Raw genomic sequence first — 133619 nt, 5'->3', positions numbered from 1 at the left:
GTACGACATCGCTCCACCATTTTTGTGAAAATATGTTTCACATTCTGTTTGCAGAGCGGTCAGATTGTCCAATCAATGAATCCAGTTGCTGTATTTAAATGCCAAGCTGTAAGAGACAGAAACGATCCCTAGAGAAGTCATTTAGGGCTCGTCGGCTTGATGAGCCGCCTCCCTCTGAATGCCAAGAATGCATAAACTTGTTGGAGACATAATCTGGAAAAGTTAGGGTTCCTCGCATCTGAGTACCTCTTGAGGGTTTCTCTGAATAGCGTGGTGTTGCCGCATGCCTCCTTGCTTCACTTCACAGGCAACTCATCATCCACCAGCAGCCTGACCTAGATCCTGCCATCCCTGTGCTCAGTTCGTATACATATTCATTGGGCTCTCTTAATCATAAGACAGCCCCTTGAGCGGAAGAGAAAACTCTCTAATTAGTTGCTATCATCCGATGGCAGCTCATTGGGCTCCGTTTGTCTTGCCTGTCACATGTTTTTGTCACTGTGTGTTGGTGCGGTTGTTTCGAGGCCGGTTGTCGTCTGCCATAACTGCGGTCACTTGCAAAATAAGGGTTATGATGCACCTGAAATCCAATTACAAGTATGTTGAGGCACGCTTGATACTGTCTCTTCAGTAGTAGTAGTAGTAGTAGTAGTAGTGCTTCAGAGACTCCACCACGTGACCGTCATAATGGAAAGGCTAGGGTTTGTAGCTGCCTACTCTCAGAGAAATCCATGAAGGGTGCTCAGCTTCTTCAGAGTGTGTTACTCTTCTCTCCTTGTCCAGAAACCTCCAGAGTTTTCTGTGTAAATAAGACCCTGGATTTAATTTAGCTTAATTGGTTTTAATATGTATCTTGGGCCCTCAGATCATGAGTGGACACATCCAGTGCAAGCGTTAATGACCATCAAGCTGCCTTGTGAATCAGTTACATAAGCCACTTCAGTAATCCTCCTTGTCCTGACCCCACCCTAACAATGATACTGTAAAAATGTCCGTCTTGTCTTGTGCCCGCTAGCAAGTTGCAAATGACTTTGTCCAGCGAGCAGTAGCTGGAACGGGTCATGCTAAATAAACTACATGCTTGGTTCACAAGGAACAGTTGAAACAGTACTTTTGTGACAGTCTTTGTGTTGTGATTCCACGACTGAAATACAGGGACACTGAGATAGGATTAATAAACAAAAAATGAGCTTTTAAGGACCAATGCAACAAAATCCAGAAACAAACTAAGTCCAAACACTGATCCAGGATTCGTAAGGAGCACAAAATGTAAGGGGAGAACAAACCAGACAGAAAACAGGCAAAGTGGCATCTAACAGGGGGAGAAACAAGACCCTGAAAGCCCAATGGACTCAGGTGACACTATTAAGAGAGGCAGACAAGTCAGACAGTCATTACCACAATAAAATAGGAAGTCACAGTGAGGAAAGACAAGAAAACTAACATACTGGTTAAACAGAAAAGGTCAAATACAAGGAAACCCTCAGAAAGCAACACACAATGTCCATTAAATTAAAAACAGGAGCCCAAACTCAAATACTAGACCTCGACTTTCTGGTGGAAGTGATACTGAAAGCAAAGAAATCTAAGTATACAATCACATTTTAAAACCAAGTGTAGGCAGGGTCTTAGAGCTGAACTTTAACCAGTCATATCAGTGCTACATCCAGTGGATTGCATCACACTGTTAAGTTCTGTGAAAAATTCAAACCACAGTGTGTTTCTGGGTCTGTAAAGCTTGTAATGTGGCGCATTATTGGAATAAATGTGACACTGAAACAAATAAAATTTGCAAATAAGAAAAACAAATTAATAGAACAAACTGAGGGGGGGTTGTCTTGGAGGATGTTAACATCCTTCTTCCCTAAAGTCGTGGAATTTACGAAAGAAGCAACAATAGAAACAGCAGAGGCCGAGCTGAAAATGTACTCGAAGCATCTTCATAGCATTCTTTGTAACATCCTCTGTGTTTAAGTGTCATTGTCCGTCAAGCTATATCTGTGTGACATTTTTCAACCACAGATTATTACAAATCATACCAGACTGGTTTTAATTTGATGTGTAGCACTTCTCTGGTTAAGAAAATGAATTTGACATGTAAAACTGCTTGAGTGCATCTTTCAGTTGCATATCATGGAGGACAAACCACCTTCCAGGAAGCTCAGGTGTGCAAAAGATGAGACACAGACGAAGAGGATGGAGACAAATACAATTCTCAACAAAAGTCAAAACACTCAGAAAGAACTACACTGAAATGTGGTGAATAAAAGAGAGCAGTTCTCCTATCAGCCTAAAGTTTGACAGAAACAGACGTGTTAGAGGGCTTAATGAAAAAAAAATCCTAATATCTTCAAAGGCTGCAAAAGTTAAAATGCCAGAAAGACAAACAAAGCTGACGGCTTCTTGTTATTTTCTGATGAAAGAATTCAAAAAGAAAAAAATAAACACACAAGTTTGTGTGCTTCTTATATATGTGAGGACATCAATCCCTGAAAGAAATGAATCCACTCTTCAGTTCCCTTCTTCTCCAAAGAGTTTTTTAGCATCTTTAATCTCTTTCCCAATTTTTATCATTTCGGTTCACTCTCGCCTCTCTTCTTTGCATCGTTTTTGCCATTTGCTATCCCATACAACACCTTCCTACTTCCAGATTGCAGAAACATTAGCCAATTGAACGTAGTGGATGTTTTGGCCTCTGGAGAGGAAGATCTGTCTTCCAGGAATTGGTGAAACCCTAAAACGTTGCTAAAAAGAGAGTTAATATTGTACTTTAAATACTAAATCTCATGTGGGCAAAAATTCAACCACAAATGATCATTTTACCCATCAAGTTTTGGGGGTTTTTAAGGCTCTCCGGTGGACTGTCTGTCATTGTCTTAAAATAAAAAGACCCTCAAACCTCAAATAGGCTGCTTACGATACAAAACACAACGAAACCTGCCCCAAAGAAATATTGAGCGGAGACGGTTTCTATCTCAGAATGAATCTTACAAAAACAGAAGTGCAATAAAACATGCGCATACACACTTGTCACTATTTGTCATCGTCCACAAAGCTGCTTTTTCTTGTCAGGGGCTGAATTGTTAGAAATTCCTGCCTGCCCGCATCCACGGCAGACGTTACTGTGTCCAGTGGAAATCAATGAAATAAAATGAATTGAATTACTTTGGAGGCTGGGAGCCTGGGAGAAATGTATCATCTGCTGAATTATAGTCCACAGCATCATCTACATTTTGCATTGCAGCGTCGTCGTGCCACAGCAGCACACTTGTTATCAGCCTGCTTCAGGATGCAAAGTGAAGGAAGTGCGGCTGTTCATCTTTAACAAAATCTGAATAATTTAGATGTTTGATAAAAATAAAATTGCCTTCAGTGGCACCATCACAGACTGGGCTACAACTTAAAGTGAGAGAAACGAGGGGCCTCCCACCCAGAGCACTTTCCAAAAGCATTTTGACCTCATCTATTTGTTCAGTAAGCACTGAGTCTATTCTCAAATGCTGCACCCATGTAGCCTTGTGCCCCTGCAGCGCCAAGAGGCAGGGATACTATTCTCTAGCACCCTGATCAAAGTTTGCTTTCCACTGTGGGTGGGAGGGACTGTTATCACAGTGTTTTCTCACAGCTATATTCATGCAAATTATTGCTCTTGTTCCCTGTGCACTGTGTGCAGAACGGCCGGGAATGACTACACAGAAAGAGTTATATGTGAACATTTGCTGTGTAAGGCTCACAACAGGTAACCACCAATGGCTCACTGAGGGGAAATAGCTGGATTCCTCCCACACAGAGATCAGACGCAGGTGCAATGGAGCACTGCTGAGCCAGAGGAGGACTAACAGTGCTGCACACATCCCTGAACATTATCAAGAGTGATCTGCTTGCTAAGTAGAAAAAAATCTGAAGAGTCCTGTGGTACGAGACTAAACACCACTGTGGCTGGTTGTTGTCTTTTTGCACTGCAGCAGCGTGCAGTGTGAACTGTTTTTGGAGTGGAACCTGTATGTGTGTGACAGCATGATTAATGTGACTCCCCACCCTCGGTGTTATTCGACCCTCGTGGCTCTCACATATGGATAATGAGGAAAGCCTGCCTTGCTGGCTGAAGCAACCTCCTCCCCTGCTCTCCATGCATAGACCCTCTGGTGCAACCATCACAGCCAGAGGATGCTCCAAGCAGGATCTGCCATTATGGTTTTCCTCATTACAGGAGCAGCGTGATTTTTAAGAGTTGATGGGCATATGTGTGCACACAGGGGCCCAAGGAAGTCATTGCTGGCAGGCCAAAAAAATAAAGCACTCATCAGTGGAGAGTACTGGTAGCAGGCTTGCTGTGGACTCGTTAACGTCAACAGTCCCTTGAGCTATTCCTTACTACCAGCAGCTGCCACTTGACAACTTCCACTGAAATGACAGCTCGCTCGCCTCCGTCGTATTCCACAATCAAATGAGCGAAGAGGCGATGAAGTGAAAGGGACTCATTGCTTACTTACAGCGAATGCTTTTCTTCATTCGCACAATGTTTACAGTTTGTCCTTCACACTTTCCAAAATTTGATTGTCGCCCCCTTAGGCTAGGATTACAGAGTCAACACATTTACATTGCCATTGTACCTTCTGAGATGTCACACACATATAGAGTTCAGTGTCACATGTGTTTAGCATCTGTACACTGTAACTGCCTGTGAGTTTAAAAAAAAGGGGGGGGGACTCTGAAAATCTTTTTCTGTTTCAACAAGTGTCTGGTAGAGTTCTTTGAGCTCCATAAACAGATAGCCTATATGGTAAAGCAGCGTTTCTGCACACCTTCAGCTCCTGCCACATTACTGCAATAAATATAGAGTGTGTATGAGGAGTGTGAGTATAGAATCCATTTCTATGTGTCTCTCACTTGAGTGTTTGTGTGAGTGTTTGTGTGCATGAGGGTGGGAATGCATGTTTGTGTCTGTGTGTACGTGTTTGTCTATGTCTGTGTGTCAGCTCAGGTCTTAAACTCCCCCTCCCTGTTGTAGATTCTCTCCTTTTCTTTGTCTATCGCTCTTTTTCTCCTCTATTTTTCTCTCCCTGTCCTCTCCTTCCATTATTAACTTTTCCCTCCTTTTCCACCCCCAGTATTGTCCGTTATGGTTGTAATAATCCAAAATAAAAAATCCTTTTTTTTTTCTTTTTTTGGCGCCTGTCCCGTTTGGCTCTTTTGCCATCAGAATTGTTGTCTAAAGGCAAAGAAAGATGCCCAACGGATTTACTTTACCAAACTGACCATCCCAGCCTTGCCGTAATGGTCCATTTGATTCACCTTTTATTGTTTATTTTATTTTCACTTACTGAATACGGGACAGACTTGACTGGGGGAAAGAAGGGGAGAAAGAAAGAGGGAAAGAGAAACAGCTGAGAAGAGGGACGGGGGAGAAGGGCAAAAGACAAAAACCAACAGAACGGGCAGAGAAAAAAAATGCATATATCAATCACCTGGATCACCTGCTAAGAAAGAAAAAAGAAAGCAAGCAGAAGAGAACAAGAGTAATAGAATAAACAACATCACAATGATATATGGGAATATGACAGTAAATACTAAATATTAAACATTATTGTGCAGCACATAAGATCAACAGAACACAGTGTGCTTTGAGGTAGGAGCCAAAAAGGGTGTAGTTTGTGGGTGTGATCACCCGTGTGTACACCTGTGAGCATGGACGTGCTTGTTTTTTTAAAAGGTTCCTTCATGTAATGATCTGCTAGAGGGTGTGGGGGGGCCACAGCCCCGTCCTCCAGGGCATGAAGCAGGTGTGGAGGAGATCAAAACTCCAGACATCCAGAGGCCCCCAGAACACAAGAGACCAAGGAAGACCAACAGAGGGGCAGCTGCGCCACTGTCCCAGAAAGAGCTGAGGAGAGTCCCAGATGAGGGCTCACTCAGCAGCCGCGGAGCAGAAGCCAGGGGGAGTTGCAGTGACGCGCCCGTGAGCTCCGCCGGCAGCCAGCTGCGCCTGAGTGACCGAGCCCCAGGCCGAGAGGCCGGGGGCACCCCACCTCCGAAGTGGCCCGAGCGAGCCGCAGGCTCCAGGCCCCGATAAGCGGCCGCCAAGGAGTGAGCCGGTGTGTACCTGGACGCCCATCCCCGGACACAAAGAACCACCAACGCACCGATGTCTGAGGGGGTCCGCCACTGGCAGGGGAAGTGGTGGTAGGGGGAGATAGGCCTCCAAACCTTGGAGGGCCTGAGATGTCCCCAGAGAGGTGGCGCCTGACACCCAACCTGACATATAGACACAGACATACAGGCACACACAGACACAAACATCCATTCCCACCCTCATGCTCTCATATGCACTTACTCCACACTCAACCAACGTGGAGACAGACATAAAGAGACGCTGTACACACGATCACACTCCCCAAGTGTACTCTACAAACCGGGTCTAGGTACCCCCGCCCCTGGAGGGGGGAACTGCACCCAGACCCAGGTGGTGTTTCCCTTTTCCCTGTGGTGGGGGGGAGGCAGACCGCCCCGACTCCGCAGCAGCAGGTAGGCCCCACACTCCAGACCGCAGTCGGACGGCCAACTCCTCCTCCTAGCCCCCCCGCTCCAGCAGGTCGCAGAGAATGGGGGTGAGAGAAGACTCCAAACCTCCCTCCACCCGCTCATTGTAGTGTTGATGCATGTGTGTTCTAAGGTGCATTTAAAACCCAGGAGGGCTTGGAGCTACCTGCCAGAGAGCAGCAGGTAAGCGCATGGTCCCTCCTGCTAGCCCTCAATGTCTACGTGTATTTAAAATTGAGAGGTGGGCAACGATGCCAGGGGTGGGGTGTACACCCTGATGGTACTTTGGACTCCGTGTATCGTGCCCACCCCCAAGATCCTATATGTATGTGTAATGAGAGTGTGAGTAATGTGAATGTCTAAGTTGTGGGATAAAATTGAGGCAGAGGCAGCCAGAAGGGGACAGGGGGGGGGGGGGGGTAGCCTCCTCTGCACCCTGGTGACATACCCCTACTCCAAGGTCCTGCATGTGTGGGTGGTTGTGGTGGAGCGGGAAGAGGGAGGCAGCTGGAGATGGGGAGGGAAGGAAGGGAGGGGCAAGTGACCCCTCCCTGGGGCCAGCTCCCCCGCTGACCCCAGTAGGCACCCCCATACTCCAGGGAGTAGGGGGCCCAGGCCCAGGCCCATCCAGACCGGGGCCCAGCGCAGCAGCGCCTCCCGGCCCCACAGAGCCCGGGACAGTCCACCCAACCCCACCACAGAGAAAACTGCACCCACCCCACCATCCACTCATCTTCAAGACTACATAAGACAATAAACACCCAGGCTGAGATCTTCCTCCACCTCTCCTGTGTCTCCCCCTCCTGCAGAGAGAGCCCCTGAGGAGAGGAAAGCTCCTGCGAGATGTGACAATCTTCCCCACCAGTTGAAGAGCCCCCCAGGTGGCTCGATGCACCGGCGGCACCCTGCTCCAAAATAAAAAATCCTAATAAAGTTTTAATCAAATATGACAATCAAGTGGACCATTATAGCGAAGGCAGTAATGCTCTACTTGTGAAAGTAACTCTGTCAGTTTTTAGCCTTCAGACAACAATTCTGATTACTACAATGCCAGACAGGACGAGGGGGGCAGGGGGGAGAGGGAGAAAGGAACTTCTAGCAGATGCACAAATATGCTGTGTGTGAAGCGAACACGTTGCGAGAATGAGAAATGTCTTTGCATATGCAGAAACTTCCTTTTGAAGCAACATCCTGTCATCGCCGTTTACATGAGCTGGCATCATCATCAGTCACTGTTTCATCAGCATTCGATGCAAATAATGTTTGTTTGGATAACATCCGTCTGAGGAACCGTATTGCAAATGTGTGAAGATGAGCTAGCAAGGCACAGATGCTATACACTCATCTCACACTGAACGTTAATGCCAGCAGGGTTTTGGTATGTGTGCGTTCACAGTGGAACTCTTGAATGTGAACTAAGTCTATCAATATGCTTTCCATAGTCATTTCATATTGAAGCATGCTGCTAAGGGGCAAAAAAAAGGTGTGGAACATAAAGTGTTGCATCATATCAAGCTTCAGCAAAATCTAATGTTGTAGTAGCATGATAGTATGTTTTATACATTAACATATCCAAAATAGAATACAATGACAATACATCTCATATAAATACTATAATAAAAAAAAGGAAATCGTGTTGTTGGTGGTGTTAGTTTAAAAAAAAAAGAAAAAGAAAACCACTTCAGAAGGGGTCACTTTGAATCTGATGCCAGCAACACGTTCCAACAACGTTGGGAAAGGGCTGTTTATCCCAAATGGACTGCTGGGTTTTTGTTTCTGTACAGTGCTGTGCAAAAGTCTCGATTTACCCCTCATTTCTTTATACTTCCCAAGGAGCCAGACTTTCTTGTAACCTTTAGTCCTGAGCAATAGTTCTCCAGGCGTTTTAGAGACAAAACCAGTGTTTTGTTTACACATAGCACACAACTTAGCAAAGAACCAATTTTAAATTGCGTCTTTATGAACTTTGTAATGAAACTTGTCAAAGATAGCACTGTTTGGCAGGCATGAAACTGTATCATTGCACCAACAAGGTGATTCTTAAAGAGCTCTTTGCTGCAAATTTGGCATATATCAGCATGGTGTGCAGTGTGTCCTTAAGTAATTGAGGAAGACAGACAAGTGGAGGACAAAACAATATGTGTATATCTACAGCAGGTGAACGGTGTCTGACAGTCATGTCCTTAAGATCCAACAAAGATCTGACACAGGACCTCAACTGTACTTAAGCAGTGCGATATCAGCTTAAGAGAAAACAGAACAAAAGGCGTCTGAAGAAGAGCTTTAAATGTCCTTCAGTGAACCTGAAGGCTACTTAAAGAAATTATGAGAACGCTTACTTAAGAGAGCTCAGGCTGTGTTGAAGAATAAAGGTGGTCATACCAAATATTAACTTTCAAGCTTGTTAAACGCCATATGGTAAACCAGGGGTAGGCAGATCCAGGCCTCGAGTGCTGGTATCCTGCAGGTTTTAGCTCTATCCTTGAGCCAACACAGCTAATTAAAATGGCTAAATTACCTCCTCAACATGTCTTGAAGTTCTCCAGAGGCCTGGTAATGAACTAATCATTTGATTCAGGTGTGCTGACCCAGGGTGAGATCTAAAACCTGCCTGGAGTTCGACACCTCTGGCATACAGACAGGAGCAAATGGGGATCGAACCACCAACCTTCCAATTAGTAGGTGACCTGCTCTACCTCCTTAGAATTGCTAGAATTGTGCAAACCCTGTTTTTGTCTTATATACTGAGTTTCCATGTATGTTTGGACATTTCAATAAATCGTTGTACATATTTCCCATTTTCCTAGCAAAAAATAAAGATATGGAGGGGGGGGACTTAAGAGTTTTGCACAGCGAGGGGTTGTTTTCTTTGCAAAGCAATCAATAAGAAAAAGCTTCATGATGCTGTGTAGCCATTTGAACTGCACATTAGTGTTTTTTATTAATGCAGTGCTGTATTGGTGGCGCATTATTGGTTTTCAGTCTTGTTCCTTGTGTGCAGAAATTTATCCAGGTTCTCTGAATCTTTTTTTGTTATTATCTACTCTGGGTGATGAAAGTCCTTATTTGCTTCGCAGTTTTGTGTTGCAAAATGTAACCTTTAAATAGCAGAACTATTTGTTGAAACAGTCTTTCGGCAAATCAGAGAGGGGTGAAGCCTTCCTCGTCATTACTTCTAAAAGACTCAGCTTTTCTTGTATAATCTGGTATAATCACCCAATCATGTTTGGCCTACTGACCTGTTTGCCATCTCCCTTAATTACCTCTGAGATGTTCCACCAGGTGTTCTTTCTTTCTTTTCTTATTTTAAGCATCAAACAGCCTTACTAAAGGTCTAAAGGACTTCTAAAGAAAAATGCTTCCATGTAAACATGGTAATGCTGTCTTTATACTGTTTTCAATTAAATATAGAGTTCGAGTGATTTGCAGAACATTTATGTTGTGTTTTTGTTTACATTGTATATCACTTATATTTAATTAGAGCTGTTGAAAATACACTGGTTGACAAGAATTGGATGAGAAGATTATTCTTAACTTTCATGTCTGTCTATTACAAAAAAGTCAAGTTTAGCACATGCATGCACATGCACACAGGAGAAATGACAAAGTGGCCCAAAACCATTCTCACCCACACAAATCAATAAAGAGTAGATGATGAAACAAACAAGATTAAATGCAGTAATTAGTGAGCTTGGAAGGAAGATTTTGCAATTGTTGGACGGAGCCGGTGTAGCTGTTCTAATCTCTGTGCTTAGATAAACTAATCCCCTGCGTGTTACATTTATCACAGGCTACAGAGCAGGAAAAAGAAAGTCAAATTATTCCCATAAATCACAGAAACATATCTGGAGCTGCTTGCTGCTTTCTCCTTACAACAGCACTGTGACAGCAAAAACTGTATTCTGTGAATATTTCAATGAAGAGAGAACACAGTCAGAGAGAAACAGAAACAGTAAACATCCTGTAAGCGAGCATGCTTTTTTTTGCCATGGGGTGAACTTGCAGAGAAGAAGAGTGACACGGGGAGTGGGCTGAATCTGCAGTAAAATCCTTCACAGTCCAATTAACAGCAAGAATTTCCCCACAGCTTTTGCAGCACCGCCTCGCCAAAATGTTAATGTCGGGGCGGGGTTCTGCTTCTTATTACTTCTTCTACAAGGTTGCATAACGACTGAAGCCTCAGTCACACACACACTGACTGAAACAGGCACTCGTGTCTAAAAGTGAACACATCTGTAAAAGACACACACAAAAAAGCACCTGCAGGAAAACACGGACAACATACGTCGCCTCTCCTCTGTTTGGGCCACTTGACAGACATATTGATGGTGACATTTCAAAAAGGGCACTCCACATCTCCACATCATGACTGAAATATAGGTGTGTTTTCTTTAATCTTTTGAGAGCCTCTGATATTATACACACACATACACAATCAAAGTTCAGAGGTTTGGTTCTTTGCACACTGCCGAGTCAAGCAGAGGAGATTTGAAAAGAAAGAATATCAATGAGATTCGCCCCCTGAGATAAATGTGCCTTCTTGTCACGCATGTCCTTGCATAACTGCACCCCTACCTGATATCTCATGCAGAGTGTGTGTGCTCGCAGGAGAAGCCGGTGTCGCGGCGCCAATAACAGTGTTTTCACGGGGATTTAACCTGTCAGGAGGACTGAATGATAACCCCATCACAGACTTGATATCATGTGCACATATACACACACATTGGGCTCGGAGACAAAGAAGGGCATCTGCAGGAATAAACACACTGACAAGTCAAAGAGTGAAAAATGCAGCTGTGGATTTCCTGGTGAAGTTTTCATATCAAATGAAAACCAGTGTGACTGAAGATTTTGTAAATTAATACATCAACTTGGAAGTTTTCTGAAGCCAGTTCCCTTCAAAAAACAACACACCACGAAGGATTTGTTTAAAATACTCTTGGGTTCAAGATCAAAAGATGGCACAGGAATACCCTCCTCTGGGAGGAAGGTATGATCTATATCGAGCTGTTCTCTTTTGTGTAAAAGCCCTGTACACTCTCAGAAATAGAGGTACGAGAGAAGAACATTTTTGTACCTATAGGTACATTTTTTTAAAATGTTCCCTTAAAAGTACAATACTGGTCTTTAAAAGTCCAGAAATGCCCCTTTAAAGGTACAATTTGAAATAAAGTACAAATCTGTACCATTTTGACCTGTACTGCAGTGACAGTGACAGAATGTGGTAATGGGTCAGCATGGGAAAATCTGGATGGGCCTGGTTAATTGTAAAATTCATATGAGATGTGAGTGTGCTCATAAAAGCTACATGTTATAATCAAATCTGTTGGTCCTCTCCTCTGTACATAAATTATCCTATGATGCAAAGAATATCTGTAACCTACCTTTGTGTAAGTTATGTTAAATTATATTTTAAAAACACACACAATGACATGCAGGCACAACCAAATGATGTTAAAAAAAACTGGTCCATTTCCATTTTATTAAGTTTCAGTTATAATTTTTAATGTTTTAAATCTTGGTTGTAGCCTTCAAAAACGTGAAATCATATTACTGTTATGTTTGGCCATTTACTTTTTCGCTTTTACTACATCCTAGAATTGTTCATTAATTGGGAGGTTTTTATGGAATTTGCAACATCAAGTTAAACCGAGGTTCTTTGGAAGTTAAAATGTCAAGCAGATTTTTATGTTACGGTGACTACATTTTGTAAGTTACAAATATAGTTCGCCAAGACAGCATAACGGTTTCCAAACGCATTAATACCACAATGTCCATGTATCAAGTTCGCAACGCGCATTAATCCCAAAGGCTGAAAAGCCAGCAGCGATGAGTGCTCCGCCTCCGCGCTGACTAGCGTTGACGCAGAAAATGACTCTCAGGGGGTTATCGACACGGAGGAGCTCCTTAAAAAGTTGATGGAAGAAGGCATTGATGTCAGACGACGAGGCGCAAAGGTTTAGAGGTAAGTCGGGTGTGATTTTGTGTTTTTATAAAAATTACAACGTGTAATTTTACAGTAGAGTTAGCAAAAGTCCGAAGAGCTAGCTTTAACATGGATGAATGCTAGCAGTTAGCTAAGTTTTAAACAAAGAAAGGTACAAATGTGGACTATTTAGACTGTTGGTGGAATGTTCAACGTCTGTCTGCCCGCCGTATTCCAGTGTTTTATCAATAAATAGTCACTAACCGTGTACAACAATGTAAAAAAATCAATAATTTCTCAAAACATGCTAGTATGTAAATATAGGTATTAACAAAATCGTTCTCTAAGCAAAATTCATCCCATCTAACGTGTTTCCCGCTCAAAGGGATTTTAAACAATGGAAGGTACACATTTGTACCATTCCACCTACTTAGTGGGATTTGGGATTTTCGAATATGAGAACTGTAAGCTCTGCGTAGGGACACTGTCTGCAACCCAAGAATTGTTAAGATGATTGGGGAAACAGCTAATGATTTTTTTTGTCTCTAAATCTGATTATTATTATTTTCTGTACTAACTGATTAATCAATCTGTTTATTAGCTTTAGAATTTTTGTTCAAGGGTTAAAGCACTTTACATTTATCTCCAGTCTGTGTCTTTAAACATGTCAAAAGTTTAAATCCTCAATGTAAAATGTCATTCTTTTGTCTATTCTGCTCTTTTCATTTCCAGTTGTGTGATGAGGTTGATTTAATGCATCCCTGCCAAGACAACATCTGTCGCCGCTTTAGCAAAAACTTCACTGCTGTTCTTCAAATGACCAAGGATTTGCCACTGAAGAAGGTCTACATGGAGGCAAGAGAGAATGCACTGGCTGAAGACATTACAGGTGCTAATTTGACCTCATACAAATAGTAAATTTTGTGACAATTCATTTGCTCTCTCTTCCAAAGATAATTGATGTACCATAGTGTCATGTGAAGAGCATGTTAATGGGAATTTGCATGCTATCAAAATCTAATGAAGTGCATTTGCATCTGTATGACCTAGGAATTGACTTCAAGGGGGCACTTCTCTTGCCATCCATCTTCAAGGAGAAGATAGAAGATTTCATCATCCTTGGAGAGGTAAATGCATGATGCAATGCATAGCCTTTGGCCACAAGTTTCATTCTTGGTGTTTTGTTGGCATGGAGCTGAATTCAGCTGCGGTTCAGCATCACAGCTAAGCTAATGTAGGGGAAACACTGCTGTTAATCCACAGTGCTGCTGTGCTCTTGGGTTTTGTCTGGTGTTTATATAGATAGATAGACCTTTATTGTCCCCTTAGGGAAATTCTTCTTCACAGGTACTGTCACTGTCAGGAGTGATTGCTTTTGCCCTTGAATATTATGTCAAACTTTAGCAGCTTATCAAACACTACCACAACAGTCATTGGTCAAGAAGCTTTTTGTTTGGAGTATGGGCCATGTTTACAGGTTATCAGAATAGACAGTTTTGTTTTCTAGCAAATAAAGAAGGTAATTTGAGGAATCTGTTGAAAATCCACTTGGCACATATTGCTTAAACATACTGTATACTAATGTTTTTCTTCCTCTTCTGCAGAATACTCCCACGAGTCCATACCCAACCATTCGAATGAAGGATAAGAGTTGGACAACTGCCCTCTTAAGACAGTGTCGCCGTGTTGTGACAGTTGAAGGAGTGGATGTTTGCTCGTGCCGCTCGCTGGATGAGGCCTACATCTCAGCATTCTCCACCTTCTTCGTGTTCAACATGACCTACCCTGCATACTTCAAGAAAACACTTGTCTTTCTTCAGAACTGCATTGTCAACATAGGAGACCAGGGAGACAAACCCCTGCCAGTAAGTGTCGCCAGGGTACTTAACCAACTCTATTAAATACGCCCCCACCCAAGTGTCACTACCTTATTGACTACCCAATGCTGATTTTGATGTATGGTCCTCTTCGCCCTTTGTGGTGTATGAGATATGAAAGCAAGCATCAATATTTCAAAAATCTAGCGAGTAAATGCAAAAACTTTGTAAACATCACTGCAACTCTTAGCAATCGTCATCAAATGAAACAGTGCTGGGAGTTTTCTTCAGATAAGTTGCTTGTTGACTTTGAACATTCACTCAGCACAAGTGTCAGTGTGCCATTTTCATCTCTGCCAGGTGACTTACAGAATGCTCTGGAAATGAACAAAAGTTTTACAGATGTGCATTTTCAGGATAAAGTGCTTCAGCGTGTGTCTGCTATATCTGTCAGCAGTGTCAAATATGAACTTGAGGATGTTTTTGTAGTTGGCCATGTACACACTGAAGCCATACCTCAATTCTTTAAAATCAAGTATATTTTGAATGTTGATACTTGTTGGGTATTGTGTGGGAAACTGTTACTTCCTTGCACTTGTGAATGTCATTTCCATGCTTACCAAGTGGCAGTTGACAATGACTGGATCCTGTTCAATCCAGGAAATGAATTAGACTTTCAAGCTCTAGACACCTATTAAGTTGATGATAGGCGGTTTGTGTCCTTGAGGTATTCTGTGTGACGTGATTGCAAGAACATTTTTATGTATGTGTGCGTGTGCGTGCGTGCGTGCGTATGTATGTGCGTGCTTGTTGAAGTAGAGCAAAACATTTGTGTGGACAGTTTTTTAAATACATGCCATCTCTGTGATCCGTCAAAACATTGTGTTCAGGTGTTTAATGTCTTTATGTGATTGTTTACTTTTTTCTTTTTTTTTTTTTTTCTTTTTTTTTTTTAAATGAATGTATTTTTCTTGACATGTCCTATGGCAGGGGTGTCAAACTCAAATACACAGTGGGCCAAAATTCAAATCTAGAACAAGGTCGCGGGCTAACATTAATATTTATTGAAAAATATCTTCCTCCAGATATAAGAATGAATCTCTTCTTATGGACTCAAACAAGTTTTGCTGAGAAACTGAATATGGAACAAGCAAAGCTTAATACTAAACAATATATATATATTAGCTGTATAATACCAGTAGGCCAGCTCTAATAGTCATTTGGTATGGCTTCACGGGCCAAATGTAATTAGGCGCCAGAGTTTGACACCTATGTCCTATGGCAATATACGAATGTAATCAAGGATGTATTCCTGTGGTTGTTTAAGTGCTTTGATGTGATTCTATTATCGAAAATAAATGGTTAAATAACCAAATATTTTGAACTATTGGGGGTACATTTTTGTCTCTTTAGGTACGAAATAGGTTGTCGCTGGGGGGGTACCCTCATAGGTACCCTATTGTACCCTTTTCAAGGGAACATTTCTGTACTATAGTTTCAAGGTACATTTATGTCTTAGGAAAGTACATGATTGTACTTCAGATGGTACAACTTCATAAGGTACAAAAATGTACCAAGCCTAAAGGGTACAGAAATGTCCTTCAAAAAGGAACACCCCCAGCGACAAGCATTTGTACCCTTTTTGGTACACTTTGGTACCCCTATTTCTGAGAGTGTATGTAAATGCAAATGTGTGAACAGTGAGGACAGTCTGTTCCTTGTCTGGCTGTTTGTTCGGGTGGACTTATGGGGGGGGGGGGGGGGGAGCATTGCACTCTTAATCAATCCTCTGTGCATAGACTGTAATAAGTAAGCTCACTCACTTCAGTCAGTACACTTAATGGCATACTGCCCCCTCTTGGACACTGATATTAAAGGTTTTTGGGGGGTTTTCATCAAAGAATAATCACTTTCAGTCATTTTCTGTGCTTTTATTTATTCTCTTTGTGCACAATGGCAGTCTGTTTGTAGTGTTTGGGTATAGAAAAAAAAATCTCATTACTGTGACGCCAGACACACATTCCAAGAGCTGTAACCATAGCCGATGCCTCAGTTATCCCAAAGGTAGTGATGCGGGGTTGTTTGGGCGGTGTGGAGAAAAAAATTAGCTCTTTTCTCTGTTTGAAATAACAAGATGTGTCTAACTGAGGTCTGGATCAGCTCCTGCTTTCTGCTGCCAAGTCATGCCGACTCTACAGAGAAGGGATAAAAGAAGATTGGCCTCAGAGCCGGCTGGACGAGCATCCATGGAGCGGCCGTGGCGTAATGAGGGAAAGAAAACATTAATGGAGGGGTCAGGCGTCAGGGAGGAGAGGATAACATTTGGGTTGTTTCCTGAACACGAGCTGTTGCTGTGAGCGAAACACAAAAAAATGCGACTGTTCCATCTCTTGTTGTGGGCAGAGCTGCAACCATTACAGCACCTGCACTGAACTCACACGGCTCGTTATTTTAAACAGTGTCTGCAAAGAAACAAAGGCACGCTAGAGCAGGGTCAGGGCGACTGATACAACAGAAGGAGGTGTTTAGAAGGATATTACTGTACTCACAACCTCAGAGACATTAAAATGAGGGAAGTAAGGGAAAACTAGAAATGCACTCAGAGACTGGCTAGTCTTCTATAACAACCCCGCAGCATACTGATTGAAGAGGTTTATTAAACTGAATACTAAGTAGAAGACCGTCTTATTATTCTCCCCCCAACCAGCATCAATGGGCTGCACTTTCCTCTGGGCTAGTCATAAAAAAAAACAGGGCCCGAGTTTAATATTCAGATGAAATCATCTTCATATTTAATTGGCACTGGCATAGAAAGCTAGTGTAGTGTGGTGAAAACTGGTTGTTTGTCATGAATCCAAAGTCCAGGAAGAAAAAGTCTCTTTTTTCTTACAGTCAGAAACCGGAAGATGACACATACAACATTAGTGTTATAGTGAAAAAAAGGAAAGAGTGTGATGATGACAGAATATCTGGCAGGTTTTCCAGAAAACATTATGACGCACTCTTCTCTAAGTCACACCAGCAGACTTTAATCACATCAAGGAATAAGCATGTCGCTCATTTGATGAAAGTTGGCCATAAACGTAATAAAGCTGCCGAGGTTATTAGAAGTGCCACAGGCCATTTTACAACAGCTCACACACCTTATATTGGATTATAGGGAGAAATATGATGAACCAAGATAGTAGAACTTGCCCATTTACAAAGGACCGGAGGAGGTTTAATGGCTTGTGACTGAAGCCATTCATACACATTAATTCCTACAGCAATGACAACCTGCAGTGTTTTTCTGAGCCCTCTGGAAAATCTCTGGCATCGTTTAACAAGGGCAGCAACTCAGTTGTCTGCAAAAATGAGCCAAATGCTGACTGTATACACAATATGTCACAGTATGTTTTTTTAAAAATCTGTAAGTAAGTATTTAGTTGTTTGTGGGTTGCACATATGTTTAGAGCAAGGACGTCAAACTCATTTTACACCACGGGAGACATTCAGCTCACTTTGATCTCACGTGGGCGGGACCAGTGAAACGGCATCATAAAGATGAAAAACTTCCCTGTAGTTATAAAGCTTTACTTGTTTCACTGCTTTATTGTGTAAATAGTGGAAAACAGGAACTTTTCTGTCATTTATTCGTTTATCTATTACTTAGTTACTTTGGTGTGGTATGAATGGTTGGGGGAGGGGGGGTTCTTCAACAGGAAAAGCTGTAAAACTAATTTTAATACAATTTAAAGTTGAAAGTCTATGCATTCCTTCACATTTACCAAAACCATCTAGTTGGAGTGTGTTTCGGGTGGATTCTGGTCCGCAGGCCTTATGTTTGATACCCCTGTGTTTGGATTCCTGGCATTTATAAGCTGTTGAAGAGGCAACCAAATTAAAAAACAAAACTCCTAACACTAATGACTTATGAAATGATTTCCCATTATTGTCCTTTTGTTAATTACCACACTATATATTTGGGTTTTATGTGACATAGTAAACTGTATTGTTGCATGATCCACTTATCTTCTTAAGTAGAGGACAAACACACCAATATTTTCAAAGTTTCTAGCTGTCTGCTGGCTGTTTGGTGCTGAAAACTTATTTTTTCAGAACATTTGTGCCAAATGTGGCTGCCTGCACCTAAAAACGGTGTCATGAGGGTAACAGAACATAACAGAAAAACAATAACGCTTTCCAATAACAAAATAATCAACACTAAACAATCAGCCTTGAAATTGCTTATTTTCTGTAATTGGTTATTTAGTGTAGATGAATGAAAAAAAGCTTCATTATATTACTTTTTCAAATGTTAGTGTCATAAGTGCTGGTAATAAGTAATTCAATGATAAAAATCCTAATTCTCTCCACCAGGGTCTCCTCCTTATCACTTCACTATCAAGGAGTCAGTTACTCACTTTAACCTGACAGACGGCTTCAGGAAGAGTCATGGAGATTGAAAAGTGCTTCCTCTTTATAATAATGAGCTTCCAGGAGCTTTGGAAAAAGTTGTATTGTTTTTCCCTAATCTAAAGTCACGCCGCAGTTTTGTTTTGAGGGATCCTTGGACGAACTGGCCTGGGTTTTGGAAATGAAATGTTTCCATTTTTAAATTTACATGATGCAGTATATCAAAATGTCTTCGCAAGTGATGATTTGCAGCATAATCTGTTGTATGAGGTACACAGAAACTCTATTTAAATGAACTCTAAGAGTGTGTGGATCAGCATAGGAATAAATGAGCTTTTTTAAGCATTTTTTCAGATTTCATCACCAATTTAACACAATATATTACTCTATTACTATGCTCCAAAATAAAAGGCTTCTGCTTTGATCTGAGGAGAAAAATCTCTTAACATAATAAATTAATGTCAGACTATAACATATATGTATGTGTGCCAAGTAAAAATTTAATTAAAAAATGGAAAAACGTTATAATTTTAATGACAAAACAAAGTTGTTAACTCCATTTTGACTCAACATTTTTCAACGCAACTCCTTCCATACCTGGATGGATTATTGTTGAGCTGGGCTGTCTATAGCATTATTTGGCAGCCTTAAATCCACCAATGCATAACATTCAAGAGGATATCACTTGGATTCAAGGGTGGGGAACGTAAGGGTGCGTTAGTGGCATCAGTGTCTTCATCATCCAGGAACTGACTACATACTCTGGCCACATGAGGCCAGGCTTTATTTTGCAACAGAAGGAACCCATCGCACACTGCACCAGCATAAGGACACTGGCTCTCAGACCATCACTGACCCACTGTCAAACTCATCATGCTGGATAATGTTGCAGGCAGCATAACATTCACAATGGCATTTCCAGACTCTTACATATCTCGCACATGTGCTCACTATGAACTTGTTCTAATCTGTGGAGAGACTGGGTGCTAGTAACGGACCTGCCAGTTTAGGTATTCGCTTGTGAATGCCAATAAAGCTGCACGGCACTGAGCTGTGAGCACAGGTCCTACAGAAGGACATCAGGACCTAATGCCACAGTCATTTTGTAGGGCTCAGCCAGTCCTCCTCCTCCTCCTGTTCCACTCAGAAAGGAGCAGATACCAGTCCTGCTGCAGGGTTGATGCCCTTCTGTTGCCCAGGTTTTGTGGCCCAGCTCTCACTCAGGTAACAACCTGACTCCTAGTATCTCCTCCACATTCTCGAGACTGTTCTGGGAGACATAACAAACCTTGTTGTGACGGTCTGTAAAACCTAAATGGGCTGCAGGTACCATCTCATACTACCAGTGTTGACAAGGAGACTAATAAGCAGCCAAACTAGAGACAAGTCAGTCGGGAGGGATAAGGAGAGAGCAACGGTCTGTGGCTGCAACCTGCAACACCTTTTCGGGAGTTGTCTTGTTGTTGCCTCTCCAGTGCACCTGTTGTCACTTTAATTTGCAGTTAAACAAGCAAATGCGATTTACACTCTGTCCAGTCATGCATCCCAACCAGACAGATCGATATCGCTGAAGATTACTTGATTTTGTTTTACACCGTGATGATCGAGTGTTTCCCTTCATTTTATTTGAGCAGTGTATTCCAGTGCTATAATTCACTGGCATTTAATTTCACAATCAGAAGTGCAGCTGCAGATAAGATTCAAATCCTAATTTGTTTCCATGGTGTCTTCTGATTAGTTTATTTTGGGTCTTCTTTATTTTAATTTCTTTTCCCTTTTTTTTCTTTTTTTTTTTACATCTTGTGTCATCATCTTCAGACGTGCCAGACATTTGCCAAATCACTTTCACTCACAAAGATAAATTCTTTAACCAAGACAAAGATCCTCTGCTTTGTCTTTTCATGCCCCTGAGAATGAAAAGAGCTCAAAACTTTAAGGGTGACAGACACTTAGAGGACTGAAAAGCCTGGGCAAACAATGCTTCATTCTCCTCAGCCAACAGGCAGTGAAGTGTTGCTTTAATTCATGGTCAGGAGCAGGTGACAGCTCTAAAACTGCAGATGGGTATTCTTGAGTTTGTAGCGAGGTGAGGAAATGGTGAGACAGTCAAACACAGTCTTCCTACTGCTAATGGTTATATCTTGTGGTTATAGGGCTTCAGAAAGTATTTGTTATCCACCTCATATCCCTAAGAGTTTTCATTATTTGAATTTTTATAAATGAAGAAGTGAATGCAAAGTGCTGAATGAGCTGTCTTTTTCTTCAGATATTTTGACATGTTGTCAGAGGAAAGTTTGGTTTTATTAGAGCTGTAAAAGATATGGGCAAAGTTTTATTACTGGATTGCTTTTTTATGTGTGTACTTGCTTCGTTTCGTGACCAGCTGCCTGGCCTTGGCCCCTGATGGATAAATAAAATTTAAGTGTGACATAAATGTGTGTGCAACATGTTTGGAACAATCTATCTTTTTTTTTCTGTGCACATATCTTCTTCAATGAGACACTGAAAATACAGACAGCTTCCTGAAATCTTGACATGACGGCCTTCACGGGCTGTCACATATATCAAGAGATTACACCTCATTAGAGCAGCGCTCAGAGATTCCTGAGACTGGTTTTGATTGGTCTTTTTTATCTAAACTGTGATGTCTACTTTCCATATCATCCATCTTTGTGACTGTCTCTCAGGCAGAGCTGGTGTTTTCCTCTCCACTACCCTCCCGAGCTGCAGGGAGCCATCAGGGATCCCCCGGGAACGCAGGACAACCACTCATCCCTGAATGCTGTTTCACTACACATGGCACAGTGTCACGGAGGAGGCCCTCAAGCACCTTGTTACCGACACTGACTAGTGGGTGAAGAGCACAGATGGTGGCACGCTCTGTCCGGCTGCTGCTGTCAGCCTGGAGCCGTAGTTGTTATCTCACACTGAATGTGGCCACTAGTTTGAAGTGATAGATTTTTTTAAGAGCAAGGGAGCCTGCAAATGAGGTTCACTTGTATGCTATATTTCTGCAGCTGGATTTTCAGCCCACAGAGGGGACATTTCTTTTAAAAAGGAAAAGTACCAAGTGACAGAGACCATTATCCAGAAAAAGCTGGACTCGTCAGCGTTAATTAGATCTCCGCTTTGGCATCGAGCCTCACAGAGAAGCCGGGTTTTTTTGTTTGTTTGTTTTTTTGCTAAAATTAGTGGGCTATGAAATTTGAAGCCCATCCGCTTGTGTTTCCACATCTGTGTCTTTTCTGACTCTGACTTTACTGCAGCTGAACTCTCAACATCCTCAGCGACAATCGAAAGCCATAACCCAGCCAAGCTGCCCCCTCCCTTTATTATAATTCATCAAAATAAGATACTTATTGTGTTCCTGTCGCTGGCACTAGCTTCCAGATAAGCAGAACTCCAATAAGAAGACTCAGCTGGAACAATATTGAATTTGATATCAGCAAACCTTTATTTGAAGCTTCCTGCGCATCAGCCGCGAATTTCAGCAAACCTTATTCGTTCTGGCTCCGTATTCATGAGTTTCTAAAACTCGTTAAATATCAGATTATGACATTTAAGGAAACTGAGGAAATGGGGAGTTGGTAGAAAATTAAAACCGTAAAAATGTAACAGTTAAAAAAAAAGAGTGTTTACTGTTTATATTTACCTGTGGTTGCACTTTGGGCAACACAAGTAGCTGTTTACTTTCAGAAAACAGAATGATAGAAAAGGATTACAGTGTTAAAATCAGGCTTGTGTAGGCTTTATGTAAATAAAAACGTATAGTGTGACAAATCGATTGCCTTGATACTAATATTTGAAGCAGTGTTCAGGATAAATAGTTGTGTTTTTAAGCTTTTTAGTCAAAAGTTTGTAATATTAAACACCACGAAGAACTTTCTTTCACATTAAAGCGGAATCAAATGGATGAGTTTCCTGGCTGTGTAATAATAACTGTTGTTTATTTTAACCTCGCCTGTTCTTGCCTGCATGAAATGAATTAATTAGCTGTAACACACAGCCCTGTACGGCAGTTCATTCAAATGCGCTGTGTTAATTTACAGTAAATTAGTTTTAGTTACTTGCGGGTAACACTGCATCTTCACGCCAAGCCTTATCAGGTAGCTGTCAATCTGTGACATCAGAGAAACGTCATTAATTAGGCTGTGGTGCTCTCCAGGGTGCTGAATACTCAGCCAGTCCGCAGAACGAGCCGTGTGTGTCTGTGTGCGTTTATCCTTCCAGCTCTACAAACAAACCTCTAACAGACCTGCTTTCTTTCAAAAGGCCGACACAAACTTTTTGCGGACATGGACCTCCTTCCAGCGCAGGAAGCTGCCAAAATCTACCACACCAACTATGTGAGGAACTCCCGAGCCATCGGCGTCATGTGGGCTGTGTTTACCATCTGCTTCGTCATCATCACCATTGTGGTCTTCATCCAGCCCTACTGGATCGGAGACAGCGTCAACACCCCGCAGGCCGGCTACTTCGGCCTCTTTCACTACTGCATCGGCAACGCGCTGACCTCGGAGCTCACCTGCAAGGGCAGCATGCTGGACTTCGCTTCCATCCCCTCACCGGCTTTCAGGACTGCCATGTTCTTCGTTGGGACCTCCATGCTGCTGATTGTGGGCACCATGGTCGGCTTCAGTTTGTTCTTCTTCTGCAACGCTGGAAACGTCTACAAGATCTGTGCATGGATGCAGCTGGCCTCAGGTGAGGGACAAAGCGAAGAGGGTTGGTTGTAAAGTTGTTGTTCCCTTTACTCAACTGCAGTTGGCAGATTATTAGTATAAATTAGCTTTTCTCAACTACGTTTATTTGACACCTATAAACAGACAGATTACGAATTACATTAAAAAGTATGAGCAGTGTGAGTAATCATAAAACTGGTTTCACCTTCATCTTTAAGATGTTTGTTTGTTTGTTTGTTTGTTTGTTTGTTTGTTTGTTTGTTTGTTTGTTTGTTTGTTTGTTTGTTTGTATGTTTGTTTGTTTGTTTGTTGGGGGGAGGGTTGTTACAAGCAAGAATATTGCTACGCATGGGTAATTGTTCATATGCGATGATTCATTAGACAGTAACCAAAGATAATTTTTAGCTTTTGCCTTTTTATAGTTTGCAGTGAAAAACTAACACTAAACTCACTAAACTCTAGGATCAGCTAAAAAAAAATAATACCGCAGACATTTAAAGCTGATTTTAAACAGTCCAGATGTGACAGAAGTGCAGACTTTGATCTTTAATTCAAGGGGCTTATTAAAAGTATTACAGCCGTTCATAAACATATTCCAACATTTTTCGTAGCTGAAAAAATGAAATGGAAGTTGTTTTTCTTTTAATATTGATGCATCACCTGGTGGATCTGTTAATACAATGGAAACAGACAAGGACAAGGAACAAAAGTTCTTGTGACCATAAATTACCAGTTTAAATAGAAGTCTGATGAGGTTCAGTTCATCGGTTTTATTATAACTATTCGTAAGTAATAGCTCAAATATTTCATCACCTCAATACCAGAACTCAAACTAAAGAGGCAGCTGTAAAGGAGCCATGAGACCTGTGCTTCTCTTGTAAGTCAGGTGTGAAACAATGAGCTCATCCCGTCACGGGTCGAGTTCTCACCTCTCCAGTTTCAGGTGTGATGTGCGTTTGTTGTGAAGGTTGTTCTTCGCCATGGCCAATAAGGAATCCTGTTTCAGCCCAGACTCTGACACCTTCGATAGCAGATCAGTTACCTGTAACAAGATCAGGTGTTGCTGTGTCGTTAAATTTGCACCTAAAACCATACGAGGGCCAGGAAAACGATAAAAGCCTGTAAAACTTTATGGGCATGTATCTGCAAACTCACATTCTACTGTAAGTAGCTTTTGGGGAAGCCCAGAGGAGACGTTACGGGAAGAACAGCATTTAAGATTTAAGAACTTTCATAACGGTACATCGTGCAAATGGCTCCACAGAGCATCATCTGCCTTGCTGAGCCATAAATAAATAAAAACTTTGGCACTTTATGGAGGTACATCATGTATTATCATGCACTGGGGGCTCCAGAGCACCAGATTATAATTATTTATCAAAGTAAGAGCACACAAGAGGTAATTATTACAAGGCTTTGCCATTTCCATGTCCTTCCCCCGCAGGTGTGTTGATGGTGATGGGCTGCATGATTTACCCAGATGGTTGGGACTCTCCAGAGGTGAAGAGGATGTGCGGCCAGAGGACAGATAAGTACACGCTGGGAAACTGTACGGTGCGCTGGGCCTACATCCTGGCCATCATCAGCATTCTGGACGCCATACTCCTGGCATTGCTGTCCTTCACACTCGGCAACCGGCAGGACAAACTTCTGCCAGATGACTTTGAGCTGGATGGAGCAGGTGAGGGCTGTGGGGTGGTATGCAGACTGAATGCTGGGTATAGAAACAAATATTTTAATGTGTCATAGCTGGCATAGCACAAGTATAATGTGTGACATATAAAACAGCCACATTCCTTTCAGACTGGCTTGCTGCAAGGTCCTGCTGTTGTGCATGCCTGCTCTCTGTTAAGGCTTGAGCCATCATTAGAAAAAATTGCTTCACCTTAAGAAACGTATCCAAGATTGGAGATTTTTCTGCAGTTTTTTATATGCAGTCGTGTGAAAAAGAAAGTTACCACAGGACTCTTTGCAGGCCCGTGAAAAACTAAGTACACCCCATGTTTCAGTATCTTGTAGAAGCACCTTTAGCAGAATTACTTGAAGTTGTTGTTTTCAGTTTGACTATATGAGTCTCTCATGTGTCTGTGGAGGAATTTTGACCCACTCTTGTTTACGAAAATTGCACTTCAGTTCATTGCAGCCATTTAATTGTACACAGATCTCAAGAAATCCCACCACAGTATTTGAGTCAGGTTGAGGTCCGGACTTTCTGGGCTTTCAGTTTGCCATTACAGCTGTTTTCTTGTAGATTTGCTGCTGTGCTTGGGATTCTTGTCATGTTGAATGACCCATTTTCAGCCAAGCTTCAGCTGTCAGACAGATCCACCACCGTGCTTTACAGTTGGTATGAGGTGTTTGTGCAGACATGCCATGTTTGGGTTTTTATGAACCACCAAATATCTTCACTTTGGTCTAATCTAAACTTTGTCAAATGAGCAGTTTTACAGTTATTTGTTGCCATAATTTGCCCAGTGTCCCAGTGGCTGAAGTCCATTAAATCTTTTTCTTGTTAAATCTGCTCCCTTTAGGGCTTACCCACAGAAAATCATTTTCCTCCATCTCGCCTGATCCCTAGCTTTCTTCTCTGTTACACCAACTCTCTCCATATCCTCCTCTGCGCTCTTTCCCCTTTACCTCCTGCCTGGTAGATCCATGTTCAACATCCTGTGTCCAACATATCCAGTCCCTTCTCTACACATGGTCAAACCATTTCAGCCCTGGTGTCCACAAACATTTCTTTTGTTTCTCTTTTACAGAAAACCCTTGATTGAATCCACAGACCTTCAGAGCCAGTGTAAAATACCATGATGCACTTTGGGTTTTCACCTCTCTTGTCGTCTAATGTTTACTGTGGTTTTGATTAATAAGATTTTGTGCTTCCTTATTTTACTATATATATATTTCACAATACCCAATAAACAAGCCCACAGAAATCATGTATTGTATGAAGATCTGTTTTATTGTATGGTGTGTTGTACAGCTTTGTAAGTCGACAACTCACACAGAGTTTATGTTCTTGAATCTGACACCAATGTAAGTTTTTGTTTTTCCCCCCCATAGGTTTCGACAGATAACATAGGTTACTTGGATATGATCTTTTTGGGACACCATGACATAATATCAGATCTCACCATTTCTATGGTAAAAACAGTGACATTGAACAGTTGACCACACATACAACTGATCTCAAACACACCTTCCATACGCTTTATTAAAACACAGCTACCCAGCTAAACAATTTTAGCTAAGATATAAGATTTGTTAAAAACTGTACATAACTGTAATATACATCAAGGCAAACTCTTTGGTACAGATATATACAGTTTATTTTCACTTTTTTTCTCTCCTTAAGATTGGGCTTCTTAACATGTTGTCTTGTTGAAACCTTTAAAATACTATATACCTGAATTGTAATAGGTGGATGAGAATACCAGCCTCCCATGAAAATGAAAGATCCCTATTATAATTAACTAAGGATACTAAATACCGGGTGACAACGGAATCGATATGGCTAAACATGACCTACTTTAATCAAACAGTGACCCTGCCTGAAGAAATGCATGAAATGAAAGTTACCCAAAGTCAGTGTACATGTCAGCCCAGTGTGAAACTTCCTAAAACCTTCATTACAAATACAAAATGTATTTCAAATGTTGAATGATATTTGTTTTTGTTTTTTTTGTTTTTTGTGTTTTTTTAAGTCACTACTGAAAAGATGTGGGAAAAGAGTTTTAGGGAACAAAAAATGACCAATAACGGCTACATATCCTTGGTTTGTTCAGGTTTTAGTGCAGGAGTGTAACAAACAAGGATGAGTCACTAGCAGTACAATGACAGACTTCCTTAGAAGGGTGAACGGAGCACAGCAGTTTGAGCCAACATGAGCACAAAGTAATAATAAAAAATAAAAAAATCCACTGGATTCCTGACATCACACTGAGAACCAACTAATTCAAAGCAAATGTACACAGAAGCATTAGCTCAAAAACAAGAACAAATTCAAAACATCTAACCAAAAAAAGAAGAAAAATAAATATCCATCTGATATGCCCAAACTGGAAAGTGATCTGTTGCAGTCTCTGGAGGAGGTGGGAGGGAAGGGAGGTTCGATAGCTGGAGGTGTCCACTAGAGGGCGAGCCAGGGGTGGCGCAAGCACTCTGCGGCCGTGGCCCTTTTCTCTGGAATAAGCTCCAGCATGGGAAGAAGGAAGTCAGTGAAGCACTCTGCTTCTTCACGGGGCCACTCGTATTTGTCGATCAGCACCTCCAGCAGTCCCCACGGCTTCAACTTAGTGATGTGTTTCAAATCACCTGCAGACAGACAGCACTGCATCAGAACCACACCACTACAGAGTACAACAACTTCCCCATTTTAAACTTCACTTCAAGGGCAGTCATGTCTGCATAACTCCACATACAGTCTTAACAAATGACACTGATTAAATAGTTACCTTGTAATTGCCTTTTAAAGAAGGCCTGTTCTTTTGAACTGTAATATCCACTGGAGACATTTTTACATGTATATTCAAATGTATGAATAAGCAGCAATTGGGATTCAAGTAGGGAATATTCCAAAGCACAGTCAGTAACTCTCACTCGAATCTTGACAGTAAAGCTTCCGTTTTACCTTTCTTGGTGAAAAAATCCTTGGAATATTTGCCGGACATTATGAGTTTGCGTGGGACACTCCCCAGCAGCTCAATGATCAGTGCTATATGGTCTATACAGCAGACAGTTGCAAGAAAAAAGACAGACAAGACAAACAGATTCATCAGACAGTGGACCCAGTCACAGGCCCACTCTGGGTGTGTGGGTGGAGGGCAGAGGGAGAGAGAGGTCTGGGTGACGTCACACACACCAGCCTCACTGTTGGCAGAGGACGAGGTGTAAAACCAGAAGTTAGAAAGTTATAAAACAGAGCAGTTCATTAACCTTTAGCTCTTTTTTATTGTTCAGTTTGGGGTTTTTCCACTAAAGTTTCTCAGAACAAAAATAATTCCCACCACAAATTCACCCTGCAACTAGATTGACAAGACAGGCCCAGATAATGAAAATCATGTTTTTGTACTTCGTGTTAATTATTCATCAACTTCGCTGTCATTTCATCCGTAACTGTAACAGAGGTCTTAACATTTGCAGTAACCTTGGTACATATCAACAAAACAACTCCCACTCAGGGACCTTAAAAGGTTTACATCAAGACTGTCAGTTAATCCCTTATAGACATCCTTAATTAAAGCCATCTTACATTAATTATCATATTTCTGTAAACGTGTACTTTGAGCACATTAAGACTTTATATTCTGACATAAATACACTGACGTATAAAAGTAAAGGGTTCTTGCCTTTTTTGCCTCCTGTGATTGATTTCATTAAATGATTAAATTACATTTATAAAAAGACTTGTTGCGCAGTGGACTCCATGCAGAGGAAAAAGGTCATTCTGAATCTCCTCAGCAGGGACCAATACAGCATCAAGCACCTAGCCAAAATGTCTAAAGGCAGTGTACAAGGCTCTGCCAGGCAGTCTTTGGCAGAACACTTGAATCGTGATCAGTGGTTCAAAGAGGCTGGCATTTATTGGTTTCTTGCTTTGATGACGGGCCTGCACAAAACCATTTGATTGTGCTGACTGAAGTTAACCTCCTCCCTTGACCCTCCTTGTCCACCTTTCCCAGAGTGAGCCAAAGACAGAGGTGCTGGCGTACCTCTCTTGGTGAAGTATTCCTGTGAGTATTTTCCACTCAGAGCATAGTGTCGGGGGATTTTACCGAGCAACTCAATCATGAGAGCAAGATGGTCTGGAAATGAGGCACATCAGAGGAGAAGAGGAGGAGGAAGATGGAAAGTCACAGGGAGTTTGGAGAGGAGATGGCAAACAGTCAAGTGGAACAATGTATTAGGAACAAAGGATGATGATGATGATGACAGCCTAGTGTTACAAGTAGCACATGTATCAACAGCCTATATTAACCTACTGAAAACATCTGAACACATGGAGCTCATTCACTGTTGTATTTCAGAAAAATGACAACTATAAAGCAAGATGGGAAGTCTGCATTAAAGCACAGCCCTCAAAGCTATACAGTAAAACATAAAAAGCAGACTGATGCAAGTTTACTAAAAGTCTAATAAAACGTTAAACACAAAGCATTTATAGAACAGTAAGCCATGGTTTATGCAGGTGAAAAAGCTGCAGGATGTTCCAGTAAAGTCAAAGTTGAAGGACAGCACAAAGCAGACATGCCAGAGCAGAATCAAGTTAATATGGAAACTTTGAGCTAAGCAGCAAGCCAAAATTCCATTTTCACCTTATGTTTCAATCAGGGCTGTTCGATATAACGATATATATCGGATGACCATATAAAAACGTCTATCGTTTCATTTTACGCTATCGTTTGTTTCGTGGTGTCGCAAAATAAACTGTTTACGGCAATATTTTTCATCGTTTTGATGGTTACTGTAGTGGCTATATTAATTTCTTAAAGTTCTCTCTTTCTCTTACATTTTATATAACCACACTACGGACGGACAAGCGCCTGTTTTAATGCGTTGTGGTTAGCAACAACGATGGTAACAGCATCGCGTGTCCGCTTGTTTATGTTCCACATAAACCTTCCACAATAAAGCTCAAGATCCTGTTGAGACTTTTCAAAATAAACTGAATCACGTGAAAGAGCAGATTATTTACGGATGAGAATTAAAAAAAGAGCGGCCAGGTGCTAAAAAATAAACCTTAGACTCAAACGTTAGAACAGACTTTTCCCCGCAGCACGCCGTGTAATAAATACTCACAAAGAAAACGGCGGCCGTTTCAACTTATGTCTAAAAATGTATCGTTTCATGCATCGGTTAAAACACTCAACTCCAGCTACACGACGCGCAGCTGGAAACACTTCACGCAAGTCGAGCTGCCCGAGATTCACAGAGTTTACAGAAAATGTTACATTTTTGTGATTTATATCGTTATCGGACGATAGAATTCTTATATCGGGATATGAGATTTTGGTCATATCGTACAGCCCTAGTTTCAATTAAAACTTGAGGTGAAAATGGATTAAACATAAAGTATGAGTAACCAGGAGGTGAGGAAAAGGTGAGAAGAGAATTGAAGAGATGGCCCCATCTCCAGTGCGGTAAAGAAGTGGCTCAAGTTGCTAGATAGGAAATACACACAGGAATGCTCATACTTTTCATACTTTACAATTCTTCTTCTGAATTCGAAGCCATTAATGGAGCACCTCATTAACATGTTAACACTGTGCAAAGTGCACTGTAACTGGAGCTCCAGTGAAGGTGAGGACTTGCATGCATATTGGACATTTTAAATAATTCAACAGTTCAACACTGATAACAGAAGATTTAACAACACTATGGTGCTTTTAACAGTAGCAGTAATACTAAACAGAAGTCCCACTCACTAGTGAAACACATTTCAATACATCTACTAAATCGAGCTCTGAGAATTAATGATCTACAGTTAAAACTTGTACTTTAAAAACAGAATGTACAGGAAGACCAGACAATACCTTCATCTCTGGAATAATCTTCCCCAGAATGTGGTTCAAACAAGTAGTCCCCTGTGGCAAGCTCAAAGGCCTGAGGACAATACAAACACAGGGAGGGGAAAAAACAAAAAGAACAGTATGAAGCCATCTGTCCAAATCTCAATAAATCCCTCCCACCACTGACTAGACTCTCATTACACTTCTTGAGTCTTTAAGATACAATGAGGGGTTTTTTTTCCCCCTTCAGATAAATTTTTTTTGTTCTATTCAGTTTTTGGGGGGAGTTTAAGCACCTTTTGGCTCTATATAAATAGTTTGATGCAGAGAAAATTTCTCACCATACAGGCTGTGCTCCAAATATCAGCTGGTGTGCTGTATCCAGAACCAATAAGTACTTCTAGAGACCGGTACTGTCGTGTCTGGATGTCTTCAGTAAAGTGCTTGTGCTGAGAGGAAAAAAGACAAATACGAAAACAACAACGTATATCATGTAGGTTTCATCATGTGTAGCGATAACACACTGAAAAACAGAAATATTTTACATGAGAATAAAAAATTTTGAAATTATAAATGGACTCTATGCTCTATTTGAAATCTGGATCACACCCCCATCTGGTAAATGATTTCTCATTTTAAAACCATAAAAAGCAGGAATACCGAAACATTACTTTCAGTAGCTAGATGACACTCGATGTCTCCCTGGCTGTACCGTTTCATCACTTATGAGGAAATCCCTTTGGTCATTAGCAGGCTACTCACCACCCAGCAGGCATTTCCCAAATCTGCAATCTTGACCTTGATCTTGTCTGCATTGAGTGGCTCAAGTGGGTTAACTAGCAGGGATCCTGCTGTCAGCTTACCTTTATAAAGCACAGAGAGAAGCAGCGACATTGAATAAAACAATGGGATAAACACTGAATAAATGATAAGTATAATCATAAGTAGTTCAAAGTTCACATGGTTTTTGTTAAATTTCCAAAGCAGCTCAGCTACAGCAAACAGCTTCTAAAAACCTAAACCAATCGATTTCGGTTCACTGACCATTTCGTGCATCTTCCTGGCTACTATAGTGACAGTTGGACCCATCCTCACCATCTTCTTCTAAAATGCCTTGTTCCAGCTCTCTGTCCTCCAGCCCAGCAGAAAAGCGTTTCTCAGTAACTCCACGGCTACGAGCCCCAGTTCCTTTAGTCTCTGTGTACACATCATTGAAATCTGTAGACTCAACACCGTTGTAAATGGAGTGGAGAGGAGACTCCACGTGTTGATCCTCTGGAGAGGCACACTGTTCTGTGCACTCTGCATTGCCATTATGTTGGTCTTCATCGCTATGCTGGAAGTCACTCTCCTCCACATGGCCATTACAGTTCATTTCAGACAGTTCCTCTGGTCCCATCCTCATGTGATCTGCATTCAAAGTGCTCCCTGAAAGTAGCAGAAAATGTATTTTCAGTTGATTCATATCAGATTTTTTGGCTGCTTTGCAAATTTTGCAGAACACATTACTTCTCTGATGTTAGCGTCTTACCATCTGTTTCCTCCTTTCCTATCTCCGCAAAAGACACCTGTCTGAGAGGCGCACAGGCTCGTCCCTTTTCAGTCTGTGGGTCGTCTTCATCTTCATCATCCTCTCGTATCTCTGTGGTCTTTTCCATTTCCTCAAGGTCCAAGATGCACTTCTCCAGCAGCTCCGCCTGCCGCTTCTGCTTCTTTTTTAACTTCTTCTTCTTGTTCTTGGACATTTTTACTGTCTGTCAAAGACAAAAACAAAGGAAAGGTTTGCACATTTGTAGGACTGATTTAAAAGTAAACTAAAAAAAACAAAACCAAACCTAAAAACATGAGGCTAATATCTAAGCAGAGAGTAAAAAAAAAAAAAAAAAAAAAAAAAAAAAAAAAAAATCTTGTACCTGTTTTGGAACTGGCGCTGTGCTTACTGTAAAGAGAACATGAGATAAGTAAAAACCTGTACTAAACCTATGAATGCAGATATAAAAGTGAGTGTGCATGCACATCTCATACTCGCTGAACCAGAGGGAGGAGGTGCCCCAGCCTTCTGCCACTCTGTGGCTTCAGCTGCAAGCCTCCGTACGTAAGGCTCATCTACGCTCATCAGGATGTTCTCCGGCTTGATGTCTGTGTGGATAATATGACACTTTGTGTGCAGGTAGTCCAGACCTTGGAGAACCTTTTAAAAAAATAAAAATAAAAAAATACATTAATGGAAAATGGTTATCTGATTGTGTAGATCAAATTAAACAATCACACTGACTTGGACACAAAACCTTTACCAACTAAACTTAAGGAAACTTTAAAAAGAAAAACATATTGCATCAATTTTCAGGTTTTTCTTTTCTTGGAAACAAATATACTAACTTTGCACAACTCAGAGTTCATAAATAATCCTTATTAATCACATTTGGCTTTGCTGCAGTCCGTCAGTTTATCCTCTCTGAAACACACTATTTTAGCTCTTCTCTCTTTAAAGCAAAGGAGCCAAGACTAGGAAAAAAGAAAATCTTAAAAAGAATCCCTAGGGCAGTCTGAAGCCAGAGCGTTTGGTTTGTAGTTAACTTAATACACAATGATACTATCATTATTTTAGCCTTAGTGCTGCTTATTGAAAATCCATCCATGTAACAAACACAGCATATAACAGAACATAAAGAAAGCATAAAAGGGTCCCTTTAAGAGAACACAAAAGCTTAACAATCTAAGAAAGTTTTAATAAAAGAAACATTTGCTGTTTTTCAAAGGACATCGAATAAAAAGCTGTGGAATAAACAACACTAATCCACAGATGAGCTGTGCAATTAACTGCTGAATTAGTCATTTGTTTAACCATGAAAAAAAGCCCCCTCAGTTTTGCCTCACTCCCAATCTGTTTTGTTAAGCAGCTTACTGTTAATATGTAAAGTTCTTCTACCCTGACTGTTTTCCATCCATCGTGCAGCCTGCAGGCTACACAACTCTTGTGAACGACTGAGCCTTAATGATGAGTCATAGGCATTCAAAAGGTGTGCCTGTGGGTCTCACTTTACCTGCCGTATGATGCTCTTCACACAAGCCAGGGGCAGTCCTTGGTAGTTTGATTTTATTATCCATTTCAATAAGTGATGTCCTAACACCTCAAACACCATGCAGACGTCTGAAGATTGGAGCAGTTAAGATGGCAAAGTAATAGCGGTAAAGCAAAACTGAAAACAAACAAAGGAAAAAACAACTGCCTAAATGAGGAGTGGCATTGATTGTGCTGAAGAAAGGACACGTAGATGTGCAACCCATACGCTTTTGTTAGAGCCTCTCGTGTTACAGCTACAGCAATCCCTCAGGCATTCAGGGGATCTTACCCAACTAAAGTGTTGTGATGGGGGTGGAGGTCTGTTTGGGACACATAAGATTCCATTTGTCACACCCTCACCTGTTGTTTACTTTCTTACTTGCGTACGGCTTTTTAGCTGACATGGACACGAAGGGAAAGAAAGTTCTGTACATTCAAAAAACAAACAAAAAAAAAAACAACCCATTTCTAATAAGACTAAAGTTTTTGTTTTGGGGACTTTCCCCCTCCCAGCAGGAGGTAATTTGACAAATCAAATGTGACTAATAATAAAAACCAGGAAACATCTGTTATATCTGGCTGTGAAGGATACGAGTTCCATTGACGCCAGAGATCTTGAAGTCATCTAGAAGCTGGACTACCATCTCTCGGTTGGGATCATTCGTGTCAGAGTTTCTTACCTACAGACAAAAAAAGAAAAAGAAAAAAAAGAGAAGAAAAAAAAAATATATTTTGTTGTGGGATCCACACACATCATTTACATGTAAAACTGTGTGAACATGCGTGCTGGAAGACATGCAAGCCGAGTGCATGAATAATGTGTAAAAGCTGTAGTGTAAGCAATGCCCTGCTGTCCTTGCACCACGTTGCTGTACACTCTGATGCATCTCCAGATATCCCCACAACTAATTAGTGAACACTTCCTGCGCTTACTGATTACATATTTCATCAAAACCTACTGCATGCAATTAAATCTGATACTCACAGATCTGAGCAGTTTTATCTCATCCAGTGCTGTTTCTGTGTAGTGCTCCGCGCTCTTCACCACCTTCATTGCAACAAACCTCTTTACCCTGCAACCACAGAATGTAATGTTCACTAATAGGAAGCAAAGTAAACCGTCTCTGAGCCAGCTGCTGCTGCATCTGGAATCCAATGTCAAGTCTCAAAAACAAAACATGAATTACAAATATGCAGTAAAGTTTTTCTCATACTGAATATCCCAGGCGAGCCACACGGTGGAGAAGTGTCCCCAGCCGAGCTTCCGAATTACATGGTATTTTCCATTATAAAGGTCTCCTACTTTCACATGGTGGTAGCCACCTAAAAGATAAGAAATTCAAGCTGCTTAGATAAATAAAGAGGTGAGCATGTATGCATGTATACAGAACAGCCAGTGCATTTACATTCACTGTAATAACAGGTCACAACTAACCAAAGCGACACCATTTATTGAAACAGTCAAATCAAATATTGATTTATCTGTTTAAACTAAGGTGCGAATCGCTAATACTCTGTTATCATTTTTCTACTGGGGAAAAAAACAAACAAACAAAAAAAAACTTGAAAGAGTAGTTAATCAAATACAGTGCAATATAGTGTGCCTTTGAATGCAAAAAGTAAAGAGGAACCCACCTTTGCAGTAGTCATTGGGGTCCTCCTGCTCTTCATCATCAGAGCCAAGGATCTCTTCAGGTTCCTCAGGTTCCTGAGGGGAGGCTTCAGCCTGAGGATGCTGTCGAGCTCTGGGATTGGCTGGCTGCCTGATGGGACAACAACAATTATGAAAGACGTCGATGGAACAGAGCTCTGATGCATTTACCGTCCATTTATCAAATATTAGCTCAACAATAAGGCGTGCCCAGGATGAGAGGATTTTATTACAGGACATGCGGGTGAGACTAACTGAACAAGACTGCAGCTCATTGATAACCGATGAGTTCGACTCTTCTACATAGCAAGAAAGAATCAAAGCTCAACCTTTTACTTCCAAAAACACTGCAGAAATGGTGAACAGCTGTACAGTTTAACTTAAACAGATGCATTACAAAGCAGTGGGAACGTTCTCCTGCCTCTCCTGGGATCTGACCTTAATTGGCTGAAAAAGTAAGTGGCATTAACTAGCTAGCATTAGCAACTGAGTAATTCACTCTAACACTAATACTTTACTGAACAACATAATCATGTTAGCCAAGCACCAACATAGAGTGTGTCTGCTCTGGATGATCAGTCACAGTGATGGACATAGAGGTTTCAAAATCACCTCCTGTATAAACGGCTAACTAGAGACAGGAAGAACTTCCTCATCAGCCAAGTTTTTTGTTGCATAAACATAACCCATATAACACAGCATTTATTAAAAAGCCTCTCACACAAAATAATCAAACATGACAAGAACCACTCGTTCTTAAACAAACGACACCAGGGCTGATCGCAAAAAATAAATAATTGGTGCACATCTGGTGTATGTATAAAGCTACAAATAGACAACTGTTTTATAAATCTATCATAAAGGAGGGTTATAACTGTAAGCATCCACAGTCACATTTCAATCACTGAAAATGTGAAATGTCAACCACAAATAAAACTTTACTCCAGGGTAATATGTCATCTTTCATTGCAGACTTCAATTAACCCACAACTACCTCTTTAAAAAAAATAAAAATAAAGAATGCATATGTGTAATATGAAGAAACTATGAATTAACTTGGGTTGAGGTGAGGACTCCTCATGAGGTGACATGGACCTTGCTTTGTGCACTGGTGTTGGAATAGGAAGGAATCCCCAAACTGTTTCCACAAAGCTGGAAACATAACATTGTCTTGGTATGCTGAAGCATTAATAACCGTTTTCCCACTTGTACCTACTTGGGCTGGCTCAACACAGTTTTTAGAGTTTTCCATTAGGTGGTAGTACCATGGTAATAGGCAATTTTAGTACCTACTAATTTTTGAAACGTGGCAACGAGGAAAATGGAAAGAAAAGAGAAAAAACAAAAACAAAAAAAAAAAAAAACCCAACAACTCCCACTGTGGTCCCTCGAGATTGGCAAAAAGTTGTACTCCGAGCAACAGGTCTATGCTTTTCCATTGTTGTGGTGATCATGACGCATACAAATACTCCACGCATGTTAAGCGGTAACTTATTGCAATTGAAAATGACCGAAACAGAGTCAAATCATGCAGGTACTAGTGAAAAGGGGCTAGAAGAGTTCCTTTCACTGAAACTAAATGGCAGAGCACAAGTTTTGAAAAAACAACGTCACACCATAGTTCCTTCCCCAACTTTATACTTGGCACAATGCAGTCAGATAAGTTCTGTTTCTCTGGCTACTACCAAACCCAGACTCATCCATCAGATTACCAGACAGAGAGAACAGCATGAGTCTTCACTCCAAAAAACTCCACTCCTCTAGAGTTGTATCTGATGCGCTGGACTGTACTTGGTGACATGAGGCTTGGAAGCAACTGCTCGCTCCTGGAAACCCAGTCCATGACGCTCTCTGTAAACTCTTCTTGAGCTAATCTGAAGGCCACGTGAAGTTTGGAGGTCCGTAGCGAGTGACTCTGCAGAAAGTTGGTGACCTGTGTACTATGCACCTCCGCATCTGGTGACCCTGCTCTGTAAATTTATGTGGCCTACCACTTAGTGGCAAACTTGGTGTTGTTCCCAATCGCTTCCACTTTATTATAATACCACTAACAGTTGACTCTGGAATATTTAGTAATGAAGAAATTTCACAACTGGACTTGCTGCACAGATGGCATCCTATCATGGTACCACGCTCAGGGCTCGCAAAATCGCTAGCCCGACGTCCCGGGGCTAGCGATTTTTCTGGTCGGGCTACCAAAATCCATCTCAGCCCTGCCCGTCAGGCTGTCATAGGAAGAAAAGAAAAATATGTCAATGCTTTTGCATTCTTTCACAAACGTAGCTGTCAGTATGTGACATATTGAAATCGCGTTTGAATTTCCGCTTGTTTTTTGCTTCACTTTGCGATAGCGCAGACTGAATAGAGAGCGGCAGCTACTGACTGGTGAGTGACGGATTAATTGCGCACCAATTCCTCTGACATCGTCTTATCACTCATTAGCTTACTATTCAAACGTGACAAGTGAAATCTCCCGCAGCAAGCTTAAACATGTGATGCAGGTTGAATGCGCAGAGAATCGCTGATCATTATGCAAGTGCCTGTGTAAAAGCAGATTGATTTACGCAGGTATTTTAGTTCTGCAGAGCCAAATAAGACAGGTGAGGGTGAAGAAGGGACAGCCAAAGAAAAGCCGACCACAAAACGGAAAAGTTGTGACAAATCAGGCTATGAGGCAAAAACAAAAGTGCAGCTTTTTTTTGGTTTCATGGACAAAAGAATTTCTGTGGCTGGAATATGACGAGCTAAATAACAATGTTCTGACGGGTGTGTCTTGAGTTTCCCTCGATTTCCTAGTTGACAAGCACCTTTGTTACTGGGACCAGTAATTTTAAGAAAGACCCCATTAGAACCCATGAGAAATGCAAGAAATGCATTATTGCTCAGTCTGCAGTATCTTTCCCAGAACAAACGCCAATTGCAAAAAAACTACTAAAAATAAACCAAGCACAACAAGAAGTCCAGAAGAAACGCAGAAGAAAAAGCTGTTTAGAACAGCGCGATGTTGCAAAGCGTGAACTACCTTTGGCAAAATTTAGCAGCCTTTACAAACAAAGCAAATGGCCTAGATCTTGGTTCCACTTACCTCTTACCCGTGACTTCAGTGGAAATGTCAGATTCAGGATCTGACACAGACTGATCCATGTTCTACACAGTTCTTACAAGTTCATAGAAATTTCTGTTCAATTAGGGCCAAATATTTGAGTTGATGATTGTATTTTTTTACAGTTGTTGTAATTTGTGTTTTAACAATTTTTTAAGTCAATCAAAAAATTGTCCTTTTTTTTTTTTTTCAGGCTGCTTAAATTTATTTTGGGCTACCAAAAACTGAAGAGTGTCTGCCCGAAGGGCTACCAGAGATTTTGAAATTTTGCGAGCCCTGACGCTGGATTTCACCGAGTTCCTGAGAGCGAGCCACTGTTTCACAAATTTTTATAGACAGTCTGCAGGTGCCTTATTTTATACATCTATGGACATGACTGGAACACCAGAATTCAATGGCAGAGTGAGTATTTTTGGCATGTAATGTTTTGGCATATGACCATAAATAAATAAAACAGTTTTGAAGTATTACAGTAGTTTGACAGTTACTTAACCAAACATAAACCCACATTAAAGGCAAATATTTGCAAGGCAAAACAATAGAGCAGTAGCAGATAAAAGTCCATTAAAGTCATAGCAGGCTGTTAATTTGGATCATGTCCCCTTGAAATTAAACCACAAGTTTCAGTGTAATTGCCTCCAGTTTGTTGCTTTGACCTTGTTATCAGTAAAGAAAGATTAATGAGCGACTGTTCCAACCAAGTTTAATTAGTTTTAACAAAATAGCAAGGTGTGTCTAAAACTTTGTTTCAAACAAATCTTGCAGCTATCTAAGCAATATTTAACTATTAAAATATTCACAAACGGTTATTATATTAATAAAGACTCCTAAATGTGTAACCGAGCGCTGGCAGTGACAAACTGCAAGCAGAAAATGGAAGCAAATACCATCTAAATCGCTGTCAATGATTTATTTATTTATTTATTTTTTTAAACTGGATTTGAACATCTGCTTTTAACCATAGTTTAAACCAAAACAAGAAGTTGGCCTGTCAAAACAACCCTACCACAATAATACCACACTGACGCGCTTTCTGCCAAGGAATATCACACAACCAAATTAAAGAAGGCATTTAAAGAAACGCATGCTGCACTCAGCTTACTTTACTGCAGGCCTAATGTGTGCATCCGCATTATGAAAGACAACATCAACCTTGCTGAATCAGACTGAATACTGAGAAGTTTCCAGAATAAGGGGACAGAAAACTGTGGCTACATTACGAGCAGAAGTACAAGCCTGCAAACAAATTATGTTCCAAAATTACTAAGTGAGTTATACGGTCATTGTGTCAAGCAGTCAGACAAATGAAACGTCTGTGCATATTACATTTTTCAAATATAAATCGCTGTGTGCAGACTTTCATTTTGACTAAAACTCCAGCGACAGATTGATCAAACCCAACATAATGGAAAACAGGACAACCAATTCTTTTCTAAATGCATATTTGAAACATATTTCTGTATATTTTTTCCATGGCTCTGCAAGCCCTAAATAACAGAACATATTCTTTCCATGTTTATATGTGTCACCACATACATTCTGCCTTTGCCAGTAATTCAGTTCCTAATATTTACTTGAAAGCCAAACAGCCTGATGTTACTTCCTCCACAGAGCAGATTAAGCCTGCTCATCTCTACTGGAGCCAAGAGAGCAGAGATCACATTCAACTAAATTCCTACAACTGGGCTGCAGTGTTTCACAAATGAGCTGCTGGTTTTCTACATAATCCTGCAACCTACTTCTTTGTGCCTGACATGGTCAGCTGAAGCGGTGCATGTTTGTCCAAGGATGACAAAATAAACTGATTCAAATAATTACTTGATATGAATCTTGACTTTCTAATCAAGCTTTGAATCTGAAACGCATTCATTATATTTTAAATCATAAAGCTGGTAAAAACAAGGCAGTAATTTAATACTGATTATCTGTACAGTTCTCGTGTTGTCTGCTTTAACATTTACACTGCTGGATTATTAACACATTTTAAAACATTTTTTGCATCTTGAGAGGTAAATGCATGGCTTTTCAAATTCACTTCAAAATGCAAATAAATACATCGTCTAAATTACATACTCATGCATTTTCATTCACAGAGAGAGAAAGCAGATGAAGCATATTTGAATGCAGAGCCAGTCTCAGTTAGTCATCCTTTCATTATAAAAAGCTTTAATATTGGGTGTGTGCACCTTGTTTTAATGAGCCTCATCCTTTTGGGTGTGAGGACAAATGTCTGATGCACATTTTCCTTCAGACTCTCACAGCACTTCAAAGCATTAACCAGTCCACTCCATTATATCCTCTGAGGTTGTTTTGTTCGTCTATACATGCAGTGCCCATTGTGCTAGGATTACTGCAGAATGCAGCTGCTCTGCTTTAAGTTGCATTTAGTTTCTTGGTATCACATGATTCTTACGGCTAATAAAACATTCAAGTATGCGCCATGAAGATAATGCTGTCAGGAGGAGAGTATCCTCAATGGTGCTGTTTTCAGTTAAACACCATGCTTCGGTGGGCTGATGTGGGCTTCTTCATTCTCTTGTTTTAAATATAGCACTGGCTGTTATGTAACGCTCTGGAGGATGCCACTGGTGCAGGCATGATTAGTAGATTGTTGGGCACACCAAAACAATCGGTACTGGAGATCAACGCTTGACAGCCCTATTTACAGCAACTAATCATTCAGAAATATTTTCAGGTGATCACAGCGTTTAAGTATTATATTCCTGGTATGGCTTACAGAGCACCCAAAACTTGTGTTTTTTGTTTTTTTTACTAAAGCACTGTAGAGCAAAAAGAATAAGCTGTGGCGTGTGCAGACCAAAACAAAGTTTAAGTGCAAACAAGCAGTCAAAGGCCTTTAACAGCTTCTCCAATGTCAGCACAGCAGCAAATACACCAAAGTGCAACAAACAATCTGCTTTGATTGAGTACAGCTGACAAAATACTTGTTCATGTGCGGGTGTCCTGAAAAACGGGACACACATAAGAGGGAATGACATTTAAATGGAGCAGTGACTCACTTTTTGTTGGTTTTCTTTGCTTTCACCCTTTTCTTCCTCGCCTGGAGTGCCAGCACTGCAACAACAACAAAAAGAATAGAAAAACCATTGTCTGTTTGCCTTCTTGATTTCCAGCTGACACTCACGACAAAACAAATGAAGCCATCTGAAATAAACAATTACCTCACTCCAACGTTCATATGCACCGTGTTGGGTCATGTTTGCACCTAACAGTATCTAAAATCAGTGTCAGTGCATGTGTCGGTTTGCCAGAACCCATCCAACGTTAAGTTACATCACTGAGCTTCCCACCTAGGCAACGCTCGTCTCAAACACGGCAATGTGGCGTGAAGTGATTTCAGCCACTACAGCGGCTAATTATGGACTCATACATGAATGCACGGTTATCGTGGCCGGTGTTACGGGCTGTGTTTAAAATGGAAGGAGCTGGAGAGCTAAATGTATCGAGCTAATCCTGACATGTCCTATTGAAGCTAAAGCTAACGTCTAGAGGGCTAGCGCTCCAGCTCAGTGCGCGACAGACGCGTTCAATTAAACCGCGTATCACAATGTATGCTGCTCGGCGAAAAATAATGTTTTTATATTTGTCACTGCACGACAACATCGACTGTAACGGCAAACCGCACACACAATGTGTTACACCAGTCACACAGCGTGCAACGTGTCGCAAGATTTACCTTTCCTCTCCATGTCGGCTGGATCCGTAGCTTAGCAGTTAGCTACACAGCCAGTGATCGAATGTTCCACGCATGCGCACTGGCTTGCTATGTTGAAGGGAAGCTTCTCTGGTGACGTCTCTGCCCGTGTATCAAACCGTTTTTATGGATTTTAGGGCAAACTGCCTTATAAAGAAGTATTTAAAGCAGCCTCACTGATAGCCGTGCAGCTCAGGAATTTAACCTTTTATTTACCTTTCGTGCATGTTTTAACTAAGGCAGCAGTGTAGGTAGGTGGGTTAAATGAACGGCATGATTGGTGACGTGATTCAGTGGTTTGTGCCCAGATTGGGATTAATATTAAAGTGTTGGCAACCTTTGTTATACTGGATGCTGATAGCAGTACAGAACAAGCTGACTGCATGGTTTGGTAAAAGGCAGACTGGAATTTACATAGCTGGACACTTGATAGAATTGGCAGGCTCAAATTAATAGCTTCTATATTAGTATTACCAAATATTTTACACGGATAACGAAGTGCAATATTTTTTATCATGTATTTTTTTTCGGACATTACAACATCAACAAAGGTTTAACGTATAAAGAAAATCAATGTTTAATTTACAAGCCAAGTGCAAGATTATGCAACTGAAATTGTCACACTGCCAAAAAAAGTGAAAAATATAATTTATTTATTTTAAATGTACTGGGGGAATGCATATTTGATAAATTCATATTAGGTTTTAGGGACATAATACAGCACAGTGGTGGGCAAGTGGTGATTTGGGTTTGTGTTGCATCCACAGCACATGGATACTTTGCAGTCATTGAGGTGACCATGAATTTCTGTGTCGGTGTGTGTGTGTATATATACACACTAGAGATAAATGTGAGGCTGTCTGTCTGACAGCCAAAGTTTGCCTCATGCAATACTAGACTGAGCTCAAGCATAGCAGCAAATCTACAAAAGAATGGCTTATGTTGTTGCAATGGTCCAGCCCTAACTGATATGCTGTGCTGGGTCCGTAAAAGGGCTGTGCGTAAATTAATACCCACAAACCTCAACGAACTGACGCAAATTCCTCCTCAATGATGTGAGAGGCTGGTAATCACACAGAAAACTATTACTTCAATTTACTGCTAAAGGTGATTTCACAAGTCCATGAATCATGGTAAGGCATCATAGTTAGAGATAAGTGATTGGCTTGGAAATAAGGATAAAAAATTAAAAACAAAACAATCTCTTAGAAATAAGTCTTTATTTTGTTAAACAAAGGACTTAAAGCAGTAGTTACTCTGCAAAATTGAAAATAGCTCAAGGGATCCTTCGATTGCTTATAAATACCAGCTCCACAAAGTATAAATACAAATCCCTCCTTTTACACATTTAAGCTGCATTTTTATTAAAAGCTATGGCACGACACTTAAATTCATATAAACCAACAACACACTAGCGAACACACACAATGTCTTGACGTACATGCTAACAGTGATTGCTTCAGAACATGTGTGAAATTTTAAAAAACATGGAACATATATATTTACACAATTTGAGCAAAGCATGTACTATGCAGATTTCTCTTCATATTTATGGGCCTTGGTGAAAATAATAATAATAAAACCCTACATAGGAAAAGGCTCAGAGTTCATCTAACTAAATTAATCAAATTGAACAGTAAAATGTGAGAAATCTAGTTGGTGAGCATTAAAGTTCAGTGACTGCACAAAGAAGGCACATTGTCCCAATTGTCAAACACCTAAAAACACAGAAATGTACGTCTGTCACAGAAATTCAAGAATCGGGGGCAACTGCTTGGAAGTGGTTCACTAGCAAACTCCTTTTTCAACTAACAGAAAAATGCTCATCCATAAATTAATCAAAAAACAAAAACTAGCACAGCAATAGGTCAAAGTGTTTCAGCATCTCAGCGTCACAGTGAGGAGTCGAAATAAAGTCTAAATATTAAATAGAAAACTATTTTAGTTGTTGGCGAGAAGGGACGTTTTCCAGCAACTGACCAACATTAAGTCATTTATAAATAAGAATAACAACTTTTTTCTTATGTTTTCTGGTTATGTTTTCTCAATAGACTAATAAGGGCTGGTGTGTGTCTGAGACTTTAAAGCATAAGTTATGTAGTCAAAAGCTTGAGTTGAACTGGTGCTGCGTCTCATTACTCTGTGTCATCCTCATCATCAAAGCTAGGTGGCTGGAAACTGCACACCTCCTCAAAGGTTAATCCTGCAAAAAAGGAGAAGATGATTTGTTTCTTTACCGAGGAATACATCAGCATGCTGTCAGTTTTAGCGCGAGAAGACGTACGTTTCCACTCATCGATCTGCAGCTCCCGGCTCTCGAAGCTCTGGTCGTAAGGCTCGGCTTCAGGCTCGTCGTCTGGATCGTGGTATTGACCGAAGTAGGGGTGGGCCAGAGCTTCAGCTGCCGTTATCCTCTTATCCGTATCCAGAACCAGCATTCTCTCCAGAAGATCCACAGCTTAAAAACGCATCCGCATGTAAACATGACTGAATCACACTCAATCCCATTGTTTCTTTATGTAAACTTTGTAAATCATAGGGAAAAACCAGGTTCTCTTTGGCATTACCGAGTGGGTTGGCGCCAATAAATACATCAGCAAAGCTCCTCTTGGGCATGTGTGGCAAGGAGCTGATGTAGTTTCTGGCCTGTGAAGACACATCAACAGAGTAAACCAAACATGAGTTCCTACCAACAGCAACATGTCGTGACACATTATTTCATTTAACTTTTTCCAACCTGTTCGGCTTTTCGATCTATCCACATCTGTGCTGCGTTTCCTGATGAGTGCAGTTTACAGTCAACAAGTTCCTCTTGTGATAATTAGAGCATCTTTAAAACTAGATTTATGAAGAATTATTGAGGAACTTGAGCTTGTATTATGTATTGCTACAGAGTTCGACTCTTTGCCTGAAGTGAGACACATGCAGTCAAAAACCCATTAGTGCCTATGAGTGCAAGTGTTTACACTGCAAACCTTGTTTCTAATAAGATAAGATAAGTTAAGATAACCTTTATAAGATAAGATAACCTTTATTAGTCCCACACGTGGGAAATTTGTTTTGTCACAGCAGGAAGTGGACAGTGCAAAAGTTATGAGGCAAAAATTAGAATACAATAAGAATAAATACAGTACACAACTGTACAGAATAGAATAAAATAAAATACTATATACAGTAGAATAAAATAAAATAAATATACAATAAGATAAAAATAGAATACAAATACAAATACTATATACAACTGAGTAAAAATACAACGATGACAGAAAGGATATCCAATTCTTATAATGGCTTTTTATTAAATATTTTTAAAGAATTATAATAAAGTTTAAAAAATAATAAACCAAGTATCCTGTAAAAAGAAAGGACTGTTGTCTTTGTCTATTAGGGAAGCAAAGAAAAAGTATTACAATCATAATACTCTTCATAAAAAACCTCTCATGTAATTCAACGTGTGGTTTGAAAATAAGTGTGTTATGGTGGAAGAAGATGGCACCTTTCTAAGGGGGAAACAAAAAGAAAAAACACTGAACATCAAAATGCTGTTAGTAACCTTAACATTTAAATCGAGAAGTGCACTTTTTTTAAATCCAACTCAAGGTGCTTTTTGCAAATCACTGTTATAACCACGTCCAGCAAGCACGTCACACGACACAGGAGTGACTGAAACGGTAAAATTCTGTGTTTAATTCGAGCTTTTTGCCCCAAGAGGTCTAGTTCCTCCTTGCGCCCCACTTGCCTCAAAAGGAGTTTGAGTTTTCCTTAAACCTTGAAGCTCTTTTTAAAATGTGGCTTCAAATATTAATACCTCCGCCATGGCGGTTATCTTATTGGTAGCGTTTATGGGCGTGTCATTCTGTCTGTAAACATGATAGATCGAAAAGTTTACATCCACCAAGGTCTTCAAGGTCATTTTCATTATTTATTGAAAAAAAGTCTCATAACTTATAATTCTTACAGGTGTGGTAAAAGTACTGTATAAAGTCATATTTGACCTCTAACCTCTGCTTCAAGTTCAACAGATTGATCTGAAGGCTAAAGTGATAATATATAGCTTACTGCCACTGTTTGTATTGACAATATATAGGCATATAATGATAATGAGGGTTCAAAATATCACATTACTTTGGATCTCTGACCTCTTCTTCGAGGTCAAGTAAAATATCTTTTATCTTTAAAACTATGATTCAAATTCCACTACCTTTGTATTGGCAACATTTAAGAAGAGATACTGGTATACTGGAATTCTAAATATCAACATAATAGTTTGCATCCAAATATGTCACATTTGACCTCTGACCTCATTTTTATATGTACCTTTCTTATAAGTTGAGCCTAAAATGTGTTTTATTTTTCAAGAAAGTGAAGAGAAGGAGAATGAGCTGCCTAGATAGTTGGAAATATACTGTCGAATATTATTATATAAGAAGCTCAAGTTATTCATGCACAAGTAACGTTTGGATTTTTGTAAAACAATTGAGTGAATGCTACACTTATACTACATGCACATAAATAATGTTTAGGGGCTGAGCTGTCTTGGCGGAGGTTTGCGCTCTGAGTGCTTCTTGTTGCTTTTGTTCTATTTTAGGATGTGTTAGTGTGGAAACCATCAACATAAGCATAAATTCTGAGGAAAGTCTGACTGTCCGCCCGCTGCTAGTCCGCTCTCAAGAAAGTACCTCTGTATCCTCCTCACCTCATAGCTGGGCATCCTGTTCATTAGAGTTGCTGTGGGCGTCCCTGTCAGACGCAGTATGTGCTGAAGCTGGTTTATATCTTTGAAGTTTGTGTCAAGGGGAGTATAGTGACAGAGCAGAGTTAGTTAAGAAGCTGTGTCTGGGGCTAAACTCCAGGTCACGAGTCTCCAAGCTTTGAGCCCAGAAAAAAAACAAAACTAAAGCTTAAGCATCCTCAGAATTAGAGGAAAGACACATGACAACACTTCTCATTACAGGCACACAGTGAAAGATGAAATCACCTGTGTAACAATAATCTCACAGCAAACACTGCTTAATGCTCTTCAGAGGAAGCAAAGCACACCCACAAGGCTAGAGGGTGAAAAACATGCTGTCATTACAAAGCAGATATTTCCAGCTGAACCACAGAGTGCAGAGTTTAGAGCAGAAATACGGTTAGACAGAGAGGGGGGAGAAAAAAAAAAAAAAAACACAAAACTTGCACAGCTTTGTGAACTCACAGACTCTGAAGAGATTTTCTTCAAGAGCTCTGGACCTGGTTTTCCGACGAGCAGCATGATTAACTTCAACTGATCAATATCTACCAGCACACGGTAAAGGAAGACCAGACGCTGCACATGGGGACATCTGTAATCTGACCTCCTTTGAAGCTATGTAATAATCAATCCCATCATCTTTACATTTCACACACAGGAGGGAAAAAAGGAATCTGAGATGTTTCCTGTGGAAGACATTGAATTCATTTATATTGGGTGCTTTTAATAGAAAATGATTGGAGGCGGTGGGCAGCCTAGTGGAGCGCTTGCTTACAAGCTCAGCAGTTAGCTACCAAATACTGGCAAAAGAAAAGAGAGAAAGAAACAGGGTGGTGCAAGGAAAGACAGAGTGAAAGTATACCTGAGCCAAAGATACACACTTAAAATATAGAAAGAGTCATAGTGCCAAAGTGGAAAAATTACTCAGAGGTGCATGTGTCAAGTGAGAAAAATGTGTGATCGCTCTTCATGAGAAAACGCCTCAGGCAGAGTCGTGTTGAAAAGGAAAGGCGGCTTTCCGTGTGAGGACGGAGAAAAGCAGTATTGCAGATTTATTGCAGACAAATCAGCGTGCCTCTACGTCATCATCGGTGTGTGTTGGATCAGTTTAATTTGTTGTGTAAATTGTTTGTCAGCTGCAGGAGTTCATGGTGTGCACAGCGAACTGTCAGATGAAAAGGATACGGTCAGTGCCGGGAAACAGAGCACGTCCAGTGAGAAGTTCTGCCATTATGCATCCCACAGACCAAATATCCACTGAAACACAGAAGGACACAGACATTATACCCAGAACACTCTTCTATTTACAGACGGATCACAGAGGGGAGCTTCTTTATGCCGTCTACCTGTCATGTTGTAATGCATCCAGTTCAACATGATCTCTGGGGCACGGTACCAGCGGGTCGCCACGTAGCCGGTCATCTCATCGTCGGTGTGTCGTGCCAGACCAAAGTCCAAAATCTGACAACAATTTAGATGCCAAAAAAAAAGAAGCAAGACTTAAAAAATACAAACAAATCATTTGCATTTGTAGGCAGTTTTGAGATAAACTGATGTTTCAAATAAAAGCAGCGCTTCACTGACCTTCAGCTCACAGTCTTCATTCACTGCAAGGTTACTTGGTTTTAAATCCTGTGGTAATTTAAACCAAGATGGTGAGATGAAGTAAATCTGTTCTTTGTTAAAAGATGAGTCTTGCATCATTAAAAATTTAATCTAAAGTCAAAGCGTTATGACTTCCTTTCTTTTCACAGGATTAACAAGTCTGACTCTGCAAAGTGAAAGAAGTCAAACCCCGGGACACTTCATGTCCTCCTGTTCAACGATTGTCTGACAAAAGTTACTATAAAATGAAACAGCACTTACTCGATGTATGATGCCTGCTGAGTGAATATACTGCAGAGAGACGGGAGCAGACGTGTCAGATTACATCATGTGTTTACAGATAGACTGATTTAACACAACAAAACACATCAGGAGATACAGGACACGATGTAAAAACATTAGATAAGAATCACTGAAGGAACTCCTTGCTTAGAGGTAGATAATATAATGATACCACTCTCATATCTGTACATTAAATATATGGCGCTAGGAGAAGGTCATCTTTGCCTACAGTAGAGAATGGAAACATGGAGGGCAGCTAAGGCCTTGATTACACTCTGTTGTGGACACGGACAGCTGTAGATACAAGAGCCGAGTCACCATTCCTGTTATACTTCTTGAACCTCTGCCACCTGTGGTGCAGTTGTAGTTGGTGCTTTGTCATGCAGTCACAAAAAAGATCGGTCTGAAGACAAGATTTACGCCACTCGGACCAAAGCAGATTCACAAACACATCTCAGTTCAAAGGTGAAATCCTTTTCCTAGTACCTCAGAACAGGTTTAGTGTATAAGCACCGCCTGAATGCCAGAAAGAACTTGTTTACCTAAACTAACTATTAATACAGATAATAACTCATCTGTGACGCTATCTGCCAATTTCGTTTTTACTGTAACAACAGCAGTGAAGCTTGAGTAAACATGATTTGTAACTGAACACAGTTAAGACAATAAGTAAAATCCTCACTCCACTGAAAGTACACACAGGTGGAACTCAGGAGTGATTCTAACCTTGGCGGCCGACAACACTGTACACAATGGTAGACTGGTGACCAAGCAAATAAGACATTAAAAAAAGAAGATTTTTGATGAGAAAGCGGTCTTTAAACACACAGAGAGACAAAGCTGTGCAGGAAGTAGGATTTTATCACAGCAGAGGTAAGAGGGAATTCATTACAATGCGTTTCAAATGTCATCTTTTGCTTCTGGTTCAGTGAGTTTTGGTCAAAGAGAGACAAAACAGAGATGGTGACTTTCAGTAAACAGAAGGGGGGCTCTGCGCTTTGTGTTTACATGTTTTTGCAAAATCTGTTGACCTGTTTTTTAATCGTTTGTTGTTTTAGCCATTAGGTGGTTGTTGAAATGGTTTTGTGGGCTTTTTGCTGACATTCTGACCTTTCTGTGAATGCCATAGGTGTCTGTGTTTAAATAACAGATCTGGCGGTACATCCCGTTAAACCAGATGTTCTCCCCCCTGATGGGGTTCAACAGGTTAAATGTTTATTGCTTAATTACTTTGCGTAGTGTGAATGACAATAAGGGAAGTTTTTATCAGTAGGAAAAGCTGTAAAACCTACGAAAATAAAGTTAAAAGTCCAAAATTTCTGCTTGAGGCTGTTTGTGGTAAGCAGCAGATCAAACTTCTTAACATTCAGGCCTGTCAGACACTCGGACACTGAGCCATGGCTCTGTGCTAAGCTTTGTAATCTTCAATATCATTGAAATGCAGCCAGGTGCTGCTCATTTTATTCATTTCATCACTTTTCCCCAACACGCTTGCATTAAAATCCGGTTGCCCCGTCTCTCTGGTTACCCGGCCTGTACCACTACACTTGTCGTCTTGGAACGTCTGCCCCCCTTCCTTCTTTCAATAATGGTATGATCCCAGTCTGTCTTTGCATGTATTTGGCCACATGGTGTGCCCATCAAATTAAAGTCCCATCCCTGCCTGCATGGATTCTCAGCAGGGCTGAAGATTAGGCTGCTACATACAACCCGGCCATTAATAACTGACATATGAAATTATCTCACAGGCCAGATACAATTGTCCACAGGCCATACGTTTGACACCCCTGCTCTAAACCACAGCAAACCTGAAGAGATTTCACTAGAATCTCCAACACAGTCTGACCACTAAGGACAGGAAAGGGAGAGTTGCATTTATTGTGAAGCACTTTCTGATTTTTGTCTGTGAAAAGTGCTATACGAATACATTTTGCTTGCCCAGGTTAGCTAGCAGACACTTAGGACTCTAGCATTTGCTAAGCTGACCAGATATGAGGGTGGCATCAATCTTTATCTTGCTCAAGAAAAGGAAAGAAATAAGCACGTTTTCCACAACATCAATCATTCCTTTAAGCTCACCTTTAATCCTCGGAGGATCTGGTATATGAGAAACTGCACGTGGTCATCGGTGAGCTTTTGACATTTGACTATGTTGTTGAGATCTGCCCCCATTAGATGAGTCACGAGATACCTGCCAAAGCAGAAAAGATTGTTGTCCCAGCTTAAACAGACAAGTGTCAGAAGCCATGCCAGTGTTTGTCACGTCATTAAAAAAAAAAGAAAAAAATACTAATGTCATAAAATGTATTTGCACTTCCAAACTAATAATTTCAGAGCTGTTTGCAGCCTGTGCCTAATTTCCCCATATGACTATGTGAGCTTAAACCGGTTTAGCTGCTACTTCTTTTCACTCTCACGTCTCTCGAGAGGCACCGAAAGGCCAAGCCCTTCACAAATGGAATGTCATTTAACAACACACCCCAGATAAATGGGCTTAATAGTACTGCATTAGTGGATAATTCAAATCTAATCCCAAAGCTGTTTAAAATGCCCAAACAGCACTTATGGAAGGAGTCTGCAGCGGGATGCTAGACGAGCACTTTTGGAGCCAAAACTCACAGAGCCACGTGCTGCTTCGTCAGTCCGCTGCACAACAAATACCCGTTTCATGAATACTCTTCTATTCTCACACAGTACAGAGAACGAGGGCTTAAAATAGCATCTGGTTGTGCTTGAACTTGTTCTCAGCTGCAGACATAAGGACACAGACACTCGCCTAAGTTCATTCGCCTGGGGGGGGGGGGGGAATAGATACACACACGTATATAAAATATGAATAGTGACCTCTCTTCTCCTCTCTCCTAAAGAAAGAGGGGCATGGCTAGAGCGCTGAGGAGTCTCAGGGTCATACCCAGAGCACCTGCACAGTTGACATTTTTACTTATTTTTACGTTGCATGCAGAAACTTTACAGCGTTTGGCAGATATGCACTGGAGAACAGTGTCAAACACTGCAAAAGGCATGCCAGCCCACTGACTCACCCCCTGTTCTTTTTCCCACAGGGGTCCAAGCTTTACATGTGCTCTACATGTGTGACCTTGCATTGCCTCGAGTCCTCCATATCATTATGCTTTTCTGGGAGGAGGGCAGGGCTTCTTGAGTGGACGGCTCTCCATTACAACAGCACACAGATGCTGCCACTCGAAGTATGAAGACAAAATTCCAGCAAGTCATTAAAGTGTTCAGTTTCAATGAGTCTACTTCAGCAGTTTAGCGTTGTGGGCCCTCTTATTTTGTTAGTCATACATTTGTCTTCCCTTTCAAAGGCCCTGTGCCTACATTACCCAAGAAGCAATGCAACTGCAAACAGTTTATTCCACATTTCAGTGCGTCACACTTCGAGCTGCAAGCCTGCAGCAGAGATGAGCACATGTGGTTTGAAATGATGCTGCACTGACATGAATCATCTTTACATAAATAAATAACGTGCAATTCTTAAAGGGGCCACTGGAGACTTAAAAAGCAAAAAACAAAAAAATAAACAAAAATAATAAATAAATATAATCCTTAAGACTTTAATATTAAAATTCCAAATTTACATACATTGAAAACCTGATGATGGCCAAGTATAAGAAAGTAGTTTTACCCTCTTTTAGTGTTTTATCCCTTTATTGCAACTTTATGGTAAATGGACCGATTCTTATAAAGTGATTTTTATAGCATTTCTTTAACTGTTAGGTTTTGGTTAAGTTTAAAAGTCCCTCTGTTCTGTGGCAAAGAAGCGCACACGCCTTAGCTGGCAACCCTGCACTCGACCTTCTCATCCAAATATGGTCACTTCTGGCTCAAAACAAATTTAACACGCTGGTGCCTAAACACCAGCAGTGATGCTTCAAAATGCAGAATTTAGAAAGCAATGAGTGATGTCATATTGGCTCTGCCCATCTTTTATATACAATCTGTTGCAATTCATCCAATCAATTTCTTAACCACTTATCCAACTGGGTCATCAGAGGCTGGAACATATCCCTACAAGAGGCAGGGTATAGCATCTACCCCCCTGTAATCAATTTAAAAACTACCAATACTCTCTGGACTCTGAGAGGACACTGAAGAACTGGGAAAACTGCAACACAGGAAGTGTGGAGTGTCAAACTCCACTCTGAAGGCCCCAGCCGACCCACAGGCTCAGACCCCGAGCCTTCCAGCTGTGAGGTAAGAGTGCTAACCACTGCACTGCTGTACCGCTGCAATTTTAAATGTCCGATATCATAGAGGGGGAAAAAAAGTTTAGGAAAAATATTGCACAAAGATTTAATCAACTTTCAAAAGGTTGTGCAGACACAATACGTCAGAGAGGGGGAGATACTCGAGAAGATGATGGATGAAAAATGAGAAAACTTCACTACACTTCAAATCTCTGCATGAGCCTTTTCCACACTCTGAATTTAAATTGTGTTAACTGTGATCTGACTGAGCTGTCAGAGAAGCTTGAGATCACACAGCGTTGTTATTTTCTTCTATCCTGAGACCAAACACAGGCTGCATGATCCTTATAAATTATTACAAGAATAAAACTGTGATATACCTCCAAATGATTATGAAAAAAAAAAAATCTAGCTTGTGTGTTGCACTATAAACACAACATCATGCAAGTTTCACGGCACTTCAAATCACATGATGCTCTTCAAAGGAGGTTTGGTGTTCCAAGGAAAAAGTCTCATTTATTCCGCTCTCTTCACATGACCCTGGATAGACTGACTGATGTTGAGATCAGGGCTCTGTTGCAGGACTCCCTGTTGCTTAGGACTCTAGTTATATGAACTTAAAATTTTATTAAAAAGCTGATGCAAAAGTAACACATAACCTTTAACAAAACTGAGGACAGACACTTTCACAGAAAACTACATAAATTAATTCATTTGATTATTGCATAGTTAGACTTAGTCACCCTCCAATTACTCACCTCCACAGAGAGCTGACTGACCTACTGTCTCAGCCAAATAATTTCCTGGGGAAATCCCAGGACAGACTGCCCAACAAACTTATCTTTGCACAAGTGGATAGAGTTTATTTCCATATTTGTTACTGCTTCTTACTTCAGCCAGTAGAGCAGTAATAGAGAGCCCAGTGCAAATGTCCAACATTTTCAAGTAATTGGTAGCAAATGTCAAATTAGAGGTTTGTGATGCAGCCGAGAACCAAGTTAAGAGTTTATATAAAGTAGGTAAAACAAACATTAAACGTGTCACCAAATATATCTGTAAAGGTGGCATTGACATGAAAATTGCACCAACAACCTATCCATGCAAACCAACCAATGAAAAATGACACAGGGAAAATGTATTGAACATGCTTACTGAAGTTTATCTAACATTTCTTGCAAAAGCCTTTGCTGGTGATTACAGCTTCAAGACGCCCCATGTATGGAGGAAACTAGTCGCATGTATTGCTCAAGTGGGATTTTGGTCCATTCTTCAAATCCTGCAGGCACTGTGTGCCCCTTCAATGAACTCTGGGCTTTAGTTCTTTCCACAGACTTTCAATTGGATTCAGGTCAGATGATTGGCTACCATTCTAGCAGCTTAATTTTTTCCTCTCTTACTGTATGTTTGAGATCATTACCGCAATGAAACATCCACCCTCGTTTCATCTTCATAATCAATAATGTGTCATTACATTTCTCCAGTGATCCTTATATGAAGCGTGCCAGTGATGTGTTGCTGAAAAACAGCCCCACACATGATGCTCACTGGAACCTTCAGTATTTCAGAAAGTCTTCTGTAATCAGTGGCATCATGTCTTACAACAGTAAGGCTGCAAAGGTCTTGAGAGAGCTCACTGGTTTTACGGTGTGACACCTTAGGCCATCACTTGGGACTGAACAAGCTGATATTAATTTGCACCAATAGCAGGATTGCTTTCTAACTACTGATACATTTTAGCCGGTGTCATGACTTTCCACACCTCCTTTACTTCATGTGTTCAATGCTTTTTTCTTTATTTTTTCTTATTGTTACATATATGTGAATTTATGGACATCTATGGTTTGATTTCTTTGAATGTGTGGATTGTTGCCAACATCTGGTGAGAAATGACATGTCAATAGCACCTTCAGACTTTACTTAGAAAACTGGGGCCCGTTCTTCGTACCTCGCTAAGTAGGTTAGCCGGATTAGATTGTTGACGATTTCGCGTGATCCTGGATCAGTCGGTTCCCCGAAGCTCATCCGGGACTTGCTGTCATAGCAACAGAGCCGTAAGCGTAAACCTGCTCGGGAGCAGGTTTACTTTATGTAAACAGGATTAGATCGCGGCCACGCAGGTATGTCCGCTTCATTTATACGAAAGCAACAGCGATATTTTTCCACTGTTTCACCATAAATAAATATTATCAATGTAACTAAAGATAATGCAGCACTTGATCCTTTTATTGATGTCACACAGATACATACAGGTCATTTCCTAAAAAAGGGAAATGAACTATTAACATTCTATTACATGTATGTGATTATTACAGATGTAATTCATATTTCAGAGTAGTAATTGTAAATTACTTCGTGTAATCAAGATGAGAGACCACGGCTATAAAAGCGAAGGTGGATTTGGGAAGCCTGTCGCAGCCATGTCCTGTCCGTATACGCGACCAACCCATTGCGGAAGGTGCAAGATTGATAAGGAGAGTCCTCAGAATTCAGCGTATATTGCGGGACAGACAGGATCCTTTAGCTCAGCGCGACAGTGTGCTCATAGAGAGATATCGATATTCCCGTGAGGGTATTATTTACTTAACCAACTTGTTGACGAGGGGGTGCAGGACCACCACCTGTCTTTTTTTGCTCTGCCCTTTTCTTGGTTGCTGTTATGAACAAACTAACAGAGTATTACAGGCCAGTATTACCTTGCCAAGAGACGCAAAGCAATCTAAGAGATAAATATTACCATTCTGTAGAATACTCCTGTATTCCACTTTTACTTGTTCCCATGTTCTTGTGGGTCCTGTTGTGGCTCTAATGTGAAAGGGGATATAATATAACATATTATAATATAATATAATGCCATATGATATTGGACAATATAGTGTCATATGATAGATCTACCCTACCGCCTACTGGTGTTGGCCAGAGGGGCCGATGGCGCGATATGGCAGCCTGGCTACAACCGTAGCTGCCTCCACCAGTGTGTGAATGTGGGAGTGAATGAATAGTGGTATCGTAAAGCGCTTTGGGTGCCTTGGAAAGCGCTATATAAACCCAATCCATTATTATTATTAAATTACCTACGAGTTTGATTTGTCAGCAACTTTCTGCCAGCCCTCTCTCCTTGCTTTTGCAGCCTTTGCAGTGTTCTCTTGCGTTTTAATTAAACTCTGAAACTCCTGAAATCCCTCACTCATGAGTTCTTGCTCTGCTGCCGGAAAATACCGAGCACGCCCCTTGAACATTTTCGCCGACCAATCAGCGGGTTGCCGATCAATGTTTCTACTATCGATGCGTAGCCCCTTTTACGACACCCAGTGATGTCACATTCCTGCGTCCAGCTGTAGTAATCGTCAACAGCAGGTGTGTTCGGGGAACCGGATTAGCGAGCTCACGGTTAGCGCGATGATTTGATCTTGGATGTGTCATTTGATCTTGGATGTAGTAAGCGACGTACGAAGAACGGGCCCCTGGTGTTGTTTTCAATGTTTACTTTAGCCGCTGTATGCTCCCAGGACGTGCAGTTTGCTGCCACACTGACCTTCATGAATTTTAGATATTGGCGATAATGCTTCCAGTATCGCTTGGTTCAGATAATGAAGTAAATAGGATGGGTCAATAATACAGGGACATTTTCAGTATGAAATCATAAATAAGTGAGTGACTCTAAGCATTCACTTGTTGGATGAGGTGCTCCCTGGAATCTGCTACAGTTTGAACTTTCAGTGTCAAGAACAAAAAGAAAGAAGAAGAAAAAAAAGAGTGACACTCCACCAATAACAAGCAAGGCAGCACGCACAACTGCATGCTGAGTCACTGCTAAGCTGTTCACTTCCAATTTCCAAGAGATTTTAACATCAACAAACAATAACTACCTGTTTTTCTGTAAACCAGGGCATGTACTACATGTTCCACAAAACCAGAAATCAGGAAACAGAAGGAAGGAAGCTGGTGATGAAGAGACTGGCTACAGCCAGTGAGTGAATAACTAACATAGCAGAGAGTCTAAAGAATGTTTGTCAGTGTTTTCAGTCTCCTGGCGTGCCTCCAGGTGTTTTCCAGGAACAGTCGGGATTGTGGGCTGCTGAGAAACTCAAGGCTGCTGAGCTTCACATCACTGTTAAATTATGCAAAAGCCCTGATACTTTAAATTTAAGATAACATAAAGAAGCACATTCGACTCACACGTCGGTGAAGTCCTTCAGAGAGGTGGCAGGGGTGAAGACATCTAAGAGGCCAATTACCTGCAAGAATGAGACAAACACTGTTAAGCTCAAAACTGAAGAACAAAGACCTGCAGGGCTTTGCTCTCAACAGGCGGATCAAATTGAAGAGAGACAACTCACTCACGTTTTCATGTTTCATATGTTTAAGCAGCTGCAGCTCTCTGTAGGTTCTTTTGGCGTGGACGATGGACTGAAAAGGCCGAGAGAGCTTCTTCACAGCGACCTTCAAACCGGTCTCCATGTCAATGGCGGAGCTGTTTAAAAAAAGTCAAAAGCATACATGTGAGCTTAAATCTCATTGGGGAAAACACCTTAACTTTTAGCATACACCAATTTAGATCATAAAACCAACAAGTGATCAGCATTTATTTAACACTGAAAGACTGTGGCTTTAATCAAAGCAAGCCCGTCCTTTTCAGGCAGAGGAACTGAAGCGTTTCATGTGGCTCAGTCTGGGTCTGAGTTTGCTCTCAAAAAACCAAAGTAGGTTGCAGGAAGAGCTGCTGAAGGCTGGGGGGAAAAGCACGACATCAGCAGAAAATGCCATCTCTCAGCAGCAGCATATCCCCCGCTCTGAAAACCAACTGTCTCTGACCCAAAAGCAACACCCACCCCACCCCTGCTTAACTCACCTAAACAGAGTCACGGCTTGTGGATGGCCTCGTGTGACTGCTGTGGGGACACCAGCGTGCCCGCAGACACATCAACATCAATCGATATTAAAGGTTAACAAAGAAACCACCTATAGCAATGCCAACCTAATAATAAAAATGGATACAGGGATTATCATCATAGCAAGAAACAGAGGGCTCGAAGCATCTTTCTAGTCTCTGGTTCAATTCCTCAGCATATATTTGAGTCACCTTAACTGTTCTTCCCTACATACACTGCTGCACTGAGCTTTTACCCATTTCAAGAGCATGCAGGAATGTAAATCCCACATACAGCTGTATTAGATATTAAATCATCCCGTCAGCTCCCTCATAAGAAGGACCTCGTGTTTGATTGAAGGAAGTCAAAACAGTGCAGTCATCCTTTGTCTTACATAATGCAGACACTATCTAGGCAGCACCCTCACTGAGACAAAACGAGTATTTTTTAAGTGGTATGAACACATCTAAAAAAGACTATGTCCTTTAGCAATTTGCGCATAACAGTGTTCAGTTGTGCAAGCTTCTTGGACAAAGACGCTCCTTAACTCGTTCGATTTATTAGGTATGATGATATGGGAGTCGACTTCTGATAAAGCCACCAACCTGCAGCAGGGTTCAGGTGTGCGTCATTGCCACACAGTTTAGAGCATGCTGTTCAGTTTCAGTTTCAAATTACTGGCTACAGTAAACTTGAAGTCATCACGTAACTGCTAACAATATAAGCCAGCGCACTGTTATAATAAAAACAATCACAGTCAGTGCAGCAGTAGCAGCGAGCTGACAGTAATCTGACCAGCAACAGATTATCCTATTGCCCAGCAACAGCACAGCTGTCCTCTTCCATTTGCAAAACAAACATCTGCTCACTAAAAGAAGTGTACCACTGACTATGTTGTGTCCCAGATCGTATCAGCAGCACAATCCATTTAATTAAAAACCTATGTAAAGGGTCCATTCAGCCAAAGATGACCTTACTGCCGCTAGGCAACATTAAGGAAACCCACCCTCAAGAGGCAAGATCTCCACTCTGCTGTGCATGCAAATACCTCTGAGCTGCAGATTTGTATATAACGTATCAAACATTAACTGCAGGGCTCCCTAACATATAACTAGTTATCAAGAGTGAAAGGCAACACTGAGAGAACATTAAGGTTTTGATGAGGCTGCCTATCAAATTTGCATGAAGACAGCAGCTGGTTTTCATAGCAACCAACTTGGGAGGTTTTAGCAGCTGTTGATCATTTTCAGTCATTATTTTTAAAGTTAGCCACAAAAGTAAAAGATACTAACATTACAGTGACTTAAACAGAAAACTGTTTGCACTTATTATTATTATAGATTTTTTTTAAATAGCCAAATAGTCAATCTATCGGTCTATTCATTGTTTTAGATTACAGCACTCTGACTTTCTTTATCCATGCAAGATCAGTGAAGTGGACATCTCAACTTTCCACTTGTGCTCCTAATAAGAAAAACATCCAGAAGCTGTGCTCACATCGTCAATATGAAGGGACTGAGTTAATTCAAACAACCTACCTAGCAGCAAGCAGCTATATTTGTTGCACTAACGGTGCAATGTGCATTAAATGTCTTTATCCAGAACAAATGTGGTCGGAGTAACCTGAGGAGACCAGAACACTTGTGTGACTCTTAACATGCACACTGATCAGTGCATGTGGATCAGACTTTCTATACTTAGTTCACAGCCAGGAATTTATTAGCACTTAATAATTACAACTCGGTAACACGTCAAAGATAGCAAGTTCTGGGCTTTTCTTGCTCAAACAGACACCGCGGCTCCACCTTGCTCGCCATTAGCTTGTGAAGCGCAGGCCTCGTCTAAATGAATGGACAAGTCAGGCTAACTTCACCTAACTGAACTTTTTGGAGGAAGGCGATTTACCAGACAGATCCGTAGGCGCCGGATCCAACCGGGGTCAGTCTCTGGTACCGCTCCGGGACTTCCCATATCGTCTTGTTCACCTCCTCTCGATAAAAATCGTGTTTCTCTGGTCGCGACATTCCTGCAGGACCAACTGCCGACCACCGACCGACTTTCTGCTCCAAGGTGGGGGACTCCGAGCCGCGCAGAGCTCAACTTTACCAAAGTGCAAAAAAAGTGGCGCTAAACGAAAAGTTTCTCGTCCCCGGAGAAACTGATGTCGTTTAAAGTTACCGTGCTGCCTTCTTGTGAAGTTCTGCAATGTGTGCACACACTTTTCAGGTCTCCACGTTATTTGTTCCTCCTCACCCTGCTGGTTCTCACGCTCGCCCGAGATTTCACCCCACTCGCTTCGCTAAACGGCGCAAAATCTCGCGGGAAAAAGAAAGAAAAAAAAGTTGGGACAGCTGTGCGGACGACGTCTGAAACGGTGCTGCGTTCAGGTAGTGCAGGAAAAATACTCGGAGAACTAATCGGTGTCAGACGATTAAAAATAATAATAATAAAAAAAAAATGAATGTGGCTTAAGCATTTTAATCTGCAGAATATCGAAAAATAATTCCGTTTAAATGGATAAAAGTTATGAACTTTCCGTGTGAATTGGAGAGTACTTGACTAAAGTATCTTAGTTATACCACCCGATTAAACAGGATGTAACATTAAGAGTTAACTGTGTTTTTTTTCCTGTAGCATGTTTACTTTACAATAAATTCACTAAAAACCCATATTTATCCGCTTGACTCAAAATGTACACGATAATTATCGTCCTTAAACCAACAACCACTTTATTTTTATTTATTTTTTATTTGTGAAGTGAGCTTTAAAAAAGTACCTGAAGGCAGCATCAGAGGTCACGTCCTGGTGAGAGACTTTTAATGTAGAAAATGCATTTACTTTACAGTAAAGCATAATCGTATGTTGTTAGACAGCAGAAAATGTTAAACTTTGGCAAATATAACTCACTCAACAGATATAAATTTACAACTGAACAAGATGTCAAAAAAAAAAAACAAGTATAAAAGAGGAGAAAAGATATACACGGTCACGTGTACACAGGTTCTAAATAAATTTGGATCCTACAACGTCATGAAAACACCCTGGGCTTTAAAAATACACTATATCCCCCAAACGGATGCTAATATTGTATTTCAACTGAGAAACAACACTACATAAAAATATAGCAATGACCATTTTATTTATGTAGAACATTTCATTACATGTAAACTCAATACGCTTAACATAAAAGGTCTACTATGCCTTAAGGTATTAAAAACAACAAAACAAACTTTGCAAAGAACTAAAATAACACACACACAGTTACCAGGTGTAAACTTGGAAGAAATAAAAAGATATTGAGTCTCTTGGTGAATGTTGAAATAATTGTAAAAGACATCAGTAGGCAGCTTGTTCCACAGAATAGGACCACAAGAAATGAAAGCTTGGATCTAATTCTGGGAAAAAATCTCCCCCTGATGGTCTGAGACAGCTAATCGGGTTGTAGACATTGAGCAAGTGCTTCATAAACTGATAGAAGGATTTTAAAGGTGACTCTGTGTTGAACTGAGAGCCATTGAAATGGATTAATATGTTCAAATTTCCATCTATGTGTAAGGTGAAGTTGTTCTACTGATAATTTGGACAATCCAACAAATAGAGCATTACAGTAGTCTAACAGTAGCTGTACTGAAAGTATGGACCAATTTCTCAGTCAGATTGAGATATACATTTTTTGTGAGATTGGGGGGGGGGGGGGGGGGGTGATAATTACGAACAAATTCTCAGTCTTTACATTTTCGGACCAATAACAAATATTTCGGTCTCTGTTTAGTTCTAAAAACTTTCAAGACATCCTCAAAAGTATGTCTTTACATTCTCTTCAGTAATGCAAATATCTTATTAACTAACATCCATCAACAGTCTAACTTTTTCTGACAGAAAAAGCCGCTCTGTAGCTAAAACGTCTACATCTGAACACTTCCTCTGTGCCTTGGTAGAGTGATCTGCTCAATTTCATCATCAGAGTCTTCCTCTACTAGTCGCTGGCGTGAAGATGATGACTTAAGGGGAACCGAGTCGAATCCGTCAGATGTTCTCTGGAAACATATTGATGGCAACATGAAGCAAGGTAAGTCAGCTCAAGTAGCTCAATGTGAACGGGAATGAGGGGGTTACTGACCTCGCGTGAGAAAGACTTAATTTTGGTGAAAAAGGATTTCTTGGTGAGGTCCATGAGGTCGTCCTCTGCATCCTCTCCCTCCATTATTGCACAGCTGTCTGCGGTGGGCAGCTCGCACTCCCTACCCCCAGAGGTCATCATCAGCCTGGAGTATTTATACTGCAGCCTGCAGATGGGAGACAACAGGAACAGCACCTTGTTCTCTGTTTTGTCTTTGATGTATTTAACGGTTTGGATGTGCCAGCTGTTCTATAAACACTACAGGAAGTATAGAGTGTGATAGTCTCACTTGCGTGTCTTTTTCCAAAAATAACAGATGAGACTGATGAGCAACACAGCAGCAACGGCTCCAGTGGAAACACCAAACTTGAGCCAGAAATCCAGAGTCACGCAAGCGCTGACTTTTTGTGCAGGCAGCGGCTGTCCTCCGTAACACTGCACAGGCTGCTGCCACACATAGGTGGTTCTCTGAAACACACATGCGAGCATTTAGTCCAACTTTCCTCCCTCGTCTGTCTTGAGAATTATGCTTTCTGGTGGAGAGATCTGATAAGCAGAGTGCTATCAGGCTCATATTGTTCAGTTAGCTACAGGCAGCAGGAGATTAGCATTTAGTGAAAACTAGACTTTTGATGAATGAGCTTGAGATATGGTAAGCAGTATGCTAACTGGACACACTGGAAGAGTGAGCTTAAACTGAGTGCTATCAGTCTTCTCATCTTACCTGCTGGAAATTGTAATTCACATTATGCTGAACTGACATTTAATCTCCATAAAAGATGCTTGTGCTTCACTTTAAATCACAAGGAAAAGTGCACTTTATCTCTTATCTTAATCATTGTCTAAATATTTTTTCTGTAATCCAATGTAACAAAAAATATTTTTTTCTAATTATATCTTTCCATAAAACAACATGAAATGTGGAAAGATGTGATGATGGATCTGACGCAGAGGAGGATTTTTGGCAGTATGTCTGCGGGTATGGAGCATTACCTGTATTCCCTGGATGCAAGCACTGACGATTTCTCTGTAGTGGTTTTTAGTGCAGAGTGGACACGCATGCTGGCTCTGCCACAGAAAGTGGAAAGTGCAACCATCGCATGTCCCCTCTGAACAGTTACTGTGGAGGAAAAGAAAGTAAGACAGACGGTCAGAGGCTTTAAAAACGATCTAAGGGGAGTCACTCTGTCTGCAGCTCTGAATGTGACAACTATTAGTGCAAAAAAAACGGCTGCTGTTTGTCAACAAAGCAGTCGCTAGTCGACTCTAGACAGGTCGAAGGTCGAGCTCGGTTTTTGTTTACAGCACCTTGGCAGCATGATGCGATTTTTAGCGGTCACTGTGGGATCGCATCTCATCCTGACTGTAGCTGACCGGCCTTGTTGACAAGACTGAGTTGCGTCACTGGACCTGGAAACATCAAAAGCACACGCCAAGTGAGAAATTTTAAAGTGCTCTTGATTCTCTGTTACATTTTAATTTCTAAAAGATGATCAAAGCTTCTTTTTTTTAATGAATATTTACTACTGAACCATCTACATGGATCAACAAAATGAATGAATAGCTGTGAGCTCACTTACTTGTAATAGAATAGAACATCTGGCAGGCCCAATGCTGCAGCGAACATCCACTGTGGAGAAGAGATGTTACCAAGTGTCGTCTCAGTGGTTACACCTTTGGAATTGGAATACATGTGCCATTATGATATATTAGATATACAAAGTAAAGTATATTTGATACAATTATGGCCCTACACTCCAGCAGAGTAAACACTCCACTGTTCAAAAATAGTAGCTGAAACACTTCTAGTAGCATCCTTAGGGTTATTAATTTATTAATTAATTTTTAAAAAGACCTGTGCTAATCCTGAAAGCAAATGTCCAGAAATTGCTTTTCTGGAGCACCAATGACCTTGAACACTGAGGAGCAGGAGAAATGCAAATCCTCACAGCCAGCTTAATTATTATCTGAACACACTTTTCAATAAATGATTAACAAACTCCTGCAAGTGTCTCATTGTATTTACAGCAAAAACCAAAAACCTATTCATTCAGTTCATACCAATGAGTGAGTCACCAATAAGGAAAGGCTGTGAGGACACAAGGCTCTGACTCCTGATGTCAGAGGGAACCACAGTGGACTGACAGACATAACCTTTGACCTCTCTCCCACTCTCTGTTACGTTATCCACACAGGAAGCTGGCATTCGGCCCTGTGAGAGAAACACAGCAAGGTTAAAATGCACGTCAAACGCAGTTCTGCAAAAAAGAAACGTCACTTGGACGGTTGCCTTCTCACCTCTGTCCCACACAGGCCCAGATTAAAGCGATGGAAGTACCGCAGGCCTTTGCTGGTGAAGCGGGGGCTGCTATGGACGCTGGTGACGTTGGCCAAAGGAGAGAAATCGTAGTGCAGCAGTGCTCCTTTGCTTGTGCGCAAATCCAGTATGCAGTCACTGAGACAAGCTGTATAGGCCTGAAGGACGAGGTGAGCGTGTCAGCACACATCATACACTGAGAGAAACACCTCACGTTCTGTCTGTGGGAAAGCCAACTATTATAGCTGGCATGTATATGGCAGAGACATATGATTTCCTTTGCTACTTTAGAGCCAAGTATTTCATATTTAATACTTCGTTTTTCTGTTTCTGACCCTTCTGTATCATCAGTGTGATTTTTTTCCCTTTGAAAAATCGAAATAAATTTGCACAAAACATTTTTTAAGGAATAATTTCCCAAAAAATGCCAGCTCTAGCAAATATTATACAAATTAAAATTCATATATGCAAATGAACATTTAATTTCATTTAAAAAAAGTAGAATTTTCAAGCAATTATTTAATGGTTCGGGCTTTAAAGAGTTAAGGAATCACTGTCTTTTGAGGATTTGTTTTCTTGAGTGAAATTCTTTACATATTTACAAATTAACGATAAACTAATTTTCTTTAATGGTAGTGAATAAAGAGCGTCTTGGATAGTTTACAGAAGCTCAACAGACATGAAATCACAGAATAAACAGAAAAATCACTTTCCACAATAAAAGATGTCAATGTTTTGGGTCTTGTGGATTTCAGACAGTAAAGTGATTGATTTGTTTGAGCATGTGGGATTAATTTGTGTAGTTTTATTGTGAGATATACCAAAAGAAATGGAAAAAAGAAAAGACAGCCTGTTTTATAGTTTCTTTCCTCATTCATGCCCCAAATTACATTACGTTTTTCTCTGTAATGGTTTTAAATCCCTCTGCACGCTGCAATTCCACAAAAAAAAGGAATACTAAAAAATGTAAAATGTGCACCTGGACACATTCATGTGCTGCTTTCGGAAAGAGTTTTTTTCTACACCTTGTTTGTCGTTGTGTTTGGCCCACACCGAATACAAGCAGCTTCCCCAACTGGCTGATCAGTCCTAATGAAGGTGTTTGGCGGGCACTTCTGACACGCTCCTGTCCCGTTGACCATGTAGTGTCCCGGTGGGCAGAGAACACAGGCAGACCCGGCCTTAACAGACGTCAGAGCACAGCGGCGACACTTCGTGGCCACGCCTCCGATGGCGTTGGTGATGACGATGGAGTAGATCTTTGCAACATCTGCGCTGTAGTTCCTCTCCTGAGGGAATAGAAATACAAATGTGCCCTGCTTAACAGGAATGCAGTTTATCATTTAGCTCTATTTTATAGTCAGTATAAAACGGAGAGAAGGAACAGAGAGAACAAAGGTCATTTAGACTGAAGTGAACGCACAGCTCCAGACTGCCATCTAGAGACTCGGTACAAAGTTCTCAACAAATCAACCACAACCAACATGACACTGCAGCAGGTGGTCACAGCAAATTCCAGTTAGGATTAAAAACATGGACAGACAGTTGCAAACATATTATTTGCAGTATTTATTGCTTTGTGTTCTTGCCCTCCTGTCAAATCTCTCTGCAGGTAAATTTAAACCTTGAATATTGCTGCACTTTTAAAAGCTGACACGTTGTTTTTATGGCTGAAGGTTTGGTGTGCGTGCAAGGGGTGCGAGCGAGAGGTTGAGAAGAAGAAAGATGGGGAGTAGAGGAAGCAGTAGTAGTAGAAGAGGAGGAATAAAAGAAGATAATTAAGTACGATCCAGTTCTGAAGCATTCCCCAAACAGAAGACCGTAAAAACTCCAACATCTTAATTATACATTAATATGATGCTCTTATTTTATTCATCTAAATGTGAATAATTGAACTGATAACCATGAAGTGCATTAGTGACTTTATTGTATTCTGATTTTATTTATTCATTTACTCCACATTAAAAGGAATAACTTAAAAAGTCCAGTTGACTGAGGGAGAGATGGATGACTGAAGATAATAATGACTGTCAAACATACAGCCCGGGGACCAGAAATGGCCCCGCCAAAGAGTCCAATGCGGCCCACTGGATGGTGTTAGAATATTAAAAAAGAAAAAATAATTTTTTAAGTTTCTCTGTATTTAGGTCAGTTTTACAGAAGTACAGTTTACTGACAAAGAAATCTCTCAGAGCCGAGCATAAAACATGTAAACAGGTGAGTAAGAAATAAACCATAACAGTGAAGTTCCTGTTTCTACCCTTTCTTATTTTATTTCGTTTTATTTTTAAAAACAGTGGGTCCAGATTTTTTCCTGTATTAAAAAGCACATTCTCTGTAAATTAACAGTAAATTTCTGTTTTTAACTACAGTGCAAAGAGTACTTTAGTCATTTATTTTTTAAAGCATATGCCCAAAAAGCCATGCTGGCGTTATCAGGCAGTGCTGTAGTTTCACTGGTCCACCCAACTTAATATGAAATTACCCACTGTGTGGATCTCAATATAAAATGAGTTTGACACCCCTGGTCTAAATAGGGAGTCTGGAAAAAATTTACTTTTGAAGCTGAAATATGAATTTGCTAAGAAGGAAATAAATCAACCTGAGTAGGTGGGATGCGTGTCTGTATCTCACCGTGCCATCTGTTCGCTTAAACGTCCAGGTGAAGCTGACGGTGCTGTTGCTCTGGATCAAGTAGGAGTATGACTGCTTGTGGTTTCTGCCATTCCAACGCTCCACCACATCATTGTTCCACTGATTGTATCCCTACAGAAACAAAAGCACATTCATTCATTTATTCATGTGCACATTATACATCCTGAAGGAGTCATGCTACAAAAATGTTGGGACACCATCCTCACCGCCAGGAAGTAAAGTTTACAGTCAGCTGTACAAATGGTCTCAAAGACGAAGGTGATGCGAGATAGCTCACTCCTCTCAGCGTCTTTGACCATGGACTGAGGCAACCTGTGAAAACCAGCGGCGTTTTATTAGACGTCTTTAACAACTCAAGCTCAAATTTGAAGAGAAACTTTTATGTTTAGTTCTTGTTTGACTTCACCTGTATCCAGGGACACTGAGCGTGAGCATTAAATAGTCTGTGTCCTGGTCCCCGGGGGTGGTGTAGATATACTCTCCAGCCACCTCCCACGCTGCCATTACAAAAGATAAAAGCTGTAAGATACATTTTATCCCAACAGCAACGTACACATGCAAACATACTGTGGATAATTTTTGAAACCAAAGCAAACTAGTTTAATTTTTAAATGAATTCCTCTAACCTACTTACAACTAAGGATCTATTACACAATTCACTTCAACCATTACATACGCTTCTGAAGCTGATGTGCAGGTTTAATTCTTGGCCTTGGAAAGTTTGCAAACTAGCAAATTATTATCTGTGCCTCAGGCTGTTTAATCACTTTGCTATCTTTCTACTTTGAGAAGTTCTTCACCACAAGTTAATGATTATGTCTATTCACCCATAGTAAGAGATCATCAGTACATCATGAAAAGGTCAGCCATTTGTCACAGGGTTAAATCACAGAAACAGACAACTATTCACACATCTTTAGACTACAGGAGGAAACCAGAATACTGAACTAAGCCAATGCAGACAGGAGGACAACATGCGCACTCTACACAGAAAGGCCTCAGACTGGATTCAAACCCCATTCTTGCTGTGTTAACCAATGCACCACCATGCCACCTACACCTCATTCTCTAATATTAAGGTTCTCACCAGTACGCCGGTTAGAGTCACTGAACACTTGATTGTAGACGGTGCTCTTCATGTTGGCTGGCATCGTGTTCCACCATTTGTACTCAAAGCCCACCACCGGTTCTGTGCCAGCAGGGCACTCGGTGCAAACTGAGCAATCAGTGGAAAATCACATCAGGATATTAGGTCATTAGTGTCAACAATATTAGACATACCACCTTAAATCTTATGACATTTCCTCTCATGCTGTCTAAAAATGTAACTAACTATTAACATGATTGCCTTATTTTTTTAATATCACACGATCAAGGCCAAAATAAAACTATAAGGCCGACATCAGTAAAACACAGTAAAAAGGAGCGGAGTGGCTCTAACCTGTGCCATTAGAGAAGGATCCGCTGGGACAGGGCTCACAGGTGGAGGAGTTGGAGACAAAGAAACCCGGGTTGCATGGCGGACAGGTTTGCTTCTCCCCTGACGCGGGAAGCTTCAGTGCTCCTTCGACAGTCTCACTGCAGATCTTAGGCTCGATCCATTTGTACATGAGCTGAGTCTGAGACACACACCAATACACAAAAAGAAGAGGCAGCAGTGGCAGCGTTACAGCTCAATCAGATCATTTATGTTAAATGAAGCCTAACATTTACACCAGTGCGATTTTTAAAGAAAAACCTCCACTGAGCCAGCAGGAGCTCTACTTCCACGTATCATTACCTTTCCCTCAGAGTCACAGGGGGTGTGGGTGTAGAAGTAGTCACTGCTTGTACATGCAGGTCTCGGTTTGCAGCTCGCTGAACCGACGACTGGAAATGTTTTTGGATGAGGAAAAACGCACAGCACACATTTAAGTCCAGAGAAAAGATTAACTTGACCACTAAGCAGTAACTGCTGCATTTGCATGTGTGTGGAACGTAGCAGTTGTAAGCCTGTAAGAACGCTTTACTCCACCTGGACAGAGATAAGCAAACGGGCATACCTGCGTATTTATCTTCCTCGCATTCATGGCAAGTAGTGGCACCTTTATTGGAGTAGGTATCAGCGGGGCAGGGGGTACAACGTGCGGACCCTGGGTTTGCACTGTGGGTGCCGGGTTTACAGTGGAAACACTCTGATGTGTAGGCCACCCCTGGAGAAAACCAAAAAAAGTTAATCATTAACAGAAACAACGTGTTGGTGGGAAAAGGGAAAAGTTTAGGCCTGCTGCACTCCTATCTTACCTGATATCTGAATGTTTCTCAGCAGCACAGGTTTGACAGCACTGCCCTGCAGGGAGTATGCTATAGTTCGCCAGTACAACACATTGTTGCCCTTATTTAGTTCGACCTGTACAGAGACAGAGTGGGGCATTCATTTATTCAAAAATTCCCCAGGGCTGGCCTTGAGTGCACTGAAGTGCTAAAACTGCTTCCTGGACAAACCGTGTATTTGCTCCAGCTGCTCTCTGAGATCCGCATCCACCGGCTGTTAGAGTCTGTCGACTGACACTGGTCATTCTGAACCTGCAGGAAGACGAGAACATTTCACCAAATACTCACACCGAAAGGTGATCTGTGTCAGCTGAAGCAGCAGTCATTTACAATCCTTACAAAGAACTCAAAGTAGATGCTGGTGTCAGGATAGAAATATTCAAAGGACAGACTTCCAGGCTGTTTCAGGTTCACGGCGTAGGACAGCGTCGCAGTGCATTCATCTGTGTTTGAGGCTATGTAGTCACCCTTTGGTGTCCAGGTTGAGCTGCAAAAACATCAGCAAGCAGCAACAGTTTAAAAAGGTTTTGAAAATTGATACAGAGGGCCTCAATCAATCAGATAAATCTTGACAGGAGGAGGGAGGGGGCTTGGTACTGTGAATACTAACTTGGAGCAATCCGTTTGGTCATTCCCCTCATTCGTTATCACGCCGTGAGTGACAAAACCAGTCGGCAGGCTGTCCCACTCGTCAAAGGCCACGCTGGTGCCCAGAGAGTAGGTGCCCGCAGCACATTTCTGACACTGCTGTGACTGCATATCAAGATACTCCCCCTCATTACAAGAGAACGCTTAAAGGAGACAAAGCACATGCTGAGAATGGAGATGTGCACCTGACAGTGAGCGTATCTGTTGTGCAGATTGAAGACTTGGAGAAAATGCCTGAAATAAAAGTAGGTTACTGCTTACTGCACTGAGTCCCTTTGACAGGATCTGGGAGGCCCGTGCATATGTCGGCTTTGTTGGGAACTGCAACTCTCCATCTCGACCCGAGGACGTCACACTCTGTGTACTCAAAGTGATAATCTGACTGCAGGGATGAAACACAGGTGTGAGTTTCACACAGTTGGACATAAAAGCACACAATGGATAACTTGCACAGCCGGAAGTGGGAATAATAACTGTAAATTTAAAAAAAAAAATGCAAATGTAAATAAGGATTATTTTGCAGTTTATCTGCCCATTTTGATTCCTCACATGTTCAGCATGTAAATTCCTCACACACAGGAACACTAAACTCATTGTTGCACCCTTGTTTTAAAAAAAACAAGAATTCCAGGTTGCCTTATACTTCAGGAATCTTTTCGCCAAACCAGGACAGCCTCTTTTACAAATAAAAGCGGAGGCTAATATTTGCCCAGGAGCCCGTCTCAACTGTTATTTTAATCACGTTTATCAAGGATACTGCTGCTTCTCTGCAGCCTTAAGGGTTTACTCAGCTGAGAGGAGAGATGCTGATTCGACCGGTCCCTTTGTAAACATTTAATTTAAGTGTTCTCGAAGAACTTTGAAGACAACAAAAGCTCTCAGTCGAATGACAAACACAGTCCCACCCATAATGAGGTAAATTGGGAGGAGACAAAACATTTAAGTTAACCTCACTGAAACAAGGCATGAACACACAGCAGGCACAGAGCGTAAACTGGAGATTTGGTCACTGGTCAATAAAAGGATGTGATATTCCAAGGAAGGTCATCTGCCACGCCAATCTACACCCACACAGCTTCATGGGATTAATAGTTAACAGAAACACAGCAGCAGCTGCACTCCTCCATCCTTGTGTTTTTGAATTAGAGCTGCAACATTAGCTGTGCTAGGGTATCAAGTGAATGCAGGTCCTGGGTGGGAGGATTTGATGTAAAAATGCATCGAACTGGAGATGTGCTGTAGCTTAATTGCCCTCTTTAAACAAACACAGGGAAACCAGGGCAACGGGACATTATGACCGCTGTGCCACATGGTGAAATAAACTGGGCTGAACACAAGAGTCACAGAGGGGAAAGGAGCACCTAGCAGGACTGCTTTCTGAAACTGAAATAAAAGCCTAGAGGTCCATATGGTGCAAAGTGTGCTGATCAAAAGGAGTGGTTTGAGTATTATCTCAAGCTACTCCTGTTATGCAAACTGACCACAGATATGGAGGCTGTAAGAGAGCGAGCAGGCTGTGTAGTATGTGGGACCTGTAGTAAAACAAGTGTAGGAGTACTTTAAACACTTGAAGGGGAAACATATGTTCAATCTCACAAACTGCTCAAACAAACTGCTGTTTGTGCTCATTTTAGTGTTTGCTTTTAGTTTAAAGAGTGATTCAGCATTTCACTTGAACATGTGTTACATCAAACATATGTGTGTTTTCTAGACCAACCTTTCAACCTTTCATATATTTGAAAGTCTGAAGCACACACAGCACATGTACCAGCATCTGTCTGCACCCCCAGAACTAGAGTGAATTATAAATACAGCTGGTTTGTCGCAGCACACGCATGAAATAAATCCCTTGGTGATTTAGAAATGACTGAAATCACAAAAACGAATAAATAAATAATATGAATCGCCTCACCTCTTTGCACATGGGCAGATCCGCGGAGGTTTGCAGAAAAAGCAGCCACAGCAGGCAGTGGCTCAGGTGTGTCAGGCCGGGCTGCATGGTCACCTGCTGTCGGTGCTGAAGTGATGGAGACGAAGGAGAAGAGGTCTGACCTGCGCCCTCAGGTGCTGGAGGCGCGGCTTCCCTCTCACACTCTGGGATGTGATTGGCTTGGTGTTTTTACTCTGAGTCCGAGTTACCTTTTAACGATCACCGTTTTCCTGTGAAAGGTTTAACCGGAAGTTTGCTGTTGCTGAGAAACCGGGTTGTAAACGTCTTGCTTTAGCTAGAGTCGTTTAAAGGCCGCAAAAAGGAAAAATCAAACAAAGTAATCTGGACCAGTGTTTGTAGATCTAAATATGTCAAACCGGGATCCTTTCCCCTCTCCGAGGGTAGAAAACGACCTCACTCTCTGCGGCTACAGGCCGCAGCAGGTGCGTTAGCTTTAATTACTATAACTTTATCTCCTAAAGAAACCTCCGGGAGGCGTTATTGATGCTTTGTGTTCAACAAGTTATACCAAAATATACTTTTTACACTAGTAGCACTTTATTATTAAGAGTGTACTATGTTTTGCTTTGTTTTTTGTTTTGTTTTTTATGAAATTAGGGTGTAATTTACTTGTAAAAGGGCAACACTTTTTTTTTTTGGAAAGAAGTAACAAGTTATACTGTGAGTAATTTTAAGAAGTGAGTAAGTACCGAGTATTTTAGCCGAGAAACTAACGATATTTCCAAATTTTGCATGATAAATATGGTGTAAAAAGAAGAAAGAAAGTAATTACATATTATTAAGTGTACATGATGTTTTTGATTTCACAAAAACTATACTGAAATTTTACTTTACACTGGGGGAATTACACCCTTAGTTGCAGGCTGTATTACAAGGTCTTACTTTTTAATAAGAATACCATCTGGGCCTTATAAATACAAGTATAAATGTATACATAAATATTCTAACACATTATATTTTTGTTCTTTACTTCCAGTGTTCTGACACCTGTAAGTTTCCTATTTTCTTAGTCTAAAGGACTCTGTTCCACAAAGCTTTTTGGTCTGTTTTGAAAAACTGGGATGCTACAACTAGTGTTTTCTTTTGGACCTAATTGTTTTCATGAGAAGGTCACATTTACTCCTCAAATCTCTGTTTACATCTCACACATAGATTTTTTAGTACTAACATAAAATATTTAATTTCAACATCAGAATTGTAGTATCTATTTTTTTTTTAAAACTGAAATGAACAGAAGTACAGAGCCAGAGGAGCAAATAAATATCTTGTTGTCTGGATTGGAGCAGATTATTTGGCTCCTTTGTTACTTTTATTGTCATTTTAAAATATTAATGACATGGTTTTTTTTTTTTAACTTACCGGGGAACACGGTGGCACGGAGTGACTCACACAGTCCTAGTATTCCCCTGCTGAAATTATGTATAACCACTGCTTAACAGTGTGATAAATAATTAAGGACTGAAAAGTAGATTTGGACACGGGTACCTAATCCTTATAATGTCACTTGATATGTAGGTAACTGATAAATGAAGTAAATTAAATCTAGGTATGCAGTATTTAAAAATACACGGTAAAACATTTCAAAGCATTTTACCTAGTGCACTTAGTTATTGTTATCTAATGAAGTTATTAAAAAAATTAACTTAAACAAATAAGAATTATAAAAACCATTTGTAAGATTTCATTCTACGTGGATGTCGTTCTATGCTTAAAAATGTAAATAAGTTTGAAATTTGGAATCTATGCATATTGTTTCTTTGGAAATTTGGAATTAGTCTTATTTCTTATCCTGCAGAAAAAAACATACAATAAACCAACTCACATCGCCCAGACTGAGGAACCTTGGAGTCGCCTCCACGACACAGCCACTGTGTCCAGCACCCAGCGGAGTATTTTGAACTGTACACAGGTATGTCGTCAGCATTCACTTATGAAACCACAGAAAGGCTGAAGTATCTCTACTTTGAACGACTGATCTGTACTCAACCACAGACTCCAAACGACAGCCTCGACCTTCAGCTAAACGCGGTCTACGATCACCACAAGAACTGCTTCTGGAGCAAGAACCAGATTTTGTACCAGAAGGAGACTGTCTCTGAAGACCACAGGCGGGTGTTTGTGATGTTTTGGCAGTGGTGCATCAGGTAGTTCAACTGTGTTAAGATTATTTGTATGTACTTTTACAGGAAAGAGGCAAACTTAGAGATGGAGGAAGCAGAAAATGGAATCACAGTGTGGGTCGACAAACAGAGGCGCTCTATTCGCATCAGCTGACACACAGGTAAAGCTTGGTTAAATCAATCACAATGAACTGCAAATGTTTCATCAGCTCAGAGAAACCTAATACTTCTAAAACTGCAACTCCAACCCTAATCCACTGACCCTGGGAGGAGTGTCTTTGTCTGGAGTCAGGTGTGTCCAAATACAAACACAATGCACTTATCTTTGCTTCACAGGCGTCTTCAGACAGGGGCTGCTCTACAAAGCACAAGAACTTCAGCTCCGCATGAAGCTTCAAGAGCTAACATCTCTAACAACTGCTGACCTCGGCCCTGAAAATAAACGAGTTCTTTCAATGCTTCTTTATTCTGTTTGTGTTTTTCATTAAAGTGAGCATTAAAGACCAGCGTAGAAGAGAAACAGCAGTACATTTTATTCAAATATATAAACACGAGCCAACTGTTAAAGACACATATGACACAAGATATTGGCTGCATAAATAAGAAAATGTGCAAATGATGAAAACTAATGACAGATATTATGTGTGAACACTTTTCTCTTAATCTGATTTATAGATGCCAAATACAATTAAAACAAAAACAAAAAACTGCAAAAATGGCAGATTAAGGATTCTGAACATTAAGTGAAAAAATACACCCAATAATTCTTTTTAAAAGAGTTTCAAGGAGCACAGGTCATTCCAGGGGGCTCATGCCCTGGCTTTTCTTTCAAGACACCGTCTGACGAAAGCCCTCTCGTCCCACTGGTTGGGGGAGAGCATGTGGGGGCCGTTATGGATGCAAAGGATGGTCATCTCCTCGGCATACGTAAGATTCTGCAGCAGCTGTAGGCAAACACAGCAGGAAGAAATTAAGAGCACTGGGCTGTCGTGCATTCATATAAAACAAAAAAAATATTTCAAGATTAAATAAAATAAAAAACCTAATACTATTATCTGAATACACTGAGCTCTTTAGAACCCATTCTTTTACAAACATTTGTATGGCTAAGTGCTTGATTTTATATACCTGTGGCAATCTGACTCAAAGATGAAGTGATGCAGCCCAATACTTTAGTCCAAACAGTCTGACTATTTGGCATAAAGTGGCACATAAACAGCTCCTTGGTACCACTGGGACTTTCAGACAGGCAGTCTGCATGAACATAGAACACTTACTTTAGGTGTTATGAAGAAGTACTGGGACGTTGTCTCTTTGCAGGCTGTGCGGACCACAATGTCAAAGACTCTTCTTTCATTTACAGGATCCATTCCCTGCATAAAGAAACAGGTGGGCTCAGACTCTTTAATAAAGGCAATTGATGACTACTGTTGTGTGAATGCCTGTCGGCGTGATCTGAGTTCTATTTATTAAAGTTGTTAAAATGTTAATTTCATGAAAGCAGCGGCACATAAGCTGAGCTCTTTTCAAATCTGTCTGTGTGAAGTGGTTTGCACATAAATAAATGTGTGCAGGAAAAGAAGAAAATGGGCAGTAAAGAGAAACTCGTACCTGGGTTTCCCTAATAATTACACTACCTGCAGCTCATGTGCACCTTTGTTACGGTCGCACTGTTGAGACTGTGTGTAAGAACTACCTGATTGATCTCATCCACCACTCTGAAGGGACAGCGGTTGAGCTCCTGCAAGGCCATGAGGTAAAGCATGGTGGAGACACTGCGCTCTCCTCCACTCTGATGGTAAGGCGTCAGCTCGTGGAGCTGGGTGGTGGCGTGAAACTTCACCCGGATGCGGATCCCGTACTTGTCGTACTCCTCCTGCAGTGGAAAGACCCAGTATTCTCTTTTTTTTTGTTTCTAAAGACACTCATAAAAATCTTATCCACTCACAAAAAAGTGGATAAGATTTTTGCGAGTGATATTTAATCATCAATAAATCTACTGAATTGATGTGAGTACGACCGCATGAGAGATAACTGTCCTACCGCTGATAAACTGGACAATTTAAGTTTAATTATTTTAAGTCTAGAGGACACTAATATATTCAGTTAAACTAAATTCATGCTGAATTATGAAGAAATATAATGTGAAAAATAATAAGGCAACCCCATCTATATTTTTAACCTTTCCAATTTGATGCATCCGTTAAAAATATGGATACAGTTTAATATTTCCCTCAGTTAAACAGCCTACCATATCTATTCAAAATTCAGTTTTCAATGAACTTGTGCTCAATCATAAGTGGTTAAAGGTGATGCAAAGGGAGACCTCTACCTCAGCAGTGTGCTGTGACTCTGCGATTACCTCATTCTCTGAATGCAGATCAACTTCTCCTGCACACTGCATGGAGCGAAAGAAAGCACTGAACTTCTCGTTTATCTGTTCAACCAGATGTTTCAGAGGATTAAGCCAGCGTTCCTTAGCCTGTGACACAGAAGAAAAAAAGTCCAAATATACACATCATTACACCCCAAGAGCCGTTCTGTCACACAACAAATGATAAACTGGACAATTTCTGTGAAACCAGGTAATCACTCGCCTCAGATATGTTCTGTCGGTAGGCATTCAGGGCGTTGCTCTTTTCTTCCAGCTCTTTCTCCATTTGTTTAATCTCCTGCTCTCTCCTGTTGTACTCATCGACAACCTTTCAAGTCAAGAGAGGTTCAATATTTGTATATATTTATATTTAATATTTCAAATAAGAACATAAATGGAATAAACTGTTAAGTAAAAATAAAACTAATTGTCTGAACAAAAGGGCATTTTTAAGGTCTAATGCAGGGGTGTAAAACATAAGGCCCGGGGGTCAGTATCAGCCCAGCAAAGATTCCAATCCGGCCCACTGGACAATTACAAAAACAAACAAGCTTACAATTTAAATCATGCTGATATTTGTTTAATTTACTACAGCAGCATTTCCTTACTATGCAGAAAAATAAGAAATACTGTTGCTTCTTTTTCTTTTCTAAATGTCTAGTGAAAGTTCTTTCTCCTGAAAGAAAGAGGAACTTTACTTGTCCGGCCCACTTAAAATCAAACTGGGCTGTGTGTGGCCCACCATGTAAAATGAATTTGGCATCCCTGTTCTAATGCATGCTTATTAACATTTCCAAACTGCTTTCTTACTGAAGTTACGACCACGCTGAAGACAGAAGTCCCGCAGCATAAATGAAGACCTGATTTCTATGCGTCCTTACATTTTCACTGAGGCCAGTGAAGCACTCGGCTCTGGAGCGCTCCTCATTCAGCATGGCATCGACCTCATCCAGCGTGTCGGGGAGCTTGCTGAAAGCCTGATTTAACAAAAAAAAAAGAGCTGTGAACTCATTTGAATTTTAGGCTCTGAGGAGCTTCACTGCAGAGATTAGAATATATTATAAGGGTAATATTTTACACAGAGTGAATAGAGGGGGAAGTCTCTTTCACATATTCACCAATAAAACTGTGAAGAACACTCACATTACGCAGGTCTTCGGGTAATGACTGATCAGGCTGCATCTTACAGATCGCCTTTGCTCTCTTCAACAGCCCTTTGCATTGGTCTGTCAGCTGCACCTTTCTCTGCTCCAGACGGCTGCATTTTTGCTTAAAAAAACCCAAACATGACAAGTAAGCATAAATCTGCGATACAAAACCTCCCGATCCTCAGACGAGCAAGCTCCCCATCTAAATACTTACATCAGTGGTCCTCAGCTCAGAGGCACCTTCTCTGCAGTCATTCTCCAGTTTGTTCTTCTCTGCCGTCAGCCCCACCGTCTCCAACGCCAGATGCACCTTCTCCATCGTCAGCTTGGCTCTCAGCTGAAGGTCATGCAGACAAGTGAATAGAAAAAAATGCAATCGTGAAATTATTAAATCGTAGATGTTTTCAATAATATCTGCTATAAAGATGATATAAAAACAGAGAAGGGCTTAATGCCATTCTACCACAGCTAACACAAGCAATGCAGTCAGGTTCCCTTATTCATACCTTCATTTGGGCCATGAATGCAGTCACTATGGTCACTTTCTCAGCATTTACAGCTGCAATTTTTTCTTTAGTCTCCTCCTCAATCTTTGTCAGGTCAATAATATTCTGCTCCATCTGCTTCAGACTAAACACAGAGACAGATGAGTTTTTGAAATCTCATAACCAAGCTGATGCCTCTGTGAAGATCATTTAAGACATATGACAAAAGTCACTGTTAAGCATTTTGTCCCTTTAAATGAAGCTTACCTGTCCTGTTTGGTACTAATTTTCTGCTCCAGTTGTCGTTTTTTCCCCTTTAGTTCAGAGAGACCCTTCTTCTCTGCCAACAGCTCATTGTCACGGCGGTCCAGTGCGACTGCTTCCTTCTGCAAGGCCTTCATCCGCTCGTCGATGTCTCGCAGCTTTGACTCACAGGACTGGTCGCACAGGAGAATGAAGCACATGTTTAAAAAAAGTTTGCAGAAAACAAGTGAAAAGTAGGTCACCTAAGTTTTACTAAAGTGTGCAGATACACACAAAACTTTTTTTCATCAGTTTTGCATGAAGGGTTTTTGGTAATTTCCCCCTTAAAACAAACCCGGCTCATTTTGCCTGCCTAGTATTGTCCAAATTGCCTAACACTCAAGCAATCAACCCCCTCGATCGGACATGCCCCTCAGTGTTTCAGAGCACATTTATTAACAATTTTAAAACCTAATCTTATACACTTGGTGAATTTTGTTAATCCTTGAGTGGTTTAAAGCACATTTTTCTGTTACATGACAAACTCAAAGCGCACATTTATTACTGCTTTACACGGACTTTAAGCAATATAATATACTGAAATGTCTTGAGGTGCTGCTGTCGTTCCAGCTCTCTTCACACAACTGTTTCCTACCTTCATCTGCTGCTCTAGCTGCCGTTTCTCTTCAGCATCCACAGTGATGGTGAGGTACTGGGAAGGGTGCACCACAGAGTTGCTGGTGCTTATCTTGTTTGAGTAAAAGGACCTTTTGACAGTGTACCTCTCCTCTGTTGTGTACAGCACCTTGAGGTAGGGCTCCTCAATCACCTGAACAAGACAGATCGGGGTCAGTGTCAAAGTCTTTCCACCACAAAAGCAATAAATACAACCAAAGTTAAAAGCGACGGACTCCCAGGAGATTTTGATGTTAAGGAGAACAATGTGGGGTTTTATTAGTTTACATTAAGAAGCTTTTTTTTTTTAAGACAAGCGTACCGTTTTAATCATGGATTTGGTTCGCTCATTGCCCACTGGCACGTCATGCACCCTGTACTGGTGACAGAGGTAACTCATGACCTCATCGGGGGCGTCAAACATCTCTCGGAGGTAGGTGAAGAACCCAAAACGCCTGAAAGCCAGTAAGAAGAAGTAAAAAGATGCAACAGATGCATCAGGATAAAAAAGAACAACAACAACAACAAAAAAACAATACTGTATCGATTTTTAAAAAACTGAACTAAATTTATTTTCTCTCACCTCAGGGACTCAATATTTCGGGATGGCGGTCGCTTAGAACATGACTCCTCCGGAGCACAGATGGAGTTCACCTTCAAGTTCATCTTGTCACGGACCTGAGGGTCACCACAGATCAAACACATCATTAGCTTCACTAACATTTCTAATCGGATGAAATATTTTCCTCCAAGCAGGCGACGTCGGCAGCCTGCAGCATTCTGACCTCGATCATAAACTTCTCCATGTCGTCTTTCCTCTGGAAAACGAACGCACGGAGGTCGTGGAATGAGATGTGGTTCTCCACATACTTAGCAAAGCGGTGATCCTTCACATTGATCTGTAAAATAGAGAGCGAGTTAACAAAAGTAAACCAATCCAAACACTTAACAAGGAAGTCTTCGTTTATCCTGTGAGATGCAATGTGTTTGGTGTTTGGTAGGGTGGTTCGGTATCACATCATCTGATATAATGCCAGTTATGAATTTTTAAGCGATGGAAAAGTGTCTCATCACACCTCGTGCCACTCTGATGGTGATTTAGCAGCTAAAAAAGGAGCTACTACAACAAACTCCAGCAGAGCACAACACTAAGAAAACTGTTCCCGCTGAAGGTGGAAAGAAACTTGTTTCACCACTTCAGTCAAACAACAGAGACATTTGCAAGTTACACCTGAATTATACTTCTGTGTCAGAGCTACATTATAACTTATGCCATAACCAGAATCCCATTTTAGCCCTAATCACTGAACTGGGAGTTCTGGCAGCACTGAATAGGGTGTGTTCATTCTTCCTCTTTTGCACTAAATAGTGCCTGAGCCAATTTAAAGTAGCACCTTGTATACGATATTCAAATGATAAACACACACACTAGTGTTAGGCAACATGCTTACCCTCTCATCAAGGCCCAGCTACACCAGTTCACGTGTTTTGGCACTGCCAACAATTGAACAGTACTTGGAAGAACATTTTCGAGGCCCTGCCATTGTTGCAGAATCACTGTAGTACCTCTCCATCTTCAGAGTAACTCAGAGAGTACCTTAGAAAAATACTTTCTATGCTGCAGTTAGAAAAAGCGAGGTAGAACAGAGTGAACTCTCTGTGAAACTTTTGAGTGACTTAGTCGCCATTGAATATGTTAAAAACAGCCATAAAATGCATCCATTGTTTGTATTGTGGTGCATTTAAACTGATTGTGAGTAAAGGAGAAGCCCACCCCATTCATCTGTACTATGTTTGTCTTGTGAATATCCACCCTAGTGGGTTTTTCTTTTTCTTTGTCTCTTGTAGCTGTAATCTCAGGGCTGGGTGTGGGGAACGTTTTTATTGTTTTTGTCTCTTATCAGAAAACGAAAAATAACGTTTAAGAATTTTCATGAAAAGCACCACATAGGCTACTTTCGTTCTAGTGTCACTGTATATAATGCTGTGTCACTACTATTGCACAATAATGCTGCTGGCACCCTGTGGCAATGCAGTCATGTTCTGAAGGAGCTAGTCTGCCAGCAACGACAGCAGCTTGTTGGGAAAAAAATAAAGGAAAATATATTTAATTTTGTTTATACTAATAAATTCAGCTGAGTGCAAGCTGCAATCACTGATAAAACATTATTCAGTTTTTTTATAACATCCGTGAAATATCATGATATAATTTTGAGGCTATATCACCCACCCCTCTTGAACCATTTATAAGCAGTATATGATCATTTAATAAGTGGCTTTTCTCAACTGGAAAACAGAAACATGGCTGAAATTCATCATTAAACGTGGAGAAAGAATCGTGGATTTAAATGCTTTTAGATACGAGTTGTTTGTTAAATCGGAACCGGATCTCATGAGTTTGTCTGTTTTTTTTTTCACTTCTATAATTTAGGGCTGTTGAAAACACATTCGCACACTTCCATCTAAACTGCACGTGAAACATCTGCATAGCTTCTAAATGCTACAGAGAGCGCTTTACGTGCAGCACGTCCTGTCACAGTTCAGTGAAACTCACCACCAGCATCATGGGCTCGTGGACGTTTCCACGAAAGAGTTGCTTGTTCTGTCTGAGCCACTGGAGGGCAGCGTGTGTGTCCCTGTGACGTCCTCGCAGCTTCTCCACTTTGGCATTCATCATGTTGTTCATGTCGTTGAGCTTCTTCTCCAACACTGATAAAGAAAATAGAATAGAATCTACATGTAAAGCTGTTGCACATAATGTGCTTTTGTCAGCGAAATGTGCGCCAAAAAAAGAAAACAAAAGAAGTCATCTTTGTTTATGCAAATTGTTTTGGGAAGCTCACTTCTAGATTCAGCACAAAGGTTGTCCTTCTCCCTGCGCAGGTCGCCCTTCTCCCCTTCGATCTTGGCTCTCTCCTCCTGAATGCGCCTCAGATCAGCGTTGACGGCGTTGATGCGCGGGGTTACATCCGGCTGGTCGCCAACTTTGGCAAGCTCCGCCTTCAGGTCTTCGATGGTTCTTCTGGTGTTGCTGATTCGCTTCTGGTGGTCTTCCTCCTCCATCTGCTTAAGTCTGCATTTTTGTTTAATATCGTCAATCTGCAGAGAGGAGTGGAGAGAGCAGTCGTGTATTAACAAAAGTCTGCTTTATGTCAATTAAGTACAAGATAAAAAGCACAACGTTTTATTAATTTAGTCTGTACCAAATGTAAAAACAAAAACACAGCCGTACCTCTTTGTTTTTTCGATCCAGCTGATCTTGTTTCTGTTTGCACTTCAGCGAGGCTTCTTTGATGGCAGCAGTCTGAAAAACAACAACCTCATCTTCACCACCATCATTACAGGACTTGTGAACTGAAATTGCAATATGAACTTATTTTACAGTCTCTAATTCAGAGTTCATTTACTACAAAAATCATCATCATCATCATCATCATCATTTATTTATATAGCACTTTAAAAGCACACCTGGTAGACCAAAGTGCTCTACAATACAAATATGCATATAGTAATAAGATAGCAGAAACCAGACATAGCAATAAAATTAATTAAAAAAAAAAGTCAGTTACCCACGGAGTTAAAAGCCAGGGAATAAAAATAGGTTTTTAATAAAGACTTAAAAACTGGCACTGATGTAGCCTGTCTAATATGGAGAGGAAGGTTATTCCAAAGCATCGGCGCTGCAACAGAGAACGCTCGGTCTCCTCCAAGTTTCAGCCGTGACTTTGGGACCGAAAGCAGCAACAGCTCAGCTGACCGAAGGGAACGAGTGGGGACGTGGGGCTTCAACAAGTCAGACAAATAAACAGGTGCCAAACCATTTAGAGATTTAAAAACCAATAAAAGGATTTTAAAACGGATTCTAAATTGTATTGAATAAATTTAGAAAAAAAATAATGTATCCCTGCATCTGCTCGTGAAACTGGACCCGTTACAGAGTACCAGCCTTTGATTTGTCACCTTATCCTTTATCTGTGCCTCTGTTGGCTTCAGCTGCTCGTCAATCTGTTGGATCTTCTTCACCATGGGCGCCTGGGTCTGCTTCAGGCTTGAAAGCTGCTTTCTGGCCTCGTCGCGCTCCTTCTTCACACCCTCAAGTTCCTTACGGGTGGTCTCGTACTCCTAATATCACAAGGAAACAGAAACAGCTTACACAGTTAATTCAGTTTCTCTCTCCACATGTGCGCTGTGCTCATTTCTCTTGTTTACACTCGACCACTCACCACCCATGGTTTCTTCTTCTCGAGCAACTCGATTACATCCAGATGCCTCTTTTTTTCGTAGTAACGGTTTACATCGTGTTTATTCCTTTCATTTCGCTGCTTGGCTTTCTCCAGGAAGCTTGCTTTCTCCTTCACAACGTTCTACAGAGAAGCAAAGAGCCATGTTGCCGTTACATGTCTTTAAGAGGAGGACAACTTAAAAAACGAACATGAATGAATTTTGTTGCAGTTTTTTCTTCTTATTTCTACCACATCAAACTTTGCCTGTTGGATCACTGGCTTTGAGCTTACCTCCAGTTCTCGTTCTTTATTGCGGAAGTTTTTGAGCTCACAGTGGTATTCATACATCTCTGGTGGGCCCACTGACTTCTCAGTTGCTTCCAGCAACTCAATTTTGGACATCTTGGCAAATTCGCCCACTTTTTCCTGCGTGGGGGAAAAAAGCCAGTAAAACAGTGATGAAACTGTATATTTTTGCATCTGTGCAGCTTTATGTTGTAGATGTATAAACATACCTGAGGTAGAAACTGACAGAGGTTGCTGACTTGGATGCGCAGAGCTTTGACTTCCTCTTCCACCGCCTTCTGGCTGCACTGCCGATCATTCAACATCCACAGAGACTGATTGTTCTCCGCATGTATCTCTCTAAAAATCACCACATTACCACCTCTTTTGTACCTTCAAAAACAAAAACAAAGGCTAGCGTTTAGAGTCATATCACTATGCTGAACATGATAATGCAGGTGATGTAACAACTTCTGGCAAATTTTCATTTCATTTTTGAAAAGATGAGGGTTCAGAATTCAAACTTCTTGTCTGAAAAGATTCATGAAGAATTTCTGAAAACATGTAACGCTAACGGAGCAGTAGAGTAATGTAGCGTGTGGAATGTATTTCACATAACTTACAGTTCAATTTCAACATGGCCTTTTTTGCAACCACGCTTGACATAGAGCCCAACCTTTAAAAAAACAAAGCACCATTCAATAATCATCGTCAACAAATGCAGTATCTGCTATGTGAGCTCAATTCAAAGTATCATATTTTGACTTTTAAAGGGGCGGGGAGATGAGAAACAACAGTGCATGCGCTGCAAAAGAGCAATGAAAGATTTTCATAGAGGCGTGCTTATCACCACATACAGCTTGTTTACCAGTCTGCTAACATTATGTTTATTTGCTGGTCTTTTGAAAAGAAAACAAATCCGAAATACGTTTGGAGTGCATCAATCAATGACTTGCATTGCTCTGTGGCTTACCTTATCACCTCTGCCAAGAACAGCTGTCTTGCCAGCCAGACACAGACAGATGGCACACACAATGCTGGACTTTCCAGTACCATTGGCCCCGACAATCATGTTCAGATTAGGTCCAGGATGCACCACAGAGTAGTCGTACGTTCTGTGAGTACAAGGTAGACATTCAGGGGTTTCCTGCAGTGTTTTAGAGCAAAGGTGCTCCATCTCGCCTAAAATAATTGCAATCTACACTAACAGTACAAATGAACGTAATAACATAAAAGTGGCAATACTGCTATCTTACACTTCAAATGGCTGTCTGTTAGTGAGACCTGAAGTTTCCCACATACGGTACCTGTTCATCTGGTCATACTGCTTAAGCATTTGCGACAGGCAGACTCACAGTGAAATACTTATTTACAACCACTCTTATCCCTGCACAGGTTCTGCAATTTTGGAGGCTGGTTGACAATAATACAAATATGTATTACAGATCAACAAGTTAATAAATGTAGAATAGTCTGTATAGCAATGAATGTTTACTTAGTCTGCCATAATTTTCATTAAAAAAAACTTACAGGCAGGTATGGATGACAGTAAGATGAAAATTTATACCAGTAACTGACTCTTGGTTAGTTTTCTGAGTGGAAAAGAAGCTCTGAACAGGTTATCAATATCTACTTATCATCTCTGAGTGTGAACATGGTTTAGAAACAGACTGAAAAAAGGGGATGCATGTAACTCGCTGTTAAGCTCCACTGCCTTTTTATACAGAATTTATAAGACTGGGGGTACAGGATTTTTATTGACTGGCTGGATTTGACACTTTGCTTTAAGCTAGAGCTGCCTGTGATTCTCATCCCCTTGAAGTAGAAAGCAATGGAAACAGGCGTAATGATAACGAGTTCTTAATGGGGAAGCCCTTCTTTAATATATCGAGTCTATTTTAACACCTGCCTTGAATGTGACCCCTTAAATCGTACAATTAGATAGGACAGCTCACTAAAATACCTCATTTGGACTTAACTGTAGCTGCTGGACCATATAGTCGGTCTGTAGCAGCTTCCATCAGTGGGTCTACGACCTGCTCGTGTTTACAGGGCTCAGGGTTTAACTTTTAATTGCAAACTGGTGGAAAAATGTTAGCATATATGCTATCTAGGTCATCTGGCTGTAGCTATCAGCAGGTAAATCGGGGTGTTCCGGCAGTTTCACTTTACAGACGTTGACCGCTGTCAACTGAGGAGCAGCAACTTACAGGAAGTTCTTCATGGTGATCCGAAGTATGGATCCCTCCACAAATCGACCCTCCCCCTCGAGTCCTTCGTCCTGACTGTCCGTGAAAATGCTCGGTAAGCTTTTACTCGAAGTTTGTGAGCTGCTGTTAATGTGACTGAGCCTCTGCCGCTTGCTGGGTTCGGCCATGGTGACCCCAACAGGGAACCTACAAGACAACCAGGCACGTTCATGCACACGGACAGACACCTCGCGCGCTTTGCCGAGTTGCTGCTGAAAGCCGGTTGGACCAAAAAGATCACGTGTATACACAAAGGCGACCACAGCGCCAAAGCTATCGCGAGATATGAATTTTACCCATACAATAACAAACGTACAGCATGCACCTAAAATGTTTGATTTCCAAATGATAACATACTATATTAGAAAATAAAAGGAGAGTAGAAAATACTCGAAAACATAATTTAACACGTGCAGGTGATGCATATTGTGTTAGCGTTAATAAGAAAGATTTCTAATGAAGTTTGCAGTTCAGTTATGGGGAGTTTTAAATGTTATTATACCCTATCATGCCCATCTATGTGTGTCTATGTTGACCAGTTTCCCCTGAAATGCAAACTGATACTGGTCCAGGGAAGATTAGTATGATGGATTAATGCGAAGAGTGCGAGAGTTTAAAAACAAGTGTTATGAAGGTTTTAGATTCGATTCATTAAGTCCTAAAATATAAATTGTGGCCAAAGTGGAACATTCTGAAAATTCGAAAAGTGCCTAATGGGTTAAATTAACATCTCCACAGGTCAAAAACAGAAATGGGCGGTGATAACATTTCTGAGGATTTGGATCATCTTATCTCTGGACTGTGACTCAGTGTAGCTGTTGAGCTGGCTGCAGGTCTGGAGAACCATGGACGTTGAAGGAAATTAAATTGTATTTTTTTTAGACAAGGTCAGAAAGTTCAACTCTTTGGATAGAGTTTAATAATATTTGTAAATATAACTATTTTAAAGCCAAACCCGTTTTATTTATTTTTGGGAAAACAATTAAAGCTTGTACAGTCAATCTTTGAAAATAAATACAACAGAAGTCAGTCCTTAAATGATCTAAATTACTTGATTGAATTAATCCCGTATAGCTCTGTTCCCACTCTCCCCCTTTCCCTTTGAATCGGTCGCTTTAAGGGAGAAAAACTGCTTTTGACTAAAGAAGCAACTTTAGGACTAACACGCCTAGCTGTTTTTACCAGGAAAACGAGCGTTTGGTAAGCCTTGCTTTCCTGGTATTTTCAGTCCGAAGCCTGTCTGAACTCGTTTTAACCGTTAGAATAAGCGTATGTGACGAGCAGCCGTTTCTTTAGGTCGTGCTCTTCCACGGTTCCTCCTGCTGTGGTTAGATCAGAATCGCCTCTGTACTCATTGACCACTGCGAAGCTTGAGATGAACTCAAACTCTCACAGAGCTAGTATATCTGATCAATTCATCACCTCTAACCACGGCACGGAGCGTGGAGGCCCTGAAAGTTTCTGCCGGCTGCACATCGCCACAAAGGCTCGCAAGCGCGTTTCCTATCATCTCCGGTCAGAGCAGAGCCACCTCAGACCGGATCAAATAAGATCAGTGTGTAGGTTTTTAAAATGAACACAGACACGACACACGCACATATCATTCACGCACTCACTCAAACACACAACCATTCACTCAGAAGCCATTCAAACTATAAGGAATACGGAGCTTCCGCTTCCGGTTTAAAGCCAAAAGCCGCATGGGATTATGGGACATCGACTCCGACGATTATTTAGCGACATCACGTGGCCACCAGTAGTAACATAATATACATAAAACAAAATTATGAAACCATCACCTAAATCCTCAAATATATTTCATTGAATTAATTCAAATGTAGGCAAAGCTTTTTAAGTGTTAAAAGGTCTTCATCTTCTAGGATCACCACAGCAGATCACCTGTGTCCCTCTTACTCTGCCCCTAGCTCTATATTCATCGTCTTTTGTCTTTCATCCACTATCCCCCCTCAGCACATGCCCAAACCATCTCTAAAATTGTTTCCAACGCTCTCAGCCTGAGTTGTCCCACTGATGTTATTTATTTCTAATCATTTCCATCCTGGTCACTCTCAGTGAAAACCTTAACATTATCAACCAGGCCTCCTGTCTTTTTTGTTAGTCCCATGATCTTCTCTCACTACCATCTTGTAAACCTTCCCTTTCACTCACTCTGCTCTGCTTCTGTCAGAAATCCCCAACACTCGACCCTCCCTGCACTCTCTTCTTCGCCTCTCTGTTGCTTTGGATGGTTGATCCCATAAATTACTTCCTTTTACCATCCATGATGGGATGGTAAACGGAAGTAATGGTAAACGGAAGTAATGGTAAAAGAGAAAGAGAGTTATGTAAAATAAGTTTAAAATTTTCTTACTTCCTCCTGTTTTTGTTGGTCTTATATTATGTTATGTAATAGAATACTTTCTAACTGTTCCCTTTGGCAAATTCTGTGTGTCTTTATGAGCCAGCAGAATATAATAAGAATAAAGATTTATTTTAATATATATATATATTAATATATATGTGTGTGTGTGTGTGTGTGTGTGTGTGTGTGTGTGTGTGTGTGTGTGTGTGTGTGTGTGTGTATATATATATATATATATATATATATATATAATGTAAAGTATGTAGACTAAACCCCACCAGATGACATTTCAGCTTGTATTTATACAACAAGAATTAATCTATTCTTGTTCTTGTTTAGTGTTTATGCCACAGATACATTTAACATAACTATAATGGACCTAACAATTATAAATAAATACAAAATAAATACTTTTGTAGGGTATTTGTAAGCTGAAAAACACAGAAATAGATACAGCATGTGGAAGTCTTTGTGTCCTCAGAACTGATTAAGAAAAGACTGTGTTGTGACTACACATACACTGATACACACTTAAATACATGCAGTGTGATGTATGTGTGTATCGTCATAAGTCTAACCTGAATAAAGTGTTTAGTCAGTATTGTTTTTTAGTAAAACATTCAAACCTCCCTAACTGCTACAAAAAGTGAATTTAAAGTACAAATACATCAGCGCATGGTTGAAGATGTAAAGATGTGAGCACAGTGGCACAAACTTTCGCAGCTCCTGTATGAGAGTGAAAACACAGTCATTCACAAACAACAAATAACAATGCATTCACACAGTCTTCTTGCACATTTTGATATCTGTACCAGTTTATTTACCAGTACCAGTTTCTTATAGATCTAACCAGTAAACATTCACAAAGTTTATGGCAGGACATTTCCGGTTGTACTTGGGTTTTCTATGATCGTCTCAGTCCCCAAACTGTGACAACCATCACCATATTATGTTTCTTTGAAGACCTTTGTTGCTGGACTGTCTGTCAGTGCTAATGGGCTGGGAGGAAGAGGAGTCGACTGGTAATAGTACCGTGTTAGGTTGGTTTTAAGCTGCATTTGTGTCAGCGGCAATTACCTAATCTAACATCCTATGCCGTGTGGGGGTTGTGAAGTAATCTAGAATGGCGTAATAAGATTTCAGTGTCTACTACCACTATTGACTACTGCTAGATGGCACATTGAGTCTGTGGATCTGTCATCAACAACATGCTGGCCTTGGATGCAGCAAGGAAAAAGACGATTGACCGACGGAGTGAGGACGTGCAATTCTTTTAGCAATGGACTAAAACAGGAACGCTGCTGCTGGGCACAAGACAGTGGGCCTCCACCATCCTGCCATGGAGGGGTCAGCTGTAAAAAAAGTGAGTTTTCTAGTTGTTTACTTGCAGCGCTGCCGCCGTCTAGTGAGTGAGAGGTCAGTGTCTGGTCTGATGTCCATCTGTCAAAGGTTTAGTTCACCTTTGGTCAGACCACATGTGTTGCTTCAGTGGGCTTACAGTCAAAGTTTATTGTGATTAAAGTATGTAGATGTTATGTAACTTTTCATATGATGGACACTTTGACCACAAATATATAAACTGTGCCTTCTTACAGAATCTTGTTATTGCAGATTAAATATTATTGACACTAATACTCAACAAGTTCATTATAGTTATTTTTAATCTCTGTTATTATGAAACTATATATGTTAGCAGCACAATGTCTGTTTTCATTAAAGACTTTTCTGCATTTTTATGTGTTTTAAACACAAAATTCATTGTGCATATTTTAGCTCCATGGTGGGCATTTAAATGCTGTCTCGAAGTCCGAATTGTTCTGATCAGTGAGCTGATTTGAACATTTGATATAATATTATTGCAATGTCAAAACATTGCTGTTCAATCTTTGATCAAAGTCACATCTGAAGTGATTACATAACAAGGTCATCTTGGAGCCTGGATGGTTTTACATAAGAACAAACAGCCTGAAGATACAAGGCAGCTGTGTTGAACTTCCTAAGAAGAATAAAGTATTTTAATCTGGCAGCAACATTATAATGATTAATGGTCAAAAAACGTATCTTTTGACTGATTCAGTCCAACAGACAGATTGCTTAGTATCACAGAGCGGCATCATCAAGCTAACGTCTGACACTTCAGAGCATTTCTGCAAGTAGGTGAGAGCTTCCTGTAATCCATCTGAAACCTTCAGGCCTTAATTGGAACAATGGCTTTCATCAGGCCTTACACCTGACTGGTTATCTCCCCTGCTGGGGCCCAAGAAGGCCCTGAATCTGGAGGCTTATAACTACAGCAGGAATAGTAAAAGGCACAATACCAAATACAGAGTTTGGGATCATATTTCAGCTGTTGGACTTGTTTATGTCAGCGTCTTGGTCTTATTGGCTTGCCTGACTTTGCCTGAGAAACGCAAGTCATAACAGCACCTGCCATCTGCTCCCTGGTCGCTGTAATCTGTGTCTCCTGGCTATCCGGTTTCAGTGGGTGTGGCAGAAGTAAACGATTGTGTTACAACCACGTTTTCCTTCCACTGTAAGTGGCCTGACTCTGTGTGGTTACATCATTTTATTTGCCACTACAAATAAAGCTCTCTGTCACACACCAAAACTGCATAACTACCTCTCTGACAGACTGGCAGAGCTGTTATGTCACCTTCATTAAACGAAGCTCACGTACTTAAGCAGCACAGCAGGCACCGTCTTTTTTAGCCTTTAGCTAATTATACCCTCTGTCACATGAAGGGACGATCACAACAAAGATGTTTTGACAAACCAGGCTGTGTGCATCAGTGTTCACATGCAAAGTAATTAACTTGTGAAATCACTAACAAAGAGCTTCGTTTTTTCTTTTTCTCTTGTTTGACTGCATATGACATCTCACAGAAACTGGGATATGGGCTTCTCAAAAAAGGTAGTTTAAAGCACAAATGTTGAATGATAGATTAGATTTGATTGATAGCAGAATCATGTATATGTTACCAATCAAATATTGCTATCAGTCAAATATATAGTCGTTATAGTAGGATTAGAATTAGCTAGAAATAATCATCTTTTATATTAAGTAGCTTCATCCATCAGTACTGCCGGGTGAATGAAGCAGTGTATTCTGTGTTTAAAATTATCTTCAATGACACTTCGATTAAATGTTACAATTCTGTATCTCCAACAATCAAAACTATGAGGACATTCTGTTACCATGTGATAGTTAATAACAAGGTAGAGTCAAACTTGTTTTCTTTTTCACATTATGAGCTTTAAGAAGAATTTTGAGTTGGTCCATCCACAGGTGACAGCAGCAGTGAGCAGAAGAAACTCAACGGCTCCTCAACAGAAGCGCCGAGCTATCATAACCTGCACCGAGAGCTGCTGCTCAGCCATAAACGGTACGCCGAAAACTCCTTTTACTCTGTGGTCTTAAAGTCGTCACCCACTGAAACAGAGATTGGCAGGAATTTTGTGTTTGCATGTGTCGGTAAAACTGTAGCTCTGACTTTGAAGGGGTCTGCTGCTGGAGGAGAAACCGGAGCTGAAGCGAGTGTTGGAGCAGCGCAGACTGGAGCTGCACAAGGAGGCGGAGATGGCACAACGACAGCCCTCAGACCTGGAGATGGAGCTCCGCAAGAGGCAGCAGAAACTGCAAGAGGTAAGAGGCACATAACTGAGAGGGATTTCACAAAATACTAACAGAATACAACCTGGCTCTTCTCAGGCTTTCTCTTTAACTTTGTTGGGATAAACTGATGTCCTTCCCCCCAACAGTACGAGCAGGAGGAGATCAGGCAGCGAGAGAGTCAGCAGAAGATCCCAGAGTTTGTCCGTGTGAAGGACAACCTGAGGCGCACACAGACGTTTGAGCAGTGAGGCCCTGAGGCTCTCCCATCAGCCCCTGCAGCATCTCACCATAGTGGCCCTAAATCTGGATGTTCACAGTCTACAGAGCTACATCCCGCATACACCATTTTGCTTTACGTTTCTTCACAATGTACTTTGAGTTATCACATTTTGTGTAAGCAATCACTCATACCAGGCTAACATGTAATCCAGAAATACACTATTTTGCCAAAAGCACTCTCTTGTCTGCTTTCACATGCATAGGAACTTGAGTGACATCCCATTCTTAATCTGTAGTGTTTAATATGATCTCAGCCCACCCTTTGCAGCTACAACAGACTCAACTCATCTAAGAAGGCTTTCCACAAGGTTTAGGAATGTGTTTGTGGGAATTTTTGACCATTCTTCCAGAAGGTCAAAAAATTCCATTAGTTGGATGAGAAAGCCTGGTTCACACTCTCCACTCTAATTCATCTCAAAGGTGTTCTGTCAGATTGAGATCAGGACTCTGTGCAGGTCGGTCAAGTTCCCACAAAGTTGGGAACATGAAATTGTCCAAAATGAATTGGTACGCAGAAGCATTAAGAGTTTCTTAAGGAGTCAAGCTCAACTCCTGAAAAACAACCTCACACTATAATCTTCCACTACCGAACTTTATACTTGGCACAGTGCTGTCAGACAAGTACTGTTCTCCTGGCAACTAGCAAACCCAGACTCAAGCGTGATTTGCCACTCCAGAGAACAGGTCAGTACTGCTGTAGAGTCCAGTGGCGGTGCGCTTCACACCACTGTACCTAACGCTCGTGCTTGGTTACGTGATGCTTGGATGCAGCTGCTCGGCCATGGAGACCCATTTCATGAAGCTCTCTACAGACTGTTCTTGAGCAACTCTGAAGGCCACAAGAAGTGTGGAGAGATTGACTGCAGAAAGTTGCTGACCTCTGCGCACTTTGCACCTCATCATCCGTTGACCCCATCCTTGTGATTTTTAAATGACCTACCACTTAGTGGGTGAGTTGCTTTCATTCCCAAATGTCCTCCACTTTGTTGTAATATCACTAACAGCCGACTGTTGAATATTTAGTAATGAGGAAATTCCACAAGTGGACTTGTTGCACAGGTGGCATCCTATCACTGCACCAAGCTGGAATTCACTGAGCTCCTGAGAGCAACCCATTCTTTCACAAATGTTTGTACAAGCAGTCTGCGTGCTAGGTTCTTGATTTTATCACACAAGTGATTGAAACAGCTAGACTGAATATGAATGAGTGAATACTTTTGGCAATATAGTGTACTTCCATAAAGTCAGTCACAGTTCTTTTTCTGATTGGGAAGTGAAATAATAGAGAAAGCTCGCACTGAGCTATGAGTCTGGATTTTTAAAAATGTTTTTCTATACTAATTATACTATTTTTTTTTTCCAAATTAGTTTCACATGCTTCTTCCAGGATCAAATGAGCATGAGATATCAGTTAAGCCTGATTCTGTCCGTTGTAAAGACCATTATGCAACTGCTGAGAGGAACATTTTCAACAGAGCTGTTTTGTATGAATAAAAATTCCCCAACACTGCAAAATATGCATGTTTGTTTATTCTTCTCTGTCATGACTTGGGATTTTTTTAGAGTGTCTGAGTGCTGTGGAAATGAAAGGTTTATAGCTTGCTGTGATGTTTTGTTGCACTGGACACCATTCAAAGCACTGGGGACTGATTTGCATGCGGCTCCACTCCCCGAGGGCTCTCACGGTTCTTTCACATGGATATGGGACTCTGCTTAATTAGCTGATCTTTTCATTCCATCACGCCATGAGAGGAGAAAGCACAGGCCATCTGGAGAAGGCTTTTCATCATCTATAGACTAGGAATACCCAAGGGTCACTGATACAACCGGCTGAGGGCACATAGTAGTAGCCAGTTTGCTGTTTCAGAATTTATTTTAAGTAGTTTTAGCAATTATGTCATACACAAAAGAAACCCACATGTGCAAATTGAATTAACAGAACAACTTTAAATGTGCAATAACACATAAGTGCTGTACTTTTAAAGTTAAGATGTGAGGTAACATTATTGTATAATTGTACGCATGCAAATAGCCTAAAGGCTATTCTCATAATTTAAATTTTTTTATATAGTTTAGCATTTCATAAGTTACGCACATGTATTTTGTGTAAGAACTTGAGCAGGAGTTGGTTACAGATGTCAAATAAATGTAGTGAAGAGTAAACGTGCAACATTGTCTAAGGCAAAGTAATAATAAAAGGACCAGCATCAAATATAATAATAATAATAATAATAATAATAATAATAATAATGAATGTAAGCGAATTACATGGAAATGAATTACAAAGAAGATCACATGGTTAAATATAGCTTTGTGGAAACTAAACAGCAATTAAAAGTATATTTCTCTGTCATTTTAATTATGTTTTATTTATGTTAATGTGTGAATGGCTCACACTGTACACAATTCTTCATTATCATGGCGGAGGAAAGAGGAGAGCGTGGTCTTCTCGGCCAGCACTTACCAGCCAGCTGTCCTGTTTCTTTCTTTCTTTTAACAAAACTTTGCCTCTACCGCCTCCCTGTCGCCTTTTGTGCCTTTTCTCAAATGAAGCCCCCCCTCAGCAGTCGCGTGCTGTGTCAACAAGCAAAGCGTGTCTGGAAAGTCTGCAGCGTCGGACCAAACCAATACAAGAAGCGAGGGGGGCGTTGCAGACAGAAAAAATAAAATCTCATTCGGTTAAGCCGAAATTGCTACTATTTTACAAAAGCGTGAGCTGTGACTTAAATGTAAGTTAATTCAAAAATGAATATTTTTACATAAATACTGAAGCAAAAATCAACAAAGCTCGCCCGTAGTTTGATCCAGAAAGTGGACTCGTCTGAAACAGATGTCCGGAGCTCTTCCCTCACATCTGACCAGAGAAAGTTTGAACTCTCGCTGCCTCAGGAAAGATGCTGATGTAGAGGAACAGACCGCGAGCTGAAACGTAAGTACAGACTATTTTCTGTGCGTTAGCAACACCCGCTAAAAAAGAAGAAGTCATAAAATAACCGTCGATGTTAATGTAAACAGCAAAAAGGTAGGCAAAGCTGGAAGTTTTTATACAATTAAATTTTAGAGAAACGTTACTGAGCAGTTAGCCAAACTGGCTATTTGTGCGGTATATAATGCTTAAAACAGAAATAACTTCAAGGGATATGCTATTATGACACATCTAAACATTTCTCTCTTAATCTCTCCTTTAATCCATCATAGTTTAGATGAAAATCTTTTTCACTTTTTATTTCACTGCTTGTGTGCTTGCTTATTTTTACACTCATATAAAAGCGAGCTAAGCTAAACCATAAATATAATGTGCCTTGTGTTGATATGTGTAGATTAGTGAGCAGCTATGAAATGCTTATTTGATTTATGCGTCAGTAGTAACGACCCACTAGTATAATATGGTCTGGCGATGATACAGAGTAAGTACACTCACTCTCAGTACTTGAAAACATGCAAATCCAAGACTTTTACTTGTAATGGATTACTGGGGTGTGGTGTTTTTACTTGAGTGAAGCACTGACTACTACAGACCAGAAAAAGATGTCAGAAATACAACCACCAGACTCAATAATAACTGGGCTGCTAAATGAATGAACAGGTTGCTTTGAAAGATAAACAACCCTGCAGGACTTATGGTTGGGAAAAGGCTTGTCAGTACCAGCTGTTTTGTTGTCCTCAGCAGAAGAACAAACACAGACAGGCATGAAGTGTCACTGTGATGCTGGAGACAACACCTCTGTGTCGTCCTCCACTTCTTTTGTGAGTGGTGGGCACTTGAGGGTGACAAGCTGTAACCACATCCCGGCGATGGTCTGAGATGACCATCAGTGTCCATTCAGAGGCTTCAGAAATGATGACTCAGAGGGACAAGGTGTCATGAATCATGATCACCCCCAGCCAGTGTTTCAGCCTCTGGAGAACAATGGAGGATCTCTTCTGGCCTTTGGTATTTACACTGTCACTGGGCTGTGACAGAGCTGGTGTGTCTGGTCAGCATATGGCCTCCAGTGACTGAAAGCAGATCGGCTTGGTGCTTATTACCCCTGCATTGTCTGCCTGAAAGTGTTGTTCTGAATGAAACTTGTCAGAGGAAAGATGCTGACAACATATCAAGTTTTTGATACCATTCCTTTTGAAGCTCATGCTATCACAGCCTCTTTTACTGCTCTTTTCAAACTCAGCACTGCTTCTTAAGGCAAGGATCTCACTGCAGTGATGTCCTTTGTAATACAATACTTCATTTTTTTCTCTTGCCTGCAACTCCCCCACTCTGATACATTTTTCTTCCAGCAGCATATATTGTCTACAGAGCGGATCCATTTTGCTGAATGGATTTTGGCTTTCCATGAGACTCTGAAAAAAAAAAGAAGGCATGCTGTAAAGTCGTTTGGTTTCTTCCATAGTATCAGCATTCAGAAGAGAATCTTAATTACAGGGTTCGAACAGGCCTCGGTCTGGTTTCAGGCAACCCTCACGGTCCCCGTTGGTAATTCCAGGGCCGACCACAGTGGTAATGAGCACGGAGGTGATGGCTGCAATCCAGGAGTACGCAGCTCCAGAGGCTCATGGGAAAGGGTGGTGGGGGAAGTCTGGGAGACAGTAAATCCACATTGTGATCTCTTGCCATAAACATCAACTTCCGTAGATGTTACACAGTCATGGTCCAGTGACCAGTGAGGATGGGTGGGACAGTCATCTCGTACTCCTGATGTGTTTCTAGGCAGACATCATAAGCAGTGATCAAACACTTCCCTGAATTAAGATGTTTTGACTACATCAATCAGGTCTTCCGGGTGGAGACTGTGCTATCAGCAGCTTTACTTCAGGAAATGGACTGCTATTCCTGTCACAGTCAATCGTGAAAAGTCTTGGGGTTTTTTGGCGCTCCTTTACAGCGTAATGTCAACAATCCCACGGCTCCAGGTTCTTATGAAAGCTGTGACGAATGGCATCAGCGTTTTGGCAATAAACTGCGACTTCAAGTGAGAGTTTTTCCCAAACTCATCCACACACCCACCAACTCACCCACTCACTCACTCAATCAGCCTAGACCTCCGACCACAGACTCTTGTGAAAGTCTTCAGACAGTTATGGGGTGTAAGTGGGTAAATCCCACATTACCCTGTCTGTCTCTGATTACCAGGCTGGATTCCTGTTGACGTATTTAGCTTTAGATTGCTGCAGCATGGAGCCATGTGTCTGGGAGCAAAACCTTGCACCTTAAAATCTCAGCCCTGCTCCATTCTGATACTCTCTCGCTGTCTCAACAGCCTTGTCTCAATATTGACCCGGCACAGCCGCTCAAGCCACAGTTGTCAGCAGATATTGCGCCTGCAGCAGATTATTTAGGCTGGTTTTGGGACACAGGCCCTTTGTTGCAGTGTTGTTTTACTAACTCGAGCTGCTTAGCTGTGTTCCATTGTGCCACTGGCTGCTCATAGCTGTGTCAGTTCGCATGAGTTGCTGTTTTGAATGGAGAAAACCTATAGGACACACAATAATATCCTGTCAGAGAAGGTTTTCATTCACACAGGCTCTGTGCCTTCCTTGTCTCTACAGGAAAAGGCCTGATACAATCACCAAACACAGGAGCTAAGGATTATACACAGAAGCCTTACTGTCATGTGGTGTCTATTTTCATGGCATCTTACCTCCCCTTTTATTCCTGACCAGTGACACATCATTCACTTTTCGAATGAGGTTTGGCTGGCCCAAAAAGTTTATGAATATGTGGCATTGATGCAAGGCAAGGAAATAACATCCTTTAACCATGTTAGAGACCATAATGTTGCCTCTTGTGATCTGCTAGCTTTTTTAGAAGAAGTCTGAGACATGTGAGATCCAAAATAAATTAAATGACCTACAAAATTGAGAAAATAAAGGCAGCATTCTCTGTCTCCGCTACCCTAAGGTAATATCAAGACAACAACCACACACAGACTCATGGTCTGAATGTAAATGGCTGTCAGCTTGTTGAACGCTATTTCCAATTTGTTGTTGTCACTGTCTTTCTCTTCTTGCTGTTGTTCCACTCCACACCTTGTTTTAGTTCATTATTAGTCACATGTTTGCTGGAGAGCAACAATGGGACAGAGCGGGTCATAAACAAGAATTGTGTCGGCCAGGTTTTTGTGCTCAGCATTGCACAGGAGTCAGCAGGCACCTTGTGATCTGATGCTGCGAGTACAAGCCCAGCATTTAGACATTCTTCCACTTCAAAGCTCCCAGGGGGTTTTCTGGACACTGGTTGAATGGGAGCCGAGGAAGGGGTGCACAGGGGGAACAGGTGCAGTCCATAAGTGGGGTAATTCCCGCTGCCATCTGCTTTCTTTTTCGGGGTCTGGGCTCTTTAAACGCCCTCTGACACGCCTCATGGCGACACACTCCCCTAGCCGCAGCCGCAGCATGCCCCGTCACCATGGCACCGTGATTCAGATTAACCCCGCACATGTGCCGAGTCAACCGTGGGGGTCTGCTTCTTTTGTGAGTGAGCAAAGGGAGGGCGACAGGGGTGGAGGAGGGGGAGGGAGATGGAGAGCTGCACAGATAAGTGTGTAAAAAGGACACTTGCCAGTCTTTCACTTTTGTTAAGTGAAGCAGCAGAGACAGACTTATCAAATCCATGTGAGGGGGAATACAAGCAGTTTATTCCTAGCAGTAAACGGTCTCATTTTAGTAATCTGAATAAACTTTGTTGTTTCCAACAGGTATATATAAAAAAGTCAAGAGCAGAGAGACAAGATGACGGCCATCGAGAGTAAAGAAGAGATCAGCGACACGGACAGTGGGATTATCCTAAACTCCGGTAAGGACTGTACTGAACAGATGTCCAGTCAAGTATCTGCATCTTTCATTTTTGCAGATTTCATACTGTTACTTACAACTAAGAGTTTAATGGAATTTGAGGCTCTTAGCTATATTAACATTTGAGAAATGAAATAAAAATAAATAAATCAGGTGACATTTTGTTAAATAAACTTATATATTTTTACTTTGTAAATATGTAATTGGGACATTTTGTCTGACTTTCCTCTAACATACTGCATCTTTAGCATTTTTTTAAAAGTTTGTTGCTATTTATCAACCCACGCTTTACATCAGTACTGATGTACTATATCTGCTGTAGCTCCAGTATCAATACTGACATAACAAGATAGCAAACTTCTTAGACCGCTACTCAGTATAAGGTTTCTGCGATAGCTGCCCTGTATGAAAAGTATTGGCAGTTTCTATAATGCTTAATCCACCAGTCTGTGCAAACAGAATGATAGTTTTAATGCTATAATATAATTAATGTTGATATTCATAAATGTTACAAAAAAGCAGAAGAAATGGCAAAGCAGATTGTTATTATTTTTTATTATTAAGAAGCAAAATTGTTTGCATTCCTGAACAGAAAGTTAAGTTTTAGTTGTTTAATGTTATGCTTGAGTAATTTCTGCCTTCTCAGAGAAGTTCATTGTGCTGGCTCAACTTTGGGTTTATTTTATTTTTTAGCTTTAAAAATGTTTTTAACAGATTTCTCAAATATTTGCATTTTCCTCTTTATAAGCCCTCTGTCTATTTTAACTCATTATCAGCTCACATAAGAATAATACAGTTTTAATATATGTGGAAGGTACTGTGTGTCTTTCTGACTCTGTGTCTGTCATGAAACTAATTGGAGGGGTGGAGCGTGGGCAAAGAAAGACTCCATTAAACTCTGTGGATTAGCCTTTTGTGGAAAAATGATCTGTGTTTAACTATAGTATTTAATACAGATTCATAATGTAGTGCATTTAAAAACATCTCGTCACAGCAGAGCAAATGTTAGCTTATATGACAGCATATGATGCAGACGGGAAAGTACAATACAGCTTCAGTATTGTATATAATGACCGTGTTATACGGGGTATGAGAATAAATGTTTGCACATCAGTTGTGCAGCACTGGCTGAACTGATAAAAACACTTTATATACACTATATAAAATATAATAAAAAATATAACAGTGAAATTATTTTTAAGTCATTTTAAGTCAGGTTCAGACGCAGACGCAGGTAAAGCCTGATTTTGTGTGTGTTTTTGCAGGTCCCGACAGCCCCACGTCCCCAGTGAAGGACCTCACCACCCACACCAGAGCCCTGAAGCTGAAGCACCAATCTCTGGAGGAGCGTTTGGAGATCTGCCTGCTGGAGCTCCGAAAACTCTGCATCAGGGAGGCAGTAAGTGACTCCTGGATTAAAGCTTTAAATCAGTATTGAAGATTGCTTCTTTTTACATCATAACAATACTTTTGTTTTGTCCTCACAGGAGCTGACAGGTGTACTGCCCTCAGACTATCCAATGATGCCAGATGAGAAGCCACCACGTGTTCGGAGGAGAATTGGTGCTTCATTCAAGCTGGATGAAGGTCTGATCCATCTAGATAAACAGGTACAAACCACCATCAGTGTTAAGTGTTAGTGGAAAGAGTCAGCACATCAGCTGAGATGTAAGGTCAGAGTTTGTCTTTTTTTAGCACTCAGAGTTGCAAGTGCTGGAAACTGAATTGGCCCTTCAGCGGCAGATTTTTGAGGCAGCCCGCAAACTCTCGCTTGAGGAGAACCTCAGTAAGCCACAGAAGAAGGGCCGGCTGCAGCAGTGCAAGAGGGAGGAGAAGAAAGTGAAGGAACTGCAGCAGGCCGTGTTCCAGCATAGAATCAAGAGTGAGTGCAACTCACCCAGCGTCAGCAGCCAGAACAAAGGTGAGTGACTTTGCTGCCCCCTTCAGGCCAGGCTGTGCAACATGCAGTGCACTTAATGGAAATGTAAAATGTTTGGCGTTTGTGTGCAGATCTGTGCATGTCTGATGACAGCTCACTCTCCGATGTGGTGGCGCTGGATGATGGTGAGCTGAATGATTTTAAGGTTATCATGACATTCATTTAAATATGCAGTAGAAGAAAAGACAGCTCTGATAGAGCATGGTGTCACATTCAACACGCAAATCATTCTACATGTCTTTTTATGAAATTAATTGCGGGTCATGTGTAAAAACAAATATGGGTTTAAAATTCCAAAACTCACTTTAATAATGTGATTTAAATATTTTTAAAAATAGTGAATACTCTACTGACTTGTTTTCCGTTTAGAAATCATTATTTAATGTTCTCTCCAATCCTGTATAGATCTGGACATATCCAGCCCCCTTTCACCTCCAGTGTTGGACGCTTCATATTCAGATCCCCTTCAGCTGTCAGCCCAGACTGTGCAGACATCGCACCAGTCCTCAAGCGAGCTCAGTGTGGAGCATGAGCCCGCTCCCATCCAGAATTCCCCTTGGAAGGAGTCCAGTCTGGACCATCCTTACCAAAAGGCCACCAAACCTCCGTCTGCCTGCAGCAGCAGGTCCAGGTAAGGACTGAAGAATGCTAACAACTAGTGAAATACACTATTATACTCCAAGCTAGATTGTACCTTATTTTACAGTTTTCCATTTGATAGATGAACTTAGATGAAATCAGGTGCAATGTCAGCCTTCTTGTGCTGGATTAGCACATAGTAAAGCTTCCTTTTTCTGAATGTGTGCGATATCTCATGTCATGTCTCCTGTGTGCAGTAGCCCAGCAGCAGCCCAGGTGTCTGCAGAGAGCATCAGGATTCCTCTCACTCAGTTTGTGAAAAACTCTGCCCTGCGTCACAGCAGCTCCACCAGCGCCCCCTCCACCCCGGAGCTGTTCATACGCCGGCAGTACTCCCAGTCCTTCAGGTACACAGACAAGTTATGTCAGAGTCATTTGTATTATCAGAGGAATTAAAGACAATAATGTTGTATTAATGTTTCAAATTTTACACAATATCCCTTCTCAGACTTCCAAAAAGAAAGCCATCTGACGTGGAGCGTTTCAGCTCAGAGAGCAGTCGAGGTCGAGCTAGGCTGCCCCAGCGACGCTGCGTGGCTGACTTCATGGTGCGCTCCCCGGAGTACTCTCCTCTGCGTCCTTACCAGTCCAGCTCTGAGGACAGCAGCTCAGAGCACTCGTCATCCTCTAGCATTAGCTCTCCTGGCAGGGAGAAGCCGACTGAGATCCCAAAGCTCTGCCCACCGCCTTACGGGTTCCACTTTGGAGCACAGAAGAAAGGAGTCTCTCATTTCCCCAGTATGCACAAAAATACGAGCACCAGCTATGTTAAGGCAGCGGCGGAAGATGGACCCCTCTCCCCGCAAGCTCCAGACATGGGGAAGTGCTTCATCTCTACTGTGGCACGCAGCACTCAGCAACGACAGTGGCAGGAGGGGACACCTTCACCGAGAAGCATCTTAAAGCCCCCTCCGCCTTACACCAGGCTCGTGCGGACGCCCTCGCTGAAAGAGTACCCAAACCACGCCGTGAGGCTGCTGCCCCGGGAGGTCGTATCAGAGGAGCTGAAATCGTGGCATCAAAGGAATCAGCTACAGAAGCTACTGCCAAGCTGCGGGGAACAGCAGAGCGTTACGAGCCCCATTTCACCTCACCTGCCTCCTTTTGCACAGGTAGGTACAAGCACCAGCTATGTTAAGGCAGCGGCGGAAGATGCATTAATATGTTTGACTCTTAACATATTAATGCATTGAAGCTGTTACTTTCGTAAATTAGATCAGTGATTCCAAAAGTGTGGGCTGGGATACTGCAAAGGTACTCAAGTTAGTATGTGTGCCGTTATTTATATAAAAAGTCAGGTTAAACTGGTAGTAGGTGGTGGTTAGTTTGTGGTATTACTCGTTACACTGACCTAAATTTAAAGCTCTTTTATTGACGTTTGTGTCCTAGTGATATGTGGGTCACACAATGGCATTAATGCTTTGCATTTGACTGGGTAGCATTAGCAACTAAGAGCCAACAGCCTGTGTTTTTATGTTTTGGTTTGGGTTTTTTTTTTTTCAAATACATCACTTTCTCTTGTTTTTTGATTAGAGGTTGCTTGGTCCCCATGGGATTTCTGGCAAATTGACACATTTTCACTTGAAAACAACATGAAATATTTTTTACTGAACTAGATTAGAGATCTAATGTATTTACAATGTGCTGGCTTTGTGACTTTTTTCACAGGGTTCAGGTAACCTGGTTCTCCAGAGGGCTGTAGACGGGACTCCCCTTCAGTGGTTTGTTGCCGAGGATGCTGAGATTGTGAGCCAGGTGTAGCTGACACGCCTAAAACCCCCTGCAGTATGATGACTCATTCCTTTATTTATTAAGTCTTTGGACTCTCTGTGAGATTGTTTGTTGACATAATGCAGAAAACGTGGACCTGTTGGTATCACTGATTAATTTAATGTAAGGTGGTATGCCAGTTTTATTTATTTGGTAATACATCTCTAATATACATTTCTAATATAATTTTTGACTTATATTCTATATTTATTATTTAAAGACCCCCCCCCCCCCCTTTTGCAACATAGACTTATCACTAAAACTATGATAGCCACCTATAAGCACGCACAGCAATGAGTTTTTAGAGGTATATGTGTAGATATACATAGTGAAATTTGTCTGATAATGATGTGAAGTGAGCTGAATCTTAACATTTGAATCTTGCTTATTAACTCCTATTAACCACTGATGCCTTTAAGGGCAATTTTGGTGAAAGTTTTCACTGCGGTATGGTGTTTCTTACTAACCGAGTGATTGTATCAGTTTTGATATGTTTTGTATATTTATAATAAAAATATTACCAAAATGACCCATCTGAGTGTATCCCGCCTCTCGCTTTATGTATGGGCTCAAAGTGTGGTCATAAATATTTTGTACTTGTAAATCAGGATTTGTATGTGTAAAAAGAATTTGTGTGTGCGTAAAAAAGATTTGTGTGTGGACTTAGCCAAAAAGTACGTGTGAAACTCTGCACTCAAGTTTCAAGTTACAAGTACGAATTTTGACCCTATTTTTCTTCCTTTCATCTGATTGGCCAATGTCATGTCAATCACAAATTTAATAATCCAATAGGAGAACAGAGGGGTTTGGCTATTGGAGGGGTGCGTTATGGAGCTTCAGGTCCTAAAATGCATATACTATTATATATTGTACATATATTTATTAGTTTCAGATGTAGCCATTCTTGTATTTTGCTTGTTTACATTATTGTATTTTGCACAACTCTGTTGCTTGTGAAGCTCGCACACAAGAATTTCACTCACATGTGCTGTACCAATGTACCTGCACATGTGATGTGACAATAAAAGTGATTTGATTTGATTTGATTTGAGGGAATAAATGCTTTTACATGCCAGTCCAGCGTTTTCCTTCATCACCTTCATGGAAAACAGTCTGTGGTGATTTTTGTTTCACAGGTTTACCTGCTTAATACAGGGACCTCCAAAGCCTGGGGGGGGGCAGTGTTGTGGAAATGACACAGTCTTCACTAGTGGAGATAGTTACAAAGCTTTCTTCGTTATGAATTAACGATCCATGTTTTTATTGAACATTTGAAGATAAAAAAACAAACAAACAGAAACTCTTGTAGAGGACATAAGGTCAGAGATAGAAACGACAAGGAGCAGGTGCATCTAGTACAGGTAGAGCTGCTGCAAAAACCCACAGAGCTCAGCAGCCAGCGCAACTAATTCTGGATCCTTTGCTATTAGTTAGCATTAGCAGCACATGCTGCATCCGATGTGTAAGGACCTTTATGCTGAGCACTGTGACTCACAGCAGTGGTCCTGGGTCAGCCCTGACTTTGTGTTAAACTAATCCTAAAGTAACAATGGTATTTCTAACCACTGATATACCACAACTTTTTCCTTTCAACAGCTGCTGAAAGTTACGGGGACCTAGCTTCTATCGGACATTTATATAGAGATCCTCCAGCTTCAAACTGTATTACCCTTCAAGGACCTGCAGTTTAAAAAAGCGCCCCTCAAACAGCCAAACCCATCTGTACGCTGATTGGAATGTTAAATTTGTGATTGACATGACATTGACCAATCAGCTGAAAGGAAGAAAAATAGGGTCAAAATTCGTACTTGTAACTTGAAACTTGAGTGCAGAGTTTCACACGTACTTTTTGGCTAAGTCCACACACAAATCTTTTTTACGCACACACAAATTCTTTTTACACACACAAATCATGATTTACAAGTACAAGATATTTATGACCACAATTTGAGCCCATATTTATGACAGCTGAACTGGATGAGCAGCAGAAAATGGATGGATGTTACCAAAATGTATGATTCCCTGTGACAAACACAATGAACGACCAAAAGCAGGGCATCAAAAACCATTTTATGTTTGTTTACAAATAGCCTTCAATTGTCGACGCACTAATTCACGTGAAGCACTGATGACTGTGTTTCATGAAACTACCACAAGAAGTAACTCAGTGTTACGACACAGAAAATCACAAACGTGCACAGGAGAACCAGCCGGCAGCGCTGCAGCCAGTGAGTCAGAGGATGTTGCCTCCACCTGAAGAGAGCAGTCGGTCAGTGTTTATCCAAAGTTATCAGAAATAATACACGTTTGAAAAAGAAGAAACATGACGTGTCCACTTACATCCCCACTGTGGAGATCCGTCTGCAGATATTTGCCATCTTTTTCTCCCTTCCTTTGTTGGATAAGACTGCTTTGCCCCTGTGTCTGTGCCGCAAAGTATCCAGAGAGAAGCTGTAAATATAAAAGCACATTCCTCAGTTCCAACTTCTTGAAGCTTGTGATGCTTTTTTGTTGATAAAGTTGCTAATGCTGACTTTAGTAAGAGCTGTATTTGTCAAACTAGACACAGGCCCCAGGGCCAGCAGCAACCGATACTGACACGAAACGCTTCAGAAATTGGTCAATACTGCAGGCTGTTGTGCCTCTCAGTTAGTCCACCTCCTCTGAATAGTGCCATACTTTTTGTTCAGAGTCTTGCTGTTGTTCACTGGTTTTGATGGGGGGCTCTCTGGGGTTAGGATGGGAGCGGGTCCTGGAAGAGCTTCTGATGGAGTTTCATCTGGATTGTGCGGCCTGAAGTAAGACATGTTCGTGATAAATGTTACCATGTAGTTAGGATACCAAAAAATATGCCTGTTGGCTCTAGTTCACCTGTCCTCCACTGAGTATCTGTCGTCCTTGTTCATGAAAGAGCAGCTGGACTCTGAGCTCATGGGAGACGGGCAAAAAGGGACAGCCTTCTTGCTGGAAGAGAGACGCTTTCTGGAGTCTTGCTTTTTCCTATCCTGGAGACAAAGAAGACCCTCCCTGTGGTTTATGGCTGATAACATGAGAAAAAAGCAGGAAGGTTTATTCAGGAAACCTCCCTTACCTGAGTTTGGCTGGAAATTACTGATACACAGACCCTTCTACGGATGTGCTTCTTGTTAAAAAACAAACAAACACACAGATAAAAGGCAGATTCAAGTTCAAAAGATTGCTTAAACCTACATTAGACGTTACAAGTATCCAAATATGCATACCTGCTGAGTATCTTTCTTTATGTTGTCACTTTCCTCTTGATCTACAACAATAAATCCAGCAATTACTCAAACTTTGCACACAACTGCAGAAGAAAACAAGTGACAAGAAACACACCACTGATGCAGAAACCTGTGGAGGCTCTGGGATCTGTGATGTTTCTGCAGGAGCCCTGCTGCTGCTGCTGCTGCATCATCATCCTTCTGGCTTCTTCCAGCTCAGCTAGATTTCTGTCATATCGCTTCCTCAGGTGCTCCACGTGAGCCACCATGAGTTCCACTGCTCTACTCACTCGAGCCTCCTAAACAAAGCAGGAAATAAATAGAAAACTCCTACTCCCAGTGCTGGTCCCAATATAGCAGTAACACTTGTTTTTAACTGAGCCTGACCCATAGTGTACCTGATGCACGGCACCGAGCACCTCTGCTGTGTTAGAGATCCGTTCCACGGTGCCTCCGAGGATGTCCAGGGACAGCTCCAGCTTCTGCAGGATCTCGCTGCGCTTGTTGTCCAAACACAGGCTCTTCAGTATCTGAAATCCCACAGGATTACACTTGTATTTGCAGCCTGCTGGGACCAAAAGGACTCACTACAGATAATAGCCTGCTACGTACAGTACCTCCAGGGTCTCCCTGCCTCTGCTCAGCTCTAGCTGGATGTTCTCCTCAGCCAGGTTACGGGCGTGCTCCTCCGCCTGCAGCCTCTGCTTCAGGGTGTACTGATCACAGCGGAGAGACAAGGCGATCTGAGAGAAAGCTGTCTAGGAGAAGAAACAAAAATATAACAACTTCATTCAAGTTCTCAGCGTCCTCCTGCATTTCAGATACCAGTGGCTCTGCCTGCTGTTGAGATTTAAGGATAAATAAACTTTAATGAAACCGTAGCTGTTCAGAAATACAGAAATCTTGAACTTATAATCAAATAATCCTGTATGTAAATTTTCAAGTGCAGCACATTAAAAAACAAAGTTTAAAACCTACTGAATGGATTTAATGAAGGGGAAGTGTAGACTACTTACCTCCAAATCCTTCTCTGACATCTCTACACTGTTAGGAAACAAGAAGTCTGACAGTTTGATATCACTTCTAATTAAATCTGGCGGTTATCATTTGGTTGTATTTGTACGTATGAATGTCACCTATTGAGGCCGACGCGCTCTATGATGGGCAGCTCACTCCAGCTTGCGATTGGCGGCTCCTCTTGGCTAGTTTCTGTTAAAAAGTTCAAACTGATTTAGAAACTTTTTAGACCTTTTAAAAAAATTATTATTCTTAAGCCATTAACCTTCTCCGCTGTCGTCACTGTCCGGCATGTTGGGCAGGTTGTAGCTGCTTATCTCTGCCTCTGGCTGAAAATATTTGAAAGACATTATCAGCCCTCCGAGGTGTTAAATGACTGATTAAAGGAACGGGTAGGACAGCTGGTTAGACTCACCTCAGCGCTCATTACTGCGTCAGCCTCTTTCACCAGAGTTAAATCCAAATGTCAGAGAAAGCCTGATTACAGTATTCAGATTCACTTCAGAGTTCACAGTGGACTCTTCATCATTTGTGAAAGCACAAACATATTCTCACGGGTCAGTGTTTGGCTCATTTGCTCCTCAGCCTTTCTCCAGTCATGAGAATAGATAATCCTATTAAGAGATCCACAATCAGACCAGAATAGGACGACTGGCCCAAGAGGCTCATGGGAAGCTGTGTTTTTGTATGTGGTAAATTAAAACTAGTGTTGTACCAGTTAATAAATCAAATGCACCAATTCCACAGTTCACCCTGCATTCATACTATATAATACACCATGTTATACTACACTCTATATTCTTGTAGGAGCAAAGGGAGTAGCTTGTTCACTTAATCTCATGAATAAATAATTAGGTTTTAAAGGTTTCAGCAGGACAGGACACAAGGGTACACGGGTCCCATGAGGGGATTACATAGATCAGGAACCGTAGATCTTATTAACACTCCGCTTCCCGTTTTTCACTCTACATACACATTTGTGATCTGCATCAGTCGAATATTAGACCTTTATTTACCCAAGGCCATTGGAGGACAGTTCAAGCTTTTTGCACTGTAGAGGCTGGTGAGAAAAAGTGTTTCATTTCAGGCTGTGTCCATACGAAATGACAACAAACATCTTGAGGTCCAGCTAATGCACGCCAAAGCAGACCGACAGAGACACCTAATGGCCATGCACCAAATATTTGGGATGAATACCCAGGCTCACTGGACTGGGTTGGTGGTTCAATCCCAGGGCACTCTGGTATTCCCGCTGAGCCCTGAGTTGGCCCTGATGTGTTCATAGAAGGGTGCATGTTGAGGGAAGAAGCTTAATGGTAGAATGAGGCATGAAAACCTGAGGCCCTTCCTGTAATTTCTCCCAAAACCTGAATTTCACTACATTATACAGACTAAAGTTAACAGAGTTATGTAACTATGTATTACACCGTTACACACAAGTGAATTTCAGATTATCAGTTAGTGATACAAGACCTCAGTAATGAAATCTAAAAAAATAAATCACTCAGAGCAGCCGACTTTGGAGAATCTCCACTTTTATTAATAGAAAAACTGTATTTAGTAGAGGCGCTGGGGTTTGCCCATGGTGCTCTTGACGTAGAGGGCACGCACGTTCTGCCAGTTCTTCTTCAGCAGCGACACCAGGAAGTTGACAGCCAGGTGGATGTTGTACACAAGTTCGTCTTCTGTCATCTTCACATGTCCTACGGCCACAGCCAGACAAAGCACCTACAACGAGCAGCAAGGTTACTCCACACTGATCAACTTCTTCAAACCAAGTGTTAGATAATGAAACCATAAAGCCAGGAAGCAGCAGAACACACCTTCTTCATCTGGAATTTGATGGTGGACTTGACTTCATCCACCTTTGTGTTCAGGTTCTCATTGTGGGTGAGCAGTGAGGGGAACTTGCCGGCCTTGTTCAGCCCAGGACCCAGGATACGAGGGATCTGCTTGATCAGAGACTCAGAGGCCAGGAAAGCATCATACTTCTTGGCTGGAAGAGGAAGAAACAAGCACGTTAGGAAGCCTTGACAGACTTTGGTCACAGATGAGGCAGTTTGTAATCTTGTGGACACCGTACCGAGCTTCTTGACCAGCTTCTTGTTCTTGTTGAGCTTCTTCAGAGCCTCGATGTCCATGTGTGGCATGTCGGCAGCTTTGGCCTCGTCGCAGTGCTGCTGGTCTCCCAGGATGCACACGGAGAACTTTGGCCTGGGGAGAGTCTTCAGCCTGCATGTCAACAAAACATTTTTAGTGACTGTGCTCACAACCACTTTTCAACCTCTGAGAAATAATCAACTCATTCAACATGTGATGATATAATTTGACCCTTTATGAGACCACCTGACTTTACTGTGGAGTAGAAAAAGTCTTACCCATACCACCACAGGGGCTGGCGTCCAGCTGACCTCTTAGGTGATACAAAGCAAAGTGGTCGGCATGAGGGCGTGAACTTAGCAGCTCAGCCACTCAAAGCCTCCCCTCATGTTTTAAGACCCAGGGTAGGGGTCCGCCTGCTTCGCCTTCCCCAGCAGAAAGCTGAGTAAGCTCAGTCAGACTACCCAGAGTACTTCTCCATGTCTGCTCCTGGCCTGTCTGGACTTTGATTTTTAATGTACTACATGGCCGTTAAACAGGCCGCTGTGATAATCAGACAGGGCTGGAGACGCACAGGGAAAAGGGTGGGTGAGACAGTAAAAGGTCGAACCTGACAGTGCCGGAGAAACGCTTGTCCTTCTGGGGATCATAGTTTTTCAGGCTGATCTGAAGCTCCACCGACTCCACAAACCTACAAAGAGATGACAGGTTACACACATGTCCGGTATTTTCAGTATTACACTTTAACCATTGGTTATCACAGCTGTTCGGATCTGCTTACTTCCTCGGCTTGGCCACGGAGCCCTGCAGGACCTCCTTCACGGCTTCATATAAAGTATCCCTGGAGACCTTACTGTAATGTAGAAAACGTCAGGAAAAAAGTTAACGTCACTAGAAATGCCACCAAGAGAAATAAGACGGCTAATGATGCTAAAGCACAGCGCTAAAAATTCACCAAGCAGCCACAAAAGTCGTGAAAAAAATATGTGCCGGTTATTTAAGAGCATTAAACTAAACAGCAGAGATTAGATGAAGACTGTAAATGTATTTTAAATACGCGGATGACGACGGATTACATTTGAGAAACTTAGCGCGCTGACGGTGCACCGGCGATGAACCGGTCCCATGCCGCACCTTTAACGTCAATAAACTACAACATACCATGAAATACAAACAAAGCCGGACAATATTACGACTCTACGTATCTAGAAGAATAACACAGTAGAGAAAAGCGCGTTTAAAATGAGGTTCTTAATCATTTATTGGGAAAAATGCGGCCTGACCTCATCTTGGTAGCTCGTCGCTCTCGTCGTGCTACGCTGGAAAAGGAAGTGACGTCGTACGTTACGCGACATAAAGGCGATCCGTGACGTCATCAGAAAGCGCGAGCTTTTTTCCCAATAGAAATCAACAAAATCTATATCATAAAACAGCAAGCATAAAAATATCTATTTAGTAGTAATTGAAAAATGTGTGCCTGTGAAGAAACATATACATAAAAATAAAATACCTGTAAAACTACATAAAGATTCTTACCTACTTATAAAGCTAAATAGTTACATAATAGCTACATAATTCAGCTGTCTTTGTCAAACTTTGTCATTACAGTTTTTATGCTGTTGTAAATTATAATATCAAAAGTTGAGCTCTGGCTGTTTCAGGTACTTTTTTTTGTTCCAAAATGATAGTCCTGTGAAAAATCCCTGACAATTTCTATAAGGATAAAGAGTGTAAATGACAACCAAGTGCTGTTAATCAGATGCATTTGCTTGAACTCCCTTATAAATCAGTTTTCTTGTGTGGAGCATTTAGGTATGTTAAACCAAACAACATATCGGCACAAACACCTCATACCAACTGGTGGAGTGATGATCTGTGCTTGTTTTGCAGCCACAGGAGCCTGGGCACCTTGCAGTCATTGAATCGACAATGAACTTCTCTGTATACCAAAGTATTCTAGAGTTAAATGCGAGGCCATTGGTCTGACAGCTAAAGCTTGTCACAAATTGGGTCATGTGACAGAACAATGAGCCTAAGCACATCAGCTAATCTGTAACAGAATGACTGAAAAAGAGTCAAGATGTTGCAATGGCCCAGTCAAAGTCCAAACTTCAACCTGATTGAGATGCTGTGGCAGGATTTTAAGAGAGCTCAATGAAGTGAAGCAACTTTAAAAAAACAAACAAAAAAACAGTGGGTCAGTATTCCTCCACAATATGAGATTCTGATAAAGCAAAACAAAGCAGAAAGACTTCAAGTTATTGCTGCTACAGGTGGTTCTAGAAGCTACTGAATTATGAGTAATAATAGATTTTGAGGCGCTGTAAGACATTTTTTGGGAACCCCGAAATTTGAATAACTTTTTTTAACCTTTAAAAAAATGGAGGCTTTGAGACTGTGGTCACCCGAATGCCAATCACTCTCATATCTTTTGGACGTGTACACAATTGACCTCATTTTGGGATAGTATATCCAAGTTAACAGATGACATCATGTCCTATGCATCCCTAAGGATCTCAGGATCTTCCTACTGGGTTTGCTACCCAGTGATTTGATTCTAAAAAAGGAAAGATATATTTTTTAAATCCCGTTGATCGCATTTGAAAAGGCCATAACAAGGAAAATCCTTAAGAAGGATCCTTCCCGAGTAGAGCAAGTGCTAGAGATTATAGAGGAAATACATCTGATGGAGAGACTGACTTTCTTTGTACGACTTAAATGTCATCTTTTTCAACAACTTGGACTAAACGGCATAAATATAAGCACAGGCTTGAAGATTCTGTCACTTAATTCATGATGCTTGGAACAGTGCCCCAATTTGTTCCCCTTTTATTTTTGTTATATTCTTGTCACAATGAAAATTCAAAATAAAAAGTTGCAAAAAAAAACCCTGAGGCTTTGAAAATGAATACAATTAATTGACATTATGATCTAATCCACCCATCCATTCAGCCTAGCTTCTGCTTATCCAAATTCAGGCTGTGGTGGCAGCAGGTTATGCAGGGCCCTTCTTCCCAGCAACACTTTCCACTTCCACACGGGGATTCTGAGGCATCCCCAGGTCTGAAGACAAGAAATACATGCAACAAATTTGAGGTCTACCCCAGGGTCTCCTTCTAGTTGAGTATGCCTGGAAACCATCCAATTGGAAGCCCCCATGAGGCATCCTCACCAGATGTATAAGCCAACTCAATGGAGCCAGTTATAATTTATAATAATTATAAAAATAAATACCATATAAGTAATAATAATGTTTGCTAAATGAGATATTGCAAAAAAAAATTGCAAATATTTGTAAAGACTGACCAATAAAAGTCTGCAGGTTACAGTAATTCAGTATCAACTTTGTCCTAATACTAGATTGAGTTAGATACATGGGTGTGTTGTATTCAGGAGTGCAAGGATTAGCATTTAGGAATCGTTATTGTAGGACCTGTGAACAGTCAGAGTAATAAAAAATAATATCAGCCCTGTCAGACTGGTGAATTAAGATTCTTCATTGTCAGTTTAATTTATTTATACAGGGTTTTTTTTTAATGTAAATTAGTTGAAAAGGTGGTGAGGTCATGTGTCTGCGATTCGTTTTAAAGCAGCTTGTAGAGACTTCTTCAGGAAGGTCTCATTTAACATCAGGCAGCTGGACAAGGAGTGTTTGTGTGCAGCAGTCACCTGGAAATGCAATCATTTATACGCAGAAGGTTATCACACACCATTTCATCCACTGTACAGACGTTATCTGTGATCCCAATCTGCATACTTACATCAGTGCTGTATTTGGTGAGTACTGTGAGCATCATTTTTGCAAACTTCACAGACTTTGTGAAACGAGGAGCCTGACTGACGAGCTGTTCTGTGAACTGTGTGAAAAGTTCTTCATTCAAGACAGGCTGTTGGGGGGAAACAGGCAAAACAGGTGGCTCAGTGGCAGTGAGTATTATGACTAACAGCTCTTGCAGCTCTTTCCCATGAATAATCACCTGGATTACCTTTGAGTCTAGCAAGCTGTGGATAATAGACAGCACTGCCTCACTCCATGCAATCTTCAATGTCATTCTTTAAAAACAAAACATAAAAAAGCAGGAGTGTTAGTCATTTACTACTAACCATGTGTCCGTTATTATGCGAAGCTTCTTTGTCGCAGCAGTTACAAGTGAAAACAGAACGTAACTTTATACTTACTGAACCACCAGCAGTCTGTAGTGAGAATCCAGGCAGCTTTCTATCAGTCTGCTTAGCAGCTCAGCCTGTGGAGGCCCTGAAAACAAAACAATGTTCAAAAGGATTAATTCATGCTGGGAGCAAAGCCTGAGTAAAAGGAGCTCTATCACATCAAAGCATCTGTCCTGTTAATGTGTACTTAAACCAGAGCTCTGAATCCGTGCCTGCTCTGCTGCTCTGCAACTCTCCGATTTCCCTGAAGCAATCAGTGCACATACACGCTCACCAGCTGGGTCATGAGGTACATCTTTTCAACTGCTTGTTAGCATACATTATCAATCAGTATGAGCAATTGTATCCGTAGAGAGATGAACACATGACCCGCTGAAGTTATAACTGAGCATCGGAGTGAAGAAGAAAGGTTATTTTAGTGACTTTGAACGTGACATGGTAGTAGGTGCAAGCTGGTCTTGTCTGAGTATTTCAGAATCTGTTGATCCACTGAAACAGCTGGAATCAGAGGAGAATGGACAGACTGCTTCAAGCTGGGCACGGCAACAGTAATGTAAATAACCACTAATTGCAACCAAGGTATGCAGAAGAGCATCTCTGAATGCACACCACGATGAACTTTGAAGCAGATGGGCTACAGCAGCAGAAGACCACACTGGGTGTCACTCCTGTCAGTAATCTCCAAAAGTTGATTCTGTTCATCTGGACGTAGCGTTTTGTGGGAGAAACGTTTCGTCACTCATCCAAGTGACTTCTTCAGTCTCAGCTGACTGCAGGTTTCCCCAAATCTTATAAACAATACATTTGCTGTCAGTAATAACAGGAAATGGGCTCAACAACACTGGACAATAGGAGATTGGGAAAAATGTTGCCTGGTCTGATGAGTCTCGATTTCTGCTGCAACATTCAGATGGTAGGGGGAGAATTTGGTGTAAACAACATGAAAACACGGATCCATCCTGTCTCGTATCAACTGGTCAGGCTGGTGGAGATGGTGAAGTGATGCACTTTGCAGAAAAACTGATTGACATGTTGCATCACAGTATTAAGAAAAGTGCAGGACATATTTATCACTTTTGCACATGTCACACTGTTTTAACTGAGTGCTTGTAAACACCAGACCTTATTAAATCACATACCATCTTAGCATCTGACCAAGATCACAAACCCGAATGAAGGACATCATTAAGTCATTTCTGTAGTCACTTTCAGTGAAACGTTTTCCTTTCATCTCACCTATGTTCTCTTTCTCTAGTACTGGTCCGATTAGAGCCTGGCACACTGGTCTGGGATAGCGGCTACACAGTGATGTCACTGCGGTAACCAGACACCTGGAGGCCGGCTCTGACAGGGACAGCACCTGTAAGGTGAAACAATATTCTGTCAAGATGAAACACAGCAACACATGTTGCTTATTTTTCATATTCGGTGTTATACCTTCTCCAGCAGAAGGCTCTTGATGAGCATTGCAGCAGTGCTGTAGCTGAGGTCAGGAGAGAGGGCCAAAACACTGCTGCACAGTTTAGGCAGCGCCTGGTCAGGTAAGCCCGGCAAATTCAGCATGCTGCATAACACCTCCACCTAAACAGGGCAGGTAAGGACCTGGGTTCAGTCCAATCACAACTGCAGATTATACATAAAATATTGATATATTCTCTGGAACCCAACAGAGACCAATAAGAAAATGCCTCTGATACTCACTTAATGGTCCCAACCACTGGTGTCAGTCCTATATTAAATATCTTTTATTCCTCCTATAAATATGATCTTGTTTATAGGAGTGTGTGCTTAAGATACACCCTCAGCTCAGCCCTAAGGATTTTAAATAGTATAACAGATTTAAAAGATTGCCCTGCACCTTCATTCTTTTTAATGAACAGCAGGGGGCGACTCTTCGGGTTGCAAAGAGCAACTCTGGTTTCATGGAAATGTGTGAAAACAGCTCTTTTGCACTTTAATCGACAGTTTCTATCTTGTTGAATAGTTTTATTTTGTAATTTAAGTCAAATCCACCAGTTTTCAAAGTAAAAGCGCAGGTTAAATTATTGAGGACATACTTGGTTTGAGTCACAGTTGTTCAGCACTTTGAACACATCTGTGGAGCTCTGGTCCCACTGAAACACACAAAAAGAATGACAGTGAGACTAAATGTCACTTACTGTCTGCACTGAATGAGCTAGAAGAAAATAAAATCTTCTTACCTCCGTCTGACTCTCCAACAACTCTTTTATCTGAGGAATACAGACCTAATAAACACAAAAACAGTAAATCAGCTCATCGTTTTACAACTTCTGCTTCTCTAAGGACAAAACAAACATTGGAATTGGCAGAAAAATTTCAGTGTGGAGAGGGTACCCTTCTTTGTATAGTGGTTTTTACCTTTATCTGTTCAGGCAGGCCACCACACGAACTGTCTGAGGCTGGAGTTTCTGCTGCAACATCACTTTCTGGCGCTCCCGACATTTCCTTGGGAACTCTCAGTTCTTCAGCTGTGACACACTCATTATCATCCATCTTTATCCGTTTACTCTGTGATCCCGTTTCTTCACCATCAGACCCCACGCTGACAAAACTGCCCTTTCTCTTCCTCTGTGTCCCCAGCTCAGATAAATCAGATGTACTCTGGGATTCAAATTCTGCCGTTTGACCACTGAAGCACTTGGTCCATCCTCCAGTTTCAGCAGATCCGATCAAACCCTGGGAGAGCTCCTTTAGTCTTTGGCTGCATGGTGTGGTGTACAGAGGCACCTCACGGTGGGTTTCCAGGTCTCTTTCGAGTTGTCTGCACAGAGCAGTCACCCACGGGTTTGGACGAGAGTCCTGGCTGAGACATTTGATCAGATGGAGTACAGCGGTCCGAGGAAGAACAGAATGCACCAGGTGGATGAATGACAGCAGGTTTTGTTTAAATAAAGGTGGAAACAGGCAGACTAGTGGTTTACTAGAAGAGGTAAGGAAAAACCAAAGAAACCGTCAGCTGGTCTCTGAAGTTGTGTAGACAAAGAAAAAGTTCATGTTTAAGAAAAAAGCAGGAGTTAGAAAAAAACATAAAACTGATTTGTGACTATCAGTATTTATGACACTTTTTTTCACAAATGTAAATCATTTTGGGGGAGATTTGTGCTTGCTAAATACTGATTAAAGGGACTTCTTAGAAAGGAATTTTGTGAATTTTTCTTAATCAGACTGCAATCAGACTGCAAGGAAATGTGGCAAAGGACCCCAGATCTAAAACAAAAGAGGTTAGGAAACACTGATTTGATCTTCACCCTACTTTTCACACGTGTGTGTGTTTACCCTAGAATATCTATGTGAATACTAAACTAACTCTACACTGTTTTTTTCTGTGTACTTTACTCACACGGTTAGAAACTCAGTGTCAGCCTCGGTGTGGGTTATTTCGTCTCTGCACAGTGTTTCTATGAAGCCACACAGTGAGCTCTCGGGGTTAGCCCGTTGCTGCCTGTGGAAGACGCCCAGCGCTCTCGAGGCCCCGGAGGTTCCGGACATCAGTGACCGAAGCAGCAGCCTCGACTGCCCGTCAAATCCGCTAAGAAACATGCCGGAGTTCAGACAGCTGTGTGCCCCATCTCCGGGTTTGTCCTTGCCGTCTCGCCCAGACACCTGTGGCTTCATCCCAACCTCACTATACCGCCACTGCTGTTTACATTTCTTCTTCGACACCGGTAAAGGGCTAGATGAGTTCAACATCGCCACCTAGTGGTCAGATGTGCCACTGGCGACACAGCACGATTTATCCTGCGGCGTATACTAGTTAAACAAAAGCCAGAAATTCCTGAATAGAACGAGATTGCCATCATCTCTCAGTCGTTTCCACTTTAAGTCTTTATTTGGAGACCACAGTGGAGCTACTCAACAGCATAGATAAATGTATTTTTGTTTGCTTAAAGGTTAGACTCGTCCAACTAGCCCATACTTGCCTTTTTTTTTTTTTTTTTTTTTTTTTTAAATGAAAATCCATTACGTGAATTCATTGTATGGTGTGATTTAGGCACATCCTGACCCCCAGGCCATGTGGGCATACCATTCAGGGAAATGCCCCGAATAGCACAGCACCAATGAAGAAAACAACACTTTAGTGAGACAAAGTGAATCAATGTTTTATTTTTTGTGTACAGGTACAATTTGGTTTAAAAAAAAAAAAAAAAAAAAAAAGGACATAAAATCATTTGTTCTTACCAAAACTGGGAAGTGTGTGACAACTAATCATTTTTATACAGATATCAGACATTAGGACAGTACACTTTTTTTTTTTTTAACCCTTGGGCAATTAAAACTACCATCGACATAACACTTTAAAAATATCTAAATGGCCCAAGCTACTAGGGAAATGTCTACATTGGCACGCTCAGAAGTTGGAAGAGAAGCTGACAGTTGGCTAAACACTTAACACATAACAGCTGTAGTATTTTAAAAAAAAAAAAAAAAAAAAAAAATTATAAACCCCAACTAGAAACAAAGGTGTCTTATGCTGAGACCACCAGCCATGAGTTCTGGAGTGTCCAAGTGTGCACAGACTTGGAGACAGGTTCCTGTCTGAATTTAGGAGTCCTTTAAGTGAGATGTACTTTCCACTCGATGATCCTGAGTCAAAGCTACTCGTAGGCTGTTTCAGTAATAATTTCATGAAGACACAGGTGGTTTTTAAAAAGGAAAGAAGAAGAAGAGAAAAAAAAAAAAAAAAAAAAAAAAAAGGCAGCAGCCATGCATTTTCCAGGGACCAATGATGGTTATAGACCCAATTCAGTGGTTTCAAACACTGACCAAAAAAGGAAAAAAAAAATAAAAGGGGGAGGGAGATGAGCACTCAAACTACACTGTTTTAGTAAGGTAAAAAAGTAAATTCAAGGTCGTCATCATCATCATCACCAAGAAGGGTCATGGCTATGAAGAAACTAATTAGATCCACTCCATCATCTTCATCCTCAAAGTCATCTTCTCCAAAATGCTGCAAGGACAAAGAGAGTGAGGGGAGAGTAAATACAACCTTATCTTAGACACACTAAGAGGGAGGAGAACGTAAAACACTCACGGATCACCATGTAGTTACCAGAAAGGACGCGCTGTGTCGACTTTTGTCATGTCGGTAAAGGCACTCGCTTTTGAAGGGGCAGCATTGGTATCGAGAATAGTAGGTGCAGGATTTCTTACTGGAATCAAACAAGAGGCAGCAGGGAGGGGTCAGTTAAATGTTTATACTGGCTTGAGATGACAAGCAATTTTAAAATCTAAAAAATAAAAAAATAGTGTGATTTAAGTGAAATATGCACAGGGCTTTGAGCAGTATATGCATATTTAATTTGTTGTGCATCAGCATTATAGATCTCCTTTCAATTAATACCTAGAGTTCTCCTTTGCTAAATTTTTCGTCATTACTTCTCTTCACACCGATTTCTGTTCCTTTTGCATAAATTTGATTCTAATTGCCATGTTGTAAAAATCTGTGCTGAATCATTCACTCTGTAGCTCCCATTGTTAATTAGTTAGCAATGCTACACACCTGTGTTTCAGTACTCTTCCTTAGATATGACATCTGCTGCACACTCCATACTGTTAATATCAGAATGACCTATGACCTAATGAAAATCTTGAAAACTGGTGAACTGTGCCGAGTCGAGTACGTACTAATGGTAAAGGGACTTAAAGGCGCAATAAGCAAAAACAAAAGCAAGTTTTTGCTGAATGGGAGATCTGTAGCAGCTCAAGAGATTCAATTTATTGGGAGGAGTATATTTATTTAAAACACAAAACAAACCTTTAGAAAGCAACTTTGGACCAAGTTACCATGGCCTAACCCATAGGTGTCAAACTCTGGCCCGCGGGCCAAATTTGGCCCGCAGCCTAATTACATTTGGCCCGCGAAGCCATACCAAATTACTGTTAGAGCTGGCCTACTGGTATTATACAGCTAATATATATATTGTTTAGTATTAAGCTTTGCTTGTTCCATATTCAGTTTTCCAGCAAAACTTATTTGAGTCCATAAGAAAAGATTCATTCTTATATCTGGAGGAAGATTTTTTTTTTTCAATAAATATTAACATTAGCCCGCGACTTTGTTCCAGTTTTGAATTTTGGCCCACTGTGTATTTGAGTTTGACACCCCTGGCCTAACCAAAGGATTTAGATGAGTAGTTTAATTCAGGAACCTTAATCTACAGCAAGACTCACTATATAATTTTTTTTTTTTAAATCTATCTATAGTAAGAAATCTGAAGAAAAGGCTGGACTATTGAAACTAACATCCACACAACATACCCAGGAAGACAGACTCAAAGGATTTTCTAAACTCTGCGGACATGAGATCTATTCCTCACCTGAATTTTTGCTTGAACTCAGTAATTAGATCTTCCTTTTCTTGTCCTTCAACCCAGTATTTGTGCGGCACATAAAAGGCAGACCTCACGCGGCACTGTGGGCAGCGTCTGAGAAGAGGGAAAAAGTCAATCAGAATCACTTCGAGCCCTCTCTGGTTTTGTCAGATCCTGCTGCCTCCTAAATATTACAGAAACCTACTTTATCACATCCAGGCCGAGGTCTTTGGTCTTCCTCCAGGTCATTATGCATTGTAAACAGAAGGAGTGATTGCAGTTGGGCAAGATGCCAAAGACACCGCTTTTCAGATCAGTCTTTTCATACACTTTGTCCATGCAGATCCCACAGGTCACGTCTTTGCTCCTGAGGAAGGCCTCAGTTTCCTCCTCCCTTCCCTGAGAACCAGAAGCTGCAGCGGCAGCCCCATTCTCTGGGGTTTCAGATGGGGAGATCTCCTGAACATTAATAGAAGGCTTTGGGTTCAGCCAAGTTCTCCTGCTGAATGAGCATGCTTAAGATAACGCAGTCAAATTAAATGCAAACCTCATTTCTTCCATCGCAGGCACCTGCTTCAGCAGCTTCTGAGCTTTGAGACGATCCCAGACCAGATTCTGTAGAGGAAAAGCAAATTAATTAGATCAACTTCTACGTTCAGGTCCATCTACAAACTCATGCAATACCTTCTGACTGCTCCTCAGCGATATTCGCTGGCAGGTGCCCAGTGTCGCATTGAGGGTTTGAGGTATCAGCTGCCAACTCTGATCTGCTGCACTCTTGTTCAGATGTCACCTCAGCTTGCAGAACTGCAGGTTCTGACCCTCGCCTATCAGGTGACGCGTGAGCCACACTGGAGGAGGAGACCGTAGGTACTGAAGCCCTTCTTCCTGCAACAGTTGTGCCAGCTTCAGACTGAAGAACATGGAAAAACCTAGCAGAGAAAAAATATAAGGGATTAAATGATGGATTTTCTTAAATAATAAACATGGGGGGAGGGGGGGGCAGCTTACCTGCAGCGCTCACCATACCAGCATCCACCTTTCTGATAATACCGACATATTTGGGATGAGTGTATGGTTGGCCATTCATGACGATAATTGCATCTTGAACCAAATCTGCAAGAGCCATTTATGAAACGCCTGCAATGAGGTGAAAACCACAAATCGCAAAGTAAATTTCTGCCACAAACCTTTTTTTTTTTTTTAAGTAGCAAGATTGGTTTTACATGCCGCTCCAGTGATTTGAACTGTGATGACTGCTAGTGTTTATAGGGTTATTTAGAATGCAAGTTCATAACGATGAGCCGCTGGTATTTTATTCTTTATAAGTGAAGATGCTCAGATTTTTATTGAGTGTAACCAGAAAGTATAGGATTAGGAGTGGATCAGACAGCTCAGGCTGAGGTGTTTGGAGACAAAGTTTGAGAAGCAAGGATGAGATGTTTGGACATGTGAGTGAGCTGCTCTGGCCAAGCCTAAAGGAAGAAGCTGAAAAGAGTAGTCGAGCCGTTTTTATAGTTTAGTAAATTCTTACAGGTGGGAGAGAGACTGAAAGCCCTGCCTGACATTAACCAATTTTTTTTAATTTTTTTTTTGACGTAGTAAAATTAATAATCTGACTTGAGCCTCAACTGCAGAACACATTACAAAGTAAAGAGCGAAAATTTTATACGTTGAAACAACATCGGTACTGTATATGCACATCATTAAACAGCTTCAAAAACCGTATTTGTCAATAATAATCATCGTGTACTGACGCGTTTCTGGATTAACTGACGGAGAAGGGCCAAATCCGACACAGAAGTGCGGTCGTAAATCCCACTTACCAACAGCCACTAACTCAGTTAGCTCAAGTTTTGGCTAACATTTCAACATTATATTTAGTCACCTAGCAACACAAAATTTGTACGAATGTACTCACACAGCAACATGGTCTACCACACTTTCTTCCTAAGTTGATGTAATCAAAAGTCACTATTTCACTTTAACGTGTATAATAGAACGCCACACGAAGGCATTAAACTCTGACAAGCTATTTCTCGGTGCTTGGTCCACACTTTCCTCATTTCTAACCCACTCTGCGGGACTGTGAGGGGCTGCTTACCGACAAATGTTTCTACTACGAGCCGAGTCCATCCTCCGTGTGTTTTGAACGAGCCGCCGCCAAGCCTTCACCATCCACGTTATCTAAATAGTTGACAGCTGGTTCCTCGTACCAATTAACCTGGCAACGAACCAATAGAAACGTGACGCTGACGTCAGCACGTTACGCACTCCATTCAGAGAGTTTATTGAAGGACGCCAATCACAGCAGGGAGCAACTTGAAAGAGTTGTATGATCCACCTCATGATAAAAAAAATTCCAACAAAATAAAAAATAAAATAAAAATAAACCGAGAAAATCACCGTTGCCGCTTCTAATCAAGTTTATAAGTGAGAAATCACTAAACTAAACGTGCAGATAGGTTACATGTGACCATTAAGAAGAAATCATTTCAAGTTTTGAACAAATATGTCAGTCCATCACTTACACAGGCATAGAGGTAGCTTACATCAACTTCTTTTTTTTTCCTTTCTGTTTTTGGTGTAATTGCTCCTTTGCCAACTTGGCACACTGCACACCAGCCAGTAACATCAGGATTTCAATGTGTAGCAGGAATTTAAGGCAAAAATAATATATGTCAAGGATTAGATGAGACAGCGGAATAATGTCACAGATCATACATTAGAGGTAGATAGGGATCAAGACAGAATAAGAGCAAAAGAGGAGACCTGTGCTCACACCAGCAGGGACAGTAACAACAGAAAAGGGGAAGAAATGATTAGAAACGTCTGGATCCTGGCTACTGTATCGCAAGGCTTTTACACTCTATGCCTCACCTTTCAAGACACATCAGCCTGTACATAAAAAGAGCATTAATCTAGGACCGTGTCTATCTCCAATACAAAAGCACCCTACGATATTGGAAGATGTTCAATTTTCATCAAGTATCCCAGTAATAATGACATGGTTAAAAATGCTGGCTTAAGGTAATTCCTGCACATGAAACCATAAAATCCAAACTCCTCATTGGGGAGAGGTTTGATGGTATTCTTGGTGATATATTTGGTACAGTCTAAAACTAAAACAGGCAGGCATGTAATATGAAAGAACACATATGAACTAATATATGAAACAAGTTGATAAATTCATGTTTTGCCCTTAGAAATACAATCAAAAACTACAAATAATTTGTTACAGAATTACAAAGAATAACCTAACAAATATATTTAAATGGTAAATTCATTATATTTTGGATATCAAAAGGAAGAAAGAAAACATGCTGTCCCTTGTACTTCAATGGGTCATGTATGTATGCGTGTATAGTGTCAGATTCAGAAATAAAATCTTTGCAGCATAGTCCAACAGTTCACACTTGGCTAGATGGCTTTAAGACAAAACCTAAATAAACTGGATCTCACATTTATTGACAAATGGCAAAATGGTATTGCACACATTGCTGCATTAAGAGAGAGCTCTACACTGCTGGAGCCAGCCCAGTTTGTGTTCTTTATACCAAATGGCAAAGTGGTGGTCAGTGATAATGATGATGATGATGATGATGATGTAAACAAATACCAGCTGCTGCATCTCTCCCGTCAGTTAAGTCTGAAAACACAATACAATCACTTGTTTGTTTGAACGGTGCCACTGGTGTGAGAATGTGAAATGCTTTCCCTTTGCAGCACAAACACAGAGCTGAGGGGAGCGAGGATGAGCTCCCTCTGCACACTGCTCTGGGGTCAGCTTCGCTAACAGGATGAAACAGGAGCAGCCTCATTGAGAAAACATATCATTCTTCCTGTTACGTGACCGTTGTGGGAAACTGGGACTCGCAGCAAATGATTCCAGATGCTCGTCACATGCACGCGCACACAAACACACGCATAACTGTGCTGAGGGTTACGCTGACACTGCAAAGACTCTGCTGATTGTATTAGCACTACCAGGTGAATTTGCCTCATCTGCACCTTAGAAATCCATCCCGTACTACAGTGCTTGTACTGAATGCAGTGTTTCATTATAAAATTCAGTCTGTAACAGTATTGCTAAAAGCAGTTTGTGCTGGAGACTGCTAATACATGTCCTTGTAGATCTCCTGTAGTAGAGGGTGGAGCGAGGTCTCCGACTCAGTCTTTTTGATCTTTTGGACGAGCTGAGCGTTCTCTGTAACCAGCTGACGGAGGTCAGCCATCTTCTGAAGCAGTTTTGGGAAGAGGTAGACAGAGTCAGAGTGATTTGCGTGGAGGTGAAGGTCCAGGGCCTGAAGGATGTTGTCCTGACTCTGCTCCACCTGCTTCACGTTCATTAGCCCGGGACGATCTAGTGCAAAAAGAGGAAAAAGCCTGTGATGAGTCACAATTTATGCTGGGCAAACAAGACATGCAAAGACAAGTTAAAACCCGTTTTAGAATCTTACTGGCATGTAGCAACATGATAGATAACCAGTAGCTGTTATGTGGCTGGTTATAGACAATTTCTTTCTGGTGGAACCAGCCCCGAAAACAGACACCCTCTCTACTTTTAAGATTAGCCTTAAAACATTGCTGTAGGACAAAGCTTATAGTTACAACTGGATCAGCTGAACAACCCCTTAGTTGTGCTGCTACAGGCTCAGTGATTACTTTTAAATCACTGTCTTATCTTTTTCTGGATGCTATAAGACTCGAACCTTAATTGTACCTTCTAACAGTTTCAATGCAGCACTTTCAAAGAGGTTTCAAGAGCTACAGACACACTTCACAAGATTTGAATCTTCATACTTGACCAGAAAGCTGCTCAGGCTCACCTCCACAGAGAATAATGGCAGCAACAAACAAGGCCAGATCACTGTCATCCAGCTCCAGAGCATTGAACTTAACAGCAAACTCAAACTTTGGCTCCATGATCTCACTGAAGGGCTTCCGTAAGCTGCGCAGAAACTCCCGTGTCACAAAGCCTTTGCCATTGGCCACCAACAGTCCATCTTTGTTCATGAGAGATGGCAGCATGGCAAAAATAGCCTCGTGCACACCATACTTTAACAAAGTCACCTGCAGTAAGCACACAAACAGCTGTTTATTTGTGCTTTCCTAAACTTGGATATACTAATAATTCTTTGTTATATGAGACAGCGGCTTACCTGGTCATTAAGGAAGAGGTCCACAAACCCTGGAATGCACTTGGCAAACTCTGTAAGCTCTCGCACGGTCTCCACCGTGGTGCACTGACAGCGGTAGAACACATGAACCCCAATCTCCTTGGCCAGAGGCGCACCTGGAGTTAACTGGCTCCACACCAAACCACTCTCTGCTTTCCAGAGGGTGTCCACATCGTAGATCACAAATGGCTAAAAGGAAAATGTATTAAAGGGAGAAAGGTCTGAGGGAAAAATTCACATAACTGAGTTTTGCATAAAGCCAAGCACGGCTGAAAGACAGGAACATACTGAGGTGCTGCTGGTTTTGCCCATCAAGATGCTGCGGGCTCTCTTCTTGGTCATACTGAGGTTCTTCAGGTAGGCTGTATTGACTTGTTTGGCTAAAGTCTTCAGGTCTGAGCCACCTGGTTTGCTGACGTCCAGCTCCTCTGCGAGTATGCCTGCCACCAGCTTCTTCCTCTCCGCCTCAGGCATTCGTCCATATCTGATTGCTGAGCAAAAACACCCACAGAGACGGTGTTACTCTGAGAGGATATTTGCAACACTAATGAGTTCTGAAACCTCTTTGTGTTTTGGAACAACTCAGAGCATTAACAATGCAACACACCATCCATGTGCTACAAAAGATTGGAAAGGCTTTGACATGAAAACAGCGGATTTGTTTCCTCCTTTAGACACAATAAAACTCTTGGATCTCTCAGGCAGCCCATCTTCAGCTGGTCAAGAACGTAGAAGCTAGACTGGCTTCAGGTGAAATTCAAATTCATTTTAAGATTTTATTACTAGCATATAACGTCCTACATGGCCAGACTCATTCCTGTATAGCAGATATGATGACAGCTTATTCCAGCAGTTGGCCTTTCTGATCGTCTCATCCGGGTCTTTTAACTGATCCATGCTCTTATTTTAAAGCTAGTGATGACCACACTTTTGAGGCTGTCTCCCCTAAACTCTAGAACAGCCTTCGTCAGCACATCAGTTTGGCTGAATCTGTGGTTTGTTTTAAACAACTGCCCATTATTTTTGGCTCTTGTTCTTCTAATGCGTGTATAGAAGTGCACATGCAAGAATGAATGCATGACCACATGTTTGACTTTACATTTCTATGACTGGACATGCACAGTTATCTTTAATGTGCGGTTTTACTCAAACAGTGAAGCACTTTGTAACTGTGTTTTAAAAACTGCTATACAAATAAACTGATCATCATCTTAGTATTTTAAGTGAATCTCAGAAAACACTTAAGCCCTCACCATCGTGGGACATTCCCAAAGACAGGCACTTCTGGAAGCGACAATATTGGCACTTGTTACGATTTTTCTTCTGAATCTTGCAGGAACGCTCACAGCGCTCATATTCTAGTTTCATCCGCACAGTACGCCGGAAAAAGCCCTGCACAAAGCAAAGCACATCTAGTTAAGCAACTCACACAGTTTGGGGGGGGGGGGGGGGGCACAGAACTTCCCACTCAATAATCTGTTGTGGGTAAAAGAAAAAATGTTTTACCTTGCATCCTTCACAGGCATGTACGCCGTAGTGGAAGCCAGAGGCCTTGTCCCCGCAGACCTTACATTCCACACTGATCCCGGAGCTTGTGCTGTCCTCTTGGCCCAAACGCAGCTGTTCTGAGAGCGAAGGTGATGAGGTATGGGACAGGTCTGCATATAACAAAAAATAATAGCATTTCAGTTCAAGTACAGCTTCTGAAAATTTAAGAGAGTGGAAAGTCTTACCTGTGTAGCTCGATGATGCGCTGCTGTTTTTCTTGTTGCCACTGTTCTCCTGATCTTCCCCTTCTTTCCGTCTCTTCTTCTGGTCCCTTTTCGGGTATTTAGAAGCAGGGACTACCTCCTTCTCCTCCTTTTCCTCCTCATCTTCACTCTCCTTGCACTTTAACTCTTTCAGATCTGCCACCTCGGAGACGCTTGTCGCACCACAACTGTCTGAGCCTACAGACTCTGCCTGCGGTGGCGTCCACCTGACGTCAGCTGCGTCCTGGGGGCACTTTGGCTCACAGTAGCCGTTCACCCCGTCATGCTCCTCTGGGGCAGTTTGTTGAAACCCGTCCATGGTTCCTGTTGCAGCTGATTCAGCAGCTCATCTCCTGTCACGTAGCCACCATAGTTGCACTATTTAAAAACAGAATCAATCTACTTGAAATACACCTTACTAAAAAAATATATCTGTTAACATGAGGTTTATTTACACAACTAGAAAGAATAGCTAATCACACTTTAGAGCCCACATATCATCAAGGGTTCCATTTAATCCAGGATGCCAGCGGTTAAGAGTCCAGTTTCAGCTTGCCATAACAAACCAACAAAGCCAAAATAGAGCCCTATTTTTTTTAAATAAGCACACGGGTGAAACTCACATAAGTCTTGTATTCAGTTTAGTATAGCAATAATAAATGAGATGAATGCTGTTCAGTAATCTTCAACAGAGTTTGTTTAGGTGCCTTTCAGTCAGTTAGGTTTTGTTATAACAGCCAGGGAATGTCTTTTAAAGAAATAAGCTCATGACCTGAGACACAGATGTTATGGAATCACGCCTCAGTTACTTCAAAGACAACGGAACAGACAGACAAGACAATAATAAGGATATATCTACATTTTCAATCCTGATTTAAAATATCACAGAGCACTTTACAGGAATATTAACACAGACACTGTTTGGGGTAACTGTTGCTAGGTTCGGTTAGATTTAAATACTTTATTATAAATGAAAGATTGATTTGCTTATTTGCAGCACTGTCCAGAAAAGCCTGTACATACATCCAGAGATGCCATCTCAGTATTACTCAGTAATTACATATTAGTTAGCAGCATGTAGAACGAAGCCGTGTCTAACAGTCACACTTAAACAGGGGTTTTCCTGGCTCAAAAAGGGTGGACTGTGCACATAAGGACAAGTTAGAGCTGGGCGATATGAGATTTTTTCATATCACGATATTTTTTTTTCATTTCAGGCGATAACGATATCTATCACGATATAAGCCAAATAACTATATTTGTAAGATTTAAATGTGCTGTTGCTCACAAGTAAAATGTGAAATAATCAGCAGCTTGTTTTTATTTAAATATTTATTTCCCATAATAAGTTCAACAGGGTAGATGTACTTAAGGAACATGAGACTTTTTCAGATAAATAAAGGCAAATATTGCAAACTACACAAAAGGCAGCCGCTAAAGCGTTTAAGTTTCAAAATAGAACAAACGAAACAGACTAAATTGTCAATTCCACTTAGAAACAAAATATTAATTCTAAAAATAAATCTTAGTTTGTTTTACAGAAGAACAGACAAAACTGACTAACTTTTGTCAATATCAAATAAACTGAGAACTAAAAGGAAATTCTCAATCTCTCCTTGTTGTATAGCTGAGCTTTTCAAACAGTTTTAACAGTTACTTTAGTCTGACAAAAGCCGAATGACGAATTAGCGCTTCCAGTCAGAGACTGAGGCTACGTCCACACGTACACGGGTATTTTTGAAAACAGAGATTTTCCGTTTTCGTTTTAAAAAATAATCCCGTCCACACATAAAGGCAGAAATGAAGGAAAACGCTGCTATGAACATGCCAAAGCAGCAGGTGGCGCTAGATTCCTAACCGTGCAGAAATGTTGGCCAATCAGAAGTCTAGAAGCCTCGGTGGGAAAAAGTAAACAAAGCTGGGGCATAGAAGCAGAACCGAGTCGTATGTGTGGAGGGACAGTAACTGTGTGTATATGTAAGCATTTAAACACTGCAGAGAGTAGAATTAACAGTAACAGTATTGTAGAAATTTATTTCACTGAAACAATAACGTGGCGCACAGTGTGACGCATGCACCAGTTTATTGTATTTCCAGACTTGTTTTCGGCACAATTTACAGTGCACGCTACTCTGTTTTTTGTCAGACTTGAAATAGCCGAAATACCTTCACACTACGGAACTTCTATGGCTCTTCCGTTCGACAATCTCTCCGGCATTGGAACCATCATCTGTTTTCTCTTCGGTCACACTCGGTTGATTTTTCTAGTCGGCACACTCATTTCCTCCATTACCCGCTGGCTGCTTCCCAAACAAACACACGTGCGGCTTGGCACTTGTGCTGTACGTAACAAGTCACGCGACGTGACGCTGCGGCTGTGATTGGTTCAGCTCTGCGCTACTTAATTTGGATTGGCTGACCTTTTTTTTTTTTTTTTAAGAGGACAAGAGCGGCGAGGTCTATCGCGATAGCTTAATTTCTCTATCGAGTAAAAGTTATATCGCGATACATATCGTTATCGTTCTATCGCCCAGCTCTAGGACAAGTGGTCTGCAAATAGTTCAGACGAAAAGTTTTCTGTTACCTGCATTTTCCTGTTATCTTTTGGCCTTTTTATGAACCATAAATGTATTTTTAAATAAAGAAAAATCAAACACCACTTGAATAAACATGTTAAAAATCACAGTCCTGCGAGCTTTCCCTTTATTGGAAGGTCAAAACCTCTTTGGTAACCACTGTAAGTTCAAAGCAAAAAGCTACTTTCAGCTTCTCCCTTATTCATAATAAGTTGCCACAGCGGGTAGCCTCTTCAGCAGTTTTTTTTCCTCCTCCAGATGGCAAAAGGACTGCCACTCATATAGTGCCTTTCTACTTAATTTGAGCCCTCAAAACACTTTCTACTGCAAGTATCATTTGCCTAATAACACACACACATATATATATGTAAAATTTTGCATTACTTCACATAATAAGATGTTTAGTATATGCCTGTGGTACCTTTAACAAAGTTATTTTTTATAGTAGATTATATGGAGATTATCTATTCTTTATGCAGCTGCAACACAATGATTTTCATTGCGGGATAGAGTATCTATCAATTTGTGCACCGGTGTGGAAAAAAAGAAGCTGAAATACTACTTTCAAAATCTTCAGTTTCATAATGAATATTCATTTATTTTGCCCCTGGAACATAACAAAAGCAAGAATTTCACAACCGCTGCATCACTTTTAATCAAAATAAGGGCCCACCGCATTTCCAGCACAGTTCAGCCAGTAGATCGTAATAGTAAGGGCACTAACTTTATCTCTAACCGCGCTTGAAGACATCTGTATTATTGTTTGCCTCACTTGCGATGGGGTGCGGGGGGTATTTGGCGGCTGGGAACAGGGTGCATGCACTATGTACACACTGAGCAGTGCAGCTTGCTGATGGAGGCGGTGGGGGAGAGGGCTTTGGGTTGAGGGTTACAATTTTTTTTTCTACCCCGGGGCCCTCTAGCGGATTAAAAAGTCCTTGTTTGTAGCTGTGCCTTAACAAACAGCTACAGTGTTGATATATTAGAAATAAATGTTGTTTTTTTCCATAAAGGACACACTCATTGTAATTCAAAGGCTACGCGCTGTTTTCATAATGCTTAACACCAAATTAGGGGTGTTAGGACTTGTCCAGTAGACAACCTGTCACACTGGTTCTCGGAAGTCTCTGCTAACATTACCGTGTAACTGCATGAGTCACTGACAGGACTGTAACTGGATACAAGCGTTTGAAAAATGAAAGGACAACCGAGTTACAGACATGGCTGCCGCCAAACTTTCTTATCTCACTTAAAGTTTAAACTGTATAGGCTTTAAAACTGAGCTCGTTCAGCCGTCGGCTCGGTTAGCAGCTAGTTAGCCACTACCTTGAATTGTGACTGAGTCCTACTATCAGCTAGCCGTTAGCACGGCTGACCCAAATTCCCGTTTGTGCCTTTAAATCACGTTAGCTATCCTACCAGGTTAACTTACCTCTCCCGGTTGTGCTGCTGCTTCAGAAGATGTTTATGCCTCCCGGCTGAGGTAAACAAGCCACAAAAGCAGTCCCGAGTCCCGTCCCGGATCGATCGGCTGTTGACAAGTTTGTTTGCTTGAAGCTGGAGTTAGCGATCTGACGTTAGCTCTTGCTGTAAGCTAACTACTATAAACTTAGACCGAGTCAGGCCTCCGTCCATGTAGAAACCGGGCTGACGAGACGGGAAAAACAATGTGGAAATCTTTGTGGGCTACCATGTCACATGCAAATAAGTGGAGTTAACTAGTAATCCCTCCCCGAGTCTATCCCTGGCTTTGCTTTTACTCTGCTTTGGTTTGGTTTGCTTCACTCCCCTCTCTCCTCCCCCTCCTTCTCCCTCGTCACATGCCACAGCACAGCGCCCCCGCTGCACACATACACACAGAGCGCACAACCGACTGGATGTAACTACTGCAAACAGAAGAGTCAAGGTCTCGGTTGAGTTGTTTTTGACATGGACATATATTCAGCTTTGACTGACATTGACCGCATCTGCCTTAATGGAGACACACAAAGAGCACGTGGCTGAAATCCGTATGGGAAAATGTGCGATTTATAACTGTAGAGACTGAACTGGGCTGCACGCTTTTGAATCTGAATGAAATGGCTATTGTTACTCTCCACTACCAATCAAAGAGCCTTTGAGGAAATAAACATGCCTTACAACTAGTTTATACATATATAATCAACTTTACGCGAAACCGTAAGTGACCATGTATCGAAGAAGAGGTTTTATTTTTCGTTGGTTTATATTTCTAAATTAATTTCTGTTCAAATAAACATTAAGGCAACATCTAATATTAAGAACGACATAATATAGAAGGAGGGAGGGTAGCAGCTTATTTCTCCTCTCAGCTGACACTGCTTAAAAATGTAACACTCATAAGAAAAATAGGTCGTCTCATCAGCTGTCTCGGAAGCTTGTTTCTGCCACAGATTTATTTTATTCATTATTTATTTATTTATTTTATTTTTGTCAGTTTGGGGGGTTATGAATTCAAAATGGGGTTACTATCTGAAAAAAATGAGTGAGAAATCACAAAATATGTAAGGAATAACTCCAAATTTTGCCCAAAAAAGCAAAAACAGAAAACAAAGCAGTCTTTTATGCAGAAACAAGCTTCCATTTAGCACTGTATGCCAAATGAGAGACACAGCTTAGATTTTGCTCTGCTGCACCAGAAACTGCAGTGAAGAGAGATTTTATATAGATGATATCTCTAAATTAACTGTTGTTTAAATAAACAACTATCAGGCAAATCTAATATTAGGGAAATATTAGAGTGATTATTCAAAAATTGAAAAAAAAAAACCCATAAAATAGTCATCAATTGCTCTCACTGTGCTTTTGGCAACATTTTACTTTAACTTCCTACATTTTTAAACCATTATCGGTACTTTCTACTTGTTACTTTTGGTTTAAGGCATTTGAAGAGAGTTATTATTTTGTCAGCGTGGGCCTTTAAACATCAAACAGTCTAAACAGTAACACATGAAAGGCAGTCCTGTTCGTGTAATAATCACCAGGGTATGTGGCACAAAAAGAGAGGAAACAAGCAAAACTGTGTGCCAAAGTCGGAGGTTAAACTGGGCTGGTATTTTTAGTTATTTATTTATTTTTTGGCACAACACGACTGAGGCTGTCCATAAGTTGCGGTTGTGGTACTTCCGGCCCTGCAAAAAAGGAGCGAACATAAAACGAGTAATTTTTTTTTTAAGTGGCAGGTAATTTCAAATGCAATTTTTCTATCCGATTAACAAACAACAGCAAACACACAAGCTCAGTGGTGTTTGATAAACTGGAAGATTAAACAGTGTACTGTCAGTAGAGGATGGAGATCAGCCAGGACAACTCATGAAACATCAGCTAAATTCAGGTGTGTAAATCCACAAGGCGCAGTAAACCTCAGAGCAGCTGCAGCAGCACAGGTAAGCAGATCACAGCCTCATTTTTTCTCTGCTTGTGTTCTTCTTAACTGATTCAAGCCGAGCCTTTATTAGAAATAAAATTTTAACAGAAATCAAGCTGGTTTTCCTATCTACTAATATTATTTAATTATTACATTAATATAGCACAGGGTTCAGTAAGATTTGCACAAAAGTAGGTGGAAGAAATGTTCTTCAAAGAGCTGCTTTTTACTCTCTTACTTTGAGAATATTTCAGAGCCAGTACTTTTCCACTTTTACTTGAGTAAAGAAGTGGAAACAGTACTTCAGCTTTTACTGGAGTATGTTTCAAAACTACTATCTGTGCTTCTACTTGTTGCCACCTCTGCTTAAAACTGTGCATTAGTACACTGGCACATACAGCAGTTGGCATGCAGTTTGCATTACCTGTCAGGGGATGTCTCTGTTTGCTCATGTGAGCCAGCTGAAGGTTTTGTCCCCGGAAGGCGTCAGATTAGTCGGAGATGACACATTTAAGGCCTCAGAAGTGAAGCAGACTCCAACTCAAACCGAAGCGGATGTGCAGTGTGCAA

At 41.2% G+C, this 133619-nt stretch overlaps 14 protein-coding genes and 1 non-coding gene across 24 annotated transcripts; 5 read left to right on the top strand and 10 right to left on the bottom strand.

Annotated features, from left to right (window-relative positions):
• Nucleotides 1–12325: 12325 nt before the first annotated feature.
• Nucleotides 12326–15512, top strand: LOC146684055 (uncharacterized). The gene is made up of 4 exons (XM_085444535.1): nt 12326–12505; nt 13199–13355; nt 13517–13593; nt 14071–15512. Exons 2-4 carry the CDS (start codon nt 13220–13222, stop codon nt 14365–14367), a joined length of 510 nt encoding a protein of 169 aa, XP_085300661.1. The 5' UTR covers nt 12326–12505; nt 13199–13219; the 3' UTR covers nt 14368–15512.
• A 7461-nt stretch (nt 15513–22973) lies between these two features.
• Nucleotides 22974–26204, top strand: lhfpl5b (LHFPL tetraspan subfamily member 5b). The gene is made up of 3 exons (XM_085443924.1): nt 22974–23382; nt 24805–25041; nt 26120–26204. The coding sequence occupies exons 1-3, from the start codon at nt 22974–22976 to the stop codon at nt 26128–26130; spliced, it is 657 nt and encodes a 218-aa protein (XP_085300050.1). The 3' UTR covers nt 26131–26204.
• A 345-nt stretch (nt 26205–26549) lies between these two features.
• On the bottom strand, nt 26550–42465 carry srpk1a (SRSF protein kinase 1a). Of its 4 annotated transcripts, none has more exons than XM_085444069.1 (17): nt 42384–42465; nt 41707–41761; nt 35568–35695; nt 35147–35255; nt 34918–35005; nt 34525–34612; nt 33913–34019; nt 32894–33059; nt 32782–32807; nt 32400–32622; nt 31913–32296; nt 31631–31731; nt 31210–31317; nt 30893–30962; nt 29072–29164; nt 27991–28083; nt 26550–27674 (listed from the first exon to the last, which is right to left on the bottom strand). In XM_085444069.1, exons 1-17 carry the CDS (start codon nt 42394–42396, stop codon nt 27490–27492), a joined length of 2037 nt encoding a protein of 678 aa, XP_085300195.1. In that variant the 5' UTR covers nt 42397–42465; the 3' UTR covers nt 26550–27489. The 4 variants fall into 4 exon arrangements, with proteins under 4 accessions (XP_085300195.1, XP_085300196.1, XP_085300197.1 ...); XM_085444070.1 differs by having other exon boundaries at nt 31964–32296; XM_085444071.1 differs by lacking the exon at nt 27991–28083.
• A 1139-nt stretch (nt 42466–43604) lies between these two features.
• Nucleotides 43605–60415, bottom strand: mapk14a (mitogen-activated protein kinase 14a). 2 transcript variants are annotated; one of them, XM_085444074.1, is made up of 12 exons: nt 60002–60415; nt 57570–57699; nt 57405–57463; nt 51100–51211; nt 49000–49029; nt 48718–48765; nt 48480–48594; nt 48319–48390; nt 47599–47678; nt 44969–45047; nt 44686–44859; nt 43605–44604 (listed from the first exon to the last, which is right to left on the bottom strand). In XM_085444074.1, exons 1-12 carry the CDS (start codon nt 60118–60120, stop codon nt 44537–44539), a joined length of 1086 nt encoding a protein of 361 aa, XP_085300200.1. In that variant the 5' UTR covers nt 60121–60415; the 3' UTR covers nt 43605–44536. The 2 variants fall into 2 exon arrangements, with proteins under 2 accessions (XP_085300200.1, XP_085300199.1); XM_085444073.1 differs by lacking the exon at nt 47599–47678 and adding an exon at nt 47098–47177 and having other exon boundaries at nt 60002–60414.
• Nucleotides 60416–61216: 801 nt separating this feature from the next.
• On the bottom strand, nt 61217–72148 carry elapor1 (endosome-lysosome associated apoptosis and autophagy regulator 1). Its single transcript, XM_085442865.1, has 22 exons — nt 72062–72148; nt 70411–70531; nt 70112–70292; nt 69841–69988; nt 69673–69753; nt 69472–69577; nt 69231–69380; nt 68969–69057; nt 68630–68807; nt 68276–68404; nt 67595–67685; nt 67395–67500; nt 67168–67299; nt 65559–65822; nt 64515–64691; nt 64278–64428; nt 63797–63890; nt 63525–63626; nt 63210–63336; nt 62506–62684; nt 62217–62382; nt 61217–62133 (listed from the first exon to the last, which is right to left on the bottom strand). The coding sequence occupies exons 1-22, from the start codon at nt 72146–72148 to the stop codon at nt 62002–62004; spliced, it is 2991 nt and encodes a 996-aa protein (XP_085298991.1). The 3' UTR covers nt 61217–62001.
• On the top strand, nt 72114–74681 carry cfap276 (cilia and flagella associated protein 276). Of its 2 annotated transcripts, none has more exons than XM_085442867.1 (5): nt 72114–72213; nt 73896–74009; nt 74093–74208; nt 74287–74381; nt 74557–74681. In XM_085442867.1, the coding sequence occupies exons 1-4, from the start codon at nt 72175–72177 to the stop codon at nt 74372–74374; spliced, it is 357 nt and encodes a 118-aa protein (XP_085298993.1). In that variant the 5' UTR covers nt 72114–72174; the 3' UTR covers nt 74375–74381; nt 74557–74681. The 2 variants fall into 2 exon arrangements, with proteins under 2 accessions (XP_085298993.1, XP_085298992.1); XM_085442866.1 differs by lacking the exon at nt 72114–72213 and adding an exon at nt 72334–72522.
• Nucleotides 74682–74729: 48 nt separating this feature from the next.
• On the bottom strand, nt 74730–86616 carry smc5 (structural maintenance of chromosomes 5). The gene is made up of 24 exons (XM_085442864.1): nt 85864–86616; nt 84627–84768; nt 84277–84329; nt 83884–84046; nt 83660–83794; nt 83369–83509; nt 83106–83267; nt 82378–82449; nt 81989–82244; nt 81700–81854; nt 79931–80044; nt 79729–79823; nt 79468–79600; nt 79126–79299; nt 78495–78664; nt 78249–78372; nt 77957–78079; nt 77738–77863; nt 77476–77571; nt 76818–76922; nt 76583–76702; nt 75917–76096; nt 75498–75593; nt 74730–75164 (listed from the first exon to the last, which is right to left on the bottom strand). Exons 1-24 carry the CDS (start codon nt 86028–86030, stop codon nt 75030–75032), a joined length of 3237 nt encoding a protein of 1078 aa, XP_085298990.1. The 5' UTR covers nt 86031–86616; the 3' UTR covers nt 74730–75029.
• A 614-nt stretch (nt 86617–87230) lies between these two features.
• On the bottom strand, nt 87231–87592 carry LOC146684048 (small Cajal body-specific RNA 2). Its single transcript, XR_014917358.1, has one exon.
• A 1666-nt stretch (nt 87593–89258) lies between these two features.
• LOC146684047 (protein FAM107B) lies at nt 89259–93590 on the top strand. Its single transcript, XM_085444597.1, has 4 exons — nt 89259–89286; nt 91551–91647; nt 91763–91907; nt 92024–93590. Exons 1-4 carry the CDS (start codon nt 89259–89261, stop codon nt 92123–92125), a joined length of 372 nt encoding a protein of 123 aa, XP_085300723.1. The 3' UTR covers nt 92126–93590.
• Nucleotides 93591–94732: 1142 nt separating this feature from the next.
• Nucleotides 94733–103454, top strand: inavaa (innate immunity activator a). The gene is made up of 10 exons (XM_085444106.1): nt 94733–95085; nt 98852–98949; nt 100214–100347; nt 100436–100558; nt 100644–100869; nt 100959–101012; nt 101293–101518; nt 101724–101873; nt 101975–102638; nt 103195–103454. The coding sequence occupies exons 2-10, from the start codon at nt 98886–98888 to the stop codon at nt 103285–103287; spliced, it is 1734 nt and encodes a 577-aa protein (XP_085300232.1). The 5' UTR covers nt 94733–95085; nt 98852–98885; the 3' UTR covers nt 103288–103454.
• A 1937-nt stretch (nt 103455–105391) lies between these two features.
• Nucleotides 105392–107982, bottom strand: irag3a (inositol 1,4,5-triphosphate receptor associated 3a). The gene is made up of 13 exons (XM_085444555.1): nt 107971–107982; nt 107821–107884; nt 107675–107747; nt 107555–107582; nt 107156–107296; nt 106937–107068; nt 106654–106837; nt 106539–106579; nt 106388–106438; nt 106168–106301; nt 105976–106089; nt 105637–105747; nt 105392–105549 (listed from the first exon to the last, which is right to left on the bottom strand). The coding sequence occupies exons 1-13, from the start codon at nt 107980–107982 to the stop codon at nt 105444–105446; spliced, it is 1191 nt and encodes a 396-aa protein (XP_085300681.1). The 3' UTR covers nt 105392–105443.
• Nucleotides 107983–109073: 1091 nt separating this feature from the next.
• rpl10a (ribosomal protein L10a) lies at nt 109074–111022 on the bottom strand. Its single transcript, XM_085443648.1, has 6 exons — nt 110939–111022; nt 110437–110508; nt 110266–110346; nt 109639–109787; nt 109379–109551; nt 109074–109283 (listed from the first exon to the last, which is right to left on the bottom strand). The coding sequence occupies exons 1-6, from the start codon at nt 110941–110943 to the stop codon at nt 109113–109115; spliced, it is 651 nt and encodes a 216-aa protein (XP_085299774.1). The 5' UTR covers nt 110944–111022; the 3' UTR covers nt 109074–109112.
• Nucleotides 111023–112467: 1445 nt separating this feature from the next.
• Nucleotides 112468–117564, bottom strand: fance (FA complementation group E). Of its 2 annotated transcripts, none has more exons than XM_085443646.1 (10): nt 117187–117564; nt 116205–116766; nt 116027–116071; nt 115883–115939; nt 115263–115406; nt 115062–115185; nt 113835–113910; nt 113633–113708; nt 113417–113542; nt 112468–113324 (listed from the first exon to the last, which is right to left on the bottom strand). In XM_085443646.1, the coding sequence occupies exons 1-10, from the start codon at nt 117534–117536 to the stop codon at nt 113220–113222; spliced, it is 1665 nt and encodes a 554-aa protein (XP_085299772.1). In that variant the 5' UTR covers nt 117537–117564; the 3' UTR covers nt 112468–113219. The 2 variants fall into 2 exon arrangements, with proteins under 2 accessions (XP_085299772.1, XP_085299773.1); XM_085443647.1 differs by having other exon boundaries at nt 113642–113708; nt 117187–117500.
• Nucleotides 117565–117906: 342 nt separating this feature from the next.
• On the bottom strand, nt 117907–122415 carry mkrn4 (makorin, ring finger protein, 4). Of its 4 annotated transcripts, none has more exons than XM_085444860.1 (8): nt 122262–122415; nt 121169–121297; nt 120842–121089; nt 120705–120772; nt 120363–120616; nt 120164–120271; nt 118897–118996; nt 117908–118794 (listed from the first exon to the last, which is right to left on the bottom strand). In XM_085444860.1, exons 1-8 carry the CDS (start codon nt 122333–122335, stop codon nt 118669–118671), a joined length of 1107 nt encoding a protein of 368 aa, XP_085300986.1. In that variant the 5' UTR covers nt 122336–122415; the 3' UTR covers nt 117908–118668. The 4 variants fall into 4 exon arrangements, with proteins under 4 accessions (XP_085300989.1, XP_085300986.1, XP_085300990.1 ...); XM_085444861.1 differs by having other exon boundaries at nt 118729–118794; nt 118879–118996; XM_085444863.1 differs by lacking the exon at nt 121169–121297 and having other exon boundaries at nt 117907–118794.
• Nucleotides 122416–122423: 8 nt separating this feature from the next.
• On the bottom strand, nt 122424–131471 carry ppardb (peroxisome proliferator-activated receptor delta b). Its single transcript, XM_085444859.1, has 8 exons — nt 131097–131471; nt 127071–127466; nt 126844–126995; nt 126591–126729; nt 125626–125828; nt 125320–125526; nt 124987–125230; nt 122424–124520 (listed from the first exon to the last, which is right to left on the bottom strand). Exons 2-8 carry the CDS (start codon nt 127405–127407, stop codon nt 124273–124275), a joined length of 1530 nt encoding a protein of 509 aa, XP_085300985.1. The 5' UTR covers nt 127408–127466; nt 131097–131471; the 3' UTR covers nt 122424–124272.
• Nucleotides 131472–133619: the final 2148 nt, after the last annotated feature.

Source organism: Copadichromis virginalis, linkage group LG20 (genome assembly GCF_057382275.1).
Source record: "Copadichromis virginalis isolate Kocher_CV1m ecotype Utaka linkage group LG20, C_Virginalis_male_GT1.1, whole genome shotgun sequence".
Lineage (NCBI taxonomy): Eukaryota > Metazoa > Chordata > Actinopteri > Cichliformes > Cichlidae > Copadichromis > Copadichromis virginalis.
This window is presented reverse-complemented; position numbering and strand designations above follow the sequence as displayed.

Excerpts from the sequence above, each read along its gene's own strand:
- LOC146684047 (XM_085444597.1), top strand. The coding sequence starts at position 89,259 with ATGGGCTGGGAGGAAGAGGAGTCGACTG. Across the intron at positions 91,648-91,762 it reads CTGCTGCTCAGCCATAAACG|GGGTCTGCTGCTGGAGGAGA; the intron begins GTACGCCGAAAA and ends CTGACTTTGAAG. Across the intron at positions 91,908-92,023 it reads GGCAGCAGAAACTGCAAGAG|TACGAGCAGGAGGAGATCAG; the intron begins GTAAGAGGCACA and ends TCCCCCCAACAG.
- fance (XM_085443646.1), bottom strand. The coding sequence starts at position 117,536 with ATGTTGAACTCATCTAGCCCTTTACCGGTGTCGAAGAAGAAATGTAAA. Across the intron at positions 115,940-116,026 it reads TGTTGGAGAGTCAGACGGAG|TGGGACCAGAGCTCCACAGA; the intron begins GTAAGAAGATTT and ends TGTGTGTTTCAG. Across the intron at positions 113,709-113,834 it reads TACAGACTGCTGGTGGTTCA|AATGACATTGAAGATTGCAT; the intron begins GTAAGTATAAAG and ends TTGTTTTTAAAG.
- rpl10a (XM_085443648.1), bottom strand. Across the intron at positions 110,347-110,436 it reads TCCGTGGCCAAGCCGAGGAA|GTTTGTGGAGTCGGTGGAGC; the intron begins GTAAGCAGATCC and ends ATCTCTTTGTAG. Across the intron at positions 109,552-109,638 it reads GAAGCTGGTCAAGAAGCTCG|CCAAGAAGTATGATGCTTTC; the intron begins GTACGGTGTCCA and ends TTCCTCTTCCAG.
- elapor1 (XM_085442865.1), bottom strand. The coding sequence starts at position 72,148 with ATGCAGCCCGGCCTGACACACCTGAGCCACTGCCTGCTGTGGCTGCTT. Across the intron at positions 70,532-72,061 it reads ATCTGCCCATGTGCAAAGAG|TCAGATTATCACTTTGAGTA; the intron begins GTGAGGCGATTC and ends TCATCCCTGCAG. Across the intron at positions 70,293-70,410 it reads TGTCAAAGGGACTCAGTGCA|CGTTCTCTTGTAATGAGGGG; the intron begins GTAAGCAGTAAC and ends GTCTCCTTTAAG.
- mapk14a (XM_085444074.1), bottom strand. The coding sequence starts at position 60,120 with ATGTCGCGACCAGAGAAACACGATTTTTATCGAGAGGAGGTGAACAAG. Across the intron at positions 47,679-48,318 it reads TCTGTTTCCCGGCACTGACC|ATATTGATCAGTTGAAGTTA; the intron begins GTATCCTTTTCA and ends GTGTGCTGGTAG. Across the intron at positions 44,605-44,685 it reads GCAGATCGATGAGTGGAAAC|GATTAACCTTTGAGGAGGTG; the intron begins GTACGTCTTCTC and ends CCTTTTTTGCAG.
- LOC146684055 (XM_085444535.1), top strand. The coding sequence starts at position 13,220 with ATGCATCCCTGCCAAGACAACATCTGTCGCCGCTTTAGCAAAAACTTC. Across the intron at positions 13,356-13,516 it reads ACTGGCTGAAGACATTACAG|GAATTGACTTCAAGGGGGCA; the intron begins GTGCTAATTTGA and ends TGTATGACCTAG. Across the intron at positions 13,594-14,070 it reads ATTTCATCATCCTTGGAGAG|AATACTCCCACGAGTCCATA; the intron begins GTAAATGCATGA and ends CCTCTTCTGCAG.
- irag3a (XM_085444555.1), bottom strand. Across the intron at positions 106,302-106,387 it reads TAATTTCCAGCCAAACTCAG|GATAGGAAAAAGCAAGACTC; the intron begins GTAAGGGAGGTT and ends CTTTGTCTCCAG. Across the intron at positions 105,550-105,636 it reads CGGATCTCCACAGTGGGGAT|GTGGAGGCAACATCCTCTGA; the intron begins GTAAGTGGACAC and ends TGCTCTCTTCAG.
- srpk1a (XM_085444069.1), bottom strand. Across the intron at positions 35,256-35,567 it reads CCCCAATGACTACTGCAAAG|GTGGCTACCACCATGTGAAA; the intron begins GTGGGTTCCTCT and ends CTTATCTTTTAG. Across the intron at positions 35,006-35,146 it reads TGGCTCGCCTGGGATATTCA|GGTAAAGAGGTTTGTTGCAA; the intron begins GTATGAGAAAAA and ends CTGTGGTTGCAG.
- inavaa (XM_085444106.1), top strand. The coding sequence starts at position 98,886 with ATGACGGCCATCGAGAGTAAAGAAGAGATCAGCGACACGGACAGTGGG. Across the intron at positions 98,950-100,213 it reads TGGGATTATCCTAAACTCCG|GTCCCGACAGCCCCACGTCC; the intron begins GTAAGGACTGTA and ends GTGTTTTTGCAG. Across the intron at positions 101,013-101,292 it reads TGTGGTGGCGCTGGATGATG|ATCTGGACATATCCAGCCCC; the intron begins GTGAGCTGAATG and ends AATCCTGTATAG.
- mkrn4 (XM_085444860.1), bottom strand. The coding sequence starts at position 122,335 with ATGGTGAAGGCTTGGCGGCGGCTCGTTCAAAACACACGGAGGATGGAC. Across the intron at positions 121,090-121,168 it reads TGGTATGGTGAGCGCTGCAG|GTTTTTCCATGTTCTTCAGT; the intron begins GTAAGCTGCCCC and ends TTTCTCTGCTAG. Across the intron at positions 118,997-120,163 it reads GAGTTCAAGCAAAAATTCAG|TAAGAAATCCTGCACCTACT; the intron begins GTGAGGAATAGA and ends GTTTGATTCCAG.
- smc5 (XM_085442864.1), bottom strand. The coding sequence starts at position 86,030 with ATGGCCGAACCCAGCAAGCGGCAGAGGCTCAGTCACATTAACAGCAGC. Across the intron at positions 84,769-85,863 it reads ATCACCATGAAGAACTTCCT|AACGTACGACTACTCTGTGG; the intron begins GTAAGTTGCTGC and ends TTGTACTCACAG. Across the intron at positions 83,268-83,368 it reads AGAAGAAGAAACCATGGGTG|GAGTACGAGACCACCCGTAA; the intron begins GTGAGTGGTCGA and ends TTGTGATATTAG.
- cfap276 (XM_085442866.1), top strand. The coding sequence starts at position 72,448 with ATGTCAAACCGGGATCCTTTCCCCTCTCCGAGGGTAGAAAACGACCTC. Across the intron at positions 72,523-73,895 it reads GCGGCTACAGGCCGCAGCAG|AAAAAAACATACAATAAACC; the intron begins GTGCGTTAGCTT and ends CTTATCCTGCAG. Across the intron at positions 74,010-74,092 it reads GTATTTTGAACTGTACACAG|ACTCCAAACGACAGCCTCGA; the intron begins GTATGTCGTCAG and ends ACTCAACCACAG.
- lhfpl5b (XM_085443924.1), top strand. The coding sequence starts at position 22,974 with ATGGACCTCCTTCCAGCGCAGGAAGCTGCCAAAATCTACCACACCAAC. Across the intron at positions 23,383-24,804 it reads ATGGATGCAGCTGGCCTCAG|GTGTGTTGATGGTGATGGGC; the intron begins GTGAGGGACAAA and ends CTTCCCCCGCAG.
- ppardb (XM_085444859.1), bottom strand. The coding sequence starts at position 127,407 with ATGGACGGGTTTCAACAAACTGCCCCAGAGGAGCATGACGGGGTGAAC. Across the intron at positions 126,730-126,843 it reads ATGCCTGTGAAGGATGCAAG|GGCTTTTTCCGGCGTACTGT; the intron begins GTAAAACATTTT and ends TGCTTTGTGCAG. Across the intron at positions 125,231-125,319 it reads ACCTCTTCCTTAATGACCAG|GTGACTTTGTTAAAGTATGG; the intron begins GTAAGCCGCTGT and ends TGCTTACTGCAG.